This window comes from Loxodonta africana, chromosome 5 (genome assembly GCF_030014295.1).
Source record: "Loxodonta africana isolate mLoxAfr1 chromosome 5, mLoxAfr1.hap2, whole genome shotgun sequence".
Taxonomy (NCBI): Eukaryota; Metazoa; Chordata; class Mammalia; order Proboscidea; family Elephantidae; genus Loxodonta; species Loxodonta africana.
This window is the reverse complement of record NC_087346.1, coordinates 83,360,116-83,504,294: the sequence shown is the minus strand read 5'-3', so window position 1 is coordinate 83,504,294 and position 144,179 is coordinate 83,360,116. Positions and strand designations below refer to the sequence as shown.

The 144,179-nt window shown below is 37.9% G+C and overlaps 1 protein-coding gene across 1 annotated transcript; it reads right to left on the bottom strand.

The window, feature by feature from the left end:
- Positions 1–47,143: 47,143 nt before the first annotated feature.
- GC (GC vitamin D binding protein) lies at positions 47,144–122,158 on the bottom strand. The gene is made up of 13 exons (XM_010594185.3): positions 121,964–122,158; positions 104,664–104,829; positions 87,331–87,400; positions 86,605–86,737; positions 83,140–83,351; positions 81,119–81,251; positions 79,615–79,709; positions 77,651–77,780; positions 76,320–76,522; positions 61,396–61,525; positions 60,827–60,924; positions 58,756–58,888; positions 47,144–47,173 (listed from the first exon to the last, which is right to left on the bottom strand). The coding sequence occupies exons 1-13, from the start codon at positions 122,156–122,158 to the stop codon at positions 47,144–47,146; spliced, it is 1,728 nt and encodes a 575-aa protein (XP_010592487.2).
- Between the last annotated feature and the right edge of the window lie 22,021 nt (positions 122,159–144,179).

Genomic DNA, 144,179 nt, shown 5'->3' with positions numbered 1-144,179 from the left:
TTAAAAAGCAAAGATATCACTTTGAGGACTAAGGTGTGCCTAACCCATGCCATTTTATTTTCAATCACCTCATATGCATGTGACAGCTGGGCAATGAATAAGGAAGGCAGAAGAGGAACTGATGCCTTTGAATTATGGCATGGACTGCCAGAAGAACTAACAAGTCTGTCTTGGAAGAAGTACAGCCAGAATGCCCCTCAGAAGCAAGGATGGCAAGACTTCCTCTCATGTACTTTGGACATGTTATCAGGAGGCACCAGTCCCTGGAGAGGGACACCATGCCTGGTGGAGTGGAGGGTCAGCAACGAAGAGGGAGACCCTCAGTGAGATGGAGTGACACAGTGGCTGCAACAATGGGCTGAAGTATAGCAACAATTGTGAGGATGGCCCAGAACTGGGCAGTGTTCTGTTATACCTAGGATAGCTATGAGTCAGAACTGACTTGATGGCATCTAAAAACAATCATCTCTCATGAGCGCCCACTGTGGAAAAAAAGGTTGAGAATCATTGTTGCATCTGTTTACCGTATAATTTATTGAAAAGCCACTTAGAAATCCTCTGTCAAATAGAATCCCAGATTACATTTCTCATTAGTCAGACAGAAATTCTGTATTTCCAGCTCAAGAGCACTGTCCTTGTAAATATTTCTTCAATTCAACCTATATGGTTATACTTAAACAATTAATCAAGTGATTGCTCTTGAAAAACACAAATTGTGAGACATTTTACGAATAATTTTGGTTATTAGGATTTTTTCCCATCGATTATCCCATTTCATTTCCAGAGATTTTCTCTACTAATGAAATTATATTCATTTTATTCCAGGTAAATCAGTAAGTACGGTTTCATTTTATTTTGTTCTCTGATTGCATTTATCATGTTAAGGTGCACTTCCAAATTTAGTTTAGATTTGTGTCTTCTAGTACGAGATACACTCATTTGGTTTCCTAACCACACAGAACACCAAATGGACTTTTAATGCAACCTCACTCGTGTGCAGTTATTGACTAAAACAAAAGGGTCTAGGCTTCTGTGTAATATTAATGGGATATGGAGAACTTAGAACAAAATAAAAGCATCTCAACTTTCAGTCACATATAAATAGACTTCCTTTGGCCTATGTGGGAAATTCTTCTCTTCAGCTTTGCTTTCAAACATTTCAGTATCTTTTTAAATTCCATGTCAAGCTCCTAAAATTCCTCAATTCCTAAGGTCTGCTGCGGTGTCCCCGACAAGAATGTTTACATCATAATTCCAGGAAACTGTGACTATGTTAATTTACATGATAAGGGGAGGTATCATTGCAAGTGGAATTAAGGTTGTTAATCAACTGACTTAAAATAAGCTCATCCTAGAATGTCTGGGTGGGTCCTTGAGAGTGGAAGAGGTGGTGGAAGAAGAGAGGCAAGGGGAAGTGCAATGACGGAAGAAAGACACAGACGGATTCAATGTTGCTGTCTTTGAAGACTTCGAAGACAGAAGATGGGGGCTGGGAAGCAAGGAATATAGATGGCTTCTAAAATCTGGAGGAGGCAAGGGAAATAATTCTCCCCTAGACTTCCAGGAAAGAACACAGCCCTGCTGAGATGTTGTTTTAGCCTTGTAAGACTCATGTTGGACTTGAGTCTTGGAAGGTAAATATAAGCGAGAGTGGGCTAAAGGTGAAGTCATGGTGACACCAATACTAATGTTCTGCTAAAGTGCTCTGGTCACCTCTGAAAACATTAGCCTTTTGTGTGTGAACTAGGGCTTCCAACTTGATATTAACTTTCCTCTATTCCTTGCCTTTAACTTATAACAGACATTTTGAGCAAAACCACGTTATTTGTAAGCCTAACATGGTAGTGTGAAGTGAGGAGAATTTACCAGTGAGGGTTACAGAAACAGTTAGCATCCCTATTCTTTAGGGTATTCTTCAGGAACCTGAATTTTAAATTTCATTAAAATTTGACTATCTCGGTGTGATCCCACTAGAAGGATTACTTACTCCTTTGCGACCTATTGCCTAATAATGATGAACATGAATCAGAGAATATGGAGTTGGTTGATTTTTTAAAATTCTATTTTCTTAAATGAATATGCAGTAAAATGGATTATTTTGGTATACAGGTCCATGAATTTTAATACATATATAGGTGTTTCTTCTAAATATTTTATGATTATTTTACATGTAGGTATGTGACTCATTTTGAGTTAATTTTTGTATCAGCTGTGAGGTGTAGGTCAAGTTTCATTTTTTTACCTACGGATTATTCTAACACCATCTATTTAAAAGATTATTCTTTTCCTATTGAATTGCCTTTACATCTTTGGTGAAAATCAATTGGCCATATTTGTGTGAGTCTATATTTAGAATCTATTCTGCCCCATTGATTTATGAGTCTATCTGCCTATACCACACTGTCTTGATGACTGCAGCTTTCTAGTAAGTCTTAAAAATAGGCAGTGTGATTCCTTTCTTCTTGTAGTTTAAAATTATTTTGGCCATCCTAGTTTCTTTGTACTTCTACATAGATTATAAAATCAGGTTATCTACATGCACCAAGAATTGTGGGAGAATTTTGATTCGAATTTCATTAAATCAATAGATAAGTTTCCGGAAAACTGGCATTTTTAGTACACTGAGTCCTTCAGTTGATGAGCATGGTAGGTCTTTATTTATTTGTTAGGTTCTCTTTGTTTTCTTTAACCAGCATTTATAATTTTTAGTGTACAGGTCCTGTACATGTTTTGTTATACTTGTACCTAATATTTCATTTTTAGCTATTATAAATGGTATTTTTTAAATTTTGTTTTCAATTGTTCATTGTTAGCATATAGAAATACGATCAATATTTGTACATTGACCTAATATACTGTAACCTTGCTAAACTCATTTATTAGTTACAAGAAGTTTTTTTTTTTTATTGTTGTTTTGTTCTGATAGATTACTTGGGATTTTCTGTATAAACAATGACGTCATCAGCAAATAGGGAACATTTTATTTCTTTCTTCCTAATTGATATTATATAGTTTCTTTTGCTTGCCTTATTACACTGGCTAGGAATTTTATGTACAGTGTTGAATAAGAGTGGTAAGAGCCATATTCTTGTTTTGTTCCCAATTTTAGGGGAGAAACATTCAATCTTTCACAATTAAGTAGTACCTTAGTCATCTAGTGCTGCTATAACAAAAATACCACAAGTGGATGGCTTTAACAAAGAGAAATTTATTCTCTCACAGTCTAAAAAAAAAAATTAGTAGGCTACAAATCCAAATTCAGGGCATCAGCTCTAGGAGAAGGCTTTATTTCTCTGTTCGCTAGGGAGGAAGCTCACTGTCATAAATCTTCCCCTGGTCAAGGAGCTTCTCAGGTGCAGGGACCCCTGGTCCAAAGAATACCCTCTGCTACTGTTGCTTTCTTGGTGGTATGAGGCCCCCTACTCTCTGCTCACTTCCCTTTCCTTTTATCTCTTGTAAGATAAAAGGTGGTGCAGGCCACACCCCAGGGAAATTCCCTTTACATTGGCTCAGGGATGTGACCTTAGTAAGGGTATTACAGTCCCACCCTAATCCTCTTTAACATAAAATTACAATCACAAAATGGAGGACAACCACACAATACTGGGAATCGGGCCTAACCAAGTTGATACATATTTTGGGAAGACACAATTCAATCCATGACAAGTATAATGTTAGCATTACATTATATTATGGAAATTCCTTCCTATTTCTAGTTTGCTACAAGTTTTTCTCATGAATGGATACTGATGTCAAGTATTTTTTCTGCATCAGCTGATACAATTACATGGTTTTTCTTCTATAGATTATTATTATGGTGGATTACACTGACCGATTTCTGAATATTGAAACAGTCTTGCATTCCTGGGATAAACCCCATGTGGTCATGGTATATTATTCTTTTTAGGTATTGGCGAATTCAATTTTGCTAATAGTTTACTGAAGATTTTTACGTCTATGTTTATGAGGTCTATTGGTTTGTAGGTTTCTTTCCTTATATTGGCTTTGTCTAGTTTAGGTATTACAGTAATACTGGCCTCATAAAATAAGTTGGGACATGTTCACTTGTCTTATTTTTTTAAAAAATATATTGTGTAGAATTTGTGTTATTTCTACTAACAGTGTTTTGCAGAATTTACCACTAAGACCATCTGGGCCTGGAAGTTTCTTGTTCAGAATATTTATAACTACAAATTTATTTTTCTTTAATAGTTATGACACTATTTGAATTTTCTGTTTCATCCTCGGTGAGTTTAATGGTTTGTGCCTCTTAAGTAATCTATTTTCTCTGTATTGCAAATTTATGGGCACAGAGTACTTTGTAATATTTCCTAATTTTTCTTTCAGTGTCCAGAGCGTCTGTTGTGATAGCCCTCTTTCATTTCTGTTTTAAAGTCTTTGCAGTGCTAGTCAAACCTGATCCATGTGTGTTCCAATCAATGGCCAGTCTGGGGCCTCTGCAATGATCTAGCTCTTACCTCAGTTTTGGGTCTTTGGTACTCTGAATAAGGTCAGAACCTTGCATACACAGCTTGAAGGTGAGCCCAGGTGTTCACAAGTAACTTTCTGAGGTTGTGTCCTGAGCTTCTCCCTTTCCATGATTTCCTCCATTACTTTAGAGCCCCCTGAATTCCCTTTTCAGACCTTCAGATATAAAGCCAGACCTGTACTTACTTTGCCAGGCACTACTTTTAACTTCACTAATGCCTGTGGCTTCCCACTAGAAGACAGAAAAAATGGGGTTCACCTCACCCTTGTGGACTTTGGGACCACAACTCCTCCAATTGAAAGGAAGTTGTCCTTCCATTTTTAGATGTCTGTAGGGCCCCTGCTCCTGTACTGCCTAATGACCTTTTTTCTTCTTCCTGAAGCCTAAGCTAGAGGGCTTCTCCTGGTGCTATTTCTGTCTGCACTAATGCCTATTCTGGGTTTTGTGTTGCCTTGAGTTCATAAGGAGTTCAGACTAGGTGATACTGGTGGAAAAAATTGGTAAATATGCTTCATGCTCAGCGGTACTTCAAATTTTGTCTTCTTTTCTAATCTGTCTGCTGCTATTTACTTCTGAGGGCCTTCAGGTGCGTTTTGTACATTCACTATGCATTCTGTCCAAGTGTTTAGCTGCATTCAATGGAAGAGACAGGGTGAACGTGATGATTTCATCTTACTAAACTGGAGCTGGATAGGAAGTTTTTTTAGATTGGAGGTTTATTTGTTTTGAACTGAAGAACCTTTGCAATTGTAAATTTTATGGAGGGCTTTGAGTACTTCAATGGAATAGCGATGCTGAGGAGATTTTGTGTGGATCAAAGTTAAAGAGCCTCTTCATAGTTTTACCCAGGGCTGCCCCAGTTTTCAGGTATGTACCAAACTCACTACCCTCTGCCTCTGTCCCTTCCCAGCCCCATTTAAAAGGTTTGGAGTCCTTTTTAGCTCAGGGATGCAAGTGGCCCATTAGCTCCAGTGTCAAAGGATTGAAAGCTGAGCATCATAGAATCCTACATCCATTGTCTTATTTAATTACCCTGTTGCTGTCAAGTCTATTCCGACTCATAGCCACCCTATGTAATTAGTCAACTTTTATTAATTTCATCATCATTTTCATGTGGCGTCTGTAGTAAACTTAAAACAAACCAAAGCCAAACCTGTTGCCTTCAAGTCGATTTTGACTCATAGCAACCCCTTAGGGCAGAGCAGAACTGCCCCATACGGCTTCCAAGGCTGTAAATCTTTAGGGAAGCAGATTGCCACATCTTTCTTCCATGGAGCAGTGAGTTTGAACCGCTGATCTTTCAGTTTGAAGCTGAAAGTTCACCACTGTGTCACCATGGCTTCATAGTAAACTTCCAGACAAGTAATTACTTGTAAGATTTCTTGGATAGACCACAAAAGTTTTTATACTTTTATAGCTTCACTTTAAGCTATTTTTAAATTTCTTTTTTAGGCTTTTAGTTAACTAACTCAGGAGCATGTTGAAATGGTGAGAGTTAGGACTCCACACTGCTCTCAAGCACCCAAAAAGATGATTACATGTAATTTGCTGGAATCCTCCTTGTGTTTATGTCACTACTAAATCTCCTCTAAGCAGTTTAGTTGTTCACACACTGAAAAGTATGTGGATTAAGGGGAGTAAAAGACTGTGTGGGAATTTATAAAGATCAGGAACACTGGCCTTGTTGAATCCAAAGTTCTCTTCTTGATGATGAGCTTAAAATCAGAATATCATTGTTGAAATCGACATTAGAGACAGTCTAATCTATGAATAAAACAAATTAAATTAAGTAACTTGCTGCACGGTACAGAGCTAGGTGATGCCAAGACCAGACCTAAGGCATAGATCTGACTTTTAGCCTATTAGTACCACATTTACAAAGCCTTTCTATAAAACTCACCATTAACAGGAATGGTGTTCAAGGTGCCAGGAGCCACCAATTCTAATAGATGCATGGGAAGTTCTCACCCTTTTGAAGCCTGTGTCCTGACCTCAGTTCTTGTTTGCATTGTTGAACTGTTGCATATGCTTGTATACACACTCAGATTGAAGGTCAGGGTAGGGCTAACAGTCAGGGGGTTTATGACTTCGCACTTTGGTCACTTAGCAGGACTATACCACAAGCTTTTGCTTTTGGTATACACTTAGTTGTATCATCCACAACAACAGTAATGAAGACAAACATTCATTGAGTGAATGCCCATGTCAGGCACCAGACTGGCCACTGGTGATAAAAAGGATAGAGCAGGTTCAGTTTCTACCCTCCATGAGCTCACAGTGTGCTGTGAGAGCATGGGTCTATGTGTGCAGAGCTTTCCTCTCAGTTAAACAATAAATAATTGGAGGACAGCATTTTCTCCTTTCCCTCTTTTTCCTCTTTTGTATTCATTACTCTTTCTAAACATGAAATATGCATTTGAGAAGTATTTTTTATCTTTATTGCCATTTTGAAGACCATGTGGCATCTTTCATGAACAAAAGGTGACTGAGTAAGCTGACAGGTTCATATACTGCCCATAATTAGAGGGGTGAGCACACACTTTTCTGGTTTCATCAGCACCCCCGCAGCCTTGGTAATTGGAGTGCTTCTAAGACTCTAGGATCCATCCTTATCCCTGCTGAGATCTAAGGATAAAGGGTGTGAGATGTTTCTAGACCCAGTTCATCCCTGTCTGCTCTCTCGTGACCTGTCCTGATCCTGAGGGGTTGGGCTATGTCCTCCAAGCATATTCCCTAGGCTGGGGCATGTTCCCTGGTTCACCACTCCCTTATTGCACTGATAGCAGGTGTGCCCTCTTACACAAAATGGGTTATCAGCACATGCCTGTCTTACTCCCTATCTTGACAATAAATTATATGTTAAACACTGAATTAAAAAGGGAAAATAATAAATGAGAAATTTATTGCTGTGTAGTTTCTTGGGATCGATTGCCACAGAACACCTAGACTCCTGGACTTACGGTTCCAAGGCCTGGAACTTTTTGTACCAGGTTACACAAGAGAAGATTCCATGAATTGGCCCTAGATACATGGGCTGTTCTGTGTAGACTCTGAGCTTGCCAGTCACAATCAGTCTAAAGCCAGTGGTTTATGCCCTTATATATCAGGAGAAGAGTGGTAGGAATAATGGTCTGAAGGAATCTAAATGCTGTGGAAAAGCACCATAATAATGGTATTCAGCAGCAGCAGCAGTAGCATCATTAACCAACAGCAGTAGTAGCTAAAATTTATTATGTAATGAAAAAAAAAGATGTTTTTTTTCATTACATAGCTGACATTTATTAGGAGTCCCTGGGTGGCACAAACGGTTATGTGCTTCACTTCTAGCTGAAAGGGTGGTGGTTCTAACGTACCCAGCAGTGCCTCAGAGGACTGGCCTGGTGAGGTGCTCCTACAAAGGTCAGAGCTTTGAAAATCCTGTGGAGTAGTTCTCTTCTGAACACATGGGGTGGTCATTAGTCAGAACTGACTTGACAGCAACCATCATCAACAACATTTATTAACTGCTTTACTTGTAATATCTTACTAAATCATGACAATGCTTCGTAAGGCATAGACACTGCATTTTCCCTATTTTAAGAATGAGGAGATTTTAAAAAATTATTGCTAATTGCCAATGGCCATATAGCTAGGAAGTAGAACTTTCATTGGTACCAAATGCAAACTAGTTGACTGGCTGAAGGTAGCGAAGAGAACCTTGATTTTTGAGCATATCTTATTCATATTGTGGTAATGATATTCAGTCTTAGAATTTTAGATCTGGAAAACATTCTTTGATTTTATAGGAGGTAATCAGAAACCCTCAAAGGCTCATTTGCCCAAAATCGTACTAGTAGTAAATGGCAGAGCTGTGAATAAAATTCTAGTCTTCTGACAACCAAGGCAAAGCCCTTCCGTTAACTTTTTGATAGTAGAATTCAAAATCTTACGGAAGTTGATTTAGCAGCCTCAAAGCATACAGTAACCAGGAATCTGCTACCATCTAGTGGGTCAACTGAGTAATTTACATTTTCAAAAGTTGCTTCAGATAAGGGACCACAGCAGCACCAAACCTACACACACGCAGAGGGTACTGTTGTCAGAGATATGGGGTAGATAAGGACCTGTAGAAGTCATCTGGTCTATGCCAACGTTTTAAAAACGGAAGTATTTGAATGTGAAGAGCTTAAATGACATCTCCAAGGCCACACAACATGATGGCAGCAAAACTGGAAGTAAAACTCTGTTTCTTCCCTTTTGGTTCAGTGCTGTTTTCTTCTGCTATTCCACAAATGGGGAGGAAGAGATCCTTTCAATTCATGGAATCCAGAATCAAAGGATTTGCTTGAAATATTGTGAGGGTTTCAGTGCACATAATAATATCACTCAACTTTCTATTTTAGCAGCATAGTTTTAGTTATATTACTAAAAGGAAAAACCGGCGAATGTAACATGAATGTATAAATTTATATCCATATCTGTATGTATTTAGTCTATGTCTATACTACCTCTATCTACAGCTAGTCTTTTAGGCTAATGCTAGAGTAAATTTCCATATTTTGGGTACATGATGTAATAGTCTAGAAGTAACTGCATGGCAGTAGGCTACTGCTCAGCATTTTTTAAAAGTGGTTAGTAAAAGAAAAATGTAAATAGTGCTAACTACAGTATTAAAAAAAAAAAAAAAAAAACCTGTTGCCTGCCGTCAAGTGGATTCTGACTCATAGCAACCCTGTAGGACAGAGTAGAGCTGCCCCATAAGGTTTCCAAGGAGAGGCTGGTGGATTCAAACTGCTGACCTTTTGATTAGCCACCATAGCTTATAACCACTGCAGTATGCATTACATAAAGTATAATTATGCCATTATAGTCATAATAGTAAAGAAGCTTTGTAGTAAGTTTCAAAGAAGCTAATTTAAATAAAAGATTTTGTATTTATACTTTTGGAAAAATTTATTTTGCATATCAAGTAGCATACAAGATCTACAGTGATAAACTTTTTAATATTCTATAAGAATGGAATCTAAATATCAAATGGATAACAACTTAAAATTGCTGATCTTTCTCTGTCACATTCGCTGCTTTGTGTCTTCAATTATTTTACCAAAAGCAACAATCTGAGTATCTGGTGGAGAAAAAATTGTTTATTTCTTTCTGGAATACAGAGAAATGGGCTTCTCTTAGGAAAAATAAATTCTTGGCTTTTTTTGGATAATCTCTGCCATACGAGATATTTAGGGGCTTAACTTGATTTTCACTCCCTTTCTATATATTCCAGGTATGCTTCTCCAAGATAGTCTCATAAGTGGAAACCATATCAAGTGTCTTACTGTCTCCATTGTATTCATTTGTCACCATCTTCAATTTTGAAAGACACTAGACACATTTTAAAAATTCCACCTTATTTCCAGTAATTTCAGAATAGCATCACAAAACAAAAACAAAAACCAAATTTGCACAGCTTTGGGCCCAAATAACTGTAAATTTACTCTTTCCCCACCCTCCTTTCCATATGTATTCTTTGGAAGGAAGTCAATATGAACTCAGAAGTTAGGATATATAGGTAGAAAAATGCCTTTTTGAATGAAGCATAAGCAGTTTCATCTCTCATAACTTTGGCCATAATTTGAAGAAGCAGCTATTCCTAAACTACTGTGTCCAATGAACAGAGACGGTGAAGAGTGGTAGTTGAATATACAGGCTCTGAAGTCAGATGGCCCGGATTTTGATCCCAGCTCCACCTCCATTTACTAATGAGTAGCCTTCAGGCACCATTTATTCTCCTTTTGTATCAGTTTTTGAATTTCATAAATTGGTATAATTATGGTGGGAACCTTGTAGAGTTTTTTTTTTGTGAATATAGGATGTTTAGGACAATGTTTGGCACAGAGTAGACAATAATTTTTAGCTATTAAAATAAATATTACATTAAACGACAAAAGAAGCATCAAAAGAAGAATACCCAGAGTCACTGTACCAAAAATAATTGGTAGATATTCACCCATTTCAAGAGGTAACATATGATAAGAATTGATAGTACTGAAGGAAAAAGTCCAAGCTGCACTGAAAGCATTGGCAAAAAACAAGGCTCTGGGAATTGTCTGAATACTAATTGAGATGTTTCGACAAATGGATGCAATGCTGGAAGTGCTCACTCTTTTAAAGACAGTTACCTGGCCATCCAATTGGAAGAGATCCATATTTGTACTCATTCCAAAGAAAGGTGATCCAACAGAATATGAAAATTATAGAATGATATCATTAACATGACACACAAGTAAAATTTTGCTGAAGATCATTCAAAAGTGGTTGCAAGAGTACATCAACAGGTAACGGCCAGAAATTCAAGCCAGATTCAGAAAAGAATGTGAAAAGAGGGATATCATTGCTGATGTCAGATGGATCTTGGCTGAAAGCAGAGAATACAAGAAAGATGTTTACCTTTGTTTTATTGACCATGCAAAAGCATTCAACTGTGTCGGTCATAACAAATTATGGATAACATTGCAAAGAATGGGAATTCCAGAACCCTTAACTGTAATTATGAGGAACCTGTACATAGACCAAGAGGCAGTTGTGCAAACAGAACCAGCTGGTAGTGTGTGGTTCAAAATTAGGAAAGGCGTGTGTCAGGGTTGTATCCTTGCACCATACTTATTCAATCTGTATGCTGAGCAAATAATCTAAGGAGCTGGATTATATGTAGAACAAGGCATCAAGATTGGGGCAAGACTTATTCACAACCTGTGATATGCAGATAACACAACCTTGCTTGCTTAAAGTGAAGAGGATTGAAGCACTTATTGATGAAGATCAAAGACTACAGCCTACAGTATTGATTACACCTCAATATAAAGAAAACAAATATCCTCACAACTGTACCAGTAAGTAACATCATAATAAATAGAGAAAAGATTGAAGTTGACAAGGATTTCATTTTACTGGGATCCACAATCAAGGCCCATGGAAGCAGTAGTTAAGAAATCAAACGATGTATGGCACTGAGCAAATCTGCTGCAAAAAGGTCTCTTTAAAAGGTTACAAAGCAAAGATGTCACTTTAAGGACTAAGGTAAACATGACCCAAGCCATGGTGTTTTCAATCGCCTCATATGCATGTGAAAGCTGGGCATTAATAAGGATGACCAGAGAAAAATTGGTGCCTTTGAATTATGGTGTTGGTGAAGAATATTGAATATTCTATGGACTGCCAGAAGAATGAAAAAATTTGTCTTGGAAGAAGTATAGCAGGAATGTTTCTTAGGAGCAAGGATGGCAAGACTTTGTCCCCATACTTTGTACATGTTACCAGGAGGGACAGTCTCTGGAGAAGGACATCATGCTTGGTAAAATAGAGGGTCAGTGAGAAAGAGGAAGACCTCAACTAGATGGATTGACACAGTGGCTGCACCGATGGGCTCCAGCAATTGTGAGGCTGGCACAGGAGTGGGCAGTGTTTCGTTCTGTTGTACGTAAGGTCACTATGAGTTGGAACTGACTTGACGGCACAACAATAACATGATAAACATAACAGGCTCTAGTTACAGATCTTGAAGCTATCTAAACCTAAGCTTATCTAAATAGGACTATGAATCAGATAACATCTTCTCTTGAACCAATCTCCATTCTAACCATTTAGAACTAATTCTGTTCCTTACAGAAGAGTTCTTCAGTATCTTGGAAAGAGCAATTTCCTCTGAATGTGTTGAATGCTGGCTCTGTTCTGTACTATCCAAGGGATATGCTACCCTGACAGGATACAAATTAGCGTAAAGTTGGGAGAGCCATTATACCTTTTTCTCTCCTCAACAGCTCTCAGAATTGGTTGCCATCAGATTAAATTAAGTAGGCTACTTGTCAACAGTAAAAAGATAGTGCTTAGTTCTCGCCTAGCCCTTGGCTAATGTTCCTTAGCCAGCTGACTACAGACAAAACTGTTCACCGAGACTCATGCCTTAGTGACAGGTTACAGTCAAGGATTTATCAGAGGCCCTGGAGGGTTTAAATTAGAGAATTTATTCGGAAAACAAATAATATCCTCCCTACTTTCCTCATATATTTTTTAATGTCTTGGAAGAAGCTGTGGAAAGTAAGGACCTGGACTATACTTCACGTTCAGGAACAAAACGATTTCCAAAGTTATGTAGGTCAGCACTTTTTCCCCAACTTCTTCAATGAGGTTTCATACATTTGTAGTACAGTCACATTCTCTTGTCACTGTCTGCATTCTTTCCTGTGATTCTCTGACATTGTAAATGATTTTTTTTAAAAAAAACCTTGCAAACACTAAAGTTCATTCTTTGTGTTGTACAGGTCTAATTGTTTTCACAAATGCTTTATGTCACATAGCCACCATTGCAGTAGCATTGAGAACAGTTTCATCGCCCTAAGAATTCCCTGCTTTTCCCTATTGTGATGGTTAAGATTGTATGTCAACTTGCCTGGGCCATGATTCTCAGTGGTTTGACAGTTGTATGACATTGTGATCATCCCCCTGATGGGATCTGCTGTGAATACCCAGTCAGTTGAAAGGGAGTTTCCTTGGGCATGTGGCCTGCATTGAATATAAGTGGACATTCTGGTAAGGCTTGTGGCTTTTGCTGCCTCTGGATCCTATAGCTAGCTGGCTCCTACTTGTCTGACCTCTGGTTCTTGAGACTTGAACTAGCAGCTTACCTGCAGTCTTGCCTGCTGATCTTGGGATTCATCAATCTTCTAAGCCTGTGAGCAACCACCCTGCTCTCTGACCTGCTGATCTTTGTTTTGCCAGCCCCTGAGCCTACGTGAATCGGGAGAAGCCTCCAGCTTGACCCACAGGCTTGGGGCATTCCAGTCTCTATGACAGCATGAGCCATTTCCTCGATATAAATCTCTATTTTTTTTTTTTTTAATACACTTTACTGGTTTTGCTTCTCTAGAGAACCTAGCCTAAGACACCTATTCATTTGATTAATGAATTCTCACGTTTTTCTTTTGGTTTGTAGATTTTCCTATATTTTCTAAATTTTAATCCCTTGCTAATTTTAGAATTGCAAATATATTCTCCCTATATGCATACATTTGCAAACTTTACCCATGGTGTCCTCTGCCAAATAGAACTCTGTAATCTCAACGTAATATAATTAATCTAGATATTGCTTTATGACTCATTCTTTTAAATTTTTATTAAGCCGTCTGCTCCTGCCCCCAGGTTACAAGTGTATTTACCTATATTTTTTCTATACCTTTTCTAAATATTCAGAAATTAATCTTTAACTTTACATCTCTAATCCATTTGTAGTCAGTCTGTGTATGTGTTACTTGATGCTACTGTTGATAGCTGTTATCAAGTTGACTCTGACTCATGGTGAACCCATGTACAACAGAGCAAAACATTGCCTGGTCCTGTGCCATCTTCATGATCATTGATATGCTGGGGTCTATTGTTGCAACCACTGTACATTTTGAGTGACTTCCAACCTCAAGGGCTCATCTTCCAGCATTATATAGGGGAATATTCTGTTGTGATCCATAGGGTACTCATCAGCTAAATTTTGGAAGTAGATGGCTAGGCCTTTCTTTCTAGACTGTTTAGTCTGTAAGTTCCTCTGAACCTGTCTATCATGGATAACACTGTTGGAATTAGAAGTACTAGTGGAATAATTTCCACCTTCATCGTAACATGCAAGCTACCACCTATGATAAACCGACATATGGGTGCTGGATTACCTGTAGTGTTCAAATTTAGTTATTTTTTCATATAATAGAAAAAAGTTTCTTCACTGCCTACAGAATAACCTAACCTTTTCACATTGATTTCTGATGTGACCACTATAGTGTTTTAAGTTTCAACATACCCGGATTTCTATTCTATTCTGTTTATCTGCTTGTATGTTATTATGTCAATACCATATTGCTTTTATTTGTATAGCTTTGCATTATTTCTTAATACCTGGTTTTGTACATTTCCACACACCTCTTTTTAAGGTTGACTTAGTTGCAGGCTTTTATTCATCCACATAAATTTTAGAATAAGGAGTCTCAGTGGCTTAGAAATAGTCGTCTGAAATTTAAACAGGATCGCATTTAATTTATAGATATGTTTAGAGAGAATTGACATTTTTACGATAGCAAACTATTCACTCCAAGAGTTTGGACTGTTCTTTCACTTAATCATATTATCTTTTATGATTCTATTAGATTTTTAAGCTTTTCTGAATGCAAGAGAAATTTTAAAAGCTTTGATGAAGCCACTATAATGCATCCTGACTCCACTCCCACTCTCCCTTCAATGTTCCCAAGTTCAAGACATCCTTTAAGATATTCTCCAGCCTTCAGAGTGTCTAAGCATTCTCATAAATATTATTATGGTTGTTGTTTCCCAAATCATTGTTAGTTTCCACTTACTTCTATAGGACTGATTTTGGAGGTGATCCAGCACCTCATTTAAGTCACCAAATTGACAAACCTGTGTGTAATTTGTAGTTAAACTTATTTGGATAAGAGCACATATATGCTTTTGTGTGGGGGAAGATAGGTAAGAGGTCATTTAATTGATCTATTTCAGTTCCTGCAAAATAAAGACCTTACCCTGATATCACAGGCCCCAGTGTGAGCATACAAATGGCGACCTACATAACCATATGTTAAAATACTTAAAAGTTTGAAATCAAGCCAACAAACTGTTGAATAAAATATGCTTTATACTCCTAAATTGGCAAATATACCTTTATAACAACTTAGAAAGCCAAGTTTAAGTTTAAAACCCTTAGATCCTTCTAAGTTTTGTGCTAGAACTTGGCAGAATGAAGACAATAAATTTCTAGCCTATGGCCCACCCTGTTCCTTTCCCAACTCCAGAACTGCCCGAGTCGGTAAGGGCCTCATGCATTGGCATATGCCTTCCCTGTCCCACAAGTCTAAACCCTGTGCACATCTTCCACAAACAGCTGCATTTGGCTCCAGTCGTTGTGTTTAGATCTGTGTTCACTGGCAATATGGTCTGTCTATAAAGGAAGTCTGTGCAGGTTCTGAACATTTACGAGAACTCTGGCATCCTGGGTATAAACTGAGGTTAGGAAGGAGAAAGAGCAGGGTGGAACCAAGATCGTGGACTAGTCAGACACACTAAGCCAGCCCACTGCAACAAAGTCCCAAAAAATCAAGTAAAAAAGATACAGATGTCAATTCTGGAACCCTGAAACTTAAATGAAGGGGTAAAGTATTAGATCAAAAGTCACTGACAAGAAGAAGAAACTAATATCAAATGGGGAAGGAATAGAGATACAGTGTGGAGGTTCTTGGCCAAACTGCATGACTTGATGCGGTCATCTTGGAATAAAACCAACAACCCTGCGCACAGAAAGACTCCTCCATGAAATTCCCTGTAAGAGGTAGAGGTATAGTGCAGGCACACCCAGGGCTAAGTAAGACCCCGTTTGCTGGCTGCAACTCAAAGGAGAGCCCAGACTCTCTCACCTGGTAACCACAGGAGCATACTTCTACAACCCCCACCCCTCTGGTGAACAGTCTCATCCCTGCAATGCCAAGTGCCAGGAAACCTGACTGTCAGGGACCGCAGTACCGACGCACTCTGTTGCCCTCCTCCATCTAGCCCTCTCTGCCCTTGCTCCTGTTCCTACCTCTCTTCTTTGCTTTACCTGCCAGAACCCCTACTGGCTCTGGACCCCTCCCACCGCCTTCTGCATCCCCAAGGGAATACAGCCTGGACCCCAGACCCTTCCCCAATGGCTTCAAAACCCTCTTGCCACCCACTGCAGCCCTGAGGGGACACTGCCTGAACCTCAGGCCCCTCCCTAACATCTCCAGACCCCTCCCACTGCCTGCTGCAGCCCCAAGGAGACCCAGCCTGGACCCCAGGGCCCCCTGCTGTCTCTGGACCTCCTCCCATCACCTGCTGTGGCCCCAAGGGAACCAGCCCAGACCCCAGGCTCATCCTTGTTGGATCTGGACTCCTCCTGCTGCCTGCTGTGGTCTTGAGGGGACCCAGTCTGGACCCCAGACCCCTACCCACCAGCTCTGGACCCCTCCCCCAAATGCCTTCCATGACGCCAAGGGGACTTGGCCTGGATGCCAGGCCCCTCCCTGCTGGCTCAGGACACCCCCCACCAAGGTTCAAGCTGGACCAAATCCAGCCTCCATCCAGGTTCACGATGCAGACAAATGACCCATCTCTGTCTCCCCGCCCCCCACTGGCCCTGCCTTGCTGCACCATAGCTGACAGATCAGCCCTGTATACCTGGACAAGGTGGTGAGAATTATCATACCCACAGACAAGCAAGTAACAAAGCATGCCCACCCCACCTATTCAGACATAACCAAACAGAACAAAAAAGCAAGGTAAAAGAAACAAAGCTACAACTGATGAACAAAGAAGAAGAATAAAACCTGAATGTCTCAGAGACAGCAGACAATAACAAAACATAAAAAAAAAAAAAACAAGATGGCTCTGGTAAGTAACCAAAATAAAGCACCAGTTGACTTCCCAGCAGAAGATAAACCACTGAAACTACCTGACAGAGAATTCAAAAATCTGATATTCAGGGTTCTCCAAGAGATTAGGAAAGAGATCAAGGAAAACACAGACAAAACCAACTAAAACAGGCAAAATCAAAGAAAATACAAACAAAGCAATATATGAATTAAGAAAAGTAAAACAAGAACAAAATTTCAAAATATATAAACAATTATAAATAATACAAACAGCATTTAGAAATCCAAAAGATAAACAACAAGATTTCAGAAATGGATAGTGCAATAGAAGGTTTTAGTAGCAAAATTGAAACAATAGAAGACAGAATCAGTGAAACTGAAGAAAAAACCATAACTGCCAATTTGTTTGAGGAAAAATCAGAGAAAAGAAAGAAGAAAAATGAAGAACTATGATACAACAAATGCCAAAAATGTGGTGTGATCAGAGCTCCAGACCAGTGGGAGAAAATGGAAAATACAGAGAAGATCACTGAAGACTTGCTGAAAGAAAATTTCCCTAATACCATGAAAAATGAAAAGCTCAATGAATTCCATATAAGATAGACTCAAAAAGAAAGCCACCAAGACATATAATCAAACTCACAAAAACCAAAGACAAAGAAATAGTCCTGAGAACAGCTCCAGAAAAATGAAAAGTCACATACAAAGAGGAGCAATAAGGCTGAATTCTGATTACTGGGCAGAAACCTTGCAGATAAGAAGGCAATGGGAGGATATATGTAAAACTTTGAAAGAAAAAATGCTGTACGAGAATAATATATACTGCTAAACTCTCTCATATATGATGATGAAATTAAGACATTTCCAGATAAATAAAAATTAAGGTAATTTGTAAAAACCAAACCAAACTGAAAATAATTATCCTAAGTTAGAGACCCAACAACATCAGACAACAAACTGAATCTAGGGCACAGGTCAGTATTGGCCAAATATCAACCTAGGTAAGTGTCGTGGATTGAATTATGTCACCTCCAAAAATGTGTGTATCAGCTTGGTTAGGCCAATATTCCCAGTATTGTGTGGTTGTCCTCCATTTTGTGATAGTAATTTATGTTGAGAGGATTAGGGTGGAATTGTAACACCACCTTTACTCAGGTAGCCTCCCTGATCCAAGGTAAAGGGAATTTCCCTAGAATGTGGCCTGCATCACCTTTTATCTCTCAAAAGATAAAAGGAAAGAGAACCAAGCATAGAGTTGGGGACCTCATACCACCAAGATAGCAGCACGGGGAGCAGAGTGTGTCCTTTGGCCCTGGGGTCCCTGAGTCTGAGAAGCTCCTCAACCATGGGAAGATTGAGGACAAAGACCTTCCTCCAGAGCCGTCAGAGATAGAAAGCCTTTCCCTGGAGCCGATGCCCTGAGTTTGGACTAGTAACCTACTAGACTGTGAGAAAATAAATTTCTCTTTGTTAAAGCCATCCACTTGTGGTATTTCTGTTATGGCAGCACTAGATGACTAAGACAGTAAGGAACTCTCAAAGATAAAACAAAGCTAAAAGATTCAAAACAGGGAACTAGAGATATCAATCTATAAGTGTTGATGGTGTCAGAACAATAAAAAGGGTGTGCAGTGTAGGTACAGAACTTTCAAATGGAGAGGAAGTCAAGGTGATATCTAGTAATAAAAGAGTGGTTCAAACTTAAGAAGATAAGGGAAAATTTCAAAGTAACCACAAAAAAGTTAACAAACCAACTAACTGAATTAAAAAGAAAAACATAAAGCCTCAGTAAACATTAAATCTACAACAAAAGAAACAGAAAGAAATTTCACAAACAAAAGGAACTAAGCACAAGAGACAAAGAGGAACAAAGAAAATGTCCTCACCACACACACACACACAAATAATAATAAGCACTACAAAATGACGGCAATAAACTCACACCTATCGATAATTGCATTGAATGTAAGTGGCTTAAATGAACCCACATAGAGACAGAGTAACAGAACGGATAAAAAAACATGATCTGTCAATACGCTGCCTACAAAAGATAAACTTAGACACAAAGACATAAATATATTAAAAATCAAAGGATGGAAAAAAAATAAACAAGTAGCAACCAGAGTGCATGAGTGGCAATACTAATCTCAGATAAAATAGATCTGAAAGCAAAATCCACCATAAAGACAAGAAAGGACATTGTATATGATTAAAGGGGCAATACAATGTGATGACATAATCATAATAAATACCTATGCACCCAGTTGACAGGGCTCTGAAATACATAAAACAAGCTCTAACAGCACAACAAAGAGAAATGGACAGTTCCATAATAATAGTAGGAGACTTCAACATACCACACTCTAAAGGACGGAACATCTAGAAAGAAACTCAGCAAAGATACAGAAGATCTAAAGACCACGATCAATCATCTTGACCTCATAGACATATATAGAACACTTCAGCCAACAACAGGAAAACACGCAACCTCCAAATGGGGAAAAGACAGTCTCTTTAACAAATGGTGCTGGCAAAACTGGATGTTGATCTGTAAAAAAAAGAAACAGGACTCATACCTCAAGCCATACCAAAAAAAAAAAAAAAACTAATTCAAAATGGATCAAAGATAAATATAAAACCAAAAACTATAAAGATTGTGGAAGAAAAAATAGAGTCAACACTAGGGGCCTTAATACACAGCATAAATAGAATACAAGCCATAATTAACAATACACAAACAGCAGAAGATAACTGAGACTGTCTAAAAATTAAACACTTATGCTCATCAAAAGACTTCACCAAAAGAGTAAAAACAGAACCTACAGGCTGGGAAAAAATTTTTGGCTATGACAAATCTGACAAAGGTCTAATCTCTAAAATCTATAGGAAAACCCAACACATCTACAACAAAAAGACAAATAATCCAATTAAAAAATGGTCAGAGGATATGAACTGACACTTCACCAAAGAAGATATTCAGGTGGCTAAAACACATGAGGAAATGCTCCTGATCACTAACCATTAGAGAAATGCGAATCAAATCTACAACGAGATACCATCTTACCCAAACATTACTGGCATGGATCAAAAAAACAGAAAATAACAAAAGTTGGAGAGGTTGCAGGGAGCTTAGAAACCTTATGCACTGCTAGTGGGAATGCAAAATAGTACAACAATTTTGGAGAACGGTACGGTGCTTCCTTAAAAAGCTAGAAATAGAAATATGCAATCCAGGAACCCCACTCCTAGGAATATATCCTACAGAAATAAGAGCCATCACATGAATAGATATTTGTGCACTCATGTTCATTGCAACATTATTCACAATAGCAAAAAGATAGAAACAACCTAAGTGCCCATCAACAGATCAGTGGATAACCAAACTGTGATACATACACACAATGGAGTATTACACAATGATAAAGAACAATGATGAATCTGTGAAGCATCTCACAACATGGATGAATCAGGAGGATATTATGCTGAGTGAAGTATGTCAATCACCATAGGACAAATACTATATGAGACCACTATTATAATAACACACGAGAAAGCTTCCACACAGAAAGAAACAATCTTTCTTTGGTGAAGGGTAAGAGAGTACAAATACTAGGGAAGCCAGCACAACTTGTACAAGGTGGGGTCATGAAAGCTCCATGGACACATCCAAACTCCCTGAGGCAATGAATTTCTGGGTTGAGGACTGTGGGAACCATGGTCACAGTGAACATCTAGCTCAATTGGCATAGCATAGTTCATAAAGAAAATGTTCTACATTCTACTTTGGGGAGTAGTGTATAGGGTCTTAAAAGCCTGTTAGTGGCCATCTAAGATATTCCACCGGTCTCACCCCTTCGGAAGCAAGGGAGAATGAACAAAACTAAAGATACAGGGAAAGATTAGTCCAAAGGACTAATAGATCACAACTACCATGATCTCCACCAGACTGAGTACAACTGGGTGGTGCCTGGCTACCACCACTGACTGTTCTGACAGAGATCACAATAGAGGATGCCGGAAAGAGTTGGAGAAAAATGTATAACAAAATTCTTACAAAAAAAGGCCGGACTTACTACCCTGACAGAGACTGGAGAAACCCCAAGAGTATGGTCCCCAGGTATACTTGTAGCTTAGTAATGAAGTCACTTCTGAGATTCACCTCTCAGACAGAGATTAGACAAGCCCATAAAACAAAATGAGACTAAAGGGGTACACCAGCCCAGGGGCAAGGACTAGAAGGCAGGAGCGGACAGGAAAGCTGGTAATTCGTAACCGAAGGTCAAGAAGGGAGAATGATGACATGTCATGCGGTTGTTAACCAATGTCACAAAATAATATGTGTACTAACTGTTTAATGAGAAACTAGTTTGTTCTGTAAACCTTCATTTAAAGTACAATTAAAAAAAAAGAAAGAAAGAAAAAAATGAGATCAGCCAAATAACAGATTGGCCCTTAAAATAAACAACACCCATGAGGAATGTGCTCTTTTAAACAATCAACTGCACGGAACCAAATGGTCAATATTTACCCAAAAACGAAGATGAGAAGTTGTCATGAATAGAATCGTGCCCCCCCAAAATATGCCTCCCCAAAATATGCATCAATTTATTTAGGCTATGAGTCCCAGGATTGTGCATTTGTCATCCATTTTGTGATTTTCCTATGTTATAAATCATAATCTCTGCCTGTGGTTAAAGAGGATTAGGGTGGGATGTAACATCCTTGCTCAGGTCACATCCCTGATCCAATGTAAAGGGGGTTTCCTTGGGGTGTGGCCTTTACCACCTTTTATCTTACAACAGATAAAAGGAAAAGGAAGCAAGCAGAGAGTGGGGGAACTCATATCACTAAAAAAGCAGTGCCAGGAGCAGAGCACATCCTTTGGACCAGGGGTTCCTGCTCAGACAAGCTCCCAGACCAAGGGAAGACTGACGACAAAGACCTTCAGTTGACAGAGAAAGCCTTCCCGTAGAGCTGGTGCCCTGAATTTGTACTTCTAGCCTACTGGACTGTGAGAGAATAAACGTCTCTTTGTGCTGTCCTCTTGTGATATCTCTGTTATAGAAGCACTAGATGACCAAGACAGAAGGCAAGGAGGGGCAGAGAAATTGGATGGATGGAGCAGGCAGGGTGGAAATGGTGAGAGTGCCCACAAGTTATGGGGACTGTAACCAATGTCACGGAACAGTTTGTGTATGAATCGTTGAACAGGAATCTAATTTGCTGTGTAAACTTTCACCTAAAACACAATAAAATATTTAAAAAAAAGAAAGAAAAAAGTGAGGACCACTGATGTCCTGACATAGACTTTATCATTCTTTTGACTCCTGTAAGATATTCACAGTATGTCCTCCTTAGACAGAGGAGAAAAGAATATGTCCACAGCCACATTTTTCTGTTCCAGCCAAGATCATCTCTTATTCAAGTGGAGAAATGTCCCTTCCCAACTAGCATTTGTTTTCAAAGGAGCTAAGGATGGTTGATTCCCCGGATGGGTGTGTCCTCAGTCTCTGCCCCATTCTTTCCTCATCTCTCACTGGGTGACGCTTTTGAGAAACCTCTGGGTGTTGGGAATATGGCCATACATATTCTTTCCTTTTCCTGTACACCGTTTGCTCTCACATCCAATAATAAGCCAGTACCAGTTGTCATTAAGTCAACCCTGACTCATGGTGATCCCATGAATTGTGCTCCACAGAATTTTCAATGGCTGATTTTTTTGTCACCAGGTCTTTCTTCCGAGATGCCTCTGGTTGAGCTCAAACCTCCAGTCTTTAAGCATTTGTGCTACCCAGGGACTCCATTATCCCATAATGCACACACATTATTGTGCTCATTCCAAATATTCCAAAGAACAGAATTTGCTCTGCAGAACTAATAAATTGTAAAAATGTCAAAAGAAAGAAAGGAAGGAAGAAAATAAATAAAGGAAGGAAGAAAAGAAAGAAAGGGAGGGAGGGAGGGAAGGAAGGAAGGAAGGAAGAGAAAGAAAGAGAGAGAGAGAAAGAGAGAGAAAGAAAGAAAGAAAGAAAGAAAGAAAGAAAGAAAGAAAGAAAGAAAGAAAGAAAGAAAGAAAGAAAGAAAGAAAGAAAGAAAGAAAGAAAGAAAGAAAGAAAGAAAGAAAGAAAGAAAGAAAGAAAGAAAGAAAGAAAGAAAGAAAGAAAGAAAGAAAGAAAGAAAGAAAGAAAGAAAGAGAAAAAGGAAAAGAAAGAAAGAAAAGAATCTTTGATAGTTACTAGGGAAGGGAGGGATGGGGAGGGAAAAACACTAATTAGTTAGTAGATAAGTGGTAGCTTTTGTGAAGGGTAAGACAGTGTACAATACTGGGGAAGTCCACATAACTTGACCAGGGCAAGGGCATAGAAGTTCCATAGACACATCCAAATGCCCTGAGGGATTGAGTTACTGGGCTAAGAGCTGGGGACCATGGTCTTGCGGGACATCTAGCTCAGTTGGCATAACATAGTCAATAAGGAAAATGTTCTACATCTGACTGTGGTGAGTATCATCCGGGGTCTTAAAAGCCTGTGCATGGCCATCTAAGATACATCTACTGGCCCTATCCTGGCTGAAGCAAAGGAGAATGAAGAAAACAAAAGACACAAGAGAAAGATTAGTCCAAAGGACTAATAGACCAGAACTACCACAAACCTCCACAAGACTGAGCCCAGAACAACTACATGGTGACTAGTTACCACCATGGACTGCTCTGGTAGGGATCACAATAGAGGGCCCCAGACAGAGCTGGAGAAAAATGTAGAACAAAATTCAAATTCACACGTACACACACACACAAAGACAAGGCTTGCTGGTCAGCCTGGAGAAACCTGAGAGTATGGCCCCTGGACACCGTTTTAACTCAGTATCGAAGTCGCTCTAGAGATTTTCCCTTCAGCCAAAGATTAGACAGTTCTATAGGGACAATAATAAGACACATGAGGAACATGCTTCCTTGTATACAAGACTAATGGGCACACCAGCCCAAAAGTAAAAATGAGAAGGCAGGAAGGGACTGGAAAACTGGAGAATGGAAACAGGGAACCCCCAGTGGAGAAGGGGAGAGTGTTGACAAGTTGAAGGGTTGGCAACCAATATCACAAAACAATTTGTGTATTAGCTGTTTAAAGAGAAAATAATTTGCTCTGTAAACTTGCACCTAAAGCACAATTAAAAAAAAAAAAAAGAGAGAGAGTGAGGAAAGGAGGAAGTGCAGATTCTTGGGTGCCATGTTCCTTTGGCACATGGGTAGGGTCCTAGCTGGAGGAAAGTCAAAACAGGACCTCCTAAATTATGGTGCTCATAACTGAGGCTCTGTGTGGCTGAGTGTAAGAGAGATAGTGGTTAAGTGCTATAATTTCTTTTAGGCATTGAGGAAAGAAATAGCATTCTTTCTATTATTTTTCTAGAGAGGCATAGTTGTTGCCTAACCTGGTGCGTAACAAAAACTCAGGAGAGAAATTTTTTGTCTTGAAAGTAAAAGTAACTGTGGATTGTGAGAAGTGAAATAACTTCTCCAAACAACTCTTTTCTTTCTATTCTACCTGCATAATGCAGATATGAATCATAAGTTCCCTCTTTCTCAGCCTGGCTATTAAATGAAAATGAGGTGATTTAACAGAGGCTGGGAAATGTGGAAATCCCTTTTCAATTTCATGGCAACTTGGGGCAAATAGGTTACCTTTTAAGGAAAGTATGGTCAGTATAGTATTTCTAATGTTGTGTTATAGTTGGGTTTGAAATCAAATAATGTGTTTATTTAATTATATGCATATGAAAAAAAATTCTGAAAAGCCCTTATCATTGATGTTCTTAGCATTTTATTCAAGGGGTAAAATGAGTCCTTTATTAAGGAAAAAATCAAAACTAGAGAGCAAAATATGAACAAAATATGTATAGTTTGTGTTCTGGGCTGAGTGTTGTACGAATGAATCTTTGTCTGGTTTGGTAAAGTCAACAGTACCTTCAGAAAGTGCTCTGATCTCATAGGAATCCAAGTCTGAGAGACAGTGGAGAAGTTAATAGGGTCATTTATTGTCCCACGGTGCCTTGAATCCTTGTGAAGTGGGTGATCTTTATGGGAGCAGATCACCAGGTCTTTTCTCTCACGGAGGTTTGAACTGCTTGAACTGCTGACCGTTCAGTTAGCAGCTGAGTGCTTAACCATTGCACCACCAGGCTTCAATTTTCTCTAATACTGTTCATAAAATTAAGTAATTAAAGGGGTGGAGACAGTGACCAGTGTCAAAAGCAGGGGCTCCTGAGAAAAGAGTCTCTTCCTTTCAGTACGGTATTTAAACCACAACGCAGTCTAACTTCACAGTTGAGTCTCAAAAATATCTAAGAAATAAAGCAAAAAAGCAAATAATCTATTGTCACAAACAATGATCTCTCATGAATTTATGGCAAGAACAATACTGTTTTAAAAGCCTTAACACGTCTGAAACTTTTCTCATTGTTTGGGTTATTTAAATATGAAACTGCTTAGAGGAACAACAATTTTAAAATAAAATTATGCAGGAATGGAAGGGAAATTCCTCAACATAATAAAGGGCATCTATACAAAACCACAGTCAAGATTATTCTCAATGGAGAGAGGCTGAAAACTTTCCCCCTGAGAACAGGAACAAGACAAGGATTCCCTGTATCACCATTCATTTTTAACATTGTGCTGGAAGTCCTAGCTAGAGCAATAACACAAGAAAAAGAAATAAAAAGCATCCAAATTGGTTAAGAAAGAAGTAAAACTACCCCTATTCATGAATGACATGGTACTATGCATAAAGAACCCAAAAGACTCTACAAGAAATGTACTGGAACTAATAGATTCAGCAGAGGTAAACATAAGAGGTAAACATATGAAAATCAGTTGGTTTCTTGCACAGCAATTAAAAAAAAAAGAAAATTACAAAAAAAGAAATCAGGAAAGTAATGCCATTTATAATAGCACCTAAAAAAATAAAATACTTAGGAATAAATCTAACCAAGGACGTAAAAGACTATACAAAGAAAGCTACGAAGTACTACTGCAAAAAATCAAGAGACTTACATAAATGGAAAAACATACTATGATTATGAATGGATTGTAAAAATGCCAATTCTACCCAAAGCAATCTGCAAATGCAGTGCAATCCTGATCCAAATACCAACAGCATTCTTTAACAAGATAAGTATCCTAACTCATAAATGGGATACAAGATGGAAAAACTAATCATTAGCTTTATGTGGAAAGGAAAGAGTTCCCAGATAAGTAAAGCATTACTGAAGAATGGAGTAGGAGGCCTCAAACTACCTGACCTCAGAGCTTACTATACAGCTACAGTAGTCAAAACAGCCTGGTACTGGTACAACCACAGATATATTAACCAATGGAACAGAATTGAGAACTCACCTACTGTCACTTGATTTTTGACAAGGGTCCAAAGTCCATCCAATGAGGAAAAGACAGTGTCTTTAACAAATGGTGCTGGCAAAACTGGATGTCCACATATAAAAAAAGAAACAAACAAAAATTAATTCAGAATGGGTCAAAGACTTAAATATAAAACCAAAAACTGTTAAGTATCATGGAAGAAAAAATAAAGTCAATGCTAGGGGCCCTAATACACAACATAAATAGGATACACTATAATTAACAACATACAAACATCAAAAGATAAGCTAGATAACTGGGATCTTCTAAAAGTTCAATGTTTATGCTCATCAAAAGACTTCACCAAAAGAGTAAACACAGAACCTACAAATTGGGAAAAAAAAATTTGGCAGTGACCTATCCAACAAAGATCTAATCTCTAAAATCTATAGGAAAATTTAACATCTCTCCAACAAAAAGATAAATAGTCCAATTAAAAAATGGGCAAAGGTTATGAACAGACACTTCACCAAAGAAGACATTCAGGTGGTAACAGACACATGAGGAAATGCTCCTCATCACTTGCCATTAGAGAAATGCAAATCAAAACTATAATGAGATACTATCTCACACCAACATCACAAATGTTGGAGAGGTTGCGGGAGCTTGGAACTCTTATGCATTGCTAGTAGGACTGTAAAATGGTACAACCATTTTGGAAAATGGTATGGTGTTTCCTTGAAAAGCTAGAAACAGAGATACCGTACAATCCAGCAACACCACTCCTAGGAATATACCCGAGAGAAATAAGAGCCGTCACATCAATAGACATATGCACACCCATATTCAATGCAGCCTCATTCACAATAGCAAAAAGATGGAAGCAATCTAAGTACCCACCAACAGATGAATGGGTACACAAACTGTGGTACATACACATAATGAAATACTACCTGATGATAAAGAACAATGAAGAATCTCTGAAACATCTCACAACACGCATGAATCTTGAGGCCATTATGCTGAGTGAAATGTCAGTCACAGAAAGACAAATACTGTATGAGACAACTATTATAAAAATTTGTGAAAAGGTTTACACACAGAAAGAAACTATCTTTGATGGTTATTAGGAAGGGAAGGGAAAAACACTAAGTAGACAATAGCTAAGTGGTATCTTTGGGTAGGGTAAGACAGTACACAATACTGGGGAAGTCAGCACAACTTGATCAAGGCAGGGTCATGGAAGCTTCATAGGTCCATCCAAATTCCCTGAGGGACCAAATTACTGGGCTGAGGGCTGGGGACTATGGTATCTGGGGACATCTAGCTCAATTGGCATAACGTAGCTTACAAAGAAAACGTTCTACATCCTACATTGGTGAGTAACATCTGGGGTCTTAAAAGCTTGTGAGCGGCCATCTAAGATACTCCACTTGTCCCACTCCATCTGGAGCAAGAGAGAATGAAGAAAACCAAAGACACAGAGAAAGATTAGTCCAAAGGATGAATGAACCACAACTACCACAGCCTCCACCAGACTGAGTCCAACACAGCTAGGTGGTGCCTGGCTACTGCCACTGACTGCTCTGACAGGGATCACAATAGACAGTCATGGACATAACTGGAGAAAAATGTAGAACAAAATTCAAAGTCACAAAAAAAGACCAGGTTTACTGGTCTGATGGAGACTGAAGGAACCCTGAAAGTATGGCCCCAGACACCCTTTTTACTCAGTACTGAAGTCACTTTTGAGGCTTACCCTTTAGCAAAAGATTAGATAGGCCCATAAAACAAACAATAATGCATGTAGCTTAACCTTGTATATGAGACTAAGTGGACACACCAGCCCAGAGGCAAGGACCAGAAGGCAGGAGGGGGCAGGAAAGCCGAATGAATGGAAATGGTGAGCTGAAGACTGAGGAAGGGAGAGTACTGACACATCTCGGGGTTTGCATCCAATCTCACAAAGCAATATGTGCATTAATTGTTTAATGAGACACTAATTTACTCGTTAAATCTTCACTGAAAGCACAAATAAAAAATAATTGAACTGCAAAACATATATATAGATGTTTTTATACACTATGTCATTGCCAGTTGATGAGAGCTTTGATTTTGTTTGCACTAGAATTAATCACAAGTTTCATTATTTTGGGCATTATTGCATTTTTTTAAATATCTGGTGATCCTTCACAATGCAATGCTTTTACACAGAAACAATATATTAGAAGTTAGAGTAATGGCTGGAAATAACTGTTGGTTTAACTTGAGTATATTAAATGAGGATTTATGAATGACAATAAACCATAAATATGACAAACTGGATGAGAAAAACTTATTGTAGATTAAAATTAGTCACTCCCCTTCCACCCCTCTCCCCACGCATACACATTATGTTTGTTGCACTTTTGGCCTTAGTCTGAGTTTATACTAATTTCTTACATTCATCTGATTAGGTTTATAACATCTGAACTTAGTCTGTACAACCACTTCTTTATCGGATTACTGATGTAGGAAGTAATTAAAAAAAATGTTTCTGCTAAGAAAATCTATATTTGAATTAGATCTCTATTTAAATTATTTATTTAGTTTTCAGTGCTTTGTTGTATTCTAAATAGCCATTGCCAATGCCAAAATGTTTACCCAAGAACTTTCCAAATGAGCAAAATTTATCTTTGGTTCTCTTTTCTGTCTTTTGATGGCCCTTCTCCTTCTCTCAAGCTTTTCCTAACTACTTCAGTTATTCTGGAAACCCTTGGTGTAGTGGTTAATAAACATTTATCGAGTATCAAAAAACGTTGGCAGTTCATATCCACCAGGCGCTCCTTGGAAACTCAATGGGGCCATTCTACTCTGTCCTATGGGGACAATATGAGTTGGAATTGCCTCAACGGCAATGGGTTTTTTTTTTTTTTTTTCAGTTATTCTGTTGCCTAATGGCCAAGGCTTATATTTAGATGTACCCACCAACATGGCTGAGCCAGTTACCAGGTGTTCATGGCCATCATCTGTCCTTATCAACCCATGTCCTGCTCTGATTAGTCAGGATTTAAACCATACCAACTATTAAAATATTTTGAATTTCACCCCTATTAATGGCTTTTGTCTCATTTCCAACAAAATTAGCTTTTAAGAAAGTACCTGTGGCCTCAGTTATTTTCATGTTTCTATGAATTTGAATTGATGTCTTACATTTCCAAGGGCAACTACATCAGAGAATTAGTTCAGTCAATTTTGTTTGGGGAAGGGTTCTTTGTAAGAATGTGTGAGATCACTGTGGGGTTGGTCTCACAAAGAGGCAGAGAGCACAAGTCCACGTGCTATAATCTGCTCCCCTAGAGGAGTCTCTGCTCTAAAATATTTCTCCCACCCATGTGTTTCTAAAATTGGAGTTACACATTGAGTCCTTTGGCTTCTACTTTCAGTCAGTATGTTTTAAGAAACAAATATTTCTGGGAAAGAAAATTCTAAATTAAGTCCTCTCAAGGTATTAGTCCATTTTAGGGACTGGAAAAACATACCAAATGTAATAATAAAAGCAAAAATGCATTGAAAAGAGTCAAAGACATATAAACATAAGGCATTATTTTCACTGTTACCAGAACCCTGAAATCCTTGAGGAGAGTTTGAGTAAAAAAAATGGTTCCTAAAAATACAAAGGGAGTCCCTGGGTAGTGCAAATGGTTAGCATGTTTTACTGCTAGCCATAATGCTGGCAGTTCAAGTTCACCAGACACCTTGGAAGAAAGGCCTGGCAATCCACTTTCAGAAAATCAGCCATTTAAAACCCTGTGGAGCAGCTGTACTCTGACACACATGGGGTCGCCATGAATTGGAATGTACTCAACAGCAACTAGTTCGGTTTTGGTTTAAAGTACAAAGGGAGTCCAGAACTGGTTGAGGGACCTGAAAGACACATTTGCTTCTTCTCTATTTGCCCAAGTAGGTGGTCCAGAGCCTGACTCTACAGAAAAGACAGCATGACTTATTTTCCTTATTATTTGAGATGTTATTTTCCCACCCATCATTAAAATAAACAAAACCAAACAACTTAGTGACTTTTCAACTAGAGACCAATGATTGATTTATTGTCCTCATGGTCCTTTAAAATTTCAACACTGAGTTGGAATTTCAGGAAAACTGACTTGGTCTGGAGAGATGCAAGAAGAGAAATAAAAACAGATGATTTGATCCTGGCATGAGACAAGAAGCCTTACAAGGTAATCTGCCCTAGAGCTGACTTAGTTGTATAGAGCACAATTTCATCTTAAAAAACCTGAATCAGTATTCAAATCTGGAAACTTACCACTGACTGATTTTCTTCTCAGCTCGTTCTCACTATTTACTTCCGTTGTCTCTGTCTGTGTCATTCATTCCCCAGTTTATTAGTGTACATGTTTATTTTCTCTACCAAGGTAGAAGTTCCTTTGGGGATAGTGACTGCTTTGCAAATGCTGCCTAGATACTCAATAAATGTTTATTTAAGAGATATATATTCTTCAGAATGTAGCCTGGTTAAATTTGATTTTCTTGTGGAGCTGGGATAAAGGGGGATATAACTATATGCTTTTCTATATTTTTAACTGGATAATGATGGTTGATAGTAAAATACCCCTCAGAATTGCTAGTATTTATCCAGCTACCAATTTCAGTGTCAAGAATGTATAGAGGTTAAGACTATAGTTTAGTGGTTTGATACAAAACAATAGATAAGTGGCATAGTTCAAAGTAGGAAGTGCTGAACCTGACTTAAGGAAGTACTCAGCAAATGTTTTATATTTGTTAGATCACAGTGTTTGCTGTTAGCTGGCTGTGAGACCTCATTATTAGCATGATCACATTTAATCTGTAATTTAGATAGAACCTGAATTACCTGTCTCATGTGATTGTGATGCAAATTAGATGAGATACTAAACAGAAAAGTGCTTTGAAAATTATAAAGTGTATATTGCTATTCTTACATTTTTTTACCCTAAGCTTGTTGTTAGCTGCCATCAAGTTGGCCCTGACTCATGGCAATTCCAGGTATAATGAGATTAGTCTGTTGTCATCTACAGGGTTTTCATTGACTGATTTTTGGAAGTAGACTGCCAACACTTTCCTTCTAGTTTGTCTTAGTCTGACAGCTCTTCCGGTACCTGTTTAGCATCACAGCAACGTGCAAGCCTCCACTGACAGGTGGGTGGTAGCTGTGCATGAGTTGCAATGACCAAGAATCGAATTTGAGTCTTCTGTATGGAAGGCAAGAACTCTACCACTGAACCACCATTGCCCTCCCCATTAAGTTTCAAACAAAACCCATTGCCATCAAGTTGATTCTGATTCATAGCTACCCTATATGACAGAGTAGAACTGCCTCATCGGGTTTCCAAGGCTATAATCTTTACAGAAGGAGACTGTCAATTTTTCTCCCGCACAGCAGCTGGTGGGTTCAAACCACCAACCTATTGTTTAGCAGCCAAGAGCTTAACCATTGCACCACCAGAGCCCCTGTTCTAAAAATTAACCCAACCCTCCCCCCAGTGCCATCAGGAAATAGCGATATGGTGGTAAACACTAAGTTTAGCAATTAAATATCAAACCCTTTGCTACCGCGTCATTTCTGACTCACGGCAACCTGTAGGACAGAGTAGAACTGCCCTATAGGATTTCCAAGGAGCAGCTGGTGGATTTGAACTTCCCACCACTTGATCTGTGGCCGAGCTCTTAATCACTGTGTTACCAGGGCTCCTTACCCATTGCCATGGTGTCAATTCTAACTCATAGAGACCCTATAGGACAGCGTAGAATGGCCCCATAGGGTTTCCAAGGAGCAGCTGGTGGATTCTAACCACCAACTTTTTGGTTAGCAGCCATAGCTCTTGACCACTGTGCCACCAGGGTTCCTAGGGCTCCTTAGCAGGACCTTAATATTGAGAAGATATTCATACCCCACCACTATCATCTTTTAAGAGATAAAATGGGTCTAATTTTCTCCCAAATCCTTAAGCATTCTTGGGAACTAAAAAAAAAATTTGGATGGGTCATTTAGTCTGCGTATATAAAGTTGTCAAATTGACGTAATTGTAAAAATCTCTGAGAATAAATGTTGAAAATTCTTGTATCTTATTAATTTGTCTCCAAGCTTTTCTTGTTGTTCTAAATAAAGCTTTGCACAATGTAACATGCTCCAGATGGCTACATATTATCAATTTTATTAAGATCTGATTTCAAAATCTGTTTCCGCACAGTCACCTGCACTTAAATCTGCCACCCACAAGGTGGAGGCAAAGATTTTGGTTTTTTCTGAAGCTTTTCACGACTACATGGTGCAGCATGCTACAGATGCAGAGGCCTATACTTCTGAGAGTGGACACAGACACCTAATTCAGTATTAGAATTTTTTTTTTTTTAACCAAGGGTAGAAGCAATACAGGAATCTGTTCAATAGAGGGGTAAGCAGGCACTATGTTGATTGAATTACGCCCAAAAGTGTAAATTATGAAACTGGGAGCTTTATGGTGGTAGATGTGGTGGCGGGAACGATTAAAAACTTTTTTGGCCTAATGGGAAAGACAATATTTCAGATCTTGGAAGAAATTAATAAGCATGAAATAGTCTCTGGAAAAGGACATCTTTCTTCTTGATTGTCCCCGACTGGGTTTTCTTTAATGAGAGACCAAAGTTTCATTCTATAATTGAGGACAAAATACTCAAAATACAATGATGGGTTGAGATAATGTAATATTAGAAATTACCCTTGCTGTGGTATGATCAATCATTTAACCAGTAAGTGCTACTTGGTTGATTTCAAAAGCTTTCATTTTTCTAATTTGGGTGACGGCATGAAGCTTCTGTAGCACTGATTCTTAGCCCTGGTTGCACACCATGTTCCTCCCCACACTGATTAAATAAAAACCTCAGACTTGGGTGTCTGTCTGAGCATGAATTTTTTTTTTTTTTCCCAAAATTCTCCATATGGTTCTAATGCTCAGCTGGAATTGCGAATCAGTGATTTAAAGTATGGGTGGAGGGCTGATTTCTGCTGGGGGCGGGGAGAAGGACATTAAAGGGAGACCCTCAGAGATATAAAAGACAACCTTCTAAGCCTTTTTGTATAACCCCCCAAAAACCAAACCCAGTGCCGTCTAGTCAATTCTGACTCATAGCGACCCTATAATGTTTTTAGCTATTTAGGTCCAAATGGAAATTGGGTAAACCATCACGTCGGTTGAATTCTTGCTTTACTAGAGCCTGTTGTCATTGAATTACATGATATGGAGGAGCTCATTTTCATTTTTTGTATTTTTAAATTATAATATACATAAAAATGATCTTTCTTTCCTCAGAATTTCCAGAACACAGTGATTCACCAGGCGACTGTGTAAGAACTATCAGTGGTGCTTCTGTTTTTGGCTCTGATATATAAAGAGCTTGTACATTGTCATTTCGTTCTCACAATATGAAAAAAAAGTTAATAATCGACAACTCTTCTTAGATCTGCTGGAGAATTGTGATCACAAGGAAGACCATCACCCCCCAAAATGTAGAGATAAGGGAATAAAGAGAATCACAACTTGTCAGAAGCCTTTGGAACTAGGAATGGGCGGAAACTTTTAAAAGGTATTTCTTAAGTTGCTGAAGGCTGAATATCGGCTAGCTTTAGACTTAAATCTCCTGAGACCCCCACGGTTTTGTGAATTTTACCAATCAGATTCTCACAGTGAAGATCAGAGAAAAATTCCCTCATACTCCCAGTGGGGAATGACGAAAAAAAATTTTTTTTGAAATATGCCAAGAACATTATTTACTCTATAGCAAAGGCAGCCCTCAAGGGAAACTACAGTACTAGTGACTTCTCTGACCTGGAGAAAGGACAATTAGCCAACTCCCACCCCTTCTAGCCTTTCTGTCTCATAAGGAGAGAGGGGGAAAAAAAAAAAAAAAGAGGCTAAAAATGCTCTTCCGAACATTGCAGCTCAGGGCTTCTGGCCCAATAAAAAAGATCTAATCATAATATTATAGAATGCTTCTTCTTCCCAATATCTTACCACATATCAACAGGAATTCAATATAGTAACAGTGGATTACAACTGAGAGAACTGCAAGATAGAGTCTATTTAAGAAGGAGTTTTTTATGGAAAACTAAAGATAATAAGGAGACAAAAACAAGGACACTAGAAAATGTTAAATCTCTGACATCTATAGCTGCAGCAAATATTTAACAGCCTAACTTCTAGCCAGATAAACATAATGCCTCACCTCATAGTCAAAGCCTATTTACCTTGACACCTTGACATCATGCTTCCATATCCCATACATCATGCCTGGCTTTCAACAAAAACTTACAAGCCATGCTAAAAGTCAAGAAAATTCACAGTCTGAAGAGACAAAGCAAGTATCAGACTCAGATGTGGCAGAGATTTGGAATTACCAAACCAAGAATCTAAAATAACAGTAATTAATATCAAAAATCCTCACAACTGGATCAAAGCAACATTATGATAAACGGAGAAAAGAGTGAAGTTGTCAAAATTTCATTTCATTTGGATTCACAATCAACACCCATGGAAGCAGCAGTCAAGAAATCAAACCATGGATTGCATTGGACAAATCTGCTGCAAAAGACCTCTTTAAAATGTTAGAAAGCAAAGATGTCACTTTAAGGACTAAGGTTCACCTGACCCAAGCCATGGTGTTTTCAATTGCCTCATGTGCATGTCAAACCCGGACATTGAATAAGGAAGACTGAAAAAGAACTGATGACTTTGAATTATGGCGTTGGCAAAGAATATTGAGTATACCGTGGACTGCCAGAAGAACAAACAAATCTGTCTTGGAAGAAGTACAGCTCAAATGCTCCTTAGAAACGAAGATGGCTAGACTTTGTCACACATACGTTGGACTCATCATCAGGAATGACCAGTCCCTGGAGAAGGACATCATGCTTGGTAAAGTAGAGTCAGTGAAAAAGAGGAAGTCTCTCAAAGAGATGGATTGACAGAGTGGCTTCAACAATGGGCTCAAGCATAACAACTATAATGAGGATAGCACAGGACTAGGCAGTGTTTAGTTCTGTTGTACATAGGGTAGCTATGAGTCAGAACTGACTTGAGGGCACCTAACAACAACATAATTAATATACTAAGGGCTTATATGTAATGTAGGTAGATAGATGGAAATTCCAAAAAAGAATCAAAAGTAAATGTTTGAAATAAAAAACACGGTGAAAGTAATGAAGAATGCGTTTGATTGTCTCATCAATAGACTAAACATAGCTAATGAAAGAATCCGTGAGCTTGAATATATGTCAATAGAAAATTTACCAATTGAAATGCAGAGAGAAAAAAAAATCCAATCATTTTTTAGCCCACCATTGGTCTGTCTTTTAATTGGTATATTTACACAATTACAAAAGATATAACAATATGTGTAATGGAAATACCAGAAGGAAAAGAAAAAGAGAAAGGAACAGAAGAAATTTTTGAAGTAATAGTGACAGAGAAATTTACAAAATTAATGACAGACACCAAACCACGGAAATGGCAATCTCAGAGAACACTATGTGGGATAAATACCAAAAACTAAGTGTTTGGCTGCTAACTAACAGTTGGACTCCACCAGGTGCTCTTTGGAAACCCTATGGAGCAGTTCTCCTCTGCCCTTTAGGGTCACTATGAGTCAGAATCAACTCAACAGAAATGCATTTAGGCACATCATATTCAAACTACAGAAAACCAAAAATAATAAGAAAACCTTGAAGGCAGTCAGAAGAAATAAGACACCTTATCTACAGAAGAACAAGAATAAGAATTACATTGGACTTATTTTCAGAAAAAATACAATCAAGAAGAGAGTGGAATTAAGCATTTAAAGTGTTGAAAGAAAAAACAAAACAAGACACCAACCTAGAATTTGTATCAACCAAAATTGTCCTTCAAAAATGATGGAGAAATAGACTTTCCCAGGTGAACAAAAACTGAGGGAGATTGTCACCAATAGACCTATCTTGCAAGAAGTATTAAAAGAAGTTCTTCAAAGAAAAGGAAAGTGATACAGATTAGAAACTCAGATCTACATAAAGAAAATGTTATAGAAAGAATAAAGGGAAAATAAAATCCTTTTCTTATTCTTAATTGTTCTAACAGATAACAATTAGTTAAAAATAATAACAAGAACAATGATTAGGAACAGCTGATGGGGTGATTATGGCAGAGGAAGAATTGCAAATAGTCTTCTTAAAGGTACCGGCAGTAATAGTGAAGTGGTATAGTGCTATTTGAAAGTGAACTTAAATTAGTTGCAAATGTATATTGCAAACTCTAGGGCAACCACTAAACTTTTTTTTTTTTTTTTTAAAGAAGTATCATTGACGTAGTAAGAGAGGAGAGAAAATGGAATCATGTGCAATGTTCAGTTAAAACCAGAGAAAGCAGAAAAAGAGGGGAAGATAAAAAAAGAAACAAAGAACAAGAGCAATGAATACAGAACAGTTACAAATATGGTTGATATTAGCCCAACTATATCACTTTAATATATAATCACTTTAAATGAATAACAATTAAAAGACTGAGACTGACAAAGTGAATTAAAAAACAAAATAAAACAAACAAAAAACACCCAACTATATGTTGGCTAGGGAAGCCCTATAGGGTCACTACGAGCTGGAATCAACTTGACAGCAACGGGTATTTTTTTATTTTTTATTTTTAGAGGATCCCCCAAATTTTTTTTTGGTGGTGCAGTGGTTAAACAATTGGCTGCCAACCAAAAGACTGGCAGTTTTAATCCACAAACTGCTCTGTGGGAAAAGATGTGGCAGTCTGCTTCCATGAAGATTACAGCCTAGGAAAGCGTATGGGACAGTTCTACTCTGTCCAATAGGGCCGCTATGAGTCAGAATAGACTCAGCAGCAACAGGTTTGGTTTTTTTGGTTTATGTGTTGGCTACAAGAACCCCCAGTGGGATGACCTAGTAATCCAGAAAATCACGGGGTGCTTATAATAATTTTAAAGACTTTGCAATGAAATTTATATAATATTACCATAACTTAAAAGACTTTAAACTTTGTAAACAAAACAAAAATGCAGAATTCTTGTTAATGTCATTCTTAGTAACAAAATAGATTTTTATTGTTTCTCTCGTGGTGAGGACCCAGGTTATTGGATGAAGGTGAAATGTAAGGTGTAATGTATTGAGGAATAATTATGTAAGAGAAATAATCTAGTAACATCAGGTATGTCTGACAGATTCAAAAACATTTCTTCAGTGTTGGGCAGTACATAGGAATAAGCACAAATTTTGGCAGTTTTCTTTCCAAAGAACTCTGCTTCCTAAAAAATAGAACAAATGTTGACAGAAGTATGCATTCAAAATCTAAAATTATAGCTCTTGTGTTAAAGTGTCAGAAGATACTTGGGTCAGTAATTCTTAATATAAGAAAAATTGGTGAGTATTGTTCAGAGTTTTCTGGAAAACAGATTCAGCAGAACCATGAAAACATTACTTCAACCAATTATGTAATGGTTATTGAATAATTAGTGACAAAAAACACACAGTTCTCCTGGAACAGGAAAAAAAAAATTGGCCAAAATGAGCCAGTTTGTAGTAGTTGACAATTTGAAAATGTAATTTCTCAAATAAGTACCCAGCAGAATTTTATAAAATTAATTTCCAGAGAAATAATTTTGGATGACATTGAAAGATACGTGGTAAATATATTTGGGCAACACTGAATTCTCTATAGTATATTGTGACTCTTCAAGAGACAGATATACTATAGTGTGTTTTGAAAACTAGTTTAATAAGGGAAAAAATTCTTCTGATATATATATGAACCTTACAAGGAACTTAGAAAAAAACAAAAACAAACCCTTAGTTGATTCTGACTCATGGCAACTCCCTGTGGGTCAGAGTGTAACTGTGCTCCATAGAGTTTTCAATGGCTAATTTTTCAGAAATAGATTACCAGACCTTTCCTTTGAGGTGCCTTTGGGTGGACTTGAACTAGCAACTGAGTGCATTAAATATTTGCATCACCCAGTGACTCCTTCCATGGAATGCTGGACTAGAATGTTAAGTTTCTGTTTTGTTCTTTTCTAACTCTTTGACCTTGGATCACTAATTCACCTTTTTGGAACCTCAGTCTCTTCAAAATTTTTAAAGATAACTACTTCTCAGAGTTGGTTTAAAGCATCAGTATGATAAACTTCGAAAGTAAAAGCATTTTAAAAAAAGCTAAACAGTTGCACAAACACCAGAAGATAGACTAGATAACTGGGAGCTCCTAAAAATGAAACACTTATGCTTATCAAAAGGCTTCACCAAACGAGTAAAAAGAGAACCTACAGACTGGGAAAAAATTTTTGGCTACCACATATCCAGCAAGGATCTAATCTCTAAAATCTATAGAATACTTCAGAACCTTAATAACAAAAAGACAAATAATCCAATTAAAAAATGGGCAAAGGATATGAAGAGATGCTTCACCAAAGAAGAAATTCAGGCAGCTAATAGACACATGAGGAAATGCTTGAGATCATTAGCCATTCAAGAAATGGAAATCAAAACTACAATGAGGTACAATCTCACCTCGACATTAATGGCACTAATAATAATAAAAAAAGAACATTACAAATGTTGAAGAGGATATGGGGAGAATGAAATTCTTATGCACTCCTGGTGAGAATGTAAATTAGTACAACCACTATGAAAAATAATATGGTATCACCTGAAAAATCTAGAAACAGAAATACTGTATGATCAAGCAATCCCATTCATAGGAATATATCCTAGAGAAATAAGACCCATCACACAAATAGACATAGGTACACCCATGTTCATTGCAGCATTATTCATAATAGCAAAAAGATGGAAACAACCTAAGTGCCCATCAACAGGTGAATGAATAAACAAACTATGGTACATTCACACAATGGAATACTATGCAATGATAAAGAACAAAGATGAATCCATGAAACATCTCACAACATGGAAGAATTGGGAGGGCATTATGGTGAGTGAAATAAGTCAATCACAAAAGGACAAATATTATATGAGACCACTATTATAAAAACCCAGAAAAGGTTTACACATGGGAAAAAAAAAATCTTTGATGGTTATGAGGGAGAGGATGGGTGGGGAGGGGATACCACTAATTAGATAGTAGACAAGTGTTAACTTTGGTGAAAGGAAAGACAACACACAATAGAGGGTAAGTCGCCACAACTTGACCAAGACAAAGTCATAGAAGCTTCCTAGACACATCTAAATACCTTGAAAGACTGAGTGGGGCTGAGGCCTGGGAACCATGGTCTCAGGGGATACCAAGTTCAATTGGTATAACATAGTTCATAAAATGTTCTATATCTTACTTTGTTGAGTAGTGTCTAGGGTCTTAAAAGCTTGTGAGTGGCTATCTAAAATACATCTATTGGCCACATCATGTTAAGAGAAAAGGAGAATGAAGAAAACCAAAGACACAAGGAAAGTATTAGTTGAAAGGACTAACGGACCACATGAACCACAGTCTCTACTAGCCTGGGCCTGAAGAACTAGGTGGTGCCTGGCTACCACCACTGGCTGCTCTGACAGGGATCGTGATAGAGGGTTCCAGACAGAGTGGCAGAAATATGTAAAACAAAGTTCTAATTCACAAAAAATGACCAGACTTACTGGCCTGACAGAGACTGAGGAACACCCAAGATTATGGCTCCCAGACACCCTGGTAACTTAGAACTGAAACCACTCCGAAAGTCCACCTTTCAGCCAAAAATTAGACAGGCTTATAAAACGAATAATAACACATGTAAGGAATGAGCTTGTTAGTTCAATCAAGTATACAAGACCAAATGAGGTGACATCTGCCCAAAAGCAAAGAGGAGAAGGCAAAAAGGGGCAGGAAACCTGGATGAATGGACATGGAAAACATGGAGCATAAAGGGAAAGGGGAAGAGTACCGACACATTACGAGGATTGCAAACAATGTCGCAAAAAATTTTGTGTATAAATTTTTGAATGAGAAACTAATTTGTCCTGTAAACTTTCACCTAAAATATAATAAAATAAAAAAATCTATAATGCTAAATATGTTGTAGATAGTTGCTTGTTTTTGACTTAATGTAATTGGGAGGACCTTCCTATTTGAGGTTAATTTCCCGGTTTGGTATCTTTGTGAGAGTTGGGCCACACTTTCCCCTACAGAAGCTGAAAGGGAGCAGATATTTTATTTCCCAGTTCCCCAGCTGAAGACCTTGATTCAGTTAAGGAAATGCCCATGCTGGGACTTCGAATCTTAAGAAATAAAAGGTAGTGATTTTGGTTAATCTGACTCCAGCTGTAAACCAGCCATTAAATCTGCTTTGTCTCTAACATTTAAGTCTACATCTAACGTAAGGCAAATTCAAACTCTCTGCTGCAATTTACTATGCGTGGAGAAGGTTTTCTCTGGCTTCTATTTTGCTTTAGAAAGGCATTTTTTCGCAATATGATCTTTCTTTAACAGCCAGAAAATGTTGAGTTAGAACACCTCCATTTCCCATGGACAAAGAAGGCACATAAAAAGAATATCATATGTAGTTTTTGTATGCAATATTGAGCTAAGCTGAAAAATTATGATATTTTAAGAAACCTGCTTCAATAAGTTGCACTGAAGAAACATATTTAGCAAAAATAAACTCATTCTGATAACAAATATCTTCTTTTTGCAAGGCAGGTAATGCTTGATTAATGCCACTCAGCTTGCAGCTTGGAGAAAGGAGGTATTCTTGGGAGGTTTTTCTTTTTAAAAAGTGAGATATCCCAGTTTGCAGTAGAAGGCTGGGTAATTTCTCCCTAATGGTGCCTACTAAACTTGAGGAGCAATTAGGCAATGAAATTCAATGTGTTGGGACTTGTAAACTGAATGCTTAATGTTGTAATTCTTTTGGAGAGATACAGCAGAGATTTGGATAAAAGCAGAGGTTGTGAGGTTTGGGCTGCTGATTATAGAATCTTAGTGAGGGAAAACAGTAACAATGCTGAACATCATTATTGTGACATCATTCTCGGTAGCATTTCTCAAGTTTACATTATATTGCCATTTATTTTAGCATCAAATCTATTACAATTATCATTGCATGAAGACATTGGAGCTGGAAAAAGGGAGGAAGTATCCTAGTTGTCTTCCCAGAAGCTCAATGGATTCAGTTAGGATAGGCCATCAGAGATCCTTTCCCAAGGGGCTCCTGCTCTGGATCTATGAGAATAATGGAAATGAATGATAAGTTAGAAAGACAGAGCTAATGGGCAACAACCATGCTACTACCCAACACACACATCTAAGATCATGGTATTTATATGCTGACAACAAAGTGACAAAGTTAAACTACGATCCATATATCTAGTGTGGTCTACTTGATGGATTCAGAGTAAATATGTAAGAAATTCTCAATACCTGCATGTAAGGCCATCACAATTGTTACTTCAATATACACTGTGCATTGTACAGTTTTTTTGTTTGTTTTTAGGCCTAATGATATATGGTAGATTTTCTGCCCTAACAGAATGAATAATCACTGCCAGGGCACAAAAGTCAACCAATTGCATAAGGAGGCCCCAAGTCATGGAATTACAAAACAATAGTTCAGTAGGTTCTATCTTAGTAAACATTGATAAGTGTATTTGTTAAATTATCTTTTACCTTGAATTGTGACAAAAGTCCCCCCCATCAAATTTTGTTCTGTTTTCCAAGACACTATAGCAGAGTTGTATCATAGTTCTTTTTGTACAGTGTGAAAAATTTCATCTTTCATTCTCCTCAGTGAGCTTATGCCTTGGAATGAGGATGAGATGGGAGACACAAATCTGTTTTTTATTTTTTTCCTCACTCAGCTTCAGCTTTTGTCTCTCCCATAGTGTGAGCACCTGGCTGTGGTAAGTGTGATTCTGACATTTAAAGTATTTTTCATACAACTTTATTCTGCAGTGTAAGCCAATTCCTTTATCTGTTGGCAACCCAAGGAGCACTAGTTGCTTCCAAAACTGAAGGAAAAAAATAACTGGCTTTGTGGATTTATTAAGACACAGTCATTCCATCTTCAAGGGGGCATGCAAATATGGTCACAATCTGTCTTTGGCTTTGAAGGCTTGAAGAAAAAAACTGATTAAGGGTCCAATAGCTATCAAGATGACAACTCAAGTTTACAGTAAAACCTTAGTGAAGGCTGAAATGGCATCAAACCAGTGACTAGAAGACATGAATTATAGGTATGCCTAAAGATGGGAACATCTTGAGGCAAAAGACTTCAGCTTTTACAAGCTGTCTAACTCTATAACAGAACAGGGATGGGTTTTAATTGAGAAGAAATACAAAGTCAGCCATTTTAGGACTGTTTCACACTAAACAATGTGCTTCTTCTGCTAGTGGATTGTCTATCGTAGTGAGAGAAAAATAATATAAGGAAATGGATGTCTTCTGGAACAATTTAAAATAAGATGAAAAGACTGGAATATTCTGGTGGTGGTGGAGTGTGCTTAGTTAGTTTGGAATCATAAAGTCAAGGTCCTGGGATCAGAGCAGCTCATGAATGGGGCTGTGCTGTTTTAGGGCAATGTTGCTCATAATTGAATGAATCCAAGATTGTTTTATAGAGCACCATTTTCTCTGAAACGTAAGAACCATAATCAGCTGTCTCTAGAAACCTCATAAAAAGGTTTAATTGTGGTATAGTTGTTTCTGGATTGGTTACATATGGGTTTATTGATTGATTGATTATCAATTAATAACTTCAAAGAAAAACGACTTTATTTTAAAATGTTGGTGGTAATAGATGATGCCTCTTAACACCCTAAGACATTTGACCAACATGATGAAGTTGGAATTATTGATCTCTCACCTCCTATCTCAATTACTTGTATCCTATAACCTTGTGAACAAGGTGTAATTTTGCTCTTTTAAGGCCACATAACTCTTCCTGGGAAACCCTGGTGGCGTAGTGGTTAATTGCTATGGCTGCAAACCAAAAGGTTGCAGTTCAAATTCGCCAGACACTCCTTGGGAACTCTATGGGGCATTTCTACTCTGTCGTTTAGGGTCGCTATGAGTCGGAATCGACTCGATGGCAGTGGGTTTGGTTTTTTTGTTTGTTTGTTTTTAACTCTTCCTAATACAATGAGATGTTGGTAGTTCTTCATCATTGCACTCTGTGATTATAATAAATAGATGGTGGATAAAATTAAACTCAAAAGACTCCAAACTTGCTACTTAAATCTATGGAAGGATTATGTGCATGATTATTGGGCTTTTTACAGATGATCAAATTGCATTTGAGTGACCAAATGACTGGATGGTATAACAATTGAAAGATTAATTAAAGATTATAGTAAAACGCTGACTAACAGGAGAATTGAAAAAAAAAATTCTGTAGGAGATGAGCACAATGGCTAAGAACAGAAAAATTCAGTATATTAGATTTTTCTGAAATCTGTAGTCTGAAGTGTTTCAAACAGCAGAACACTTGAATAATTATTTTTGTGTAAGGTTTTTAGTGCAACAAAGCTTCACAATGATATATAGCTGTATAGACTCTTTGTGACATCTTTCAACAATTGTTGAGTAGCTCTAAAGACTGCATAGCAGCTTTTGCTCTCTTAACTTTTTTTTTTTCAAGGAACATAAGCAACATTTTATTCAACTATGCATAGTCAACTTATTCTCTATTATTCAAGCCTGGCCAATGATCTCCTAGTTGACTTCCCAGTAGTGTTTTCAAAGACAACAGGTATTGGAGCACATATAACATCCTCTATCATTATCTCATTTTTTCATCGTAAAGGTATTCTTCTAAACATCGGTGGCTATATGGCATATGAGTTGAGACTATGACCTCTTGAGCCAGACTGCATGGGTTCACATTTTAGTTATGTCTATTTATTAGCTCTGTGATTTTGGGTAAGTTAGTTAGCTTTAGGCTAGTAATAATACTTGTGCTTTAGGGCTGTTGGAACCTTGGTGGCACAGTGGCTAAAGAGCTTGGCTGCTAACCAAAAGGTCAGCAGTTTGAATCCACCAGCCAGTCCTTGGAAACCCTATGGGGCAGTTCTACTCTGTCCTATCGGGTCGCTATGAGTCCGAATTGATTTGATGGCAAAGAGTAGGGATGTTGTGATGATGCAATAAAATAATGCAGAAAGTGTTTAATGCAGTGTCTGGGTGATAGTAAGAACCAAATATTATTATTATTCACTATCACATTACCATTGTCATTTTTATTTATTAGCATTTTTAGCATTATTGTGGACTAGCAAGTTTGTCTGGAATGAATGATGTATGTTTAGCCTTTAATTTTAATTTCATTATTTAAAAATTTTTCTTTTTGTTTATCATTCTTTATGTAATTAAAATGTTTAGTATATGTCAAAGATTATATATGAGCATGCAATTATATGTACATGTATTCTAGCTATATACAAACACTGTACATTGATGAGTAGATTATTCATTTACACATAAATATTACTACATAAGGTTCTATATAAAAGCTGTTTACACTTCATGGGTAATATAAGGAAATTCCAAGAGTAATTTTAGTTTTATGTGATCTTTCACCTTCTGAAATAATTTAAAACCTAACTTCTGTGAAAGAGCACTTAGTCTTTTGCTGGACACTAAAAGATGAAGATAAACTGACAGTTCTTTAAAGTCTCACTCAGAATTTCCTGACAAACTGAGTTTGCCTTTCTGCTGGTTTCTTTAATATTCAGAGTATTTTAGAAAGTTGTTAGGTTGAAAATAATCTTTTGAAATCCATCAAGTTAACGTGGCCTTCCCCTGGTTTTCTTAGGATAGTCTTTCCAATTCTAGTTTCTGCTTTCCAGAGCCTGAAGACTATACATAAGACACTAAGAAAGTACACTTTGAGCTTTTGAAGGATAAATAGTCCAGTGAGAAACAAATTCAAAAGCAAGGCTATTGTGCAACTTTCCAAATAGCACATCAAAGCTTAAGATACCTTAAAGGGTTAGAGTGAGGTAACTACTGCATATTGGGATTTTTACTCTAGATATTATTACATGTGGATTGAGGAAAGAAAGTCTGGATTCATGTAAATGGAGAAGAAGCCTAGCTTAGCAGCATTAGAGACCAGATATTAGTTTAACTCTTGAATATTTATATTGTAAGCAACTTGCATTTTGATTTTTTTCCCAGAAATTAATCTTATTTTCCTTTCAGAACATAGTACCCATATACCAAAATACAAGAAAATATGGGTAGAAAAATCTTTTTTAGTTTAGATTCATATTATGAAGAACAGAAGTAGTAGTGGCAGAGTAGCAGTAGTAGTAATAGTAACTTTACTAATATTATTGCTGCTATTTATTTTTTTACTCTAAGTATTTTTTATAACACCATCTCACTTAAGCATTACAACAAACCTCTGGGGTTGATATTGTTTTCATTTTACAACAAAACAAAACAAAAAACACACTAAACATTAAGTGCATAAATAATTTGCTTGAGGGCACAAAGATATAAATAATGGAGAAATAGAGACTCCAATCCAAATTGAGTGGTTCCAAAAATGAGTTTCCTTGGCCACTCCCTGTGCTATCTCTCACAGTGTTAATTTTCTTTTCATTGCCTCAAATAACTCAAACAGTCAAAGGTTACAAAAGCTAATATGATGGAATGATTTAACTTAATTAGTCAGTGCATTAGGAGGACTTTTGTTTCCACATCATGTCTGGAACGTTGTTGGTAAGTCAACAAAATAAAAAGTTCACATTATCAAAAACTTCAGTTCAGTTGAGATCTAAGATAAGCCAAAACCATTGTTCTTCTTATTATTTTAATCTCAGAAGTAATATTTTAAAATGAATATATGAGAATCTGGAGAGAAAATATTTTTTTAAAATGTGCAGAGTGGAGGCTACCTTTAGTTTAAGGTGTGGAGTCATGTCTGCCTAAATCATCTATGCTCGTAATATATTCAGGCACTTTTAATGCGTCAAAATATAACATCTAAAAGAAGCAAGTAATAATGTTTTAACAGTGTTGCTTTTTTTTCTTTTTTTATTGTACCTTAGGTGAAGATTTACAGAAGAAACTAGTTTCTCATTAAACAGTTGGTACCCATATTGTTTTATGACATTGGTTAACAACCCCATGACATGTTAACACTCTCTCTTCTCAACCCTGGGTTTCCTATTGCCGCTAGCTTTCCTGTCCCCTTCTGCTTTCTAGTCCTTGCCCCAGGGCTGGTGTGCCCCTTTAGTCTCATTTTGTTTTATGGGCCTGTCCAATCTTTGACTGAAACAGCGTTGCTTTAATATGAAGAATGCCTGTTTCTCTTAAGAACTCTGCTGGGTAATCTTTAGAGCCTGATATGCTCTGCCTTTCAACTCATGGTTTTTTCTATTGAAGTACATTACCCACTACCCACTGCCATGGAGTCGATTCTGACTCTACAGGATAGAGTAGAACTGCCCAATAGAGTTTCAAAGGAGCGCCTGGCAGATCCGAACTGCCGACCTCTTGGTTAGCAGCTGTAGCACTTAACCACTATGCCACCAGGGTTTCCATTGAAGTACACTAGAATCCATTAAAATGATCTTTATGCATGCTGTTGTCTTAGAAGTAAGGTCATGATAGAAATAGCACTAGGCCGAGAACTAATAAACCTGGATTCTAGTCCTAAATGTATCAGAAGTCAGCTGTGTGTGCTTGTATAAGCCCCTTAGCTTCTCCAGATTTTTGATATTTACATCTGTAAAATGAGTTTGAATAGATAATGAATAGTTAGAGTGGATAATTTGATTAGATAAAATTTCCTTTCTTTGATTTTTAAGATACATTATACAATGCTGGGTTCATTGTTGCTGCCTTTAAAAAAGGCATTTTTAAAGTACTCACCTAAGACAATACACAAGCATCACAACTACAGAGAATTTTTCATTTGAGCATCAATCTGAAAGTGAAAAAAAAGATTTATTATAGAATTTATGAAGTCTTTCATTTGAAGCCTACTTGGTCATGCAGAAAATATAAATCAAAATTTAAACGAAAATTTAAAACTTTGCTTAGAGGAAAAGATTCTTTCAATTTCATCTTGCACTTTTTAGGGGCCATCTTTCAGATATATTTAGTTATACATCATCTTTGTCCTAGGAGAGTTTACAGTTTTTCAGAAAAAAACGGACAAGAAAACAATGACAATAGAGTTTTATAAGTGCTATGATTAGGGGGTGCACAGAATATTATGGGACCACAGAGGAGCTTTGGTGCCAGGGAAGATTTCCCAGAAGAGGTGATATCTAAGCCGAACCATGAAGCGTGATGAAAGATTTAAGCAGATATCAAGGGTAGACTGGGAAATCCATGGCTGAGTTACCAAGTGCAAAGGTTTTGAGATAAGATGTGCTTGCAACATTGCAAGTAGTTCAGGATAAGCAAAATAGGAGGTACAAGGAGAAGGAGTGACAGGAAATCATACTGTTGAGTAATCAAGTGTCTTGATAGTATAAAGAATTTGAACTTCAATTTGGAAACAATGAAGAGCCACTGGAGGAACGTACTAACCATTTTGCATTTTACAAAGGTTTTTGGATCTCAGTGTAGAGACGAGATTGGGTGTGAGGTGTTGGGGAAGGAATGATGTAAGACCATTAGAAGACTGTAATTCAGGTAAAAGAGTGCCTAAATTTAAGAGCTGATGATGTAGAAGAAGTTAAATGGATGATTGAGAGATATCGAGGAGCTAGAATTGATAGGGTTTTCAGTGTGTCTGTATGTGGATAGAGAAAAAGGAGAACTCAAGGATGACTAGTTTTCCTCTTGGACAACTGGGTGAATGGTAATGATATTCATAAATTTAGGCAATAAAAAGAAGGTTTTGGGGGAAGATTTTTGAGCATGTTGAGTGTGAATTTCTTGTGGGACAACAAGGAGCCCAGCAGGCATTTTGATAAAAAAGTCTGGTGCTGAAGGGAGAGATTTCCACTGGATGTAGAGATATGGGGCTTAAAGACACAAGCATGAATAAGAACACTCAAGAAACTGTACTGCCAGAGAAAGTAATGAGGGTCAAAAAAAAAAAAAGTCATTTAAGAGATGAATCGAGGAAGGGGACTATATGAAATAGAATGAAGGCAAGGATCATAGAAGGAAAATCAGCAGACTATATTGCTGATGCCAAAGAAATTCTTTCAAGAATGAAGAGAAGAGTGGTATTATCAAGTGTTTCAGAGAATCCTGGTATGATTAGGGCTGAACAATGCTTATTAGTTTTAGCAAGAAGGAGATTACTAGTATGACCTTGTCAATAGTGCTATGATATCATCAGATGCTAGACTTCAGAGGGTTGAGGAATTAATTAGGAGATGTGAGAAGTCAGAGCATATGCTATTCTTTCAAGCATCTTGGTTGTACGGAAGGAGAAAGAACAATAGCTGGGGGTGGTATCTAAAGTATTTTATTTACTATCATTTTTTAAGATATGAGGTTCAAATAACTTTAATACAGATTGGGCAGAGCTAGTATTACTAATGAAGGAAGATTATGAGGAAGTGAAGTGGGTGTAACTCAAAGTGATGCTACTGACCTAGTACGGTTTTTGCTATTTTAACAATAATAATTTTGGATTTTTAGACAATAGCAGTCTTTTGGTATTAGTACTTTGTTTTTTATCATAGTATTAGCTAAATTACGGCTGAAGTCTGTGACAATGATATGGAGTGAGAGTAACAGACTCATATGGAATATAATCTTAGGATTTCCCTAACATCATGTAACCTCTGTAAATCTCATTAAAACCATCTGTAAGAGGGAAATTAAAGTGGTACCTAACTTTTAGAATTGTTTTAGATTGTTATATAAATACATATATATAAAGCTCTTAATATTCTTAATTTATATTAATATTATTAAGTATAGTATAGTAATGACTTAATAAATGCTAGCTATGACATTGAGAATCACCAAAAACTAGAATGGATATGGCAGTTTTTCCTGAAGTATCAGAGAGACAGAGAGACCCAGAAAAAGAGAGAGCGAGAATAGCGTAATTTTTTTTAGTCTCATGCTTGCTCAGCTTCCACTTGGCTATTTGCACTTGGTTTTATGTTTTCAAGATTTTAATTGGCAACTCCAGCAAATAACAGTGGCTTTCTGAATACTTTGGGAAATCATAGTTGATGCCGACTAGCACTCTGTTGGGACATCTTAGAGGAAGCATGGTAATGAGTTCTCAGAAGTGTGCATTGGGTACTTTGCTTGAATTATGGTGGGGAAAGAAAAAGTATTTCAAGTCTGATTGTGCAGCTGAAAGTTTCTCTGCAGGCACTGGGCCTCTATGACATTAAAAAAAAAAAAAAAAAAAGAACCATTTCTCAGAGTGCCATAGTAAAAAAAAAAAAAAATAGTAAAGCCAAAAGAAATTACACTGGTTGTTCTATGTCTTGGTCACTGAAGATCAGGGTGAGGGTAGGAGTAGACTGCCATATAATAATGAAACATTATTGCAGTGTGGGTCAGAAGCCCCGATTGCCCCTCTTTCAGCAGTGGTGCTATGTATGTTTCCAACGGCAGGTAGGTGCAGAGATTGATTCCTGGATGTAACGGACTTGGAGTAAAAGAAGCAGATGAGCATTACTTTTAAGCAACATATTTGTCAAATAAATATAAGGCAAGAAGACATAGCAATAAAATATGATTCAAACATTATAGGCTAAGTGGGAAAAACATTCACAGAAAGCACTGGGAATTAAAACGAATGCTGTTCTAACAGATTTTGCTCTAACACGAAATCAGAAAGCAGAAGTGAGCTCTATTACCTAGCTAAAAGGTCAGTTTAGAATAACAATCAGAAAAGCCAATAGTAACATTACCCCTTGCTGTGAGTAAATTCCGACTCATAGCAATCCTACAGGACAGAGTAGAACTGCCCCATCGGGTTTTCAAGGAGCAGCTGGTAGATACCAACTGTCAACCTTTTGGTTGGCAGCCGAATTCTTAACCTCTGGCTCCACCAGGGCTGCAATAGTAACACTAGATGGTCTAATCCCTGAGGGCTCTCGGTAGTCAGATGTGCGTGAAGACCTCAACAACACCATCCATCTCACTTTTCTCTAGTAATTTCTGAAAGACAGGGTACTCAGCAGTAGTGGCAACTCTCCTATAAATTTACTGATGATAAAGCAAGAAAACAGAAAGCCACAAACTTGCCTTCTTATTATCACAGTTGAAAATAACAAAGTTTTAGGATGGCAATAGGTAATAATGAAAAATATACTGAAAAGCAACTTAAAGAATGGAAAAACAAGGGGCTTGAAGGAAGCACATATTTTGGGCATAAATCTCAGTTTGTCTTGTACCATGTCAAAAAGGTAAGCTCATGTCTGGATAAACAGACAACAAAGGGATGGGGAAGGGTTTCAAAAGTGACTTCTGAGTCACTTTTTTTTTCTTTTTTTCCTTTCTTTTTCAATGACTGGGACCCTCAGAGCAAATTCTGCTGGTGGCAGACAACTTCTAGGTTTAAATTGATCTTACTTTTCTAGGATAAGCAACTTAAGATGTTATATTACCAAAAGCTAGTTGAAATGAAAGGGAGGAAAACAATTTAGTTAATAGATTTATACCAAATGTTTGAATGCCAAAAATGACCAAAAATACTTCTACAATCCAACACTTTTTGATTTTTATATATTTAGAATCTTACATGGTTTGGATCTTAATGAAAGGTAAGTAGAATTTAAAGAATAAGATTCTTTTCTAATGTGTGCTTTTAATATGGAATTCTGACTTTACAGGTTGTTACAAAGAAGCATACAAGTTTGGGACTAGAGTATAAATGTAGAATTTACAAAAGAAATCAGAATTTCTAAGGTTATAAAGAAGAAAAACAAACAGGATGATGTAGCTAAAGTTATCAAATGGACTTTGTTTACTGAGTGCTATACAGTAAAAACAAACAAACAAACAAAACTTCACTATTAAGAGATAATGTAGGAATTGGTAAGCATAGTCCAAGACTTTTAACAAGATTTTACACTGCTTAATTGGAAAAAAAAAAAAAAAAAAAAACTTTTCAAGTATCAGAAGAGCTGCAATCAGGAACAGATACTAGATATTCTCTATTGTGAGAAAGAAACCAGGAGCCCTGGTGGTGTAATGGTTAAGAGCTACAGCTGCTAACCAAAAGGTCAGCAGGTTGAAACCACCAGCCACTTGTTGGGAACCCTATGGGACAGTTCTACCCTGTCCTGTAGAGTCTCTATGAGTTAGAATTGACTTGACGGCAATAGGTTTAGAAACATAGCTATGGCTGCTAACCAGAAGGTCTGTGTTTGAATCCACCAGGCACTTCCTGGAAACCCTATGGGGCAGTTGTGCTCTGTCTTTAAGAGTCACTATGAGTCAAAATCAACTGGACGACAATGGGTTTGGTTTTGGTTAGAGAGAAACCAAACTAGACTGAGTAGAGATTATTAGGGGGAATATCACGGCTTAATTTATGGAAGAATGTTGTAATAAATGAAGCTACCTGGCAGCGAAACAGAAAAAAATAAAATAAAATAATGGGGCTGTGGTGACACAGTGGTTAAGAGCTCAGCTGCTAACCAGAAGGTCGGCAGTTTGAATCCACCAGCTGCTCCTTGGAAACCCTATGGGGCAGTTCTATTCTGTTCTATAGGATCACTATGAATCAGAATCGACTGGATGGCAATGAGTGTTAGGTGTTTTTCAGGAGAAAATAAGTTGACTATTAGTTCTACTCTATCCTATAGGGTCGATGTGAATCAGAATTAACTTGACAGCAATGGGTTTGGTTTTGGTTATAGGTATTTAAATGGAGGCTGAAAGACCTCTGGAAGGAAATAACTGAGTGAGAAATCACAATAGATTATCTTTATAGTGTTCCTCCAATGTTTAAGCTTTTGTGGCTTTTATTATATACTTGTGTATTTTAAAAAGTATTCTAGCAGAAACTAGGTTTTGTTGGTTTCACGGTTTAAAAATGAACATGAATTCTTAGAAATGAATTCTTATGAATGTAAACTTATAGAAAAGGACTTGTAATTGGCATTAATTTTTTAGCCTAAATAGTATTGACATTAACATTATAGTTAAATTATTTTTATGGAAAGAGAAAAGAAATGAATAACAAGTAGATCAAAGCCTCTCAATCCATCACAAAATGAACAATTGCAAAATCCAGCCCCAAACTGCAACAACAACAACTAAAAACCTAAAAAGCTTCCAGCAGAGTGGGAAAGAAATGCAACTTAATATCACAAACATCAAAAAGAGGTAAGCAAATTAAGAAAAAATTTTGGCATAGCATATGCATGTTCTTAACCCTGCCTCTACATCCCAGAAATGGAGTGGTGAGACAATAGAATTCTTAGAATTGTCACCAATACTTCCAAATTAGCAGTAAAGTGAAATGAAGTGTTGTCTTCATCTTTTTACCCTTTTAAGTAATTGAAGGAAACTCTGGTGGCGTAGTGGTTAAGTGATTGAAATGACTGCTTAAGAGTAGCAGATGAAATGGAGGATATGAACAAATGGGCTGATTGTTTCTGAAAAAGGCCTATAAACCAGGACTATGCACTCAATGGAAACCCTGGTGGCATAGTGGTTAAGTGCTATGGCTGCTAACCAAGAGGTCGGCAATTCAAATCCGCCAGGTGCTCCTTGGAAACTCTATCGGACAGTTCTACTGCGTCCTATAGGGTCCCTATGAGTCGGAATTGACTCGATGGCAGTGGGTTTGGGTTTTGGTATGCACTCAGTAGTGAACAATTCAACACATCTACCCTGGAATAGGATAGGTATGGATTGGTAGAGAATATCATAGACATTTAACAAAATCTGAGAAGTCAGAGAATAGACAAGGTCTACTAACAATGGCCATCATTGTCTGTCAGTTTGTCCTGCTGTTACGGCTTTCATGTTGCCGTGATGCTGGAAGCTATGCAACAGGTATTTCAAATTCCAGCAGGGTTTCCCATGGTGGATAGGTTTCACCTGAGCTTCCAGATTAAAACAGAAGGACCTGGCAGTCTACACCTGAAACAATTGGCCAGTGAAAACCTTATGAACAGTAGCAGAACATTGTCTGATATTGTGCTGGAAGATGAGCCACTCAGGTTGGAAGGCACTCAAAATGCGATTGGGGAAGAGCTACCTCCTCAAAGTTGAGTCAACCTTAATGACATGCATGGAGTAAAGCTTTCTGGACCTTCATTTGCTGAGGTGGCATGAATCAAAATGAGAAGAAACAGCTGCAAACATCCATTTGATAATCAGAAGATAGAATGTACAAAGTATGAATCTAGGAAAATTGGAAATTGACAAAAATGAAACAAAACACATAAAGATTGATATCCTAGGCATTAGTGAGCTGAAATAGACTGGTATTGGCCATTTTGAATTAGACAATCATATGGTCTACTATGCCAGGGATGTCAAATTGAAGATGAAGGGCATCTCAAAATCTATCCTGAAGTACAACACTGTTAATGATAGGAGACAGTTAATGCAACTATTACTCAAATTTACACACCAACCTCTAAGGCCAAAGATGAAGAAATTGAAGATTTTTACCAACTTCTACAGTCTGAAATTGATCAAACATGCAATCAAGGGGCATTGATAATTATTGGTGATTGGAATGCAAAAGCTGAAAACAAAGAAGAAAGACTGGTATTTGGAAAATATGGCCTCGGTGATAGAAATGATGCAGGAGATGGTGTGATAGAATTTCGCAATTCTTATTCAATGCAAATACCTTTTCTCAACAACATAAAAGGTGACTTTTTTTTTTATACATGTGGACCTCCCTGGATGGAATCCACAGGAATCAAGTCTACTACATCTGTGGAAAGAGATGATAGAGAAGCTCCATATCATCAGTCAGAACAAGCCCAGGGGCCAACAGTGGAACAGACCATCAATTGCTCACATGCAAGTTCAAGTCGAAGCTGGAGAAAATTAAAACATGTCCACAAGAGCCAAAATATGACTTTGAGTATATCCCACTTGAATTTAGAGACTATCTTCAGAATAGATTTGATACACTGAACATTAATAACCTAAGACCAGATGAGTTGCTGGATGACACCAATGGCATTATATATGAAGAAGCAAAAGGTTATCAAAAAGAAGAAAGAAAGAAAAGGCCAAAATGGATATCAGAAAAGACTCTGAAACTTGGACATACGGTAGCAAAAGAAAATGGAAGAAATGATGAAGTAAAAGAGCTGAACAGGAAATTTCAAAGGGTAGCTCAAAAAGACTAAGTATTATAATGACATGCACAACGACCTGGAGTTAGAAAACCGAAAGGGAAGAACATACTCTGTATTTTTCAAGCTGAAAGAACTGAAGAAAAAATTCATGCCCAGAATTGCAATACTGAAGGATTCTATGGGCAAAATATTGATCAATGCAGAAATCCCAAAAAGAAGGTAGAAGAAATACAGACTCACTGTACTAAAAAAAATTGGTTGACGTTCAAACATTTCAGGAGGTAGCATGTGATCAAGAACCAATAGTATTGAAGGAAGAAGTCCAAGCTGCACTAAACACAACGGTGAAAAACAAGGCTGCAGGAATTGATGGGATACTAATTGAAATGTTTCAATAAGCTGATGCAACGCTGGAAGTGCTCATTTGTCTATTCCAAGAAATTTAGAAGACAGATAACTGGTCAACCAACTGAAAGAGATCCATATTTGTGCACATTTTAAAGAAAGGTGATCCAACAGACTGTGGAAATTATTGAACAATCTCATTAATATCAAACACAAGTAAAAATTTTCTGAAAATTATACAAAAGGGGTTGCAGCAGTGCAACCACAGGGAACTTCCAGAAATTCAAGCCGTATTCAGAAGAGATTTGGAATGAGGGATATTGTTGCTGATGTCAGACGGATCCTGGCTGAGTGCTGAGAATACCAGAAAGGTGTTTTCCTGATTATGCAAAGGCATTTGACTGTGTCGATCATAGCAAATTGTGGATAGCATTGCAAAAAATGGGGATTACAGAACACTTAATTGTGCTCATGAGGAACCTGTACATAGAACAAGGGCAAGCATTCAAACAGAACAAGGGGATACTGTGTGGTTTAAAGTCAGGCAAGATTTGCATCAGGGTTGTATCCATTCACCGTTCTTTTCAAGTCTGTATGCTGAACAAATAACCTGAAAAGCTGGATAATATGAAGAAGAATGTGGCATCAGGATTGGAGGAAGATTCATTAACAACCTGTGATATGCAGATGGTGCAACCTTGCTTGTGGAGAGCAAAGAGGACTTGAAGCCCATATTGATGTCTTCAGTGTGGATTACACCTCAACATAAATAAAACAAAAATGCTCAAAACTGGACCAATAAACAACATCATAACAAATGGAGAAAATACTGAAATTGTCAAGGATTTCGTTTTGCTTGGATTCACAGTCAGCACCCATGGAAGCAGCAGTCAAGAAATCAAAAGATGTATTGCATTGTGCGTATCTGCTGCAAAAGGCTTTTAGAAAGTATTAAAGCAAAGATGTCACTTCGAGGATTAAGGTGTGCCTGATCCAACAAAAAACCAAACCCATTGCCATAGAGTCAATTCTGACTCATAGCAACCCAGGACATGGTATTTTAAATTGCATCATATGCATGTGAAAGCTGGGCAATGAATAAGGAAGACCAAAGAAGAACTGATGCCTTTGAATTATGGTGCTGGGAAAGAATATTGAACATACTGTGGACTAACAGAAGAATGAACAAATCTGTCTTGGAAGAAGTACAGCTGGAATGCTCCTTAGAAGGGAGAATGGCAAGACTACCTTGTACTTTGGATATGTTATCAGGAGGAACCAGTCCCTGGGGAAGAACATCATGCTTGCTAAAGTAGAGGGTCAGTGAAAGAGAGGAAGCCCTTCAATGAGATGGGCTGATACAGTGACTGCAGCAATGGGCTCAAGCTTAGCAACAAATGTGAAGATGGCACAATATCAATAGTGTTTTGTCCTGTTGTACATAGTGTTGCCACAAGTTGGAACTGACTTGAAGAATCCACGCAGGCTAAGTTGAGCTCTTCTCCCCTCCCGCACGCCTTCGTTTTACATAAATGGATAGAATAAAAGTAACAGCTTCATAGTGTGCTTTATAGGAAAAAACCAATAGGCCTCAGATACAATGGATAGGAAAGCCCCAATTCACCTACGATCAGGAAATAAAAGGTCTGGCAGAACTGCCTTTGTTATATACAAGGTAAAAAATAAATGATCTGGCAACTGTGTATATACATTTAAAAAGGAAGGAAGGACGGAAGGAAGGGAGGAGGGGAGGAGGGGAGGAGGGGAGGAGGGGAGGAGGGGAGGAGGGGAGGAGGGGAGGAGGGGAGGAGGGAGGGAGGGAGGGAAGGAAGGAGGGAAGCAAGGAGCGAAGGAAGGAAGGAAGGGAAGTCACACACATTTAAAGGAAGTTGAACCCTAGAACTCAGCCTGGAAGAAAATCTAACTCAAGAGACAGAAGAAAATTTCCTATGAATAATCCATTAAAGCAACTTAGTAAAAACTTGCATTGGATAAAATAAGAGCTTAATAGTGAGCTGATTAAATGATAATAAAATGGAAGGGTATAGTGGAAAAGGAATAAATTGAGACCCAAAAGTATATTGTTATAAATCTAAAAAATAAGAAATGTTATGGAATCAACTAGAAATAGTTAACTTCTAAGATTTTCTGCCATAGAGGAAGGCTTGTGATAATTAGGTTACTGCTGAAGAAAAACTGAAATGATTAAATAATTGCTTCTCTTTAAGAAGGGAATTTAACAAATGATATAGGAAAATGTTACCTGATATATAGTAGAAGAAAATTTCCGTGAAATGAATAAAGAACTGAACCTACAGATTCACACACAGTATTCCAGTAAAAAAAAAAGAAAACTATGGAATGACTGACAACTTGCATTCTGTGCAAGCTGAATGTCAGTGAAAAGGAACGCTGTCTTCATCAGGCATTAGGCAAATAAATAAAAGATAAAACATATATAGCTACCACTTGTTGTTAGATAGCTACCTAAAGGTTATTTAAACAGGGGCTGAATTCAGCCATCTCTACAATATTAATCAATATCATGAAACAATGGAACAATATCAATAAATGCCAAGAAGAAGAAAAAAAAATAGTGAATCCGGGAAAAAATATTTGATGTTAAATGCTTATTGAAAATATGAATATAAATTAAAAGCCCCAGAAAGGAAAGCCATGGTCAAAAGAGGTGATGATCATTCCTTAAATTCATTTAAATATGGGCAAAAATCTACATATTTTGAAAAATGATAGTGACAAAATAGTTTGTGTTATCAACATTGGTATTATAAAAAATAATACCACTATCAAAAATTGGGAAAGGTGTGAAGGTGTGAAGGGAAATTGGAGCACCGGTGGTGCAGTGGGTAAGAGCTGGACTGCTAACCAAAAGATCAGCAGTTTGGATCTACCAAGCACTCCTTGGAAACCTTATGGGGCAGTTCTACTCTGTTCTATAGGGTTGCTATGAGCCAGAATTCACTTGATTGTAATGAGTTTTTTAAATAGGAGTTCTAATTTATTTATCTTTCAAAGATAGGAGTCACTTGATATTACTTAAAAGAAAAAAATGTAATTAAAAGTATCTTCAAAATTTTAATATTCTTAATAATATATTTTTTAACCTTTAGAAAATAACTCTTATGGTGAAGAAACATTTATGTGTTTAGAAAAACATTTAATAGTTCTTCAAGGAGCCCTCTTGGTACAGTGGATAAAGCACTTGGCTGTTAACTTAAGGGTTGGTGGTTAAAACCAGGACTTTGAGCTGGTTTGTTCTGGTTTGGGAAACCCTGGTGGTATAGTGGTTAAGTGCTATAGCTGCTAACCAAAAGACTGGCAGTTTGAATCCATCAGGAGCTCCTTGGAAGCTCTATGGGGCAGTTCTACTCTACCCTGTAGGGTCACTATGAGTTGAAATTCACTCAACAGCAATGGGCTTGGTTTTTGGGTTTGGTTCTGGTTCAAATGCTTTCTGAGAATTTGCCTTTCTAACAAGCTCCCTTCTGAGAATTTACATTTCCACCCCAGATATCAGAACCGAGTGTAAGGCAATGGGTTTAGTTTTTGATTTGGTTACCCCAGAACTACTGACTCAGAATCTACATTTTAACAAGATCCCTAAGTGATTCTTTTGTATAACTTCTGGGAGAGCTTGTTAAGAATGCAAATTCTCAGCAGGGAACTTGTTAGAACCAACTCGATGGCACCTAACAATATTAAAGGAAAATTATATTTAATAGTTTTTATAATTAAAATAGAAGGTATACTATGATCCACTTTTGAAAAAAGTATATCTTACTTTCATTGTGAAAACAACAAAGCAGAGTTTTAATAGCACCAGGAAAAGCCTGCCACAAATAGGCACCTCAATAGTGAGAGAGAAACGAGTAAATTGGAGGGTATGTTTCTTAGAATACCCCGTAGTGAGTAGAGAGTTAAACGCTCCTACCTGGGAATTACAGTAGAGAGGAGGTGAGTTTATGGAACAGCACTTGGAGGCGAAGTCTGAGCGCTTGTCAACCAGATCTGCGAGGTCAGTAGGGGTGGCATCAGGCAATTTTGCTCTTAATCTCTCTGCAAGTCTGAAAGACCATTTTCATGTAGAGTTTTACTAGATGGATTTTTATAAATATTCCTAGTGCAAAATGATAGTTGCTTCAGGTCTTTTATGATTAAAAAAAAAAATGGAAATAGGAACACTTGACCCTGCCCCCAAGAAAATTTTGTCTGTTGAATGATTTTTGGTAACCCAAATTTAAGTTTAGAAAGTGTAATCTGTACCTCTTTCAAGATCATGAAAGTAAACCTGCAAATTGCTGCTGAATATGAAGTACATTTCCCCTTACATTTGCTCAGTTATTTCAATCTGAGTAACCTCCTCTTCAATTTTTTTTTTTTTAATGGACTTTATCCTCTTTCTAGTTCTAGATTTCAATCTTCTTAAAGATAACCTCCCAACTCTGCAGAACACCCTATGGAACACCCCAGGGAGCACGGTTCTACACTGACGCACATGAGTCACCGTGAGTCAGAACCAACTCTCCAGCAACTAGTACTGATTATAATTAACTCTAAATCTCACTTTAAAGATGATGACAAGGCTTGATAGCTTTTGAATCTCTCCCAGCTTGAATAGTCTATGATCAGGGTGCCTCGCCACACTCATAATAGATAACTCAGTCTGGCTTTGGGACTTTGTTCAAGAAATGCCTGCCAGTCCAGCAGAGGAAAATGGGAGGCAGAAGAGATCCAAATTTTCTGAGAGTTGAGAATTAGTGACGTAGGTCCTGGGGAGGGACAAAAGGTGAGGGGAACCAGTTTGCTCATAAATGAATTACTGACATGAGCAGGTTCAACCTGAAAGGAGAGGAAAGTAGGACCAGAAGGGATAAAAAAAAAAAAAAAAAAAAAAAGGAGGTACGGGTGGGATTTCAAATACCCAGACTCAATACCTTCTACTTTCTTTAATAATGCCAAATAATAATTTACTATATGCTCATCTGGAATCTAGACTATCTATTGTGCCATACAATCCTGGAGTTCAAACTTGTTGACAAAGAACTTAATCATGAATTTTCTGCTTAACATTATTCTATAGTGTCTCCATAATGTTCTATTAGATTCTACGACGAAAAGTTTTCTGAAGATTGGAAAATAACCATTTTGAATTTATGACTTTGACAGTTTTTCATTTTCTTTTAGAGTATTGCTAATGTAAATCTTGTGGGGGGTCACTGGATGGAGTATCTTCTTTGGGGATTCTTTAGAAAGATCTTTTTGTGGATATCTATCTGTGCTTGCTTGAGGCCCATGTTGTTTAAAAAAGTTTTGAAATGCACATAAGAAATTTACTAAATAAACAAAGTTGGGAATGGCATGGTCTTCTTAACAAAGCCTTTTTTTCAGGAATCTAGTACAATTTCTCTAATTTTCTGGCCTATTACTTTAGTGCTAACACCTATTCATAAAGAAATGCTTTCTCTTCCTCTTGATTGAGAAAATGACTAAACGTCAACATTATTTGTAATTAATTCGTGTTTGTATTTCTGATTTACAGAGAATAGGTGCTGGTGATGGCTGACACTACCCTTGGTTAAAAGCCTGTGTCTTCTTGTTTTTTTTTTTTTCTTGTTAGGCAATATGCCACCGATCTGGGTGCCTTTTTCAGCAGGTTTACCGTTCCTCAGTTATGTATAGCAACATCTGCACTTTGAGGCAAGAACGTTGATCAATTATGTGTTAATTTTGCCACCTTGAGCTAAATCCCTACAGATAGATTTTGTATCTTATATTTTTGTGGCAGTGTTCTAATTGGCCTCTCAGCTGATATACATGACACTTTTTCCCCAGGAGAGAACTCAGCTTCTTCTGTTCAGGTAACTAGATTCTAGCCTCTCACTCTCTTTTTATTGCACCTCCTTTTTTTATTGCTCACTTAGCATATATTATGCTTTCAAATCACAATATCAGGTAAACATTATTGATAAATTTGGAGGATACAGCCAGAACGAGTTTCTTACTTTTTCTTGTATTCAGTAAATGTGTTTTCTGAATAATCAGCACACATGTCTTGTCCCTTTTCAATGAAAGAAGATAGTTCTTTCTTCAGTAGAGGTCCCTGTAAAAAATAATAATTGCATAACCAAATTATTCATCTTGAAATGGTCACCCATGAGCCTGTTAGATCATAATTCCATGTTAATGTATATAACAGGCATCAGGAAACTTTCTTCTGAAAAGAGGCAGTTAGTAAATATTTTAGACGTTGCAGACATTGTGTTCTCTATCACAAATATCCAACTCTGCTGTTGCAGAGCAAAAGTAGCCATTAAAAAATGCATAAATGGATGAGCATGACTGTGTTCCAATAATATTTTACTTATGAACATTGAAACCTGAATTTCATGTAATTTTCATATATCATGCAATATTATTCTTAAAAATGCTTTGAAACCATTGAATATTATTAACACATTTTTTGCTCACAGGTCATATAAAAACAAGCATCAGGCCAGATTTAGCCCATAGGCTGCAGTTTGCAAACCCCTGATTTCCACCAAGGCTAGTAAAGAAAACTAGCAAATTGTACCTTAGTGTTAAAACAGGTAGTAGAGTCTTCAGAGTCACAACATTCACCAAGGCTTATTAGGGTTGGTTCAAGTACTGTAGTGAGGAATACCTCTGGAATATGAGTCCTCCTGCTTAGCTCAAATATATATCTGGTATAAGAGAGAAAAGGACATAATATGCTTTAACGTGTGTAGATGTGTGTGTGTTCATGTCATGAAATGTGGCATACCTATCATAAAGGGGAAAACCTGTTTTTTTCCATCTTAATTTTTTAAAAATTAGCTAAAATTAACATGCAAATCAACAAGTTTGGATTACAAAAAATTTTCATTGGAATGTAAGTTACAGATAGTTGTTTCAAATGAAGATACTATGACTAGTTGATACTGAATTAAAGTTCTTAAACTGTATTGTGTATACTTTCATTTATAAACCCCAAACCCATTGTCATTGAGCCTATTCAGACTCATAATGACCCCATAAGACAGGATAGAACTGCCGCATAGAGTTTCCAAGGCTGTAATCTTTAAAAAAAAAAAAAAAAAAGTAATCTTTAGGGAAGGAAAATGCCACCTCTTTCTCCCACAGAGCTGCTGGTGGGTTCGAACTGCCCACCTTTTGATTAAAAGCTGAGTGCTTAGCCAGTGTACCACCAGGGCTCCTGTCAAATACATATGCATATTATGTAAATATATATACTTCAAATGAATATGGCATTGTTTTTTGTGCAAACATAGTACAACAGACCCTATATAAAACACCAAGAGAGTCCTTTAAATTTTACCATTATGTCTTATCCCATTTCTGTCCAAGCGTATATAAAAGGCTGCCCTGGCGGAGCAGTAGTTAAAGGTCTGAGCCACTAACCTAAAAGTCAATGGTCCCAACCCACCAGCCACTCCTCTGGAGAAAGGTGTGGCAGTCGGCTTCCTTAAAGATTTATAGCCCTGGAAACCCTATGGGGCAGTTCTACTCTCTCCCATACAGTTGCTATGAGTCGGAATCAACTTCATGGCAGTGTTTTTGTTTTTTATTTTTTTAATAGAAAAACAGCTAGTACTTTGAAAAATGTAAATTAAAGTTTTAGCCTGGTCCAAATTCTGCTGTCTGATATTGTTGTTGTAGTTGTTACATCCTGTCAATTCAATTCCCACTCATAGTGACCCTATGTACAACAGAACGAAACACTGCCTGGTCCTGCACTATCCTCACAGTCCTTGTTATGCTTGAGCCCATGTTGCAGCCCCTGCATTAGTCTACTTCACTGAGGATCTTCCTCTTTTTCATTGACCCTCTACTTTACCAAGCATGATGTCCTTCTCCAGGGGCTGAAGCTTCCTGATAACATGTCCAAAGTATGTGAAACGTAGTCTCACCATCCTTGCCTCTAAGGACCATTCTGGTTGTACTGCTTCCAAGACAGATTTGTTTGTTCTTTTGGCAGTTCATGGTATATTCAATATTCTTCGTCAACACCACAATTCAAAGGCATCAATTCTTCTTCGGTCTTCCTTATTCATTGTCCATCTTTCACATACATATGAAGCAATTGAAAACACCATGGCTTGCGTCAGGTACACCTTAGTCTTCAAGGTGACATCTTTGCTTTTCAACACTTTAAAGAGGTCTTTTGCAGGAGATTTACCCAATGTAATGGGTCTTTTTTATTTCTTCACTGCTTTTTCCATGGGTGTTGATTACGGATCCAAATAAAATGAAATCCTTGACAACTTCAATCTTTTCTCTGTTTATCATGGTATTGCTTATTGTTGTGAGGATTTTTGTTTTCTTAATGTTGAGGTGAAATCCATACTTGTCCGTAGTCTTTGATACTCATTGGTAAGTGCTTCAAGTCCTCTTCACTTTCAGTAAGCAAGACTATGTCATCTGCATAACCCATGTTGTTAATGAGTCTCCCTACAATTTTTTTTCATTTTTTTAAGATTTTTTTATTGCATTTTAGATGGAGGTTTACAGAACAAACTAGCTTCTTATCAAACAGTTAGTACACACATTGTTCTATGACATTGCTTAAAAACCCCATGACCTGTCAGCACTCTCCGTTCTCAACCTTGGTTTCCCTATTACCAGCTTTCCTGTTCCCTCCTGCCTTCCAGTCCCTGCCCCAGGGCTGGAGCACCCCTTTAGTCTTGTTTTGTTCCACGGGACTGTTCAGTCTTTAGCTGAAGGATGAACCTCAGGAGTGACCTCATTGCTGAGCTGGAACGGCGTGCGGGGGCCATACTCTCAGAACTTCTCCAGTCTCTGTCAGGACAGCAAGTCTGATCTTTCTTTCTTTTTTTACCATATTTTTCCACTTTTTTAAAATAATTTTTATTGTGCTTTAAGCGAAAGTTTACAAATCAAGTCAGTCTCTCACAGAAAAACCCATATACACCTTGCTCAAAAAAAAAAAAAAGACCAAACCCAGTGCCGTCAAGTCGATTACGACTCATAGTGACCTTATAGGACAGAGTAGAACTGCCCCATAGAGTTTCCAAGGAGCACCTGGGGGATTTGAACTGCTGACCCTTGGGTTAGCAGCTGTAGCACTTAACCACTACGCCACCAGGTTTTCCGATACACCTTGCTACACACTCCCAATTACTCTCCCCATAATGAGACAGCCCGCTCTCTCCCTCCACTCTCTCTTTTTGTGTCCATTTTGCCAGCTTGTAACCCCCTCCACCCTCTCATCTCCCCTCCAGGCCAGAGATGCCAGCATAGTCTCAAGTGTCCACCTGATCCAAGAAGCTCACTCCTCACCAGCATCCCTCTCCAACCCATTGTCCAATTCAATCCATGTCTGAAGAGTTCGCTTTGGGAATGGTTCCTGTCCTGGGCCAACAGAAGGTCTGAGGGCCATGACCACCAGGGTCCTTCCAGTCTCAGTCAGACCATTAAGTCTGGTCTTATGAGAATTTGGGGCCTGCATCCCACTGCCCTCCTGCTCCCTCGGGGGTTCTCTGTTATGTTCCCTGTCAGGGCAGTCATCGGTTGTAGCAGGGCACCATTTAGTTCTTCTGGTCTCAGGATGATGTAGTCTCTGGTTTATGTCTCTTGGGCTTGTAATTGCCTTGTGTCCTTGGTGTTCTTCATTCTCCTTTGATCCAGGTGGGTCGAGACCAACTGATGCATCTTAGGTGGCTGCTTGCTAGCGTTTAAGACCCCAGACGCCACTCTTCAAGGTGGGATGCAGAATGTTTTCTCAATAGATTTTATTATGCCAATTGACTTAGATGTCCCCTGAAACCATGGTCCCTAAACCCCTGCCCCTGCTGCGCTGCCCTTTGAAGCATTCAGTTTATTCAGGAAACTTCTTTGCTTTTGGTTTAATCCAGTTGTGCTGACCTCCCCTGTGTTGTGTGCTGTCTTTCCCTTCACCTAAAGTCGTTCTTATCTACTATCTAATTAGTGAAAACCCCTCTCCCACCCTCCCTCCCTCCCCCCTCTCGTAACCACAAAAGAATGTTTCCTTCTCAGTTTAAACTATTTCTCAAGTTCTTATAATAGTGGTCTTATACAAAATTTGTCGTTTTGCAACTGACTAATTTCACTCAGCATAATACCTTCCAGGTTCCTCCATGTTATGAAATGTTTCACGGGTTCCTCATTGTTCTTTATCAATGCGTAGTATTCCATTGTGTGAATATACCATAATTTATTTATCCATTCATCTGTTGATGGGCACCTTGGTTGCTTCCATGTTTTTGCTATTGTAAACAGTGCTGCAATAAACATGGGTGTGCATATATCTGTTTGTGTAAAGGCTCTTATTTCTCTAGGATATATTCCGAGGAGTGGGATTGCTGGATCGTATGGTAGTTCTATTTCTAGCTTTTTAAGGAAGCGGCAAATCAATTTCCAAAGTGGTTGTACCATTTGACCTTCGCCCCAGCAGTGTATAAGTGTTCCAATCTCTCCACAGCCTCTCCAACATTTATTATTTTGTGTTTTTTGGATTAGTGCCAGCCTTGTTGGAGTGAGATGGAATCTCATTGTAGTTTTGATCTGCATTTCTCTAATGGCTAATGATTGTGAACATTTCCTCATGTATCTCTTAGCTACCTCAATGTCTTCTTTAGTGAAGTGTCTATTCATATCTTTTGCCCATTTTTCAATTGGGTTGTCTTTTTGCAGTTGAGTTTTGGCAGTATCCTGTAGGTTTTAGAGATCAGACGCTGATCAGAAATGGCATAGCTAAAAACTTTTTCCCAGTCTGCAGGTAGTCTTTTTATTGTTTTGGTGAAGCCTTTGGATGAGCATAGGTGTTTGATTTTTAAGAACTCCCAGTTATCTAGTTTTTCTTCTACATTTTTTATAATGTTTTGTATACTGTTTATGCCATGTATTAGGGCTCCTAATGTTGTCCCTATTTTTTCTTCCATGATCTTTATTGTTTTAGATTTTATAATTAGGTCCTTGATCCATTTTGAGTTAGTTTTTGTGCATGGAGTGAGGTTTCATTTTTTTGCAGATGGATATCCAGTTATGCCAGCACCATTTGTTAAAAAGACTGTCTTTTCCCCATTTAACTGTTTTGGGGCCTTTGTCAAATATCAACTGTTCAAATGTGGATGGATTTATGTCTGGATTCTCAATTCTGTTCTGTTGGTCCATGTATCTGTTGTACCAGTACCAGGCTGTTTTGACTACTGTGGCAGTATAATAGGTTCTAAAATCAGGCCTAAAGTGAGGCCTCCCAGTTTGTTCTTCTTTTTCAGTAATGCCCTATTTATCCGGGGCCTCTTTCCCTTCCATATGAAGTTGGTGATTTGTTTCTCCATCTCATTAAAGAATGTCATTGAGATTTGGATCAGAATTGCATTAAATGTATAGATCGCTTTTGGTAGAATAGATGTTTTTATAATGTCTATTCTATCCTACCCATGAGCAAAGTATGTTCTTCCACTTATGTAAGTCTCTTTTGGTTTCTTGCAGAAGTGTACTGTAGTTTTCTTTGTACAGGTCTTTTACATACATCCCTGGTAAGGTTTATTCCTAAGTATTTTATCTTCTTGGGGGCTACTGTAAATGGCATTGATTTGGTGATTTCCTCTTTGATGTTCTTTTTGTTGATGTAGAGGAATCAAACTGATTTTTGTATGTTTATCTTGTATCCCGATACTCTGCTGAACACTTCTATTAGTCTCAGTAGTTTTCTGGAGGATTCCTTAGGGTTTTCTGTGTATAAGATCATGTCATCTGCAAATAGAGATACTTTTACTTCTTCCTTGCCAATCCGGATGCTCTTTATTTCTTTATCTGGCCTAATTGCTCTGGCTAGGACTTCCAGCACAATGTTGAATAAGAGTGGTGATAAAGGGCATCCTTGTCTGGTTCCTGATCTCAATGGAAATGTTTTCAGGCTCTCTCCATTTAGGATGCTGTTGGCTGTTGGCTTTGTATAAATGCCCTTTATTATGTTGAGGAATTTTCCTTCTATTCCTATTTTGCTGAGAGTTTTTATCGTGAATGAGTGTTGAACTTTGTCAAATGCCTTTTCTGCATCAATTGATAAAATCATGTGATTCTTGTCTTTTGTTTTATTTATGTGGTGGGTTACATTAATTGCTTTTCTAATGTTGAACCACCCCTGCATACCTGGTATGAATCCCACTTGGTCATGGTGAATTATTTTTTTGATATGTTGTTGAATTCTATTGGCTAGAATTTTGTTGAGGATTTTTGCATCTATGTTCATGAAGGATATAATCTATAATTTTCTTTTCTTGTGGTGTATTTACCTGATTTTGGTATCAGGGATATGGTGGCATCATAGAATGAGTTTAGGAGTATTCTGTCATTTTCTATGCTTTGAAATACGTTTAGTAGTAGTGGTGTTAACTCTTCTCTGAAAGTTTGGTAGAACTCTGCAGTGAAGCCATCCGGACCAGGGTTTTTTTTTTTGTTGGGAGTTTTTTGATTACCTTTTCAATCTCTTCTTTTGTTATGGGTCTATTTAGTTGTTCTACCTCTGTTTGTGTTAGCTTATGTAGGTAGTGTGTTTCTAGAAAGCCATCCATTTCTTCTAGGTTTTCAAATTTGTTAGAGTACAATTTTTCATAGTAATCTGATATGATTCTTTTAATTTCAGTTGGGTCTGTTGTAATATCGCCCATCTGATTTCTTATTCAGGTTATTTGCTTCCTCTCCTGTTTTTCTTTTGTCAGTTTAGCCAGTGTTTTATCAATTTTGTTGATTTTCTCAAAAAACCAGCTTTTGGTCTTGTTAATTCTTTCAATTGTTTTTCTGTTTTTTTATTTCATTTAGTTCAGATCTAATTTTTATTATTTGTTTTCTTCTGGTACCTGTGGGTTTCTTTTGTTGCTCTCTTTCTATTTGTTCAAGTTGTAGGGATAGTTCTTTGATTTTGGCCCTTTCTTCTTTTTGGATGTGTGCATTTATTGGTATAAATTCTCCTCTGAGCACTGCTTTTGCTGTGTCCCAAAGGTTCTGATAGGAAGTGTTTTCATTCTCATTGGATTCTGTGAATTTCTTTATGCCATCCTTAATGTCTTCTCTAATCCAGTCTTTTTTGAGCAGGGTAGTGCTCAGTTTCCAAGTGTTTGATTTCTTTTCCCTGCTTTTCCTGTGATTGATTTCCACTTTCATGGCCTTATGGTCAGAGAAGATACTTTGTAATACTTCAACGTTTTAGATTCTGCTAAGGCTTGCTTTATGACCTAATATGTGGTTTATTCTAGAGAAATGTTCCATGTGTACTAGAAAAGTTGGTTGCTGTTGGGTTGAGTGTTCTGTATATGTCTATGAGGTCAAGTTGGTTGATTGTGGCATTTAGATCTTCCATGTCTTTGTTGAGCTTCTTTCTGAAAGACCTGTTCTTCACTGAAAGTGGTGTGTTGCAATCTCCTACTATTATTGTGGAGCTGTCTATCTCACTCTTCAGTGCTGATAGAGTTTGTTTTATGTATCTTGCAGCCCTGTTATTGGGTGCATAAATATTTAATATGGTTATATCTTCTTGGTGTATTGTCCCTTTAATCATTATATAGTGTCCTTCCTTATCCTTTCTGATGGATTTAACTTTAAAGTCTATTTTGTCAGAAATTAATATTGCCACTCCTGCTCTTTTTTGATTGTTGTTTACTTGATATATTTTTTTCCATCCATTGAGTTTTAGTTTGTTTGTGTCTCTAAGTCTAACGTGTGTCTCTTGTAGGCAGCATATAGACGGATCTGTTTTTTAAATCCATTCTGCCACTCTGTCTCTTTATTGGTGCATTTAGTCTATTTACATTCAGGGTAATTATGGATAGGTATGAATTTAGTTCTGTCATTTTGATGTCTTTTTTTTCTGTGTTGTTGACAGTTTCTTTTTCCCACTTAAACTTATGTGCTGAGTAGATTATATATTGTCCTTTCCTCATATTTGTTGTTGTTGATTTTGTTTCTGCTGAGTCTCTTTTTTTCTTGTATTTTATTTAGATGAGTAGGATAGTTTGTCTCCTTTGTGGTTACCTTATTTTATACCCCCATTTTTCTAAATTTAAACCTAACTTTTATTTCTTTGTGTTGCCGTACCTTTCTCTCCACATGGAAGGTGCATGATTACATTTCTTAGTCCCTCTTTATTGTTCTGATCTTGCCTTCTTTTATATAACGAGATCACTGTTACCCTGTTTTGAGCTTTTTATTTTTATTTTATAATATTACTTTGTTTTTTTGTATTTCCCTGTTCGGGTCGACTTCTGGTTGCTCTGCCCAGTGTTCTACTCTTGGGTTGATACCTGATATTGTTGATTTTCTAACCAAAGAACTCCCTTTAATATTTCTTGTAGTTTTGCTTTGGTTTTTAGAAATTCCCTAAACTTCTGTTTATCTGGAAATGTCTTAATTTCACCTTCATATTTAAGAGACAGTTTTGCTGGATATATGATTCTTGGCTGGCAATTTTTTCCTTCAATTTTTTAAATATGTCATCCCATTGCCTTTGTGCCTGCATGGTTTCTGCCGAGTAGTCCAAGTTTATTCTTATTGGCTCTCCTTTGTAGGTGACTTTTTGCTTATCCTTTGCTGCTCTTATAATTCTCTCTTTATCTTTGGTTTTGGCAAGTTTGATTATATTACGTCTTGGTGACTTTCTTTTCAGATCTACCTTATGTAGAGTTCGATGAGAATCTTGGATAGATATCTTCTCATCTTTCTCTATATCAGGGAAGTTTTCTGCCAACAAATCTTCAACAATTCTTTCTGTATTTTCTGTTATCCCTCCCTGTTCTGGTACTCCAATCACTCATAGGTTATTTCTCTTGATAGAGTCCCACATGATTCTTAAGGTTTCTTCATCTTTTTAAATTCTTTTATCTGATTTTTCTTCAGATATATTAGTGGCAAGTGATTTATCTTTGAGTTCAGAAATTCTGGCTTCTACTTGTTCAATTCTGCTCCTCTGACTTTCTATTGAGTTATCTACTTCTGTAATTTTATTGTTAATCTTCTGAATTTCTGATTGCTGCCTTCTATGGATTTTTCCAGCTTTTTAAACTTTTCATTATGTTTCTGAATAACCTTTCTAATTTCTTCAATTGCTTTGTCTGTGTGTTCCTTGGCTTGTTCTGCGTATTGTCTCATTTCCTTCCTGATGTCTTGAAGGGTTCTGTATATTAAACTTTTGTATTCTGCCTCTGGTAATTCCAGGAATGCACGTGCATCTAGAAGATCCCTGGATTCTTTGTTTTGAGAGCCTGCTGGGGTGATCATGGTCTGTTTCTTTATGTGACTTGATATTGACTGTTGTCACTGAGCCATCTATAAGTTATTGTATTATTTTATGCTTGGTTACTGTGCCATAGCTTATTGCTTTGTTTTGTTTTGGTATACCCCTATGGGTTGCTTGAGTGAGCTAGCTTGATTATTTTCACCTTTGGAGCTCTGGTGTCCTGTCCCCAGCTGGCTAGAGCTGTTATCAGGTATATCAGCCTAGGAGTCCATTCAGTTTTTTTGTATGAATTCAGCTCAGATTTCCAGGTAGCTGATCATCAAGTGTGTGGTACTGGCTCTGTCCTACTGTCTTAGAGGGGTAGGGGTGATTGGCATATATACCAGTATCTGATTGCAGCAGGGGTCATGCTCTGAACAAGGCAGGGGGCTGAGTACCAACCCCTTAGTGTCTCTGAGGAAAGTTCGTCCCTGTTCCCTAGAGCATGCCGGTGGGTGGGTTCTTCAGATGGAGTACGGGCACCCAAAGTTTTTGGTTGTAAGGACTGGGAGGTACCAGTTATCTTTGGACCCCTGTTGCAGGTGGCTGGGTGACCTGAGAGGAGCTACCAGTCCTTAGTTCCCTGATGTGGGTAGGTGGGGACCGTATTTAATAGGCAAAGCGATGTCAAACATCAAACACCTACCTCACCACCACACAGCTGAAATGGTTGGTGTCTGCCAATAAGGGCCTATTCTCCCGAAATAGGCCCACACAGGTCCATGCAGAAGGGAATGGTGCTCAAAGTCCATGGACGGTTTAAGTCTGGACAGGAGCTTCTTCTGTCCTGACCTCCCCCAGTTAGTGGAGCTAGCAAATTATCTTGTCCCCCAAACACAAATTTTTTCCTTCACCAAGGTTGGGAGGATGGCTCTAGGTGCTCAACAGGGCCTATTTCAGGCCCAGGGAATTCAGTCTGTGAAGTCGGCTTGGGGGTGGGGGTGGGGGGGGCGCCAGTAAAATATATGCACAGGCTTAGCTTTTGCTGACAGTGCCGTTCTCCTCAGGTTCTGGAGGTGTAAACGGGCTGTGTGGTCGGCTGCTTCTCCCTGAGGAAACGGCGGCCGAACACTAGTGCTGGCTCACCACAGCCGCTCTGGGAATGGTGCCTGAGGGCTCCCCGTGATTCAGGTCCAGTAACTCCTCTCCACTTCTGAACGGTCTCTTCCTCCCCCTGCCCCTTGGTTCGTTTTCTAAGCTTGCCTTTGAAGTTCAGGGCTCCCAGCTTGTCACAAATATACTCGTTTCACTTGCTTTTTCGGGTCTTTGTTATAAAGATGGCTCGCTGGAAGTGTCTGTCTGTTCTGCCATCTTGGCTCTGCCTCCTGCTCACAGCTTTTAAGACCCCAGACGCTACTCACCAAAGTAGAATGTAGAACTTATTCTTTATAAACTATGTTATGCCAATTGAGCTAGATATTCCCCAAGATCATGGTCCCCACAGCCCTTAACTCCGCAATTCGGTCCCTCAGGGAGTTTGGATGTGTGTATGGAGCTTTCATGACCTTGCTTTGTACAGGTTGTGCTGGCTCCCCCAATACTGTGTACTATATTACCCTTCACCAAAGTTTCTACTTATCTATTATCTGTTAAGTGTTTTTCCATCCCCAACCCTCCCCTCCCTCATAACCATCAAAGATTGTTTCTTTTTGTGTGTAAACCTTTTCATGAGTTTTTATAACAGTGGTCTCATGCAATATTTGTCCTTTTGTGATTGATTTATTTCACTCAGCATAATACCCTCCAGATTCATCCATGTTATAAGATGCTGCACAGATTCATTGTTGTTCTTTACCATTGCATAATACTCCATGTGTGTATGTACCATAGTTTTTTTATCCATTCATCTGTTGGTGGGCATCTAGGTTGTTTCCAACTTTTTGCTATTGTGAACAATGCTGCAGTGAACATGGGTGTGCATATGCCTGTCCATGTGATGAGTCTTATTTCTCTAGGATATATTCCTAGGAGTGGGATTGATGCATCATATGGTGTTTCTATTTCTTGCTTTCTAAGGAAGCACCATATCGTTTTCCAAAATGGTTGTATCATTTTGCATTCCCACCAGCAGTGCATAAGAGTTCCAATTTCCCCACAGCCTCTCCAACATCTGTTATTTCTTGTTTTATTAATTCATGCCAGTAATGCCAGTGTGAGATGGTATCTCATTGTGGTTTTGATTTGCATTTATTTCTCTAATGGCTAGAGATTGCGAGCATTTCCTCATGTGTCTTTTGGCAGCTTGAATGTCTTCTTTGCTGAAGTGTATGTTCATTTCCTTTGCCCATTTTTTAATTGGATTATTTGTCTTTTTGTTGTAGAGGTGTTGGATTTTCTTACAGATTTTAGAGATTAGACCTTTGTCTGATTTGTAATAGCCAAAATTTTTTTCCCAGTCTGTAAGTTCTCTTTTTACTCTTTTGGTAAAGGCTTTTGATGAGTATAAGTGTTTAATTTTCAGAAGATCCTAGTTATCTAGCTTATCTTCTGGAATTTGTGTGTTGTTGGTTGTGGTTTGTATCCCGTTAATGCTGTGTTTTAGGGCCTCTGGAATTTATACTATCTTTTCTTCTATGAACTTCATGGTTTTGGACTTTATATTTAGGTCTTTTAACCATTTTGAGTTTTTTTCTTTGTGTGTGTGTATGGTGTGAGGTATGGGTCCTGTTTCATTTTTTTGCAGATGGACATCCAGTTTTGCCCACACTGTTTGTTAAAAAGACTATCTTTTCCCCATTTGATGGACTTTGGACCCTTGTCGAAGATCAGGTGACCATAGGGGTATAGATTTACATCTGGGTTCTCAATTCTGTTCCATTGATCGATGTATCTGTCATTGTACCTGTACCAGGTTATTTTGACTACTGTAGCTGTATAGTAGGTTCTGAGGTTAGGCAGTGCAAGTCCTCTTACTTCTTCCTCCAATAGTGATGCCATGTTCTCTTTATAAAATCTTGATGATGCACGCCTTTCCTGACTTTAAACCACACAGTATCCCCTTGCTCTGTTTGAACAACTGCCTCTTGATTCACTTATAGATTCTTCATGAGCACGATTAAGTATTCTGGAATTCTCATTCTTCACAATATTATCCATAATTTATTATGATCCACACAGTCAAATGCCTTTGGATAGTCAATGAAACACAGGTACACATCTTTTTGGTATTCTCTGCTTTCAGCCAAGATCCATCTGACATCAGCAATGATATCTCTGTTTCCACATCTGCTTCTGAATTCAGCTTGAATTTCTGGCAGTTCTCTGTTGATGTATTGCTGCAGCCACTTTTGAATGATCTTCAGCAAAATTTTACTTGCATGTGATGTTAATGATATTGTTTGATAATTCCGTATTCAATTGAATCACCTTTCTTGGGAATAGGCATAAATATGGATCTTTTCCAGTCGGTTGGCCAGGTAACTGTCTTCTAAATTTCTTGGTGTAGGCAAGAGAACACTTCCAGCACAGCTGCCATTTGCTGAAACATCTCAGTTGGTATTATGTCAATTCCTGCAGCCTTGTTTTTTGTCAATGCTTTCAGCGCAGCTTGGACTTCTTTCTTCAGTACTGTTGGTTCCTGATTATATGCTACCTCCTGAAAGGGTTGAACATCAACCAATTCTTCTTGGTATCGTGACTGTGTATTCCTTCCACCTTCTTTTGATGCTTATTGCATTGTTCAGAATTTTCCCCATAGAATCCTTCACTATTGGAACTCGAGGCTTGAATTTTTCTTCAGTTGTTTCAGCTTGAGAAATGCTGAGTGTGTTCTTCCCTTTTGGTTTTCTATCTCCAAGTCTCTACACATGACATTATAATACTCTGTCTTCTGTTCAGCGCTTTTACTTCATCATTTCTTCCTTTTGCTGTAGCTACTTGACTTTCAAGGGCAACTTTCAGAGTCTCTTCTAACATCCATTTTGGTCTTTTCTTTCTTTTTAATGATCTCTTACTTTCTTTATGTATGATGTCATTGATATCATTCCACAACTCCTCTGGTCTTTGGTCATTAGCGTTAAACCTGTCAAATCTATTCTTAAGACAATCTCCAAATTCAGGTGGGATATTCTCAAGGACTTACTTTGGCTTTTGTGAATTTGTTCTAATTTTCTTTAGTTTCAACTTGAACTTACTATGAGCAATTAATGGTCTATTCCACAGTTGGCCCCTGGCCCTGTTCTGACTGATGATATTGAGCTTTTCCATTGTCTCTTTCCATTGATGTAGTCAGCTCGATTCCTGTGTGCTTCATCTTGTGAGGCCCACGTGTACAGTTACCATTTATGGTGTCGAAAAAGGTATTTGCAATGAAGAATCATTGGCCTTGTAAAATTCTATCATGTGATCTCCGGCATCGTTTCTGTCACTAAGGACATATTTTCCAACTACAGACCATTCTTCTTTGTTTCCAGCTTTCGCATGTCAATCTCCAGTAATTATCAATGCATCTTGATTGCATGTTCCATCAATTTCAGACTGCAGAAGTTGGTAAAAATCTTCAGTTTCTTCATGTTTGGTCTTAGTGGTTGGTGCATAAATTTGAATAATAGTTGTATTAGCTGGTCTTCCTTGTAGGCATATGGATATTATCCTATCACTAACAGTATTGTACTTCAGGATAGATATTGAAATGTTCTTTTGGACAGTGAATGCAAAGCCATTCCTCTTCAAATTTTCATTCCCTGTGTAGTAGACCATATGATTGTCTGATTCAAAATGGCCAGTACCAGTCCATTTCCTCTCACTAATACCTAGGGTATTGATGTTTAGGCATCCCATTTCATTTTTGAATATTTCCAGTTCTCCTAGATTGATATTCATACATTCCATGTTCTGATTATTAGTGGATGTTTGTAGTTGTTTCTTCTCATTTTGAGTCACGCCACATCAGCAAATGAAGGTCTCAAAATCTTTACTCCATCCACATCATTAAGGTCGACTTTAAGGAGGCAGCTCTTCCCCATTTGTCTTTTGAGTGCCTTCCAACCTGAGGGGCTCATCTTCTCGGCACTATATCAGACAACATTCTGCTGCTATTCGTATGGTTTTCACTGGCTAATTCTTTTCAGAAGTAGACAGCCGTGTCCTTCTTCACTGTCTGTCTTAATCTGGAAGCTCAGCTGAAACCTGTCTGCCTTGGGTGACCCTGCTGGTATTTGAATACTGGTGGCATAGCTTCTAGCATCACAGCAACCTGCAAGCTCCCACAGTACGAGAAACTGACAGATACATGGGGGGGGTCTGATATTGACAATTGATATTCCAATCTGCTTCTTCAACCTATTTGTGAAATAACTTTACACCATGAGAATGCATACTCATGGGGTACGTAGCTCATGGTATATCGAAACCATAGTTTATTTATTTTAGATATGTTTTTTAGTTGGATGAAACCAGATAAAGTTTTACCATTTCATCCTATTTAATTTCTTTTTCATTTGATTGTCAGGAATATCAGTACTGTTGAGAAAGAATCTACTTTATATTCATTATCTGTTTTTTGTATAAAATGCTGAATTATCCAAAAGTAGGATATAATATAGGCTTTTGATTTATGACTCTGAATTCGAAGTAATATAATTAAACTGATAAATAATATGATAAGCATTTTTGGTGCCATGATAATAATATTTTCCACATATACAGCATTTTATGGTATATAGAGGTTTAGAGGTGTTTTTGCATTTACTTGCACATGCATTTCTCATTAGCAACCAGTGTGATAAGTAACTCAAGTTTACCATTTTCAATTAAGAAGAGACTAAAGAACAGTTAAGGCACTTCTTTTGGTCATGCACACTCATCCGAGGAGGCAGAATTGGAAACCACAGACTTCTTTCTCCGTATTAAAAATTCAATTGTTCTTTATTTAAAATAGGTTATTACTTTTTTTTAATTTTAAGAAGTCATTCAAAATCAATTAACAAATACTGAATATACACAAAAAGCATAAACAGTACTTTGCGTTTGAAATGAGTTGAGCTATACCACCCCCACTTCCATTGAGTCCATCCCGACTCATAGAGACCCTATAAAACAGAGAACTGCCCCCTAGGGTTTCCAAGGAGGACTGGTAAATTTGAACTGCAGACCTTTTGCTTACAAGCCAAGCTATACCGTATCTTTCCTCATTCAGTCCCCACAGCATGATTCCCCCTTGTCTGGATGAAATTAAAAGGGAAACAAATTTCTGATCAACTATATTTTTTTACTATACTTACTGATCTGTGGCTTTGGTGCTTTCTTTATCACATACTTCTTTATTTGTGGGCAACTCAACAGCTGGCAGCTCAGGTGGTTGGGCCGCTGGCATGAAGTAAGTGCATACAAAAATGTCCATGGGTGTTTTTTCTTGACAACAGTCCTCAAATTTAGAATTCTTTGTGGATAAGTTGTCACAGATTTTTACTGTGTGTTCAGGCAGCTACAAAAGGAATGGTGAGTTTGTGCATTGTTAGTTACCTGATTGGTTTAACTAAAAATAAGACTACACATCCACAAGCCCTGGCATGGTGTCTATAAAAGTCAGTATGAATGTTCTCAAAAACTAAATTGGTATAGTATATTTGGAAGGTAATTTGTCAAAATGTACAAAAAATCTTAGAAACGTACAATTTCACATACAAGAATTTATCCTCAGAAAATTATTTTGAATGAAGGGAAAATTTAGCCACAAGGCTATTAATTAAAGTATTGTGAAGACACCGAAAAATTAAAACAACCTAAATCTAAGAATTGACAACCAGTTAAATAAAAATACAGTATATCTAGGTAGATAATTCAATATATTCAGTAGACGTATATGATAGAGTTCTATTTAGCCATTACAAATCAGGTTATAGGGAAATACTTATTAACACAGAAAATGTATTCTTGATTGGAAAAGAAACAAGGCAACACACAAATCTTTTCTTAAAGAAGTTGATAAGACCTTGGAGTATGACCTTTATGTAAAGCATACCTCATGTTCTTTCAAGTTTTGAAAACTTTTTTTCTAGAAACTTGTTAAAATTTGTATCTACTTGAAATGATTACGTAAATGAAAAATGGTGAAAAAATTGAAAAGACATCAAATTATAAAAGATAATAAAAGCATCAATAACTTCTAATGGTTTAATGATATGTAGCACTGTCCAAGAGAACTTTATGCAATGATGGAAGTCACCTGTATCTGTGTTGTCCAATACTATTGAGCACTTGAAATGTGGCTAGTGCAATGGAAGAACTGAATTTTATATTTTATTAAATTTTAATTAATTATAATTCAATTTAAATAGCCATATATGGCTAGTAGATATCATTTTGGACAGGCAAAGTCTTGAGAATCAAATAATATTGTCCTTGAGTGTGTACCCTGATATTTACAACCTGTGTGACCTCGAATTATTGAGGCTTGCTAATCTTATGTTTTCTCATCTGTAAAATGGAGGTAATAATATATTTCATAGATTACACGTGAGGATTCATTGAGATGATGCATGTTGGTGTGTCACTCAGTAAATAGCCCTCATTGCGTGGCCTATGATGATGGTAACAGGGAGGGTGCCCTTACCTCCTTGGCCATGCAGTCCTCAGAAGTAGACTCACAGCACTTGGAGAGGATGTTAGTAACATCTTCAGCTAGTGGCAAAACATCTCCCATATCAGCAGTGGGCGCTTTTTGGGCTAATTTTATGAGATGGCTAAGCAGTTAAAAATGAATTTGTTAAAAACCAACATTCTCAATTTTCTTTGTTTCATTATAAGCACACAGTCTGGAGGAATAATACCACAGCTTTAACGCTCTGGCCTCAACAGCTGCATGGAGCATATTTACCATGCTATGGATCCTATGTGCCAAAGCTGCTGACTAAAGGGAAAAAAAAAAAAAAAACCAGCCCCAGTGAATCTTTTCAAATGTTAAGTACTTGTGTGCATCACTTCTGGACAGATCTACATGCTTGAAGCAGGACTTTAAAACATTAGATTTACATCAGAAATAAAGAAAAGCAATCACGTCTCTCTATTCACAAGGCAAATATTGTGTTCTGTGGTCCGCCACATTCATTTAAAAATATTTTAATAGGTTAACTTAGTAAATACAGATGAAATAAATGAAGGAGTAAAGGCCTATCACCCTAAACCACAAGTTTAATAAATGTTGATATTTTGGTGTGTAACCGTTAAGTATTTTATAAGGTTTGTACGCATGAATGGAACTATGCTCTGCTAACCAAAAGGCTGGCAGTTCAAATACACCAGCCGCTCTTTGGAAACCCTATGTGGCAGTTCTACTCTCTGTCCTATAGGGTCACTACAAGTCAGAACGGATTCGACAGCAATGGTTTTTTGTATACTATTCTCATACTTGACTTTTCACTTAATATATCAGAAATAAGTTCTATATCATTAAATATTCTTTTACAATAAAATTGTAACAAATTGCATGGCATCGTTTCATTTAGATATACCATAATTAATTTAAGTAATGCCCTATTCTAGGGATATTCAGGAAATGTCTTTTTTTTTTTTCAGATATAAAACAATGTGACAGGAATACTTTGTAGCTAAATCTTTTTTCACACCAATACTATTTCCTTGGGGTAAATTCTTAGACATTGATGTTAGTATAAATTTATCATTAATTAAGCAACTTAAAAAATAAATTTCTGTGTTTTACTGGACCAACACACTGAAGGTGTAAAAGGAAAATGAAAAGGGAGGTCTAGAGAGAATGGGTCTGTGTAGTTCTAATGGGAGATTATTTTTAAAGGACTCATGAAAATAATTTCTTTTCCCTGTAGGGAGGCTTGTTACGCATTGACCAACAATACAAATAGGTAGTTTTTCATTACCATTTAAGGAAAAGAAGCTTATGGATCAGAGTAGAAAGAGCTAAAGGACTGTAAGTACTAAAAAGATTAAGCTGTAAAATCTAGATGTTTGAGGAGATGACAAAGATGTAAAGACAGAAAGCATCATAACTAAAATATGAAGTTAACAGTAAAGGAGTAGCCATACAAACATCAAAGTGAAGGTTGCAAATAGTTGAAACAGCTAAATATTTTAATAAATTTAAATAGGTCAGGAGATAATACTGTAGAGCAGGAAGCTTCATATATATAGCAAGTAAGAATTCAGGATGTCTCGTTCCAAGAGAAAATCAGGTAAAGCAAATGACGTGTGAGGCACAAATGATCTGTTTAGCTTTTCTGTTTGTAATATATGCTAATATGGGAACTGGGGAAATAGTTTCTATTGGCCTACCAATTTTTCAGTATAGAGAGTATATGGAAAATGTTCATTAAAAGCAAATCTCATATTTTACAACATAGTCTCATTCCTTATTGTTTCTTATTCTTTATAAAGAAAAGAAAAAAAAAAAGCTATCCCTTTGAGGAGTATTAAATCATAAGCTGCTTGGGCACACTGTAATCACCGATTACAAATGTATTCTTAGGAAATCCTAATATTATGGAAAAAAAGTATAGAATCAAACAGATAAACACACTGATGATGTTTATTTATTTTTTTTACCTGAGTCTTGATTTCTCCTTTCCATAAGCAACATATTGTGAACAGATTCTATTTGACATAACGGTTAGAAGTGATAAATGCTTAATCTGTAGTCTCTAGAAAACAAGAGAGAGAATCTCATTAGAAGGTCAAGCTCCATTGAAAGTAACATGCAGGAATGGCAAAACCAGAGAATATTAATTTCAGTTTTTTTTTTTAAATAAATAGAAAACTGAATTCTGACCAAAGGAAATTATCGATATTTCTTTTCCAGGGGTGGCTTATTCATTTTCCAAATAATAAAATATAAGGGGAGCATTTTAGAAAATATATGGAATCCAGAATCAAAACTCCTACCACAATTAAAAAAAAAAGTCATTAAAAGAAGAAAAAACTAAAACATAATATATAATAAATTTGATGCCATTGAATTATGGTGTCAAGGAAGAATATTGACTGCCATAAAAATGGATAAATCTGTCTTGGAAGATGTACAGCCAGAATGCTCTTTCAAAATGAGGATTGTAGGACTCTGTCTCACACACTTTGGGCATTGTCATGGATTGAATTATGTCCCCCCCCAAAGTGTGTATATCAATTTGGCTGGGCCCTGATTCCCAGTATTGTGTGGTAGTCCTACATTTCGTGATCGTAATTTTATGTTAAAGAGGATTAGGGTGGGATTGTAACACCCTTACTAAGGTCACATCCCTGATCCAATGTAAAGGTAGTTTTCCTGTGGTGTGGCCTCTGCTGCCTTTTATCTTACAAGAGGTAAAAGGAAAGGGAAGCATGCAGAGAATGGGGAACCTCATACCACCAAGAAAGCACTGCTGGGAGCAGAATGAGTCCTTTGGACCCTGGGTCCCTGCGCCTGAGAAGCTCCTAGGCTGGAGGAAAATTGATGAGAAGGCCAACAGAGAGAGAAAGACTTGCCCTGGAGCTGACCCCTGAATTTGGACTTCCAGCTTACTAGATTGTGAGAAAATAAATTTTTCTTTGTTAAAGCCATCCACTTGTGGTATTTCTGTTATAGCAGCACGAGATGACTAAAACAGACAGGTTATCAGGAGGGATCAGTCCCTGGAGAAGGACACCATGTTTGGTAAAGCAGAGGGCTGGTGACAGAGAGCAAGACTCTCAACAAGATGAATTGACACAGTGACTGCAAAGATGAGCTCAAGCATAGCAACAATTGTGAGGATGGTGCAGGATGGGCAGTGGTTTGTTCTTTTGTACATAGGGTCTCTATGAATCAGAACTGACCCTACGGCACCTAACAACAATACCACAATATAATAAATGAAGCCCCGGGGTGGTGCAAAAAATTAATGAGCTCATTTGCCAACTGAAGGGTTGGAGATTCAAGTGTGTCCAAAAGTATCTCAGAAGAAAGGCCTAGCAATCTACTTCCAAAAACTCAATCATTGAAAACCCTGTGGAGTACAGTTGTACTGTGACACATGTGGGGTCACATATGAGTTGGAATTGACTTACTGGTTATATAAAATAAACTGGTACCTACCTCTTTCAAAAAGCATACAGTTGGGCTCGAGGAAGTACAGCAGGACCCTACCATAGACAGATAACTCTTGACATAACTGACTAAAAGTGGTAGAGGAGCTTGTCCATAATTAATGGAATATTCGTATATAAATCTGTGGGAAAAAAATAGGAGGATTGTCAAAACAAATCTCTTTCAGAAGCATTTTGATGGAGAAAAGGTGCATGTTACATGAGTTTATGGTTTTAACATCTAAAAATCACTAAGGATTTAGAAGAAGTTATAATTCTGAAGTAATTTTTAATTAATATTTTAATTTAAAAAATACATTCCTCCCTAAATTCCCCTGTGATCTGCTTCAGTGGAGGAGCTATTTGTCCTTTTACTTACTTAGCCTTTGGCCAAGTGCATGGCCCACAGTAGCTGCTTTTTGATGTTGACTGAATAAATTAAAACAAATGTAATTCATGGACTTACCCTTCATTATCTACCTCAGCTTACTATCCTAGACAATTGTTAGGTATAGGTTTACTTATTTGTTGAAAGAACCTGTTGCTGTCAAGTCAATTCTGACTCACAGTAATCCTATAAGACAGAGTAGAACTGCCTCATAGGATTTCCAAGGGGTGGCGGTAGATTGGAACTGCTGATTTTTTGGTTAGCAGCTGTAGTTCACTGTAGCTCTTAACCACTGTGGCACCAGGCTCCATTTGTTGAAAGAGTACTTTTTAATTTTTTGGAGAATAAGTCTCTATAAATTTTTTAAAAATAACTTTGTAATCTTATGCAAAATCTTTTCTGAAAATTTACAAGGATGGGAAAACCAATCAAATTTTTATAAAATTGTAACTTTTTTCACACATTTAAAGTTGCTTTGAATGGCATTGCTTTTAATTTTTGAAAACATATTAAATTGAATTTTCCCCCATTTTTATTCATTTTTATGACCTCCAAAGTCTAACACAAAAAAATCAATGTATATCCTGGGTATTTAGGCATGTTAAACAGTAAGAAGCTCAAAGTTACATGATTACTTATGTAGCACAACATATATCACATTCACAACTGTTTCTAGCAATAAATATGCTATAGGAATGAACAAAAAAAAAAGTAGTTTGTTATGGTCATGGATTGAATTGTGTCCCCCAAAAATATGTGTCCAACTTGGCTAGGCCATGATTCCCAATATTGTTTTCTGCTCCATTTTGTGATCTGATAATTCTGTGTGTTGTAAATCCTAACCTCTATGATGTTAATGAGGCAGGATTAGAAGCAGTTACGTTTATGAGGCAGAATACAAACTACAAGAGTAGGTTGTATCTTGAGTCAATCATTTTCAAGATATAAAAGAGGGAAGTGAGCAGAGAGGAGAGGGACCTCCTGCCACTAAGAAAGAACAGCCGGAGTGGAGTATGTCTTTTGGACCTAGGGTCCCCGAGCTGAGAAACTCCTAGACCAGAGGAAGATTGATGACAAGGACCTTCCCCCAGAGCTGAAAGAGAAAATCTTTCCCAGAGCTGGCACTCTGAATTCAGACTCCTAGCCTCCTAAATTGTGAAAGAATGAATTTCCCTTTGTTAAAGATATCCACTTGTGGTATTGCACTTACAGCAGCACTAGATAACTAAGACAGTTATGCTTTACTGGAAGTTAAGTCTTAAAATGAGCACAGTAATAAAATTAATTCTTCCATATACAGTACACAAGGATCCTTAGCACAGGGGAATCACAACAGATGCTAACAAATATGTGAAAATACGTCATTGTGGAGAGGCAATCCAAGTGATGCTGCTTCAGATAATAGAACTAGGAACAGTTTTGGGAGCTGGCTTCATTTCTCTGAGAAAGATATTCATTATTATCAGCGCTAACAGGAAATGGGCTACGCTGAATGATAGTCAAGTTCCCTGTTATTGTAACAGTCCAAATAGAAATTACCAGCTGGGTTGATGTAGGGGTGTTAATACAGAGGAGGGGGTTAGATCAGACCCATTTTTGATATTTTATGACTTAAAATTTTACTTATGATGAAAGCAGCTTACTGATCGGCAAATTGCTTGGGATCTTTCCTGAATGCTTCACATATTTCATCATTCGTTGGCTCTACATAGGTAGGAAATTCTTGTGGCTGGTGTTTCAGGACAGCCATACAGAGCTTTCGTTCCAGGCCCTCTTCGGTACAGCACTCAGCAGTTCCTGGGTGCACCGGGAATGGAGAGTCACTTTCACAGGACTTGATAGACAATGCCGAGGTCTGGAATGGGAGATGAAAAAAGGGGAGTTTTTTTTTTTTTTGAAATTCAGTAAAATATTTTACTCTGTAATTTAAAAATTCTCATCAGCAAACAACTGTCTATGCTAGAGACTCCATGAGATGATCAGTCAATATGACAAGATGCATAATTATAGTTAAAGGCAAGCACAGGGTCTTATTTATGTTAATTAATGACCCTCCTTCATAGTAGAACAAAAATAGAAGTTTCATCAATAAATGTACTGTTTTTGTCTGCTTTCAGCCACGGAGTTACTAGCCTCTCTGAGAACGAGAGAGGACATTTGAAAAAGCTCTCCAGGTGACTACACCCACCTGCTTTTCCCTGCAAATAACCATTGATAATGGTGACCTAGATACATGCGTCATACATTCCAGATTCCAATTATTAACGGATGTTTGCAGCTGTTTCTTCTCATTTTAAGTTGTGCCACTTCAGCAAATGAAGAAGGTCCCGAAAGCTTTACTCCATCAAAGTCATTAAGGTTGACTTTACTGGTTTTGCTTCTCCAGCCTAAGACTGTCTTCTTCATTGGTTTGCTTTCTCTTACCTAGCAGTTCTTGAGCCTAGTTTTGCAACAGTACCACTCATAGAGTATATAAAAATAAAAAATGCTTGGGCTGCATAATCCAGAAATTCTGACTCAGTAGATCAAAGATGGGGCCCGAGAATTTGTTTTTTCCAAAGCACCAACGCTTATCTTCATGCTCAGGAAAGGTCAAAGAGCAAGGCGTAGTTTAAGTCACAATCTCAACACTGTTAAACAGATAGTAAGCCCAAGTTTAGAGCATCAACAAGCCAGTGGCATAAAAACAAAAAACAAACAAAGTTCTATTGGGAAGAATTTGATATTTGAAAAAATTTTAAAAAGGAATAGAAATACTCATCATGGGAAAAATTAGAACTTTGCCTTACATTCTTACACTCATTTTAAGAGTTAGTGATCTTTGCAGGACAAAACTCTTAAAGACCTTCCCTCTCATGGATGAAAGCAACATGATGAATTGATGAATTAGTTGTATAAACTACAGATAAACAACACCTTAGTGTCTATCACATCTATCTTCCATCAAATCTCAGAATTTAGGAATTAGACTCTCTTTTTTACTTTTATCTCTCTTTTCAGTGAATCTCCATTCACTTTCTATTTCTTTCCTTAGCAAACTTTCTGTTCTTCCTTTTTTATTACTTCTTTTAAATACAAAAGAGGTTGAGAAAGAGAAAAAAAAAATGCTTTGAGCAAGGAGGAGAAAAAAAAGTGTCATACAAAAATTGTCAACACCATCTCTCTCCTCTTGTAATCCGTCTGTACAATCATGGAACTTATCTCTGATCTAGGAATACATTAGCAAAATTTTCTAACACTAACTGAAATAAATAAAAATGCATTCTGTTATTTTGACCATGATTGGTAGGAGTGTTTGCTCATTTTAAGATGGTTTGGAGGGTTAGGTTAAAATTAGTATTTGTTGAGTTGGTGGTGGAAGGAAATGATTATAAAAATTCTTAGAATATAAATAAGGGCCAGATAAAGCAATTAATGGCTAAGAATAATCACTATATAGAATATATTCTAATCAGATCTTTGGAACACTGTTTCTGCAGCCTGACTGTGGCAGGGTTGAGCAGTGAAAGATTTTTCTATAGAGGCCTTCATCAAAATGCAAATAAATGTCATTTGCTCCAGGCCTGATAACTGCATTTAGTAAATTGCTCAAGCTCCTTTGGTTTCAACTTTTTCAACTACTTTCTATATTTTGAAGTCTCCCATTTCTGCATTTTAATTTCTGCTTGTATATTATAGGGGAGAAAACCCAAAACCTATTATGTGTATTGTGGTGGTTAAGATTGTGTGTCAACTTGGCTGAGCCATGATTCTCAGTGTTTTGGCAGTTGTATAATGTTGTGATCACTTCTCTGTTGAAATTTAATATGCCATCACCCCCATGATGGAATCTGCTGAGTGGTACTGGTGGGAGCGGGACCTGTAGCGGCTCACCACCCCCTCAGCCTTCATTTCTCTGCCTTCTACCTACTTCCTTCCTGCTCACCTTGGAAAGGTTGTTGGCTTGTTCTGGATCCAGCAGCTGTCTCTTTTCTGACCTCTGTTTCTTGGGACTTGAGCTAGCAGCTTACCTGTTCATCTTGGGATTCTTCAACCTCACAGCCTGCAAACAAGAGTCCTGCTTCCCAACCTGCTGATCTTGGGTTTGTCAGCCCCTGCAGCTATGTGAATCAGGAGAAACCTTGAGGTCTTGCCTGCTGACCTTGGGGATTCCTTGACCTTTACAGCCTGTGAGCGGAAGCCCTGCTCTCTGACCTGCTCATCTTGGGTTCACCAGCTTCTTTGGCTCCGTGAATTGGAAAAGGCCTCTATCCTGATCCAAGGAGTTGGGATCTTCCAACTCCTACAACTGAGTGAGCTGTTTTCTTGATATAAATCTATTTATATATATGCTCTTCAATGGTTTTGTGTCTCTAGAGAACCCAGCCTAAGACATGTATGTAGGGTGAATTTTGAACTCAAAAAAATTTTGGAGCCAACACTAAATTATTCTGGGGTGGTTCTTACCAGCTCTTGGCATAATTATAAAGGTATGAGTAGGCATATATACATATACATGGGTGGTGCAAATGATTAAGAGCTCAGCTACTTAACCCAAAGTTTGATATTTTGAATCCACCTGAGGCACCTTGGAAGACAGGTTTGGAGATCTGCTTCTGAAAGGCCATAGAAAACCCTACTCTGACACACATGGGGTTGCCATGAGCCGGAATCAACTTGACATCAACTGGTTTTTTGTGTTGTTGTTTTTAGATTATGAAGGTACAGAGAATGTATTAAAATTATTTTTAAGAGGTTGGTTTTTCAGATGAATCAATATTTGAGAGGCTCAAATTTATAGTAATAAAAAGCTCAGGTTTTACAGTCAGATAGATCCGGATTCCATTTTTATACCTACCACTTAATAACAATGTACTTTCAGTAAGTCATTTTATGCTCCAGTTTTCTCATTTAAACCTTGTAGAAGAATGGGCTAAATTGACTTTGATTACATTAGGAGAATCCTTGGTCCCAAGAATAAAAAAAAAAAAAAAATTTAGGCTTCACGTTTTCCTGAAACTAGTAGTATTTGGAGTTGTGGTCTAAGATTTGCCCAGGTCATGGCATGAAGGCCTATTTCGGCTTCCTTCTGTGGGCCACCATAGAGATGCACAGCCACATAAACCTACCCTGGTGTCATAGCAGTTAGGATCGGCCCCTTCGGCACAGCAGTCTTCAGTCAAGGAGACCACTTCGTTCACAAGCTGACTGACCTGTTCAAATGTGCCACTGGGGAATTTCCTGCTGTATAGTACCATTGATCTGAGGGGGAAGAAGTCAAAATATCAATTAGCAATAAATCTTTTCTTCCACATTTGCAGAATTTAAAATATCAAATCTCTTCAGTTTTTTAAAAGGAATGTTGCACGCATTTTCTTTTTTACTTGGTTAATGAAAGGAATATGAGGCTACTTTAAAAAGCAATTCTTATTCTAGGAGAATTTATCTTAGAAAGCAATACAAATTGGACTTAAACTGTCATCAAACCAGACTGGTGTTCTCTTTCTGCTCTCTTTAGCCTCCCCAGATGAACCTGTCCTGGACCTCAGTCCCTTTGGTGAGTAATTTGAGTCCTAACTTGTAATAACTGCATTTTAATTTACCTTAGAAAACGATGCCTACTTGTTCTCTTGTAACTGATTAATAAACGTAATGGGGGCACATTCTTAGAACATAATAACCTAATTAAACTTAGGTCTATTTGAAGGACATTTCTGCCCACATTGTCCCTGGGGCTCTCCCACTTCAGTCTCAACAGAAATCAGTTCAGCCTTCCATGCTTAATGAAATTACCTCAGACTCAGTTTCACTCAAGGCCCAGTTACCAAGTGAGTGAGTAGCTAAAGCACACTTACAAAGATCTGAAGTCATCTTTTCCCAGATTGCTGAGTTCCTTGCAGACTTTATCCTTTTCATAATCACGGCCTGGGAAATCGGAAATAGAAAAATTTGGAACTTTTCTCTTTAAATGGTATTACATTAAATGTACATGTATAGGAGCCCTAGCAGCAGGCACAGTGGTTAAGAGTTATGGCTGCTAAACAAAAAGTCGGCAGCTTGAATCCACGAGGTGCTTCTTAGAAATCCTATGAGGCAGTTCTACCCTGTCCTATAGGATTGCTATGAGTGGGAATTGACTGGAGAGCAACAAGTTTGATTTTTGGTTTTGTACATATATAAAGGGGACTTCCACATGGTCTATGGTGAAAATGGCATTTGGGGATGAATTATTGTTTTTTAATGGACAGTGGAATAAAGGAAAGAAGAGAGCACAATAATTCTGAACATAAACCTAGGTAAGTAAAATGATATGCTTCAACTGATAAGTCATAACCTATTGATAGGACAATCATTCTCTTTGGACCCATTCTTTATAATAACGTTAGTATGTCACCTACCCACCCTTCTTTCTTCCTTCCCTCCCTCCCTCCCTTCCTTCTTTTCTTTGTTTCAATTTCATCTAAGGCCTCAAAAGAAAAAGAAAAAAAGACCCCTGACAGGGAGAGGGTATATCTACATTCCAAAGTGAGGGGCTAGTTTCTCCAATGCAGGACTTTAAAGGAAGTGTGTGCAATCTACTGTTGCCATCCTTGCTCCATTACTCACCTCCAGTCTATATAAGGGAAGGCTAGAAATTCAGCTAGGGAGAAGATGGAAATTAGACAAACTATTTTTTTGGAGAAAATTCTCAGTATGAATAATCTAGGGGAATGGTGGTACATGTTTCCCCCACTTCAAGAATAGTGAAAGAGGCTTTAAGGAAACTACTCAGAGACCTTGATAGGTAAGGTTAGGGTACAATGGACTAGTGTCTGATTCAGGCCTGAGAAATCTAAAGGGTGAGGAGATGGTCACAGTGGCCTGCGCAGCAAAAGGGAGAAGTTTTGGCATAGCCTATGGATCCGATGTGGGTCAAGCAGGAGAGTAGGATGGCCTAGGGATGTCTTAAATGTTTCTTTTTCTCCCAAAATGGTTATCTAGAGGTCAGTGGACTACCAACAGTGGGACATCTCTGTGTGAGGTCAGATAGTTTGAAAACCAGGGGCACAAAGGGCAGCCTTAAGTTGCCAGTAAGATGTGAGAGATCTCCAGTGATGACAGGGGAAAAGATCACCAAAGAACCCATGAAGAGAGTCAACTTTGAACATCTCCCATGTTATGGATTGGATTATCCCCCTTAATAGATATGTTGAAGTCCTAACCCCTGTACCTGTGAATGTGACCATTTTGTGGACGTATGGTCTTTATTTGAAGATATTATCAGTTAAGTCAGTTAAGTCATAGTGGAGTAGAGTAGGTCTTGGTCCTAATCGCTTCTGAGTGGTGTCTTATAAAAGGAGAGAACAGACACAGAGTCAGGATCACACATATATAGGCAGAAGACATCATGTGAGGATTTGTCTACAAGCCAAGTAGTGCCAAGAAAAGCCCAGGGCTACCAGAAGCTCAAAGAGGCAGGAAGAATCTTCCCCTGGAGCTATAGAGAAAGAGATCATAGCCCTATCAGACGATGCCCTGAATTTGGACTTGTAGCCTCCAGAACTGTGAGACAATGATAGATTCCTGTTCTTCAAAGGCCCTCATCAGGTGGGATTTTGTTTTGGCAGTTCTAGGAGACCAAGATGTTCTTCAGGTGGTGGAAGTCAAACCAGCTCACCACACCACATGTTGAATTAATTTTTCCTGCTGCTTACCTCCCCTGCTAGCTTCTCTTTTCTTCATGTTAGCCCTGGAGAAGACAGAAGCAGCTTAGAGAATGAGATGAAGAAGAAGAGGCGCATAAGGCAACAAACAAGAGAAGAAAGCGAACATGTCTCACTTTCCCACCACAGGCAACAGGAACGAAACAGGCTGACTTGGGGGAGTAGTTTCAACTTCAAATAAATTGAGGAATTTTTGACTATTAAATATGACTCTACATTCTCCAGGAAGCCCTGGTGGAGCAGCGGTTAAAGTACTCAGCTGATAACCAAAAAGTCAGCAGTTCAAATGTACCAGGCACTGTGCAGGAGAAAGCTATGGCAGTCTGCTTCCCTAAAGATTTACAGCCTTGGGAGCCTATGGGACAGTTCTACTCTGTCCTATAAGGTTGCTGAGTCAACATCAACTTGACAGCAATGGAAATAAGGTTTCTTTTTTGAGATTTAAAGGGAACCAAGGACCTTATTATTATTTGAGAGTGAAGAAAAAAAAATCGTAGGACCTACACTTGAGTCCATTCAAGTAACAGGGAAGAACCAGCCCCATAGCAGGAGATTAGCTCTTCACTGATCGGAGACCCACTTACACAACATGCCTATTACATATTTCACCCAGGGGGCACATGGCAGTGAGTCGTGCTTTCCTCCTCTAATGTACCATTTATGTAAATAAATCTAGGAATTTCCCAACACCCTTGGACGCTTATCTTCTAAATAAAAAGAAAAAGTAAGAAGTATGTAAATGGCCCAGTTTCTGTTCTGAGATAAGTGGTTGTAGATTTTGGTAAAGTATCCTTCTGGCTTTAAATATTGGAAAAGCCATCTCAGGTGATGCAATGGTGACTGCTATCATGCTTTTTACACAAAAGATGCCCTCCTCCCTCTAATAGTTACAAGTCCAAACGGTGGAAATTTTTGTTTTATGTTAGGAATGGAGGTGCGGGTGGTTGGATAGAGGCTGAAAAGGTTTCTTTTTTCCTTCCTCTTTTTAAAGGTTCTTTTTAGGATTTGTGAAATTTAATGCTGAAAATCCCTGATGCTGAGCTGAGAAGAGTCAGAATGGATGGACAAAGCCACTCTTAAGCAGCACTTTGGAATGAGACCAAAAACCAAAACCAAACCTGTCTCTGTCGAGTTGCTTCTGACTGATAGCTATCCTATAGGGACCCTCTCAATCAAATGCCACCTTTTTAAAAGCACATGGAAGGTAGAAAAGAATCCACATATTCAAATCTCACAGTATCTTGAAAACTAGGACTAGGCAGTAGGGTTGAAAAAGCTAATGATCAATGGAATACAAAAAGTCACTTCAAAACAAGCCTCTGATATACCAGAGGACCTTCACATTTAGCATATTTGCTGGAATTTATTGATTAGTTTACATGGTTGGATTTTGTCACAGGTTCAAAGGTCAAAATAATGTGGAAAGTTTTAGTTAATCATCAGTGTTACTCTGTGGTACTGAAAATAAGAGCATAGAGGAAAATAATTTAGGTAGGGTAGAGCCACCCTGATATAATGGAGAGCTGTACCATGAGGATTGTCAATAGGGTTGTTTTATGTTACTCCTAAGATAAATAGGAAAAATGTCTGGCAGTTATAAGATAAAAAAAAAAAAAGCCAAGCCCATTGTCGTCAAGTTGATTCGGACTCATAGCGACCCTATAGGACAGAATAGAACTGCCCCACACAGTTTCCAAAGAGCACCTGGTGGATTTGAACTGCCGACATATTGGTTAGCAGCCATAGCTCTTAAACACTATGCCGCCAGGGTTTCCGAGTTATAAAGATAGTAGATTTTAATTCAGTGTAAGAAAACTTTATTATAACCATGGCTAACCAATAACCAAAATGGTAAGCAGCCTTTAGGAGAAGTAGGTTTGTTTTGTTACCGGAAATATTCAAATAGAATTTAAAGAACCACATATTTTAAAGATTTCTGAATTCAGTAGGATATTGTATGCTCATGATCTTTAAGGTCGCTTTCAACATTATGAGATAATCCCTTTTAGAAATAGTAAGAAATTTCATAAAACCTTTTTTTTTTTTTTTTTGCCAAATCTTAAGTATTGCAAGCCACAAAAAATAGGCCTCAGAAGAACTTTTTTCTCCTTTTGCGCATTTGAGCTAACTTCCTTTAATAAACTTTCCCTGTGAAACTAAAAAGGTTATTTTATTGATACTTTTATTGTGGCCATTTCATAACAGGCAAAATGAAGGTCTGAATTCAAATGAATTCAGACAAACATTTGGTGGAAAATTCTGTTTCTAGCCTTGCAGGTTCAGATTTTTCGTTTCACCAAAGAAGCAGACTTTCAGTGTGTGTGTTATGGCAATGTATGCGTGCACATGAATGTGAGTTTAAATGGACACTATAAATTATCCACTGGCGAATAGCTTCAATTAAATGGACTACTTGTGTTTGCACACAAATATTTTGGAATTCAAAGGTGTTGTGTATTGCTTGAGTTAGAATGTGCAATGATGAGAGAAAGATGGGAAACTAGATTGACTGCCTAAAGTTTAAAGTGCTTTTGGGACAATTTATTGCTGGAACATTCGGCCTTGGGCATAAAAGGAAGCAAGTAGAGGAGGCCCAAAAGGCAGGCACTGAGAAAACTCAGAATTACAATAGAAGGGTAAAAGTGCTCTTATAAAAATAGCCTGCAGAGGAAGCTCTTGTACCATTCATCTTTCAGGTGGAGTACGGAAACATATTTTTATTAAAAAGTAAATGTCACTTATTCATTTGTCCAAAGAGAGTCCATATAGCTTACAAGGCTAAGCAAATACATGTTATTTTCTCATTTTCAAAAAAACAACAAATCAATGCTCCAGTTAATGTGCAGTGTGATTACTGCAAATTTCTTGCTGATTCCATGGAGTATGGCTAAATAAGTGTTATTGTTATTTTTTTTAACACCAGTTGAGTTCACTTTGGTTCATATAGTTAAATCACATCTTAAATGAATTGTAAATGACATGCTCTGTCCTTTAAGGTACCATTTCATTACAAAGAGGGTGACATGGACTTTGATATAGCTCCAGTAAATATTGGCATAATCTTAGTGACTCTGCTGAAATCATTTTCACTTCAAGTGACTCTTCAGTACTAAATGTTTACAAATTTCTTTAACGGAATTTTTGCTTTTGGTAACAGCATGTCCCTTTTCTATCAGTATTGTGAAACACTCTGGTAAGTCATGTCCAATTCTGGACTTTTGAAAACAAATTTGATTTACTTTTGGGAAATCTTCACTGCTTCATGTACCTCAACTCTCCCAAAAAGGCTGAAAACATTCATTCATATATGAAACAGATATTTTTTGAGGGCTTACTGTGTGCCAGGCATTGGGTTCAAAAAAAAAAAAACCAAACCTGCTGTCGTCGAGTCGATTCCGACTCCTAGTGACCCAATGAGACAGAGTAGAACTGCCCCACTGGGTTTCCGAGGAGCACCTGGTGGATTTGAAGTGCCAGCATTTTGGCTAACAGCCGCACTCTTAACTGCTAGCCACGGAGGTTTCCTATTATACACAGTGGAGACCAAATATATAGTGGACAGCCACATCCCTGCCCTCACAGAACTTTCATTCTAATGGGGATAACAAATAAGATACCGTATTGGTACAAACTGTACTAAAAAAAGTTGTTTTGGATGCTTTGAACACTGTTGTTATAATATTTCTTTAAGACCTAATTTGGTCCCCTAGAAAATCTGTTTGTATATCAGGAGAAATAGATGGACTCAAAATAACATTGAACTGAATAGGCACTTTTAAAGGATGCTAGGATCTCTTCTAAACTATTTTCCTTTTGTGTTCTGGAGAATCATGGGCTTTCAGAGTTCTACTGAGCAGTTTATATTTTTGCAATTTTATTTCTTTGGCATTTTATTTTCCATTTTTCAATAACAGGCTCATCACTGTTGAAAAAGATCAGCACGTTTGTTAGTGTTTTCAATAAAACTTTCTGTTAAGAATATGCTTTGTGGTATTTATTCAAACCATTCAAACTAGATATTGGTGATTTCAGAACAGTAAGAAATTAAAATAGCTGATCTGGTTTAGGAAGCTGCCTTGATTATTGGAGATAACAAAAACTATTGCTGTATCACTGAAAACATTGGCAATGAAGAAGTGACAACTGAATTATGAGCACTTTCTTTTATTTCATTTTTCAGGCTTTTTTTTTTGTTTGTTTCATCCTTATCGATATTTTTAATTATTATAGAGAGTATTGATCTAGTTTTTCATGTTAATATTGATGTGTGAAAATGCATGCAATCCTATGAGTTCAAGTCAATGAAAAGAAATTCAGTTCTTCTAAAGGTAGAGACCTAGGTAACATCTATAGATTAATTAATCCAGAGGACATTAAATGTACCTGTTAGGATGTCATCACTGGAACATATAGTTTCACTTCAGATTTTCAAAATTCGAAAACCAGTGAAAACATCAGCCAGAAGCTACAGCAGCAATAGAGGGTAGCTTCATGTGCAAACAACTGTTCTTGGGCTCAGCCTGGCAGAAACCTATATAGCTGCCCCTCACATTCACCAAGGTCCCAAAGGAGGCATTCCTCTTCCATGTTTCTAATCCCACCTCCCCTTCACCTCCACAGGTGGGCCACTTCATCATTTATATGCATGGTGGCAGAGTGGTTAGGACCTATAACTGCTAACCAAAGTGTCGGCAGTTCAAATCCACCAGCTGCTCCTTGGAAACCCTGTGGGGGAGCTCTACTCTGTCTTATAGGGTCACTAAAAAAGAGTCGGAATTCAACTCAACGGCAATGGTATGCATAGGCAAAGACAGATAAGGAAATGTTCTTCTCCCTCCTTTGGGAGTAATTTCCCCAGGAATCTGATTAAGAAACTTAAAATTCATTGCAATGCTTAGGTTCTAAAACGATATAACCCCCGCCAACAAAACGGAACAAAAACAAGAACAAACCCGTTGCTGTTGAGACAGTTCCGACTCATTGCGACCCTATAGAACAGATTAGAATAGCCCCATAGGTTTTCCAAGGAGCGTCTGGTGGTTTCAAACTGCTGACCCTTTGGTTAGCAGCCAAGCTCTTAATCACTGAGCCACTAGGGCTCCAAAGCAATACGACGATAAATAATAATAATGTTATTAGCTGTCATCGAGTCAATTTTGACTCATGGTGACCCCATGTGTGTAAGAGTAGAACCATGCTCCAGAGGGTTTTCAAAGGCTGATTTTTTTTTTTTTTTGGTAAATAAATCACCAGACCTTTCTTCCAAGGCACCTCTGGGTGGACTTGAACCTCCAACCTTTTAGTTAATAGCCAAGGGTTTTAACATTTGCACCACCCAGGATCTCCATTATTATAATACTTAATATTTGAGTGTCAATAATTTGGCAGTTCTAAATATTCGATATGGGAGTCCCTGGGTGGCTCAAATGGTTCAACGCTCAGCTACTGGCATGAATTGGAATTGCTCCATGGCAACTAACATGATGACATTAGTGTCATTGGCGACGTGATGGAAAGAGTAAGTGGTGGTGATTCCTCTTTATTGGCTAATTATTTTTTAACATGTTGCTGTAAAAAAAAAAGCATAGCATGCTTACGAAAATACTTCGTGGGGGAGGCAATCAAGCGTAGAAGGTGCGTGTTATTTGTGTAAAAATACAATACTCTGCACTACAGGGTCACTATGAATCAGGATCGACTCCACGGATATGGATTTGGGTGTGGTTTTTGCCATCTATATCTCCATCTCCACACATGGTTTTGTCAAGAAGATCCCCTGAGCCATTTAAATGCATTTTTAAGTACAACTGATTACCATAAATAGCATTATTTTGCATAGGAAAACATCCTTTATAAAAATTAGTAATCATTCTTTTTATAAACATAAAATCTATACTTGTGTGTTAGTTTTTTATAAATCCCAAATAATTGTGTAGTAATTATCTGTTACATTGAAGAGCTAACAAGATATTTTTTTTTCCCTCAGTGGAATAAAATTTTCTAATTTCACACTAAATTCCAGGGAGAAACTGAAGATTCATTATCAGATACTTATAAGAACTGTGGTTTAAATGGGAATATTTCGTAAGTATTAAGCACTCACTACTATTTTGTTCAAGTATTAAAATTTAGATTGCTTTAAGTGCCTTTATAGCACTACATTTATCTTAGTGAGGCTAAAGAGAGCTTTTTAAACAAATAATTAATAATGAGCTTTGCCAGTAACACATAGGTAGAAAATGAAATGCTACTGTTGCCTGTAGAACATACCAAAAAAAAAAAAAAAACCAAACCAAACCTGTTGCCATCGTGTCGATTCCCATAGCGACCCTATAGGAGAGCAGAACCAACCCCCATAGGGTTTCCAAGAAGCACCTGGTGAATTTGAACTGCTGACTTTTTGGTTAGCAGCTGTCGCGCTTAACCACTACGCCAGCAGAGTTTGAGTAGAATGTATACCAAGTTTTAAATTCCAGCTGTCACTGTATTGTACCTTAAAATAAAAATAGAAAAACAGCTGTCATCGAGTCAATTTCAACTTAGGGCAACCCCATGTGTGTCAGAGTAGAACTGTGCTCCATCGGGTCTCCGAAGGCTGATTTTTCGGAAGTAAATCTCTAGGTCTTTCTTCTGTGGTGCCTCAGGGCAGACTCTTAGAGTTGAGTGTGTTAATAATTTGCACTGCTTAGGGACTCCTCCCTTAAAAGAAACACCCACTTATATGTTAGCAAAGTCAACAATTCAAATATTTTTTGTTATTGATGTTAAAAAAAAAAAAAACCTACTATATATTTATCATATGAAAGTATTTTATTTTTAAAATCAATTAGTTCAATAAAAGTTAATTAAAAAAATAAAATCAATTACTAGCTAATGTTTATAGCAGGAAAGATAAGTAACAAATTTATGAATTTACTTTCACTTTCTATTTTAGGACTAAAATGTATTGGTTTTTTAGAGACTATATTCTTAGTTATATATTATCATGTTCAATATAAAACAAAGTTGCAGTTGTTTGCATATGAAAGCATCATGGTTTTCTTTCTCTAAGATAAAATGCACAGGTTGTTAAATATAAACATATTATGGAATTTATATGTAATTACATTTATGAATGATATGATTGATAACTAATTATTTTGCCTGATTTTTGTGTAAAGAGGCAATCAATTGGTAATCTTCCTTTCCTTAGACAACGTGAAGACTCAAACTATTACCAAGGCTCTAAAAAGGGGAAACTCAATTGCTCATGGGGTCTAGGAACAGCGTAACTTACATTCAAGCCAAGTGAAGAAAGGAAAATGCCCAGGGTGAGAACCATGGATCTAGTAAAAAAGGGGCAGTCAAAATTCATTATTGCCATTTGAAAATTTGGCCCTTTTTACCACACTGTCTCATGCTTCTAGAGAGACTAGAAATCTGGGTTTTTATGTGAAATCTCCAAGTTTTTCAATCTTGGTGACAAGTCAAATTACACTTTAAAAACACTTTGCTGGTTCAAACCATGAGGCTAAAGAAAACACATACATGGGAGGCTGTATTTTATTTAGAGCATAGGTTCTGGCACCAGGCAACCTGGATTTGAATCCCTGCTGCCCCGGTTAATAGTGAGACAGGGGCAAGTGGTCCATCTGCTCCATTCCTTAGTTTTCTCATTTGTAAAATGGACGTGATGGTATCTCATATGACTACTGTAAGGAGTAAATAAATTAATATATGTAAAGTGCACAAAACAGTGCCTACCCCCTCCATAGTAAACAGTATACACTTGTCAGTAGTTATTATTATTATGACCTGAATCCAGTCAATATGTAGCTACTGTTATACATACGCATGAGGCAAATGTTTATTGACCATCTTACTAGGAGCAAGGCACCGTGAAAAGGAAACTCTAAAGCCACCAATCCTTAAGAATCCTATGTCTAAAGATAAGTATACAAAACCAACAGTGATTGTTGCCATACAGATTGAAACAAACCAGTGTGGAACTTAAGAATGGAAGAAGGCTTTTAGAAAGCATCCTGAAAGGAACTGTTACTTGAAGTGGACCATGAATGATGGGATTTTAAAAAAAAGGATTTTAAAAAAGGTAAATGAGTTAAGATGGAGTCCAGGCAAACTGTTAAGCACTCAGCTACTAACCAAAAAGTTGAAGGTTTGAAACCACCCAGAGGTAGCTGGAAAGAAAGGCTTGGAGATTTACTTCTGAAAACCACAGCCACTGAAAACCCTATGAGGGCAGTTCTACTCTGAAACACATGAGGTTGTCATGAGTTGAAATCGACTGGACAGTAACTGGTTTGATTTTTTATTTAAATGAGTTTTGGAGGTAAATTTAAGAGGAGAAAGAGTTAGAATACTCCTAAGTCATGTCTGGAGAATAACGAGTAATCCAATAAGGAAACCAGTATGGAACTTAAACACAAAAAGTCTTTGCAGCCAAGTCTACTTATCTCTTTTTTTAAGGTATTGGAGAATCTATTGAAATGTATTTATGTAGAGGAATGGCCAGCCCATGTAGTATTCAAGGACAAGTCTAGGATTTAAGATAAATAATACCTTCTTTAAGAGGTATTGTCATGGGTCGAATTATGTCTCCCCAAAAATGTGTGTATCAACTTGGTTAACCACGATTCCTAGTATTGTGTGGTTGTCCTCCATTTTGTAATTATAATTTTATGTTGAGAGGATTAGGGTGGAATTGTAACACCACCCTTACTCAGGTCACCTCCCTGATCCAAGGTAAAAGGAGTTTCCCTGGAGTGTGGCCTGCACTGCCTTTTATCTCTCAAGAGATAAAAGGAAAGGGAAGCAAGCAGAGAGTTGGGGACCTCATACCACCAAGAAGCAGCACCAGGGGCAGAGCGAATGCTTTGGACCTGGGGTCCCTGAGCCTGAGAAGCTCCTCAACCAGGTGAAGACTGAGGACAGGGCCTTCCTCCAGAGCTGACAGAGAGAGAAAGCCTTCCCCTGGAGCTGACACCCTGAATTTGGACTTTTAGCGTACTTTACTGTGAGAAAATAAACTTCTCTTTGTTATAGCCATCCACTTGCGGTATTTCTGTTACAGCAGCAGTAGATAACTAAGATAGCTATTTTGTGGAATATATTAATCTATGTAAAAATGCCCAACAGTATATATTCAATGAATGCTAGCATTGTTTTACAGTAAAATCCAATGATAAAACACATGCAAATATCATGGAATTCGCTCTAGTCTTTGCCTGAGGCGGCAGGCTAATGGTTATTTTCTGATCAGGGGAATGTGGAAGAAAAAATAAAAATGGGAGAGTAAGCTACCAGGAAGCAGGGAAATAAGTCAGTACCCTCCCCCCTCCCCCACCCCATTATCTCCTGGCCAACCCTCCCTGAATCTGGCTCATGAAGCGGTTGCCTAATAACAGGTAGATTCCTTGATTCCCTGCTCTTCCCTTCAGGAAGTGCCAGGCAGTCACAGCATCCAGAAATACTGCATTAGATTTCTATTGCTGCTGTAACAAATTACCACGAATTTGTGGCTTCACCAACACTAATTATTGCCATGTGGTTCTGTAGGATGGAAGAAATCAGAGAAAGCACTGAGGAGATTTCTACAGCAAAATTCTCTGTACAAGGCTGATCCATGAGAGAAACATTTCAGGGCTGGAATTTATAGAATGTAGAAATAATTTATTTTTTTAGAAATAATTGAATGTAGAGAACAAAGAGCAAAATAAAATCCAAGACTGTAAAGGGTTGTATATAAATTATTAAAATGAGATAGAGCCAAGAAAAGAAATAGGGAAGTTAGAGCCACTTTCATTGAATGGTGATGAACTGGGGTTTCGACTAGCTGTGGATGAGTGTGATAAGTAACATGAATTTCACTTAATTTTCATTAAATGGTGCTATCTTTTGCCATTGCCAAGTCAATTTTGACTAATTGCAATCCTATAGGACAGAATAGAACTGCTCCATAGAGTTTCCAAGGAGTGGCTGGTAGATTCTAACTGGTAACCTTTTGGTTACCAGCTGAACTTCTAACTACTGAGCCACCAGGGCCCCCAAGTGGTGCTTTAAAAAAAAAAAAACCAAGCCCATTGCCACTGACTCTATCAATACTCATAGTGACTCTAGAGGACAGAGTAGAACTGCCTCATATAGTTTCCAGGGAGCAGCTGGTAGATTTGAACTGCCAGACTTTTGATTAGCAGCTAAGCTCTTAACCACCGAGCCAACAAATGGTGCTAAAAATCCCAAAAAACCCATTGCTGTCGAGTGGATTCCAACTCATAGTGGCTGTATAGGACAGTAGAACTGCCCCATATGGTTTCCAAGGAGGGCCTGGTAGATTCGAACTGCCGACCTTTTGGTTAGCAGCTGTAGCTCTTAACCACTATACCAACAGGGCTTCGCAAATGGTGCTAGTGACTGGTTATTTCTTATATTTGATCTTAGTTTAGTGAAAGATCATATTTCATATATCTATTTTATGAGCACAACAGTGGCTGAGATTATTGTCTTTGAAACCCAACTACTTGGTTTAGAATATTGGTTTTACCAAGTACCAGCTGAGTAAACTTGGATAAGTTATTGTAAACTCCCTGTTCCTCAGTTTCTTCATCTGTAAATGGTGGTAATAATAATAACACACTCATGATGGTATTGTAAGAATTAAGTGAGTTTATCCAAAAGATTTTAAACATGTTGGCACCTTGTAAATAAAATATTAACTATTATTTTAATCACAGTGCAAAAAACCTAATGCCAATGCTTCACAGGCAGTAGATACTTTATATAATAGTAATTATAATAAAAATAAAAACAATAACAAACCTTAATAAAGAGTTTACTGCTTCTAGGATATCTATTATGTATCCTAATTCACACTTAATTTTGCTTTAATACCCCCAATTTTTTTTTTTTTTTTTTTTGTGATATTCTAACAAAAGCTTATCGAACACTTACTATGTGCCATGTGGTGTTATGAAACTGGGAATTACAGTAAGGAACAAAAATTAAACCCCTTGATTTTGTACAGCTTACATTCTATATTTGTACATTTGTTCTAATAAGTCAACAGCTAGTGGTCACATGGTGATAAATGCTAAGAAGAAATATAAAGCAGAATAAGGGGACAGAAAGTGATGGAGCGGTAGGTGGTATGTGAGGTGGGTTGGCCAGGAACCCCTCTCTAAGAGTGGGCTTGGAGCATACCTGAAGGAATTGAGGGAGGGAGCCATGTAGATACCTGGGTAATGAGTGGATCCAGAAGAGGGAAGAGCTAGTGTAAGCCCTGAGATGACAAAGTACACTGAGTATGGGGAAGTGTGGAGGCCAGTGTGGCCAGAGCAGATAAGTTTGGGGGAAAGTAGCAGGAGATGCTACCAGAGAGGTAGGAGTAAGCAGAATAAAGAAGTTAAAAACTAAAAAACAAAAAAGAAAATTTTCTTTTTTGTTTTTAACTTCTTTATTCTGCTTACTCCTACGTCTCTGGTAGCATCTAATGCTACTTTCCGTAAAGAAGTTAGGTAACCATAAATACTGAGGGAGAGAGTAATCGATTCGCTATAGGATTTTTGTTCTTTTCTTTGTTTGTATATAAACTCAAGGCCTTTTAAAGAATGTGTGGACACTTATCCCTATAACACACTCACAATGGTGGCTGCATACCTGGCATTGCACTTTATAGCAATGAAGCTAACATTGCTATTGATTTCCAGTGAGGTCAACATGGTTTTTGATGATAAACTTATCTACCTCTCTGACATCAGCTCCCTCTAAGCCTATGCTTTTACTCTGACTTCTTTATCAACTTAGATGACACCAAGCTTGTCCTTAGCTCTGAAAGTTCTGTACCAAATTCCTTCTACTTGAAATGTGCTTCTATATCTATACATGATTCTCTCTTTTTCTTCGCATAGATTTCGAATTCTACATCACCTCCTCAATAACCATTGTGTAGAGAGTTTACCTACTTACCTCAAATTACTTCCTTCTGGCATTCTGTACAGCTAAGATCCTGAATCAAACTTAGGACAACTTTATTGTTTAAGAGACTAGTGATAAAGGGACAACTTGCAAAACTGAAACATTGATTCAGTGGTGGTTCAGGGGATTGGAATAGTCCTCATTGTTTAGGGCTGTTTTGACAGGGAAATGGGAGAAGGAAAAATATAGCTCCCACCAACCCAAAGGGGACTTTCTTCTTGTTGTTTGATATTGTGTTCAGTAAAAATATGTAGGCCAAAAATTAAATACTTAAAAAAGAAAATGTTCATGATAAATATCCCTTTCTTGACAAGAGCTCTTATAAAGTACAATGGTTTGTTTCCTGTTGGCATTATTTTTTTTAGTAATCGTGTAACTGTGTCAGCAGCCTTTGTTGCCTGCTTTTGAGAAAAGGGAAATATACAATTGAGCAGATTAGTGCCTCATGTATTTTAGCTCTGGGAAAAGAAGCCAAATGGAGGGAACTGAATGGCAAACACAGCTTTCTGTCGGGTGTGGAGTGGCTAAAGTGAAAGTATTTTTATGACACCATCTAGATTTGGCAGATTTAAGAAGCCCTTCTTTCCCAAGGGAGCCCCGGTGGTGCAGTGGTTAAGAGCTACAGCTGCTAACCAAAAGGTCAGCAGTTTGAATCCACCAGCCACTCCTTGGAAACCCTATGGGGCAGTTCTACTCTGAGTCAGAATCGACTCTACAGCTATGGCAACACATTTGGGTTTTTTTTTTTCGGTCTCACCCAAGAGAGTCCCTGGGTAGTCCAAACAGTTAAGTGCTGGGCTATTAATGGAAAGATTGGTGGTTTGAACCCACCCAAAGGTGCCTGGGAAGAAAGACCTGGCAATCTGCTTCCAAAAGGTCACAGCCATGAAAACACTAGGGGGTGCAGTTCTACTCTGCAACACATAGGGTCGCCATGAATCAAAATTGATTGAAAGGCAACAAGTTTGGCTTTTTTTTGTCTTCTCTCCTAAGAGACCCCTAAGAGCTTGCCTCCTGAATCCCAGTGCCATTCGATGGGAGAATACTGGCCTAATTGGAGATGATGCTCGCGTTGACAGCAGATTTTCTCCTTTATATCCAAAATTTCCTGAAGGGTGGTTCTATGGGACATAGGTATTTTAGAAAAGAGTCAATATGTTTGGCAAATTCTAGGTTAAATAAAGTTTCTTTTCTGTAGAGCTTCCCAGAGCCTTTAAGATAATAAAGGGATTGATGGTGAATCCAGCAAGAATGACTAATGTATGGCTTATTTCTTAAATATATTTGATAGTGAAAACTTTTTTAAGGGTGAGTCTTGAGTAAAACACACTTTGGAAAAGCAGTTCTAGAAAAACACAGTGGGTGGTCAGCTATCTAGAACTGGAACAAGCAGAGAGAACTGCAACTCAGACCAATTCCTCACCTTCCAAGACTCCTCTGAACCTAAGATTCCTCTGAACTCTTCTAAACCATACACTTTGCAGCTTCCTGGTGGATGCTCTGTGGCAAATTAAGACAATGATGAGCCTTGCTACTGGGAGAGAACACACATAGCCTCCGAATAAATATCTGACTTGGTCAGCAGGAGATTCCTTGCTCTTTGGGGCATGCTCAGGTAATAGAGAATAAAGAACTCATAATAGGTCAGAACCACTGTACTCAAATACTGGACATTTATTGCTAACAAATATATTTGATATGTCTCAAGGGATATAATCTGACCTGTGATCCCTGGGTAGTCTGACTGAAGTTCATTGTGAAGTTCAGATCTTCAAGGGAGCTGACCTGATGATTTTAGCAGCTATTTCACCAGGGTCTGAGGGATTGTTGAAGAAAGTCAAAATATCATTTGCAAAATACTTTGTTATTCTCTAGAGAACATTGTCATATTTTGAGGTAACGCCAATGCACACTTACTGAGTTGGCAGTCTGAAACAGTGATTCATACCCCAGGTTATGTCCTATATAATTGCAAGGCACATATCATTCTACAACGTAGCCATTTCTGGAACTTCTTTCTTTGAAGATCATGATCAGAACTTGTTTCAGTAGAATTTTCAGGTTTGGATCTGCCCCAGGGAAAACTTGGGCCAAGGAATCAGCTTTCAAAATTTCTTGGGACTTGGCCGATTCAGAGGTCTTATAAGGGACACAATTTATTTTGCTTATTCAAATCTCATTATATCTCAGGAAGATTTTATAGTCTTATACAAGTAAGCTAAAGGTCCTTCAATAAGACTGTAAAATCTTCCTGAGATATGTTGGGATATGAAAAGGCAAAGTAAATTGTGTCCCTTATAAACCCTCTGAATCGTCCAAGTCCCAAGGAATCCTGAAAGCTGACTCATTGGCCCAAGGTTTCCCTGGGGCTAGTTAAGCATATGGTTGCTAACCAAAACTTTGGCAGTTTGAATCCACCAGTCCCTCCTTGGAAACCCTATGAGGCAGTTCTACTCTGTCGTATAGAGTCTCTACAAGTCAGAATCAACTCGATGACAACGGTTTAGCTTACTTATGAGTGAGTAAAATCAAATTTAAAATAATTTGAATGATAAAAGTAAGATCAAAGAAAAGAAAATATAAAAAGAATAAGGAAAAGTCAGGAATAAGACTATTCATGTCACAGTTAATAACGGATAACTCCTGGGATGCACACATTTTATTCTATTGGTTAGGTAGATTATCAGCATTAATGCTGGAGTATGACTTGGGTGAGGCTGCTAGCTGACAGCATTAAATGAAAAATTTAATTTTATCTAACAAGATGAATGCAGAATCCATTATAAGCATTAAAGGATTAACCAGAAAAGTAAAATTAAAACTGATACGGAAGGTGCCCCAAGCTGCAAAACTTAGAAAATTGCATACTTTTCTGAATTTTAGTTTGTATCATTTAAAAATGTTTTCAAACATTGCCCAAAGATGAAGACACCATTTAAAGAATAGCTTTAATGAACCACCTGGTTGGGTTTCATAGCTATAGGAAATTCTCATTTACGTGGGGGCCTTTTAGGAACTATAATGCATTTTCAAATACTGTGAGATTCCTTGAAGAGGATAAAAAAGAAATCTGTCAGTTCACTTCATGTGCCATTGGCATGGTGCATTGTACTCTCGATAACAATAAATATTTGAAGTCTGGAAGAATGCTCAGTGATGAATCATAGTCTCTATTTGCACTGTCTTTTAACAATTAAAAAAAATTAATTTCAAACTATTCTCTCCTGACCTTACTTATTAAAAAGAAAGGAAAAAAAGGGGGGGGGGAATCAATGAACTTTAACTTCCTTTTTCTCTCTTTCATGAGATTATGATCTTGATTTTTTTAGTTCTAATTTAACACTATATGGCACAGCTGAGCTCAGATTAGGTCCTTCTTGATCAAATCATCCCCTTTCTCTCTAACATATTTGCCAATTCTCACTTGTTTATCGCCTATTTTGTAATTTTTTATGGTAACAGCACACTAGACTAGGAAGAGTTTTTGTAAACGGGCACAGCACTGGAAGTCTTACCTCTCTCTAGGGCATGGACAAATGCTACAGTAAGCAGGAGAACCAGTACCCCCTTCATCTTCCTGTCGCTGAGTCCTGCAGAACCTCCTGTCTCCCGTAGATAACCACGGAAAAGATGACAGCCAAGAGTAACCAGTTCCCTTTTACTAGGACTCCCAACTGTGAACTAATCAATTATTAATCTCTATACAGAAGCAAAGGCCAGTCACCCTCAGCCCACAGAGATAAATAATATCATCAATCAATACAAATAGACACCCTGGGGATAATGTATTGGAAAATCTAGGAGATTTTAATCATTAACTTCGTCAAACTTCAGAAGAGCCAGAGTGTACATAGATTATTTTCCTCTGCTTCCTTTCTCCAAAATTTATTTAAAGTATTGAATGTAAGGGGTACGTTTGTTCCTTGTTATAAGATTATGTGTCTTATTTGGACATTCCCTGTCCTTCTTATGTATAAATGGAGATTTTGGAGATGATCTCTGTCTTTTTGTCTGTCTCCCTCTTTGTTTAAACCAACTACGAATAAGGATTATCTTAAAATATTACAGATCAGATGATTAAGCAATATGGGGGGGAAAAAGAGTGATAAGCCAATTCAATGTCACTCCTCAAATCCATAATTTCAATGTTATAAACAATTTTATATGAGATGATGTGCTAATGCTTTATGCTGTTTTATACTTATTGAAGCGCTGGCATACATATTGTTAAAAATAGTCCTTGAAGTGGGCCAATAATATACTAGAGAGGTTAAATGACTTGCCCCAAATCATAAAAATCAGTGGCAAATATTGATCTCCTTACAGCTTGTTTAAAGTTCTTTCTTCTAGTACATTTTAGGATAATATGATTTAGGTGCTCACAGTGGCCTTAGAGATCATAGATTTCACCATCTCCATTTTACAGAAGAGGAAACTGAACCCAGGTAGATTCTGAGACTTGCACAGAGAGGCACAGAGGCACAGGTAGCTATCGATAGTCAGAAGTAGTATAGCTGCTAGTTCTTTGCCAGCCTTGTTTTTCAGGAAGCAGGGTCAGGTAAGGATTGGGTACACAGACTGTGAAATCTAATCTCTACACAACTCTTACTGGCTGTGTAATCTTGGGAAATTTATTTTGGCTCCCTGAGCCTCATTTTCCTCCTCTGTAAAATAATGATAACTCTTAGCATCCATATCACAAGATCCTTCTGAGTTTAATGAAGATAATTCATTGCATGGTTTGTTGTAACACTTAGACATGGTAATATGCATTAATGTTACTTGTTATTCTAGTTGTTGCCACTTTCTCCCACTGACTCCCCAAATTTATAATCGTATCTGAGAATGTCATTGGAACTAATCAGTCCTGTAACAAAGTGGAAGATTTAATGGGTAGATTCCATCAAAATATCAATAAACAGCAATAAGCAGTTACATTTTTAGTCAGACCTATCTATATTGAAAATACTTGGGGAGCTAGGTTAAGAAAACAGTTCACCTTGTAGGAAAATGATAACTAAGCAAGATCAAAGCAGAGTCAATAATTCATATGGTAAATGAAATTAGCAACTACTGTAAACATTTCTGCACTAAATAATGTGGAAAGATAGTTTTCCCTTCAAGGACCTATTATATCTTCTTATTGCTTATTACAAATCTTTTAAACTTTCCCTTTTGGTTCAACTACTAGTTTATTTTACAAGTTAACTTAAAAAATGTGCTTTATGCTTACTGTAAATTATTTGGAAGTAAAGAAACCCTAAATGAGTGAAAAAAGTTAAAAAAAAAAAACAAGAACCCCAGAACTCAGAAGGAATAGCTGTTAACATGTTAATAGTATGTTTCTATAGTTTCTGTTTTTTTAAGATAATGCAACATATGAACTTTTGTATGATTTATTATTTAATATTATTTCACAGTACTTTTCTAACAATTAGTTCATTCAAAGATACATTTGAATTGTTTCCCATGAATTTTGCTACAGAGTTTGAGAGCAACCTGGTCTCTCATTAAAAAAAAAAAAATCATAACTTTATCTCTGCTTTGGCAATAATGTCTACCACTTTTGTTTAATGATAAACAACATGTAGCAAGAATTGCAACATCTCGTTTAGGTGTCCTCTTGAGAAATCTCTACAAAAACTGCCAAATACATTCGCTTGGTTGAGTTTATCTTTTGCTAAGTGAAAATTGGCACTAACATGCTAGTAGCTAAATATATGAAACTCTTCTCAGTTTTATTTATGTAACTCTCCTTAATCTTTAAAATGTTGAGTGCTTACAGCAATTCCAAAACCAGGAAGAAAGAATCATGATTGGCCTAAATAAGTAACATCATGTGGCAGTGATTATACTAGTAGGTCAGATGGGGAGAAAAGGTTTACAGCAGCAGTCAAAGCAACTCAGAAATTTATTCCAGAAATAGATTTATTTTTGGTGAGAATACAAGTGTTCATTTTATACTTATTATTTAAATTACACATGCACATTTAAAAATGTATTGTGGTAATACATATAACAAAATTTGCCATTTTAGTCATTTAAAGTGTACAATTCAGTGACATTAGTTACGTTCACTAGGTTGTGCAACCATCACAACTATCTATTCCCAAAATGTTCTCATCACTCCAAATGGAAACCCAGTATTCATTAAGCAATAACTCCACAGGCCCCCTCCCACCTGCCCCATGTAAACACTAATCTACTTTGGTCTCTATGCATTTGCCTTTTTTTGATATTTCATACCAGTGAAGTTATACAATATTTGTCCTTTTGTATCTGGCTTATTTCATTCAACATATGTTTTCAAGTTTCATCCATGTTGTAGCATGCATCAGACAGACATTCATTTCTCACTCTTTTTAAAAAAATTTATTTTGTTGTTGTTGTTGAGACTATACACAGCAAAAATACACCAATTCAACCATTTCTACACGTACAATTCAGTGAAGTTTACGTTTTTCAACTTCTGCAACCATTCTTACCCTCCTTTTCTGAGTTGTTCCTCCCCTAATTACATAAACTCACAGCTCCCTAAGGTTCCTATCTAATCTTTTGAGTTGCTGTTGTCACTTTGATCCTATATAAAAAAAAAATATATATAGGTAGCTCTTAAAAGAGCGTAATGCTCAAGGCAAACATTTTTTACTATTTAAGCTAAAGTATTGTTTTGGTTTTAAGAAGACTTCAGGGGGTATTTTTGGTTTAAGGGCAATAGTTTCAAGCATTTATCCAGGCTCCATGGCTCCAGAAAGTCTGGAATCCATGAGAATTTAATTTTTCCCCTTTTGATCAGGATTTTTCTATACACTCTTTGATGGAAAAATTTAGCAATGGTAGCCAGACACCACCCAGTTCTTCTGGTCTCTTAGCAAAGGAGGCAGTTATTCAAGGAGGCAATTAGCAACATCCTCCTCATATTCCTGACCTCTTTCTTCCTCTGTTGCTGCAGGCGAATAGAGACCTATTATCATGCTTTGGATGGCTGCTTGCAGACTTTTAAGACTCCAGGCACTAAGCAAAGAACCAGTAGGTGGAAAAGAAGCACTAATCACATTAAAAGACCAATTAACTGGGATATCCCATGAAACAATGAGCCTAAATCTCCAAAACAAGGAATAAAATCCCATGAGGTGTTTGGTTGTACACAAGCAGCCTCAGCAGCTACTCTTTTTTTTTTTTGTAAGTATACAACATTTGCCAATCCAACTTTTTGCAGGTGTACAACTTATTGACCGCAATTACAATAATTGATGAATAATACTCCATTGTATATGTGTACCACATTTTGTTTATCTATTCATTTGTTGATGGACACTTGGGTTGTTTCCACATTTTGACTATTGTGAATAATGCTGCAATGAATATTAGCGTGCAAGTATCTGTTTCAGTCCCTGCTTTCAATTCATTTGGATATCTACCCAAAAGTGGAAATGTTGGGCCCAGAAATAGATTTTTTTAGAGAAATATTCATGAAATATTTAACTAATCAGTGTCTGTCAGTTTGTTGTACTGTGGGGGCCTGCATGTTGTGATGCTGGAAGCTATGCCACGGGTATTCAGATACCAGGGTCACCCATGGAGGACAGTTTCAGCTGAGCTTCCAGGCTAAGACAGACTAGGAAGAAGGACCTGGCAGTCTACTTCTGAAAAGAATCAGCCACTGAAAACCTTATGAATAACAGTAGCACGTTGCCTGATACAGTGCCAGAAGATGAGCCCCCCATGTGAAAGGTACTCAAAAGATGACTGGGGAAGAGCTGCCTCCTCAAAGTAGAGTTGACCTTAATGATGTGGATGGAGTAAAGATTTCGAGACCTTCATTTACAGATGTGGAATGACTCAAAATGAGAAGAAACAGCTGCAAATATCCATTAATAATCAGAACCTGGTATGTATGAAGTATGAATCTAGGAAAATTGGAAATCATCAAAAACGAAATGGAATGCATAAACATCAATATCCTAGGCATCAGTGAGCTGAAATGGACTAGAATTGGCCATTTTGAATCAGACAATCATATAGTCTACTATGCTGGGAATGACAATTTAGAGAGGAAAACATTTCAAGATCTATCCTGAAGTACAGTGTGATAGGATAATATCCATATGTCTACAAAGAAGACCAGTTAATACGACTATTATTCAAATTTATGTAACAACCACTAAGGCCAAAGATGAAGAAATTGAATATTTTTATCAGCTTCTGCAGCCTGAAATTGATCGGACATGCAATCAGTTTGCATTGATAATTACTGGCGAATGGAATACGAAAGTTGGAAACAAAGAAGCCTCAGTAGTTGGAAGATATGGTCTTGGTGATAGAAACAATGCCAGAGATTGAATGATAAAATTTTGCAAGACCAATGACTTCTTCATTGCAAATACCATTTTCACCAACATAAATGGTGACTATACACATGGACCTTGCCCGATGGAACACACAGGAATCAAATCAATCACATCTGTGGAAAGAAATGACAGAAAAGCTCAATATCATCAGTCAGAACAAGGGCAGGGGCTGACAGTGGACCAGACCATCAATTGCTCATATTCAAGTTCAAGCTGAAACTGAAGAAAATCAGAGCAAGTCCACGAGAGCCAAAATATGACCTTGAGTATATCCCACCGGAATTTAGAGACCATCTCAAGAACAGATTTGACACTTTGAACACTAATGTCCAAAGACATCAAGGACATCATACATGAAGAAAGCAAAAGGGCATTGAAAAGACAGGAAAAAAAAAAAAAAAGACCAAAATGGATATCAGAAGAGACTCTGAAACTTGCTCTTCAACATCGAGGAGCTAAAGCAAAAGGGAGAAATAATGAAGTAAAAGAGCTGAACAGAAGATTTCAAAGGGCAGCTCGAGAAGACAAAGTATCATAATGACATGTGCCGAGAACTGGAGATAGAAAACAAAAAGAAAAGAACATGCTCAGTGTTTCCCAAGCTGAAAGAACTGAAGAGAATATTCTAGCCTCGAGTTACAATACTGAAGGAGTCTATGGGGGAAAATATTAAACAATACAGGAAGCATCAGAAGAAGATGGAAGGACTACAGAGTCACTATACTAAAAAGAATTAGTCAACATTCAACCATTTCAAGAGGTAGCATATGATCAGGAACAAATGAAAAGAAGAAGCCCAAGCTGCACTGAAGGCAATGGTGAAAAACAAGGCTCCAGGAATTGATGGAATATCAATTGAGATGTTGCAACAAACGGATGCAGTGCTGGAAGTGCTCACTCACTTACTATGCCAAGAAATTTGGAAGACAGCTGCCTGGCCAACCAACTGGAAGAGATCCATATTTATGCCTATTCCCAAGAAAGGTGATCCAACAGAATGCAGAAATTATAGAACAATATCATTAATATCACATGCAAGCAAAATTTTGCTGAAGATCATTCAAAAACGGCTGCAGCAGTATTTTGACAGGGTGGATTCAGAAAAGGATGTAGAGCCAGGGATACCGTTGCTGATGTCAGATGGGTCCTGGCTGAAAGCAGACAATACCAGAAGGATGTTTACCTGTGTTTTATTGACTATGCAAAGGCATTTGACTGTGTGGATCATAACAAATTATGGATAACATTGCGAAGAATGGGAATTCCAGAACACTTAATTGTGCTTCTGAGGAACCTTTACACAGATCAAGAGGCAGTTGTTTGAATAAGGAATACTGAGTGGTTTAAAGTCAGGAAAGGTATGCATCGGGGTTGTATCTTTCACCATACCTATTCAATCTGTATGCTGAGCAAATAATACAAGAAGCTGAACTATATGAAGAAGAACGGGGCATCAGGATTGGAGGAAGACTCATTAACAGCCTGAATTATGTAGATGACACAACCTTACTTGCTGAGAGCGAAGAGGACTTGAAGCACTTACTAATGAAGATCAAAGACCACAGCGTTCAGTAGGGATTCCACCTCAACATAAAGAAAACAAAAATCCTTACAACTGGACCAGTAAGCAAAATCATGATAAACAGAGAAAAGATTGAAGTTGTCAAGGATTTCATTTTACTTGGATTCACAATCAACACCCTTGGAAGCAAACAAACAAACAAAAAAAACCAAACCCACTACCATCAAGTTGATTCTGACTCAGAGTGACCCTATAGGACAGAGTAGAACTGCCCCATAGAGTTTCCAAGGAGCTCCTGGCAGTTTCAAACTGCTGACCTCTTGGTTAGCAGCTGTGGCGCTTAACCACTACGCCACCAGGGTTTCTCCCATGGAAGCAGCAGCCAAGAAAACAAAAGATGCATTACTTTGGGCAAATTTGCTGCAAAGGATCTCTTTTAAGTGTTAAAAAGCAAAGATGTTACCTTGAAGACTAAGATGCATCTGACCCAAGCCGTGGTATATTCAATCACGTCATATCCATGTGAATGCTGGACAATGAATAAGGAAGACCAAGGAAGAGAATTGATGCCTTTGAATTGTGGTGTTGGTGAAGAATATTGAATATACCATGGACTGCCAAAAGAACGAACAAATCTGTCTTGGAAGAAGTACAACCAGAATGCTCCTTAGAGGGAGGGATGGCAAGACTTCTGCAACAATGGTCTCAAGGATAACGATTGTGAGCATGATGCAGGACTGGGCAGTTTTTCTCGTTCTGTGGTACATAGGGTCCTTATGAGTCGGAACCGACTTGATGGCACCTAACAACAACAAAAACAAGAAGCAGCGAAATTTTACAAGAGTTGTTTTGCCTTTATAGAACTCATTTGAAATAGCCTATTTCTCCATCTCACCACTGTTTTCAGAAGAAAAGTAGATTTTCCCCTAAACAGGTCTAGTTGTAGACAAAATTGTAAGGCAGTAAAAGTCGATCTTTAATTCTATTCCCTATCACATTTCTCTACTTTTAGTAACTCTCAGTTTTTTACACTCTTTACCAAAGCAGTACCATTAACATTTTATAGTGCTATGAGACGGTAAAATCTTTCTATTGTAGCATTCTAATAGAAATGACCTTCTCCAAATTGATTTCACTTGCCAGATTTTTCTCTTCATCTGGATTTTCTTTATGCTTCTAACATGCATTATCTATATCTTTCCTTGATAAAAGACCTGATGGAATGGATATTAGTAGCTTTACGTAATACCTTTAATGTTAATGTGCAAAGATGAGCAGAGAACGATCTGGATTTCAGGGTGTTCCTGTATCTCAACCATTTTTCCCTCCTTGACTTCCATGAGAAATTCCAATAGCCTTACAATAAATATTCCTTTTTGCTTAAGCTTGTTCAAGCTGAGTTTATGTCACTTGCAATTAAAAGGATGCTGACAAACATACCTTCAGATCATTTTCACCTCTGTGATGGCCATTATTTATCTAAAAAGCAAATAAGGCTGTGTTACTGCCTCCATATTTAAAACCCTTCAGACAAATGTCTGTGCTCAAAGTCCATGACCTCACCCTACCGACCTCTGTGAGGCACCTTCCGTCTTGCATATTAAATTTAGTACACCTGGAACTTAATGGTTCACAGAACACATTCTGCTGCTTGGTCTTCCAAATCCCTTTTCACACACTCTTTTCTTTGGAATACTCTTTATTTTGTGTTCTTTCTCCCCTATATCTTTCAACAAAAGAAGCCTTTCATTTATTTATTTAACTCACATATGATTCACACCACTTTTTGCCAGATATCACACAAGCTGTTGGAGGTATAATGGCAAAAAGAACTGTATGGTCCTCCCCCTCACCAACCTTCTAATCTAGTTAGGAAGATAGGCTTTGAAAACAAAATTACACGTGTGCTGAGTGTGTGGAGAACGGAGGGGAGAGTAAGAATAGATGAAAATAAACCAGTCGATTTCTGCTATTGGCTTAATTTTTTTTTTTTTTTAACAATAACAACAAAAAACCCACAAATGTTTACAGTAACATTATTTATAATTTCCAAAAGTTGGAAACAATCCAATTGTCCATTATCTGATGTATGGACAACCATTCATAGAGTGGGATATTATATAACAATAATAAGGAATGAAGTACTGATACATGCTACTACATGAATGAACTTTGAAGGTATAAGCTACCTGAGGATTCCATTTATATGAAATGTCCAGAATTGGAAAATTTATAAAGACGGAAAATAGATTAGTGTTTGCTTAGGGCTGGTGGGTGGGCCAGCATATGGAAGTGATAGGTAAATGGAACAGGGATTCTTTTTGAGGTGAGAAATGTTCTAAAATTAACTGTCGTGATGGTTTCACACATCTCTGAATATACTAAAAAACATTAAATTGTACATTTTACATGTGTAAATTGTATGATATATGAATTATATCTCAATAAAGTTGTTACTAAAAAGAAAGAAGAAGAAACCTAGTACCCATTAGCAAGGCTCATATATTCTTAGCCTGTTTGAGCCCAGGCCAGCCTTGGCCAAGGACATGTGAGTAACCTCCACACAGACTCTGAGCAATCTCTGCTCCCATGGAGATTCTTCCTCTCTGGTAACCTGCCCTACAAATCGCATTTGCTTCAGCTGTCTTAAACTCTGATCTCTGCCTCCTCAGCTTGATACACTGAAGTCAGGAAATTTTCCACTAATAGAAAGCCAGGGCAACATTGGGACTTATCTTGAGAGGTTCTTTACTCTCAGGGATCTCAAATTTGTGTCACTTTCTGTTTAATGCCTGAAAACATTCCAACAGGTGACCTAGTTGGATACTTGTTTCTTCTGTTATTCCATCATACTGGAAGAGGAAATACTCTGGAAATACTCTATATGCATATTGTATGATAAAGATTTAGCTTTATTTCAAGTAGTTTTGCCTTTGTCCTTGGCTCCTTGGTGCCTTGGAATTTAACTGTCAGACCATACCTAACTAACAGATAAGGTGAGGTGATTAGGTAACTCTGGAGTGGGGGCTGGCCAGGCCAGAAAGACCTACGGTGTAGTACCTCATAATCACCTCATAATATTGACCAATCTTAGAGAACAGGGACTAGTCTGGCTAAAAAGACCGTCAATCGACCTTAGGGGAGAGGGGCTAGAGTTTGCATTACATGGTGAGACTCCTAGTAAAAGATCTGGACACTGAAGCTCTATGGGCATGCTGGTGGGTGAAAACATCTGCTCTTGGAAGGGTGACTCAAATCCTTTAGGACATGGAAGCTTGACATTGGGAACCCTCCCAGACCTCACCCTATACGTCTTGTCTTTGTGCTAATCCTAATTTGTATCCTTTATAATAAAGCTGTAATTGTAAATATAGTACTTTCCACAGGTTCTGTGATTCGTTCCAGCAATTTATCAAACTCAAGGAAGTGATGGGAGCTAGCAAGTCAGAAATAAGCAGGCTTGGGACCCCTGAGCTCGTGGCTGGCATCCTGAAGGGGCAGAGTTAAATCCTGGAATCTACAGCCAGCAGGTCAGAAGTAAAGGAAGATCCTGGGCCCCTCAAACTTGCAGCTGACATCTACCTATTTGGCAGTCTGAAGGACAGTGTCCTTTTAGTTCATCAGATCTTAAGCTAGCTCCAGGTGACTAGGGTCAGAGAAAGAAGGGCTGCATGGGCAGCTGCTGTCAGAGCTGACTGAGAAATGGAAGAGTGAGGATATTGGATTTATGCTGATTTTATTATTGTTGCACATAAGTTTGTATAAACACAACTAAAAAATACCTAAAATCTATCTAAAGACTTTGCCTATAAGTTTACAACAATGAGAAAACAATGATTTAAGAATAAATTTTATTGCCATATTCCAAACTCTAAAAAAACTGAACTTTAATTTTTAAGTATTTATATTTAGTTTTTGTTTGTTTTTTTCCTTTTTTATCTGCTCTGGAAATCTATTTCAATACTAAGATGAAAATTAGTATTGAAAAGACTAAGTGTTTGAAAATGCTAAATTGCTCTGTAATGTTGAGGAACTGAACAAAAATATTTAAGCTTTTGAACTAAGTGACTTGGAGAATCCTTTTATTTATTCGCTTTGCTTGAACAGTAGGTTTATTTACTGTCTTGCCTCTGAATGTTGGGTATGAGCCATTATTCTAACAGCTTTGTAAATTTATAATATTAATTATTTTCCAGTTTTCTTAACTATTCCAATTAACATTTCATTATTTTAAAAGCCTTATACTCCCCAGTGCATTTAATTAGTGCAATTAATGTTTATTTGGAGTTTAAATTTAATATTATTTGTGTGTGTTTGTTTTGGATTGACATTTATCATCTAGAATTATTCTCATATAAGAGCATATTTGAGAGTCTGCACTGAGATATGTCTGCACTGATTAGGTTAGGCTAATATCTTTCACAGATAAATGAGACCTTCAAGATAGTCTAACTGCCACTTGTGATGTTATAATAGGGGATTAAAAAAATTTAAATCCTACAGTACTGTTGTTTTCACATTGATTTCTTCATTCTTTTTTAAATTTTTATTGTGTTTTTTTAAGTGAAAGTTTACAAATAAAGTCAGTCTCTCATACAAAAATTTATATACACCTTGCTATATACTCCTAGTTCCTCTCCCCCTAATGACACAGCACACTCTTCCCTCCACTCTCTATTTTCATGTCCATTCTGACACCCTCTGCCCTCTCATCTCCCCTCCAGACAGGAGCTGCCCATGTGGTCTCATGTGTCTACTTGATCGAAGAAGCTCACTCTTCACCAGTATTATTTTCTATTCTATTCCATAGTCCAGTCTAATCCCTGCCTGAAGAGTTGGCTTTGGGAATGGTTCCTGTCTTGGGTTAACAGAAGGGCTGGGGACCATGACCTCTGGGGTCCTTTTAGTCTCAGTCAGGCCATTAAATCTGGTCTTTTTAAGAATTTGGGACCTGGAGCCCACTGCCCTCCTGCTCCCCTCAGGGGTTCTCTCTTGTGTTCCCTGTTGGGCAAACATCAGTTGTAGCTGGGCACCATCTAGTTCTTCTGGTCTTAGGCTGATGTAGTCTCTGGTTTATGTGGCCCCTTCTGTCCCTTGGGCTCATAATTACCTTGTGTCTTTGGTGTTCTTTGTTCTCCTTTGATCATGGTGCGTTGAGACCAATTGATGCATCATAGATGGCCGCTTGCTAGCATTTAAGACCCCAAACGCCACTCTCCAAAGTGGGATGCAGAATGTTTTCTTAATAGATTTTATTATGCCAATTCACCTAGATGTCCCCTGAAACCATGGTCCTCGAACCCCTGCCCCTGCTATGCTGGCCTTCCAACTGTTCAGTTTATTCAGGAAACTGCTTTTGGTTAAGTCCAGTTGTGCTTACCTCTCCTGTATTGTGTGTTGTCTTTCCCTTCACCTAAAATAGTTCCTGTCTACTATCTAATTTTAGTGAATACCCCTCTCCCTCCCTCCTTCCCCACTCTCATAACCATCAAAGAATATTTTCTTCTCTGTTAACACTATTTCTTGAACTCTTATAATAGTGGTCTTATACAAAATTTGTCCTTTTGCAACTGACTGATTTCACTCAGCATGATGCCTTCCAGATTCCTCCATGTTATGAAATGTTTCGTGGATTCATCATTGTTCTTTATCCATACGTAGTATTCCACTTCGGTCACTAGTGTTCAGTGTGTCAAATCTATTCTTCAGATGGTCTCTAAATTCAGGTGGGATATACTCAAGGTCATATTTTGGCTCTTGTGGACTTGCTCTAATTTTCTTCAGTTTCAGTTTGAACTTGCATATGAACAACTGATGGTCTGTTCCACAGTCGGCCCCTGGCCTTGTTCTGACTGATGATATTGAGCTTTTCCATCGTCTCTTTCCACAGATGTAGTTTGATTTCTGTGTGTTCCATCTGGTGAGGTCCATGTGTATAGCTGCCATTTATGTTGGTGAAAGAAGGTATTTGCAACGGAGAAGTTGCTGGTCTTGCAAAATTCTATCATTCAATCTCTGGCATTGTTTCTATCACCAAGGCCATATTTTCCAACTACTGATTCTTCTTCTTTGTTTCCAACTTTCACATTCCAATCACCAGTAATTATCAATGCATCTTGATTGCATGTTCAGCCAATTTCAGACTGCAGCAGCTGATAAAAATTTACTATTTCTTCACCTTTGGCCCTAGTGGTTGGTGCATAAATTTGAATAATAGTCGTATTAATTGGTTTTCCTTGTAGGCGTATGGCTATTATCTTATCACTGACAGAGTTGTACTTTAGGATAGATCTTGAAATATTCTTTTTGATGATGAATGACACAATCTTCCTCTTCAAGTTGTCACTCCCAGCATAGTAGACTGTATGATTGTCTGATTCAAAATGGCCAATACCCGTCCATTGCAGCTCACTAATGCCTAGGATATCAATCTTTATGTGTTCCATTTCATTTTTGATGATTTCCAATTTTCCTAGATTCATACTTCATACATTCCAGGTTCTAAAGAATAGATTTGACACATAGAACACTAGTGACCAAAGACCAGATGAGTTGTGGAATGACATCCAGGACATCACACATGAAGAAAGCAAGAGGTCATTGAAAAGACAGGAAAGAAAGAAAAGACCAAGATGGATGTCAGAGGAGACTCTGAGACTTACTCTTGAATGTCGAGCAGCTAAAGCAAAAGGAAGAATTGATGAAGTAAAAGAACTGAAGATTTCAAAGGGCAGCTAGAAAAGACAAAGTAAACTATTATAATGACATGTGCAGAGAGCTGGAGATGGAAAGCCAAAAGGAAAGAACATGCTAGGCGTTTCTCAAGCTGAAAGAACTGAAGAAAAAATTCAAGCCTTGAGTTGCAATAGTGAAGGATTCTATGGGGAAAATATTAAATGATGCAGGAAGCATCAAAAGAAGATGGAAGGAATACACAGAGGATGACCACATCAGAACTCAAAATAGAGGATGACAATTTCATTACATAACTCCAAAATTACATCATTACATAATTGCAAAACCACTAATCATGGCCCAGCCACACTGACACATAACTTAAACCATCACAGCCACACTGACATATAACAGTAACCATCACAGCTAGTGTTACTCTCACTACACACCTCAGCATTCATTACTACCAGACGTCTGTTGTTAATGTGCAAAATAGTTGGATAGTAGATTTTTTACTATTGTTGTGAATGGAAAATATCATATAATAAGAAAGTTGATAAGTGAGGAGTATGTGTATATATGTATGTACATATCTGTATGTACAAATAGATAGATAGGTATAGGTATATGTGTGTATATATATAGTATATATGTTACCATCATCTGCTTTTTACAAATGCAAAAACCAAGGCTTAGAGAGTTTTCTGATAAGTACAGTCTGAATTTGAAACCAAGTATTTTGACCCAGTAAACTACCTAAAGGAGCCCTGGTGGTGCAGTGGTTAAATGCTCAGCTGTTAACCAAAGGATCTGTGGTTCAAATCTACCAGCTGCTCTACGGGATGTGGCAGCCTGCTTCTGTAAAGTTTTACGGCCTTGGAAACCCTATGGGCCAGTTCTACTCTGTCCTATAGGGTCACTATGAGTCGAAATTGAGAGCTTTGGGAAAGCATCTAGATGGCACAGTTTGTGCTTGACTACCAATCCAAAAGTTGGCAGTTGGAACCCACCCAGTGGCAACATGGAAGAAATGCCTGGCTATCTGCTTCTGTAAAGATTATAGGAAAAAAAAAAATTGTGGAGCAATTCTACTCTCTAACACATGGAGTTGCCATGAGTTGGAATCAACTCAATGGCAATGAGTTTGGTTTTTGGTTTATTTTGATCCAGGAACTACACCTCAACCAGTACTCTACTATTAGCAAGTGAGCAACGACTATAAGTGGACTACATCTTTTCCATACTTCTATTTTTCAATTATATTTAAGTACTTTTCTAATTGTGATTAAGCATTTGGTTACTAACAGAAAGGTTGGCAATTTGAACTTACACAGCAGTTCTGTGGAAGAAAGACCAGACAATCAGATCCTATAAAGACTGCAGCCAAGAAAACCCTATGGGGCAGTTGTACTGCATCACATGCGGTAGCTATGAGTCAGAGTTGACTTGATGGCACCCAACAACAACAACAGAAACAAAAACAAAACTCTTCTAATTAATAAAATTTAAATTTGCTTGAAGACTTTGCTGAATTAAGAGTAGTTATTATGGGTGGTAGTTGTTGATAATTTTTTGGTAAAAAAAAAAAGGATCCACATACTTGAAAAAGTTGGAAGCCACAGAATTAGAACTTAGCAGTGGGATCATTAATGGGATCATTAGCTCAGAACTTATATATAGTAGCACTGCTCTCATAAAAACACTCTTCATGGCTATAGTTTCACCATAACTGGCCACCTTAGATATGCACACTTTTTGTTTTAAAAAAGAACAGAGAAAGTAGAGCAGTATAACAGAAATATCAACTCAAACCAATTACATAATTGAAAATGAATTAATTCTGAAATCTATGTGATGAGGGGCAACTCTTTATAATTGATTACAAGTAAGCTGACACCTTATTTTCTTATTTTATTGTCTTCCTCTCTCTGTCTGCCTGACATTCTCTCTCGAAACACACACACAAAATTCATTAAAAATATACGTAGTAGTAGGGAAGGGCAAAATGGCTTCTAGAGGAGGTATATAGCTTTGTGATTACACTAGACTTCCGCATCACTTTGCCCCTAAACTGAGAACAGAAGATAATATTCCTCAAAACCCAAACAAAAATTGACTACATACTCAGAAATTTCTAAACTACCTTAAAATCTGCTTCATTTTAAATACATTTTTCCTATTAGTTTTAAAGCACAATTATGTCATTATTTAAATTTCCTGTGTTTTTCTGTAAATACCGTTTGATTAAATCAACAGGAACATGAGTCTGCCTTTTGTACCCAATGCCTATTATTAAGGGATGATTGAGATTGATTGCCTGGATAAAGTGTGATGGAATGTTAAAGTTCACTGTTATTCGATCATGAGGAATCATATTTTTACATATTTAGGAGGTGAAATGGCATGCTTTTAAATTGCATCCCATTAAGAGTTGGACTATAAGCAGCAATGTTCATTTATTCATTTGTTCTTTCACTCATTCATTCAACAGATATTTGTGGAGCTCTTACTACGATGAATAAAACAGACCTTGTCCTGATTTCTTGAAACTCACTCTACAGATTTTAATATATTTAATGGGGTCTATGACTTTTTTTTTTTTATGACCTTACTCATATTTACCAGGGTTTTCAGACTTCTTCCCTTCCAGAAACACAGCCTGAGTGGGGCACTGCTTAGGTCTTACCTCACATCCTTTCAGCCCAACTTTCCTCCTTCAAATGTTACTATATTATCTTATTGTGAACAGGTTTAACCCGACATCACCTCACTCTCCATCATTCTGATGCATGTTCAAAGCTGGAAGTATGAGGGAGTTAACACCCCAGGAGACAAGCCTTGACAATGGGAAACAGGCATTTGTAGATAAATACTACTCTCTTCCACCCTCCAAACAGAGAATTTTGAGATGCATTGTAGATGGTTCCTCTGAGGGAGCCATCTTAGTGGGTGAGCACATCCCATAGTAAAATACATGTATTCAAGCTCTTGCCTCAGACTCCATTTATAAGGAGAACCCAGGCTAAGACAGTTGGTGCGAGACATAACTCTAGAAAGCAGACCTCAAAATGGGATTTTGGAACTGGTAGTTCACTGGTTGCAGAGTTATCAGGCCCCATTACTGGTGGCAGGTGGGAGGGTGGTGGCATGAAGTAGCATCAGTATTAAGACTGTAACCAGTGATGGATTGAGAAGAGGTACAGGAGAAAGTGAGTCATTGGCTTATATAGTGATAGTAGCGCTAAATGCTATTGTGGCAAAAGTAAAGATAGTAACTATGGAGTTAACTGGCTTTTGTTAGCTCCTTTAGAAACCTTGAAAAAAAGAAAAGAATGGGCTCAGTATTGCCAATTATCAACTCAAGGCACGCGGTGAAATTCAAAGAAGCCTCCATGGCAGTGTTGAAATCGAGCCATATCTTCTATCACTGGTGTATAATCACTCTCTTGTCCTAGAATTGTGTTGACTCTCCTTTTTTGTTGTAGTATAGCCCTGGGGATCCTGAGTTTCTTGACATTGCAGAATATTATGCTGGTTCACTGTATTGTTGACACGATGCTAATCACAATGGTTGAACAAGAATTGTTATGTACTCAGATACCCTAATAAGATTCAAGGGTTGGTCCTGAATAGGGGAAGTTTTTAGAGGTTCCCTAGAGAAAGGCTCAGCACTTGGTAGGCCTCTTTGGATTTTGGAGGCAACATTTGGGAATGCTTCTCTGATTCATTCATTTGTTTCTTGAAAGTTGGCCAGGTTTGAGTAGGGCTCAGAGTAAGAGATGGCTTTGAAAAAAGCCAGTTTACCAGCACACCACTGGTTGCAGCGCTGTCATTCAGAATGCAGTACAGGTAGTCCCTGACTTACTACAGGAATTCATCTTGATGACTCTGTTGTGAGTCAGTTCTGAGGTTAAGTGGAATACTTCATTTTTTTTTTTTATATTGCCTTTTATTATCAGTATCTTTACAAATCTGATCTTTATTTGTCTTTGGGGGTTGAAAACATCACATGCAAACTTTCAGATATATTTTAATACGTGCGTACATAAAAAAATACATGAAACATAAAAACTTACTCAGACAATGAAGAACAGTTGGACAATGTTGGCATTTTGTCAATTGCAGTGGTAACTCCTCTTATGGAAGGTTCTGGATCATCTGGATTATCCCTGGGAATAAGGATGGCGTTTCAGGTCAGAAAAATTAGTGAGAGTTGTCTATATGGCTCTTTTCTTTTTGTCTCATACATTTCCTGGTAACATCTCACTGCTTCCCAAATCGGCCTATTGATTTCAGCAAAGCGATCAGTGTTTGGGTCCATGTTTTCAAGCAAATGAAGTCCCTGATTTAGTTTAGAAAAAGCTTCAGCTAATCTTTTCACTGTAAAAATTTTTGACAACTCTCCTTCCTCTTCCTCATTATTTCTTTCTTCTTCAGCATTTCTTTCCCCTTCAAAATCCATTCAGCCCTGATGGGTCAATTCCCTTCTATGTGATCTATGAGCTGTTCTACATCGACAATATCAAGTTCTCAGTTCAGCATCTTTGCCATATGGATGATTTGTCCACAGACCTCTTCCATCATATTATCCTGATCAAATGCTTGGAGCATATTCACATAAATCAGCAATTTTTTCCGTGTACCCCACATGCATTTTCCCATAACTTTGTACAAGAAAAATGCAATGTTTCAGATACACTGGAGAATATTATAATTCTTCCAGAAATTGTGCAATGTTCCTGCACCTCCATCTATTGCAGCTATTGCCTGAGCAAACATAGTCCATAGGTAGTATGCCTAGAAGGTGGTGATTGCACCTGGATCCACAGGTTGAATCACAGCTGCCGTATTGGAAGGTAGATACACCACTTTCACGTCTTGACTTAGATCATCTACGTGAGGAGGATGTCCTGGGGCATTACCAAGTAACAGTAGAATCTTGAAAGGAATACTCTTTCCAAGGCAGTAGGCACACACTTCTGGATTGAAACAATTTAAAAACCAGTGTTTGAATAGCACAATTGTTATCCAGGCCTTGGAATTACTCCTGCAGAAGACTAGCAGCTTATTTTTATCAATGTTTTTGAATGCTGGGGTGTTCTCTGCATGGTAAACAAGAAACGTTTTAATTTAAATTTAACAGTATTTCCTTCAAGCAACAGCGTGATTCTGTCTTTAAATACCTTGAAACTAGGCATCGACTTCGCCTCTTTGTTAATATAGATCTGTTCTGGCACCCTTTTCCAAAACAAGCCTTCTTCATCCACGTTAAATATCTGCTATGGTAGATATTCTTCATCTTGTATTGTTTTGTCCAGTTCATTAATGAATTTTTAGGCAGCTTCAATATTGGTTCTTCCTGCTTCTCCAGCTATACGCATGTCAGGTAAGCCAAATCTGTGTTTGAAGCAATGAAACCAGCCCTTGCTGACATAAAAGTACTTGCTGTAGTCTTCTTCTTGCGGTTCATTCAGGTTTTCAAAAAGGCTGCGTGCTTTCCTTTGAATTACCAGTAAATTCATAGGAATTTTTTTCTGGATTCGGTTTTCTATCCAAATCATCAACAGCTTCTCCATATCGTGGATTGGCCCTGGCTTCTTAAAATTGTCGATTTTATGTCAAATGCTATTTTAATTGCCTCCAAAATCCTATTCTTATCCTTAATGCTTGTCAAAATGGTTGAATGAGACAGTTTTTCTCCACACTCTGTTTTACCGACTTTCTTTCCATTAGTATAGGCCTTAATGAGCTTCATCTTTATATCCATGTCTATAGCCTTTCTTGCCTTCTTTTTTGGATTATAACTTTCAGTGGCATGACTTCTTTTACTAGACATATCGTTGGGGGTGTAAGCAATGCAGGTGTTATAGTTAGAGAAACTTGAACAACTCAGCTTCAAGTTAACAACTGATGTTTCTTATGGTACAAAACACTGAATAAGATCACACTATACACCTGGTCTACAATGAAGTCAGTGTCAATGTCATAACAATGAAGTCAGAGTTGTAATGGCTGTCAGGTGTGTGCACAGTTCAATTGTCTGATAGAGTTGAGCATTGCCCAACTCTCTATCCATTATGACTCCCATTACCAACACCAGCTTCATTCTAGACGAGGGCATAGCCTGCCATATGGCAGTGTTTTGAACTGCAAATCATAAAATTGAACATCTACAAGGGAACATGTGAGAATGATAACATTAGCAAGTTATGTGCTCCAACATTTTATGTAGTACATATTACTAACAATAAAAAACAATAAAGTGTACAAAAAAAAAGACACTTGTAAGTGTGTTTCATAATTCAAACTAAAAAAAACCAAACTCATTGCCATTGAGTCGATTCCAACTGATAGTGACCTATACAACAGAGTAGAACTGCCCCATGAGGTTTCCAAGGAGCACCTAGTGGATTCAAACTGTCAACCTTTTGGTTAGCAGCCGTAGATCTTAACTACTATCCCACCAGGGTTTCCTTCATAACTCAAATACGTTGTAAATAGAGGACTACCTGTACATGCACTAACCAGTGGTTGATATATTGTGATACATAGTGCTGTGTCCTCAATAACTAGAACATATGAACATGGGAACCAAAGGTTCCAAGGAGAATCGGTCCTTCTCACCATTAGTCAAAGTGACCTTTTTTGGTGGTGGGGGGCAGGATTTATACCTTGGAATTTGTGCTTTACATCCCTTGGTTCTTATTATGGATTGAATTTTGTGCCCCTATGTATAGGAATCCTATGCTTATGGATGTGGGAGTAATCCTGTTTGGAAATAGGATTTTCTTTATTATGTGAATGAGGCCATATTTGTGTAGTGTGTATCCTAACCTAATCACTTCTGGGTTACAAAGAACAGTATAGACACAGAAATAAGGGGACACACATAGGGGAAGAGAGATACCATGTGAAGGTCACCAAAGAACTGAGGAATTCTGGCGCTACAGAACCTGAGACAAGTATTTCTCCCAAAGCCAGAGAGAGCCTTCACCTATAGCAAATGCCCCAAATTCAGGTTTGTAGCCTCCTAAACTGTGAGAAAACATTTTTTTTTCTTTAAAGCTACCCAATCATGGTATTTCTGTTACAGTGGCACTAGGAAACTATGACAGCTCTGCTGGTTTAGAGGTTTGAGTTCCCATCAGGTCCATAAAAGAGTTCTGATGAACCTGAAGTTTGACTGCTAACTTGTCATTTTGACTTCTAACGCTGCGAAACCACCAGACAAATAAAGGAGTTACTGTATGAGTGGGAATATTGATTCCAATTACCAAGTAGATAGGGATGTTGCTACATGCTAGGAACAGGAAGGAGTACATCTTGAATCCAGTAGATTCCTCAGGATAATCCTAGCGCTTCTATGTTTAGTAAGAACTATAGGTACACAATTCCAACCACCAGAGTTAAACCACAGTAAGGTAATTGAAGGCTTCAGCCTCCCATGATGGTCTATATTACCCCACTAGGCAAGAACCCTGGAGCTACTGAAGTCTTGGCCAAGGATGAGGGAAATCTAAAACGTGTGGTGGAGACAATGAATATCAATTCTAGACTTGGGATGAGTTGCAGCAATTCTTGTTGTTAGCCGCCATCGAGTCAGTTCTAACTCAGAGCGACCCTATACACAACAGAACGAAACATTGCCTGGTCCTGAGCCATTCTCACAATTGTTATGTTTGAGCTCATTGTTGCAGCCACTGTGTCAATCCACCCCGTTGAGGGTCTTCCTGTTTTCTGCTGACCCTATACTTTGCCAAGCATGATGTCCTTCTCCAGGAACTGATCCCTCCTGACAACATGTCTGAAGTATGTAAGACGCAGTCTTGCCATCCTTGCTTCTAAGGAGCATTCTGGCTGTACCTCTTCTAAGACAGATTTGTTCGTTCTTCTGGCAGTCCATGGTATATTCAGTATTCTTCGCCAACGCCACAATTTAAAGGCGTCAATTCTTCTTCAGTCTTCCTTATTCATTCTCCAGCTTTCACATGCATATGACGTGATTGAAAATACCATGGCCTGGATTAGGCACACCTTAGTCTTCAAGGTGACATCTTTGCTCTTCAACACTTTAAAGACGTCCTTTGCAGCAGATTTACCCAATGCAATGTGACTTTTGATTTCTTGACTGCTGCTTCCATGGCTGTTGATTGTGGATCCAAGTAAAATGAAATCCTTGACAACTTCAATCTTTTCTCCGTTTATCATGATGCTGCTCATTGGTCCAGTTATGAGGATTTTTGTTTTCTTTATGTTGAGGTGGAATCCATACTGAAGGCTGTGGTCTTTCATCTTCATTAGTAAGTGCTTCAAGTCCTCCTCACTTTCAGCAAGCAAGGTTGTGTCATCTGCATAACGCAGGTTGCTAATTAATCTTTCTCCAATCCTGATGCCCCATTGTTTTTCATATAGGCCAGCTTCTCGTATTATTTACTCAGCATACAGACTGAATAGGTGTGGTGAAAGAATACAACCCTGACGCACACCTTTCCTGACTTTAAAACAATCAGTATCCCCTTGTTCTGTCCGAACAACTGCCTCTTTATCTACATAAAGGTTCCTCACGAGCAAAATTAAGTGTTCGGGAATTCCCATTCTTCGCAGTGTTATCCATAGTTTGTTATGATCCACACAGTCGAATGCCTTTGCATAGTCAATAAAACACAGGTAAACATCCTTCTGGTATTGTCTGCTTTCAGCCAGGATCCATCTGACATCAGCAATGATATTCCTGGTTCCACGTCCTCTTCTGAAACTGGCCTGAATTTCTGGCAGTTGCCTGTCCATATACTGCTGCAGCTGCTTTTGAATGATCTTCAGCAAAATTTTGCTTGTGTGTGATATTAATGATATTGTTCTATAATTTCCACATTCGGTTGGATCATCTTTCTTGTGAATAGGCATAAATATGGGTCTCTTCCAGTCAGTTGGCCAGGAAGCTGTCTTCCATGTTTCTTGGCATAGACAAATGAGCACCTCCAGTGATGCCTCTGTTTGTTGAAACATCTCAATTGATATTCCATCAATTCCTGGAGCCTGGTTTTTTGCCAATGCCTTCAGAACAGTCTGGACTTCTTCCTTCAGTAACATCAGTTCCTGATCATATGCCACCTCTTGAAATAGTTGAACATTGACTAATTCTTTTTGGTATAATGACTCTGTTTATTCCTTCCATCTTCTTTAGATGTTTCCTGCGTGTTTAATATTTTCCCCATGGAATCCTTCACTATTGCAACTCGAGTATTAAAGTGTTAAGTTGCAGCAGTGGGAATAGTAATTTGTTTCTCTCTGGCATATTGAATATACAGTAGGGCACAAGCAAATCTCAGTGGTAAAAAGGATGGGCAGTATTGGCCCCCCTTTTGTTCTGCTTCACATCCTCTCAGCCCACTTTTTTTAGTCTAGCTGTTGCAATGGCAACCCACTACTTACAGGTGTAACCCAACAGCAAATTGTCTCAGCTGCACTATGTATTTCTTGCTTTTTTGTCCTGATATTTCTCTATGAGTCTGTGCAACATTGACAAGAACCAGCTCAGCCATTCTGACAAAACAGCCAGGAAGTGAGAGAGTTATTACCATGTGGGATAATTCCTGACTAGTGTGGTTGGCAAATGGTGGATCAATACTTTTCTCTGAACGTGTTGTTTTCTATGTGCATTATTGCTTTCCCCTCCAATGGGCAATTCCCAGATATATTCTACATGGCTCCTCTGAAGCTTCTTAGCCTGACTGAGCCTCACAGAGACAATTAACTTGATTAAAACTCCTAGGATTGCATTTCCCTTTTTTCCAGACCCCAACTACTGTTCCTAGTGTTATTTTACAAAATACATTTTTTACAGGCATGCACTTGAATCAAATTCTATTTTTTTTGAGGGGGGGGATAATGCAGGCTAAAAAGCAGAATTTGATTCAAGAGCATGTAAATCATTTATTTTGTAAAATAATACTAGGAACAGCAGTTGGAATCTGGAAAAACCAGTTATTCCTTGAATACCTTATAGGGCAGTTCCACTCTGTACTATAGGGTCACTATGAGTCTGAATCAACTGGACAGCAACAGTGGGTGGCAGGGAGGGAATGCAGGCTAAGACACAGTGCCTTGAAGCTAGGGATGGCCATATGATGTATTTGGCTGTGCATGGAAGCACTCGAGATCCCTCATGCAATTAATTATTCCTGATCTCTTCCTTACTAATGGTGAATGTAGAAGCATGTTTTGATATGAAGCAGACTGGAATGAGATGCCACCACAAGGAAGACAGCTGCTCTGTAAGGGTTAAAAATGAACTCTGTCCTATAGGGTCACTGTGAGTTGGAATAGACTCCACAGCAGTGGGTTTTGTTTTGTTTCATTTTCCTTACACTTATCCCTACTCCTAGGAAAGAGAGGACTAAGTTTTGTTTCTTTATTTTTTTTTTTCCTATGTTATGTATTATTAAAAACATGTGGAAAGGTATGTTATTGTTGTTAGTTGCTGTCGATTTGATTCAGACTCATGGTGGCCTTATGCATAACAGAAAAAAAAAAAAAAAAAACATTGCCCGATCCCGTGCCATCTTCATGATCATTGCTATCTTTGAGTTCATTGTTGAGGCTATTGTGTGGTGCCTTCCAACCTAGGAGGCTCATCTGCGGGAACTACGTTGGACAATATTCTGTTGTGACCCATAAGGTTTTTACTGAAAGTAGATTGCTAGGCCTTTTCTGGATGTAGATCACTAGGCCTTTCTTCTTAATTTGTCTTAGTCTGGAAGCTCTGTTGAAATCTGCCCACCGTGGATGCTCCTGCTGGTATTTGAAATACCAGTGGAGTAGCTTCCAGCATCATAGCTACATGCAACCTACCACAGTATGACAAGCTGACAGATGAGTGGTGGGTAGAAAGTTATAAAGACAGTTTAAGTCCATGTACCTATCATATCTAAAGATAATTGAAACATTTCTCCTCGATCACATTCTCTTACCTCCTTCACAGAGGCAGTCAGTATACTAAATTTTGTATTTTTTTTTTCATTCAAATGAATTCCTTAATTTTTTTCCAAGTGAATTATTCACTAAACAATTATCAATATTTTTTGCATGTTTCTAAACTTTACATAAATGCTATCAACACTGTATACATCTTTTTGCAACTTGCTTTTTCCTCCCTTGAAACAATGTTGAGATTTACTTAGACTAAAGCTCTACTTCATTCATTTTCACAGCTATATAAATAGGTAATTGCACAGATATGTCACATTTTATTTATTCCTTTTCCTTTTGGTAGACATTTACATTGTTTACAGAATTGAGCAAAGTTCTGAGTTGTCCTTATACCTTCCTCTTCTGCTCCTCAGGGGAAGTAAAGAGCTTCGTGGTTTATGTCCATCAAGAAGGGTTAAATAATTGTATACCTCTGTGACTGCCACGTCAGTGGACTAATGAGGCAGAGGCCAAACCACTGTGGGGGCCCTGTGAGCAGGAGGCAAGGAAAAGGGAAGGGCCTAATATTAAATGGTTTGAGGGGTTTGAGAATGGATGCATGTTTTAGGAGAATCTGTGGCCAAGTATCAGGGGAAGTTCCCCTCTACTTATTTTTATAAGGCACAGAGTATACTTTTATGAGGTTCAGAACTCTAAGAGGTAGACATATGTTAGCCACATGGGCTTATAAAAAGGCATTTTATTTTCTACTCAAGGTAACATTAAATAATTATCCAATATTACTCCTACTGGGTTCTCAGAGTTCTGATGTAACGTCTCTTTGAATTGTTTCAACGATTTGAGCAGAAATGAAAATTCATCTTCTCCCATTCTTGGGAGGAAATAATTGTGTAAGTTAAGAGGTTACATTTTCATTAAACTTGGGGACATGGCCTGGTCAGTGTTTTTCATAAGAAGTGAAGAGTCTTCCTCTTTTATACCTCAGATCAGCAGGAATGACTTTTATTGCAACTTTTTTCTCGCTTGGGGCACTGAGAGATGGGCACCATTTTCTAGGTAATAGATATGACAAGAGAGGAGGTGTGAAGATATGCCCATGACACAATACAAGATATAAAGACTGGAGACTATCTGGTGTATCTTTCTCCTCTCTCTTTGCTGTACCCTACACGAATGATCTTATGGGAATAAAATGACCTGAGGCTTGCTGGAACTAGTGCTCTTAATGACAGTTTACCAAGTTCATAAGCTCGTAGAAGAAAGCGGTTTGTCATATGGCAAATGATCAAGAAGCCTCCACTTCCTGACCCAGCAGTATTGTCTAAGATCCCCCCAAATTCTTAGGAATTGGCTGTTCTTTTTATTCATAAGCTAAATACAAGCAAAACAGAAAAGTAAAGTCTCCTGAACAGTAATGAAGAGGAGGGGGATGAAATGGAATGTGGTACTTAAGATAGAGGAGATGGAAAGGGGTGTCAATAGATATTTTCTCCCAGAAACTGAAAATTTCCCAGATTATATGGGACACTGGTATTGTAAGGTTCAGCTCTCTGCTTCCATGCACCACTCCAGGGAGGTAATAGAACCTCAGATGGGATTGAAAGCTGCTTAGAGACCTAAACTTCCCTAGCTGGCAAAGATCATGATAACTAACATACCTAATGAAACAGCATTGTTCCCTGTTTTCTCAAGACTGTGGGGCTTATCAAGTCTGGGCTGATGAGAGGTCCTTGTTGAATGGGCTGGAAGCCTCCGGAGCTCTTACACAACCTTAGGGAAGGGCTCCCAAAGTATTAATAAGATTGAATTACTCCCTAGGCAAGAGCGTGGGGATTCAGAACAGATGTAATTAGATTTAGAGATATAAAGAGCTGTATTACCTCTTGTCTCAAAGAATTGAGGAATAAATTTCATAACTGCTATATTTGAAAAAATAAATGTAGCAAATTGTTAATAAAAGTTGAATATGCACTCTGAAGCTATGACACAGGGTAAAACTGATAGGCCTGCCTGCACTAGAAGTTAACTAATCCATCAGGTTGGCATAATGTGTGGTGGTGAGCACAGTGCTGAGAACATAGCAGATTATACATTTTAAAAAAGCTATCAGCAAGTTCTTCCATTTCTACTTGCAAGATGATCATTATAAGAACAATGGCAGTAGTCAACGTTTGTTGAGCTCTTTCTCTGTGCAGAGGATGCTTCTAATCAGTTTACATGCATGATTATCTCATTTAATTCTTTCAGCAGCAATGTGAGGAAGATACCGTTAATATCCCAATCTTAAAGAAGAGAAAATTGAGGCTCTGAGAGGATAAGAAATTTGCACATCTCTAATTCTTTCATTCCTCTCTATACCCTTTGCTACCACCTTATTTGGGTCTAGTCTTTTCTTACTTTGATTACTGTGTATCATCCTAGTGACCTCACTGTTTACCCTCTTGTCCTCTTTCTATCCATTTCCCATAGGACAGTGGAGTGAATCTTTAGAAAAGTGGTTGAAATTTATCCCTTTCTTGGTCCTTCAGGGACTTTCCATTGTTTTCCCATTACTTTGGTGCCTGAACTCTGCTTATATTTCTAGTGTCATTTTTTTATCAGATTTCCTCCTGCTCATTATTTTCCAGACACACTGACCTTCTTTCGATTGCTAAAAAAACTGCCTCAGGACTTTTGCATCCACTACTATCCCAACTTATCTTCCCATTCTGGGTTGGATTAGGTCCAGCAGCAATTGACAGAAAATCCTAAATAATAGTTGTTTCAACTAGACAGATATTTATTTCTCTCACATGGAATTTCTGGTAGGTGGTTTAGTAGGTGTCAGGGTCCAGTTTCCTTCTACCCTTGTTAGTCTGTTATACGTTATCTCACTTCATAGTCCAAGCTGGCATCATCCATCATGTTTCTGGTAGCAGGATGAACAAAGGGACATAGAAGAAGGAGGCATGTGCTGCCATCACTTAAAGAAGGTTCTAAAAAACAAAACAAAGCAGAACAGCTGCCATCAAGGTGATTTCAATTCCTGGCAACCTCATGTGTGTCAGAGCAGAACTCTGCCCCATAACATTTTCAGTGGCTGATTTTTGGGGAGCAGATTGCTAGGTAGCACTCACTGGAGTTGAACCACCAACCTTTCATTTAGCAGCTGACTACATTAAATCTTTCCCAGGGACTCTAAAGAAGGGTCTAGCCACTGCCAAAGGATGTTCTGCTCATAACCCATTAGCCGCCAGAGCTTGATTCCATGGCCGTGCTAAACTATGAAGAGGTTATTTTCTTTTCTTGGCATCTGTAAATCATTTGGTTATTGCTTAGCAAAAAAAGAAAATATGGAATTGTCATTACATTTCCAGTGATGACTATTTCATTCACTACTACAAATTTACCCTTTATTGCATTGTGTCCATGCTTTTTGACTGACAGAATAACTTCTCATTTCAAAGACAGTGCATATATAATCTTTTTGAAAGCATTTTAATAACAATTAAACTCAACCTGTGTAATATTAGCAATACACGAGACTCTCGGTGTGATGACAGTATGCACAGCTATGATCAAGTTTACACGTGCAGGCAATGAGAACTACTTCACACTTGCTGCTTGATTTACAATGACTACATTTAAATGCAGAAATATTAAAATGCGAAAAATGTAGATCTAAATTATTTGTTTACTGTCTGACATTCCTTAGAAGGATACACAGTTCCTGAGCACAGACTGTTTGCTTCAGCCACTGTTTTATTCCTCAACCATTTACACTCGATAAACAACGTATTTGTTAAAAGAATAAACGAAATATTGGATTTTTCCTATGGTAATCTAGGCTTTCTGAGATGAAGGTCTGAGGACTTCATTGTTTCTTCTTACTTCAGTGAAGTAGCAGCTGAAAACAGCACCAGTTGAAGGTACAACTTAGTGACCGTCTAGAAAAACAAAACAAAAAAATAGTTGCCTTAAGTCGACTCCAACACAAGGTGACATAATGTATGCCAGAGTAGAACTGTGCTCCACAGGGTTTTCAATGGCTGATTTCTTCAGAAGGAGACTACCAGGCTTTTCCCCCAAGGCATCTCCAGGTGGACTTAAACTTCCAGCCTTCCAGTTAGCAGCCAAGCATGTTAATCATGATCACCACTCAGGGACTCTAGATACAAACTGGACCTCTACTGAAAGCCAGAGACTTAGATAACACAAAAACTCTTCTGGAAATAAAGATTCTACCTATAAGGAAGGTACCCTCACAGTGCCTGGTTACAGATGGTGCAACAAGAGGACTGATGTGGGTACCTAAAGGCAGATGGTATATTACAACAGCTCAGTTGAACAATAGATCTTGTATCGAGCAACTAATAAGCAGTTATTGAATATTTACCATGTGCTGAGCTCTGGGTAGCTAAAATAAGTATTCAGAAGACATCTCCGATGGTCACTACCTTCAAAGGTGTAGTTTTCATCACACCAGAAAGATGTATTCCTCTCGAGATGAAGTTGTGTATTCTCCTTATTTTTGGTGGTTTCAATAAGTCAAAATAATTAGCCATACAAAGAAATTGTGGCTTGTTTCTGTTTGGATTTCATAAAAAACAAATCTATTATCAATCCTGAGTTCAAAGTATCTTTTATATTTATATATATTGGCCTCTACATTCCAGCACTTCTTAAAATTTATTAAAGTACTTGACTATTAAGAATAGGCTTTAATGCTTAGTTCTAATGTAGGTATTTGATGCATTGCTATGCCATATTTGGGCCTAATGAAAGAGGCTTAAAATCTTCTGATTTCTCTAATAATAATTTGTATTTAATGTTGCATAATCTACTTCCTTTTTGCTGGAATCAAACTAAAATTGAAATATGAAGACCAATTATAGGTCTTTCCTATGATACTTATAAAAGGCAATAAAAGTACAGCTATTAGAGAGAACAGGCATTATTATTGGTTACATTTATCATTTGTGACTAGGAATGTCAGAGACAGCTAAGAATCTCTTACTCGGACAGTTTTATTTCTAGATCTTTCTTGGCAACAAGCTCTAGGAGCCACATGAGGACTTGGGTAAAAGGGCTGAAAGGATTCAGATTATTCTTCTGTCAGAGTGTATCTGCAAGAGTTGGCCTGTATACGAGAGAAGTAAGACTAAAGGTGTATAAAAATGACTGGCCAAAGTCCAAAGGCTGGAAATACATTGCATAGCCGGAGAGATTAGAGATTAGAGAGCTGGGGCAGGGATTCTCAATCCTGGCTGACCAGTGGAATCAACCATGCCTGTGCCTCACCCTGGATCAGTAAACCAGTGTCTCTGCGGAGCGGGGGGCACACATTGGCCTTCTTTCCTTCGTGTTTAACATCCTCCAGGTGAATCTAATGTGCAGAAGAATTGAGAAACACTTAGCATGAGAAAGCAGAAATTTGGTGTTCATGAAGAGAAAATATGAAGGAAGAAGGAGAATGAACAAGGCCTGAGAATAGATAGTAATTGAAATGGTGCTGTGGTAAAATATCCATGAGTCCTTAGAGCTTGAAGAAAAGTTTATAAAGGTAAGATAAATAGAATAACAAAATGATTGACCATATTCAGGGAACATTTGAAAATCATTTTTCAATCTTTAACTGAAGCCTCAATGGATTTTTAAGAGGATTCATTAAAGATGGGCAAAATAAGAAAACATAACTACCTCATGAAGAGCAGAATGAGAACATTCACTCTATAAACAATCAGTGCAGAGACTGTGCCTTATTACAACTTTCCTCCATCTTGATTACTTATCTTCTGCTTCTTTTAAACTCTTGTATCTGTAACTGACTGTCATGGGTGCAAACGCATTCTGCTTGGAACAATGATAACCGAATTGACTGCTGAGGGAATCTAATTATTATCAAGTTTATAAGGAACCAAACAAAAACAAAAATGTCTTCATTATCTTTGTTGTGTTACATTTCGGTGAGGTTTTCTCAGCAAATTTTTGGTAACAAATATCAACTTTGGTTTCTAATAACATGATTGGTAAAGCTGCTTGTAGTCACCAAGTTAGTTAATTACCTGTGATAACGCCCAGTAGCCAAAACTTCAGCTTCTATATCAGCCTCTAATTGGTCCAAATCAGGTCAGAGATTCTTTTTTCAATATGTTCCAAAGGAATAGGGGGAAAGCCCCATCATAATAGTTAATAATACAGTATGTAGTGTGTTAATATTAGACAAATGTGAATAGGTAGATGAGAGCCCACTGCAGGGGGAAACACCCAGCCACCCAGAGGGAGTCACTAGTGAGACCACTTTATGGATATTAACCAAAAAAAAAAAACAAAACAAAAACCAAACCCGTAGGGATATTAAGTGGAGTTTTTGTTTGTTTGATCGGTTTTGGTATGAAGCTGTACTTTAACATTGCATAACCAAAATGAGGAAGTGACATTGTATTACTTACAGGTACTGAATGGGGACACACTTGAGGACCTCACACAGAGTTCATGGGTGCTGCTGAAGACTGAGAGAATCAAAGACAGCATGAGAGGACCTCGGCTCAGCTCTTAATAGGTTCCACGGGGAGTACAATTTATTTCTTGTGCTTAGGGACTATCTTCATTATCTAGTGCTGCTATAACAGAAGTACCACACATGGGTAGCTTTAACAAACAGAAATTTATTCTCTCACAGCTTAGGAGGATAGAAGTCCAAATTCAGGGTGCCAGCTCCAGGGGAATTCTTTCTCTGTCGACTCGGGGAAAGGTCCTTTCCATCAATCTTCTCCTGGGTTTAGGAGTTTCTCAGTGCAGGGACCTGGGTCCAAAGAGTGCACCTGCTCCTAGCTCTTCTTTCTTAGTAGTGGGAGGTTCCTCTCTCTCTGGTCCCTTCTCTCTCCTTTTATCTCTTGTGAGATAAAAAGTGATGTTTTCTGTTTTTAGTCCATACCCCAGAAAAACTCCCTTTACATTGGATCAGGGCTGTGACCTGAGTTAGGGTGTTCCATCCCACCCTATTCCTCAGTAACATGACCTAATTCTGCCTCATCAGCATAACAGACGGTTCACTCCCAAATGGAACCATAATCACAGGCATAAAGGCTAGGATTTAGAGCGCATCACAAAATGGAGGATAATCAACTCACAAAATGGAAGACAACCACACAATACTGGGAATCATGGCCTAACCAAGTTGACACACATGTGGGGGGGGGGTGGGGACACAATTCAATCCATTTAAATGGATTAAATTAATTGAAAGAAAGCAGTGAGGACTTTGGGAGCCTAGGGGTTTGAATTTGGCACGGAAGGCAGAGGGTCCTTATCTAGATTCCCAGGTATGATCTGTGGGTGAGGAAAGGGAGAGCCAGAGAGGGGAGGGGCTGTGTCTGGACTGTTATCTAGGATTTTGCATATGGGAGTGAGTTGATTAGGAAGGCAAGCAGGCCTGCTTTTTTGAAATAAGTAATGTTTAAGCAGAGGCTGGAAGAAAAGGAATGTCGAGGCATCCAAAAACAGAGTTTGGGTTTCTATGACAAGTAGACAGATTTTTGTTTTTTTAAACCATCGTCCATTCCATCCTTTACTGCTGTGCCACAATCATTATGCTCAGGCAAGATTGGTCCCATGTCCAGTGAGCCTTGTCTGGGAACAGCTAAACATCATAGTTAATTCCCCCTTTGTCACAGTTGAAGGCTGTCTCCTACCCATAGGAATTGCTTCAGAAGGTCTGTAACCTAAGCTGAACCATCCAGAGTGAGGCTCAGATGGGGTAAGTAATAGTTTATTAATGACAGACTTGGAAGTATTTCAGCCTTTGTTATCAGAAAGCTTGAGGAGCCCTGGTGGCATAGTGACTAAGAGCTTGGCTGCTAATCAAAATGTTGGCAGTTTGAATCCACCAGCTGCTCCTTGGAAATCCTATGGGGCATTTCTACTCTGCCCTACAGGGTTGCTATGAGTTGGAATCAATTCAAAGGCAACGGGTATCTGAAAGCTTCTTTCTAGTGTTAGGCAGAGCCAAGAAAATGACGGAGAAAAGGAGTTGGAAGAGTGATAAAAGGAAGCTTTTAAGCCTATTTTCTCTGTGTTTTCAGTTACATTTGCTAATAAATTTATCGTTGAAATGAATTTGAAATGAGTTTTCCATTACTTGCAACCCACAGAATCCTCTGTTAAAATAGCAACCGTCTTAACAGATACAGTACAGTGCATTTGTTACGATAATCATGCTCTATAAAGTCCCCCCCCAACACTGAATTAGCAAATACCAAACGAACCCAATTGACTTCATCTGGGAATTTTTCACTGCTTGTGCATGAGTATACGTCTGTGAATAACTTCTAATGACTTTGAGAGTGCCAGGAGCATTTTTAGCAAATAGGTGAATTCGCAATACTGAATTCCCAAATAATGAGGATTGTCTGTATCTACCATTCCATATACTAAGCACAGACCAAAACATTTCACTTTCTATGTCATTTATCCACTTTTTAAATGATGAGTTCTATCTCTCTCCACTTTCTCAGGAAGTTTACAGAATTTATATTCAGCCTGTCTTGTAGGTTCAGTCTTAAATCTCCTCAACTGTGTTTATCCCAATGGCTTTTTGCATGCCAAGTGTCTCTCCTTAAAAACAAAACACAAATTCAGCCAACCTCTCGTTGTGCAATAATTGTTATCTTCTTTTCTTTTTCATTCAAATCTCTTCCACGGAATGTCTACTTTTGTAGTGTCCATTTCTTTACCTCTCACTACCTTCCAGTCAATGACTTCCTTGTGTCTAAATTCAATGGACATTTGTCATGGCTCACACTACTTGATTTTTTTAGAAAAAATTGACCTTTTTGACCATTCCGTTTTTCCTGAAATACTTTTCTTAATTGATTTCTATGGCAATACACTTCTTTTGGGAAACCCTGGTGGTGTAGTGGTTAAGTGCTATGGCAGCTAAACAAGAGGTCGGCAGTTCAAATCAGCCAGGTGCTCCTTGGAAACTCTATGGGGCAGTTCTACTCTGTCCTATAGGGTCGCTATGAGTCGTAATCCACTCGACAGCAGTGGGTTTGGTTTTTTGGTTTGGACGCTTCCTTTTTTCTTTTTGTTGCTTTGACCAAATTCTTCTCTGACTCTTTTTGCTGGATTATCCTCGTCTGTTACGCCATCAAATATTAGATTTTCTTAAACCTCAGTTTTGGCTTTCTTTCTTCTTATTCTACATTATGTTCAACATTGGTGTAATTCACTCCTAATGTTTCATTTATCATCTGTATGCAGATGATCCCCCACATGTCTGTCAGTTTGTCGTACTGTGGGGCTTGTGTGTTGCTGTGATGCTGGAAGCTATGCCACCGGTATTCAGATACCAACAGGGTCATCCATGGAAGACAGGTTTCAGCTGAGCTTCCAGACTAAGACAGACTAGGAAGGAGGACCTGGCAGCCTACTTCTGAAAAGCATTAGCCAGTGAAAACCTTCTGAAAAGCAGCGGAACGTTGTCTCATATAGTGCTGGAAGATCAGCCCCCCAGGTTGGAAGGCACTCAAAAGATGACAGGGAAGAGCTGCCTCCTCAAAGTAGAGTCGATCTTAACGACGTGGATGGAGTCAACCTTTCGGGACCTTCACTTGCTGATGTGGCACGACTCAAAATGAGAAGAAACAGCTGCAAAAATCCATTAATCATCGGAACCTGGAATGTACGAAGTATGAATCTGGAAAATTGGAAATCATCAAAAATGAAATGAACCACATAAAGATTGATATCCTAGGCATTAGTGAGCTGAAATGGACTGGTATTGGCCATTTGGAATCAGACAGTCATATAGTCTACTAAGCTGGGAATAACAACTCAAAGAGGAATGGTGTTGCATTCATCGTCAAAAAGAACGTTTCAAGATCTATCCTGAAGTACAACACTGTCAGTGATAGGATAATATCCATACACCCATAAGGAAGACCAGTTAATATGACTATTATTCAAATTTACGCACCAACCACTAGGCCCAAAGATGAAGAAATAGATTTTTATCAGCTGCTGCAGTCTGAAATTGATCGAACATGAAATCAAGATGCATTGATAATTATTGGTGATTGGAATGCAAAAGTTGGAAACAAAGAAGAAGGATCAGTAGTTGGAAAATATGGTCTTGGTAATAGAAACAATTACTTCTTCATTGCAAATACCTTCTTTCACCAACATAAATGGCAACTATACACATGGACCTCACCAGATGGAAGACACAGAAATCAAATTGACTACATCTGTGGAAAGAGACGATGGAAAAGCTCAACATCATCTGTCAGAACAAAGCCAGGGGCTGACTGTGGAACAGACCATCAATTGCTCATATGCAAGTTCAAGCTGAAACTGAAGAAAATCAGAGCAAGTCCATGAGATCTAAAATATGACCTTGAGTAGATCCCACCTGAATTTAGAGACCATCTCAAGAATAGATTTGACGCATTGAACACTAGTGACCGAAGACCAGACGAGTTGTGGAATGACATCAAGGACATCATGCATGAAGAAAGCAAGAGGTCACTGAAAAGACAGGAAAGAAAGAAAAGACCAAGATAGATGTCAGAGGAGACTCTGAAACTTGCTCTTGAGTGTCAAGTAGCTAAAGCAAAAGGAAGAATTCATGAAGTAAAAGAACTGAACAGAAGATTTCAAAGGGCCTCTTGAGAAGACAAAGTAAAGTATTATAATGACATGTGCAAAGAGCTGGAGATGCAAAACCAAAAGAGAAGAACACGCTTGGTGTTTCTCAAGCTGAAAGAACTGAAGAAAAAATTCAAGCCTCGAGCTGCAATAGTGAAGGATTCCATGGGGAAAATATTAAATGACGTGGGAAGCATCAAAAAAAGATGGAAGGAATACACAGAGCCATTATACCATAAAGAATTAGTCGATATTCAACCATTTCAGGAGGTGGCATATGATCAGGAACTGATGGTACTGAAGAAAGAAGTCCAAGGTGCTCTGAAGGCATTGGTGAAAAACAAGGTTCTGGGAATTGATGGAATATCAATTGAGATGTTTCAACAAACAGATGCAGCACAGGAGGTGCTCACTTGTCTATGCCAAGAAATATGGAAGACAGCTTCCTGGCCAACTGACTGGAAGAGATCCATATTTATGTTTATTCCCAAGAAAGGTGATCCAGCCAAATGTGGAAATTATAGAACAATATCATTAATATCACACACAATCAGAATTTTGCTGAAGATCATTCAAAAATGGCTGCAGCAGTATATTGACAGGCAACTGCCAGAAATTCAGGCCAGTTTCAGAAGAGGACGTGGAACCAGGGATATCATTGCTGATGTCAGATGGATCCTGGCTGAAAGCAGAGAATACCAGAAGGATGTTTACCTGTGTTTTATTGACTATGCAAAGGCATTCGACTGTGTGGATCATAACAAACTATGGATAACACTGCAAAGAATGGGAATTCCAGAACACTTAATTGTGCTCATGAGGAACCTTTACATAGATCAAGAGGCAGTTGTTTGGACAGAACAAGGGGATACTGATTGGTTTAAAGTCAGGAAAGGTGTGCGTCAGGGTTGTATTCTTTCACCATACCTATTTAATCTGTATGCTGAACAAATAATCTGAGAAGCTGGACCCTATGAAGAAGAATGGGCATCAGGATTGGAGGAAGACTCATTAAGAACCTGCATTATGCAGATGACACAATCTTGCTTGCTGAAAGTGAAGAGGACTTGAAGCACTTACTAATGAAGATCAAAGACCACCGCCTTCAATATGGATTACGCCTCAACATGAAGAAAACAAAAACCCTCACAACTGGACCAATGAGCAACATCATGATAGACGGAGAAAAGGTTGAAGTTGTCAAGGATTTCATTTTACTTGGATCCACAATCAACAGCCATGGAAGCAGCAGTCAAGAAATCAAAAGACACATTGCATTGGGTAAATCTGCTGCAAAGGACCTCTTCAAAGAGTTGAAGAGCAAAGATGTCACCCTGAAGACTAAGGTGTGCCTGACCCAAGCCATGGTATTTTCAATCACATCGTATGCATATGAAAGCCGGACAATGAACAAGGAAGACCGAAGAATAGTTGACGTTTTTGAATTGTGGTGTTGGAGAAGAATATAGAATATACCATGGACTGCCAAAAGAACGAACAAATGTGTCTTGGAAGAAGTGTGGTCAGAATGCTCCTTAGAGGCAAGGATGACGAGACTGCGTCTTACATACTTTGACATGTTGTCAGGAGGGATCAGTCCCTGGAGAAGGACATCATGCTTGGCAGAGTACAGGGTCAGCGGAAAAGAGGAAGACCCTCAAGGAGATGGATTGACACAGTGGCGGCAACAATGAGCTCAAAAATAACAATTGTAAGGATGGCACAGGACTGGGCAGTGTTTTGTTCTGTTGTGCATAGGGTTGCTATGAGTCGGAACGAACTCAACTGCACCTAATAATAATATAATAATATATGCAGGTGATAGCAAATACACATCTAAAACCCAGGTCTCTCCTCTGAGTGCCTGCCTGGTATAAAAAATTACCTAACTGGCGTAACTGAATTTATCAAAAGAGCTCACAGACCCGGGGAAGATTTATGACAGGATGTTCCTCCTAAGTCGACAGAGAGAAGACCTTCCCCTGGAGCTGGTGCCCTGAATTTGGACTTTTAGCCTCCTTTACTGTGAAACAATAAATTTCTGTTTGTTAAAGCCATCCTCTTGTGGTTTTCTGTTACAAGAGCACTAGACAACTAAGACACAAATTAATAATTTCTTACCTCTAAACCTTTTTTTTTTTTTTTTCTGTATATGCTTTTATTTATTCATGCACTTAAGTGTCTGTGGGTTGGCCATAGCTAGGAGCTATACCAGTACCAGCTGCTGTCAAATTGACCCCAATTCTTAGTGACCCCCATGTGTGTCAGAGTAAAACTGTGTACCATTGGTTTTCTTTTAAATTTATTTATTTGTTGTTATTGTTGAGAATATACACAGCAAAACACACACCAATTCAACAGTTTGTACATGTATAATTCAGTGACATTGATTATACTCTTGGAGTTGTGCAACCATTCTTATGCTCTTTTTCTGAGTTGTTCCTTCCCCATTAACATAAATTCACAGCCTCCTAAGGTTCCTAACTAATCTTTTGAATTGCTGTTGTCAATTTGATCCCATAAATAATAGACATTAAAAGAGCATAATGCACAAGGTAGACATTCTTTACTAGTTAAGCTAGGTTGTTATTTAGTTTTAAGAAGATTTCAGGTGATATTTTTGTTTCAGGTTTAAAGATTCTCTCAAGTCAATAGTTTTGGGGGTTCATCTGGCTTCCATGGCCCCAGAAAGACTGGCTTCCAGGAGAATTTAAAATTCTGTCCTTCATTTTCCCCCTTTTGATCAGGATTCTTCTATAGAATCTTTGCTCAAAATGCTTAGTAATGGTAGCTTGGTGCCATCCAGTTCTTCTGATCTCATGGCAGTTGATTGTGGAGACAAATTAGCTACATATTCTATGTCCTTCTCCTATTTTTGACTCTCCTTTTTCTTCTGTTGCTCCAGGTGAATAGAGATCAGTTGTGCCTTGGATGGCCACTTGCAAGCTTTTATGACCCCAGACACCATGCAACAAACTAGGAGGTAGAAGAGAAACACTAACACATTATTAAATGGAAAGTCTCATGAAACCATGACCCTAGACCTACAAACCAAGGAACTAAATCCCATGAAGTGTTTGGTTGTACATAAGCAGCCTCAGCAGCTAGTCTTTTTTTTGTCATTGTTGAAATAATTCTATCACACAACTTTCACCAATTCAACTTCTTACAGTTGTACAGCTTATTGACAGCAATTTCAGTAACTGGCTGTGCAACCTTAACCTTAATCAACGCATTTTTTCTATCACCATAAACCAAAACAGCACTCCATAAGCAATAACCCCCTCCTTTCAGCCTCCCTCCCATCCCTCGTAACCACTAATAAACTTTGGACTTTATAGATTTGTCTTTTCTTGTCTTTTTATATAAGTGAGATCACACAATACTTGTCCTTTTGCCATTGACTTATTTCACTCGGCATGATGTCTTCAAGCTCCATCCATATTGTAACAATCAAGACGTCATTTCTGTTACATACTCTTATATGTATGTACCACATTTTGTTTATCAGTTCATTTGTTGATGGGCATTTATGTTGTTTCCACTTTTGGTGATTGTGAATAGTGCTGCAATGAACACTGGTGTGCAAGTCTTTGTTTGAATCTCTGCTTTCAAGTCTTTTGGGCGTATACCTGGGGATGAAATTGCTGCGTCATGTAGTAGTTCTATTTTTAGTTTTTGAGGAACCATCACACTGTTATCCACAGCAGCTGTACCATTTTGCATTCCCATCAGCATGGATAAGGGTTCCAATTTCCCCACATCTTCACCAACATTTGTTATTTTCTTTCTTTCTTCTTCTTTTTTTTAATCTTAAACATCCTAGTAGGCGTGAAATGGTATCTCGCTCTAGTTTTGGTTTGCATCTCTCTGATAACTAATGGTGGCCATTTGAATGTCTCTTTTGTGAAATGTCTATTCAAGTCCTTTATCCATTGTAGGGTTGGATTATCTGTCTTTTTATTGTTAAATTGTTGATATTTTATACATATTTTTGTTATTAGATTCTTATCCGATATATGGCTTCTGAAGGTATTCTTCCAGTCAGTAGCTTGTCTTTTCACTTTTTTTAGTAAAGTGTTTTGATGAAGGAAAAATTTTAATTTTATGAGGTGCCACTTATTTCCTTTGTCTTTTGGTGTTTGTGCTTTTGTTATCACATTAGATAATCCATTGTTAAAAGCTAGGATTGACAGCATTGCCCTGCAGTTTCTTCTAAGAATTTTATGGTTTTGGTTTGTACATTTAGGTTCTTAATCTGCTTTGAATTTGTTTTCATGTATGGTGTGAGGCATGGATCCTGTTTCATTTTTCTGCATGTGGAAATCCAATTTTCCCAACACCATATATTGAAGAGACACTTCTTTCCCCATCAAATGAACGTAGCACCCTTGTCAAAATTAGTTGACCATAGACATGTGGGTTTATTTCTGCACTCTCAATTCTATTCCATTGGCCTATGTGTCTCTTGTTATGCCTGTACCAGGCTGTTTTGATTACTGTAGCTGTATAATATGTTTTAAAATCAGGATAAACTTTTTTTTTTTTAATGTCTCTGTGTCATACATAATAATACAGTCCAAGTAGGTGAGTTAGCCAAAATGCAGGAGTCTACTCTTTTATACTCTCCATCAGTTCTATCATAAATTTTTGTTCATTTTACTTCTTAAATACCTCTCCAGTCCACCCGACATTCTTTATCACTGCCAAAACCATGCTAGTCAAATTGCCATTATTTCTTGGCTAGATTTTTGCCATAGTCTCCAAACTCATCTTTTCAAATCCAATGTTGGTACCCTTCAATCTGTTTTCTACATTACTACAGAATGTTCTTTCTTTTTCCTTCTTCTGATTGATACCTTTTAGTGGCTTCCCATTCCATCTAGCATAAAGACCCTGAAAGGCCCTGAATGGCTTTGTCTTAT

Coding starts and splice junctions, on each gene's coding strand:
- GC (XM_010594185.3), bottom strand. CDS start 122,158: ATGGATTTTGAAGGGGAAAGAAATGCTGAAGAAGAAAGAAATAATGAG. Junction 87,401..104,663: donor TGTCCATGCCCTAGAGAGAG/GTAAGACTTCCA, acceptor CCGATTTCCCAG/GCCGTGATTATGAAAAGGAT. Junction 47,174..58,755: donor CTCTCTACTGTAATTCCCAG/GTAGGAGCGTTT, acceptor TTTCACTTTCAG/ATTGATGCTCAAATGAAAAA.